Raw genomic sequence first — 107,351 nt, 5'->3', positions numbered from 1 at the left:
TGTTTCTCCAGAACCTTCTCTTCTTTACTGTCTTTAACCTCTTTCTCCTGCCTCCTTCATTTCCCCTCCATCCAGGACCTTACTGTGCTTCAAAAGTCATCATGCCCAAAGCAACGTGACCCTATAACCCTACTGCTTTGCACAACATGGAGTGAAATTACACACACACACACACACACATACACATACACTTGGACACTCTCTCACCCAAACACACTTAATCACACTCACATACATATATAACCTACTCTCTCATGCACATACACATTCTTTACACAACAACACACACACGAACAGTAGCCAGCGATGTTGACTTCCACATCACTGCACCACTTAAAGCAACATTTGATGTCCAATATAAAAAAGATAAAATTGATATAAATCATGATTTCATTGATGGGCCAGGTCAATAGTCTTAAGACCTTAAGGTGTTAGAGGATGGGGATATTGAGTAATGGTGGAGAGTGCTATTCAGTTAAGGGAGAAGGGGAAACAGTAACAGCGTCCCCCGCGGTTCTGGTTGACATGGCGTGGCTCCTACCTTGTGGGCCAGGTGGCCCTGGCTCTCCTGGAGGGCCTGGGGGCCCCGGTGAACCATCATTACCAGGGGGTCCAGGGGGGCCTGGGCGAACATGTGAGGCCAGGATAGCAGCTGGGGTCTTCTGCAACAAGCCTTGGCCAGACAGCCTCTCTGCAGGCCAGTGAACAATATGACAGCACACGGTCAGCTGTTTGATAAAATCATGCAATACGTTTGACTGAATATAAAACACGGTAAGAGACAGTGCTGTGAGGAGCTAAGTTTGATTTTGAAGCAGAGCACTGCTGCTGTACATTTGAGAAAGGTACACAAAGGTACAATGGTAAAAAGGTAACATCCAGCTGCAGAAATGTGTAATGTGTCAAAATGTAATCCATGTAAATGACCCTTGATGCAACATTGTCAAATAACAATATACTGCAACTAGTGCTACAATATATTCAGCAGACATGCTCCCATGCATCATATCCACCTTGCTAAGTTCCAAAAATAAATCCTCTGTAATAAAAAAATCAACTAAAATATACAGTAGAAGGTAGCAGCAGATGTACCTTCAAAAACCCTTAATATCTCATTTCGGATGAACGTCTTGATTTCCTCCAGAGTATCCGCATCACTCTGCCAAAGAAAGAGAACAGATGCAAAATAAGCCAAGGCATATTTCTTAGATTAAGAAATTGTAATTATGAGACGGCAGTCATTTGTGGTTAATTCATAATTGTATATGGTGCATTAGCATGGTGGTGCCTTAAGAGATTAAAGGATGAGAAACAAATCACAGCAATAATCAACTAGCCGCACTGCCATCTCTCTCTCCTCGGAGGCTCTTATTTGGAATTGTAGGAAGCTCCAGGCATAGAAAACATTGGTGTCCAGCAGGGATGACTCCCAAAATCCTTTCTCTCTTTTACAATTCCTCATCGGCTGTTCATTCAAGAAGCCCAAGGCTACAATATACGTTTCAGCCGAGAAACGTAAAAGATAAATCTGAGAGAATTTATTATTATGCAATTTCATTCTTTCAGGGGTTTGAAATGATGAAATGCATTACAGAAATAAAGAGGCTTTGCAATCAACTCTGTTAAGAGCTTGAAACAGGTACCACGCATCACAGCAGGAAGAGAGGCAAGTAATAATTGAGATAATAAAATTAGGGCATAATTAGATGCTGGAATATGGAGCAAACACCCCTCATATTTACAAAGGGTGCCATGGGATTTCCGATATCTTCAAGGAATAATGCCCTCAATCTAGTCTTCTTGTAAAACTGTACCTCCTGCAGCACAGTGTCTCTATCACCACACTAGGGAGTTATTCTCTGCTCAATATAAGGTGCGTGGTGTCACCTACTAACCCAAAAACCCTGACACCCGGCACTGACCAAATTTTATGCGCTCTGTATTGACTTTCCAATGTAATTTGTTAACCACCATAATTCTAATGGTAAACAATATAAAGCATTAATGAGCTATTTTGCTAAACACACATGTATCATGACCTTTCTCTTGTATATTATACAAGTTTTTCTCTTCAAACATCTATTTAGTCCTCCCCCTAGGTTTAGTTGAGCAGGATAATGACCTCATTTGTTAATGGACAAGATTTAACCACATTAGCTGTGGTGTGGAGCTGCCATGTCACAGGTGATAATGAATATGACCATCTCATAATTGGGGCACACAGAACCTCATTTGTATTCAGCATCAAGTTGCTTCAGCAAAGCAAATTTTAGTCTCTTTAGATCAATAGTGTCTCTCAGATTCTTCAGTGTTTTTTTTTGTGATGTGCATGTCTGCAACACTACATCAGGCACATACACCTACATGGGTAAGCAGCCAATCAGATGTTGTTATTTTGTCTTGAGTGATTTTTTTCCCCGAGCCCACCACTGTTCCCTTAAAACGGGAACAAGTTCATGTGCGCTTTTAGCATTTAAAAAAGGGTTGTCTTATCTTAGTGAAGCCATTATGTAAAGCGCATGTAGGCACGCAAGTGTGACGTGTGGGGGTGTTTTTCCATCCAGAGCAGGGCTCATGGGGCTCCCACGTACGGCGCCCCCCGCGGGTTCAGTTTGTCAGCACTGACACCGAGTAGGAGGCAATGAGCACAAACAACACAGCAGGCTTTTGCTGTGCCTTATCCCTGCCACATATGCTTCCACGCGCCACTACGCCAGACGGCAGCGCATTTGAAAAAGACGAGCACTGGTGCATTGAGCAAACTTTTTCTCTTTCTGCCATATTACAGAGGCACTAAAAGGGATTTGCCGCGCCTGCTGGTGGAGACCAGGGAGGCGGCAGTAATAAAGACACAGGAATGACAGGTGTGTGGAGGTGGTGGAGATTAGAGAGGAGATGGTAATGGTGTGTAGAGGTGGTGGAGATCCAGGGGGGTATCAGTGATTCCCACATACCAGAAGCCCCGGTGGGCCAGGGTCCCCTCTGTGTCCTGTGGGGCCAACAGGACCCCTAGGCCCTCTATCTCCTGGCTTTCCTCTCTCTCCCTGAACTCCTCTCTCTCCTGGGATACCAGGGTCGCCCTGCCACAGAAAACCCACAGAGAAGCCAGCATTAACTAGGAGCATCCATGCAGAACAGGAGTTTGGGAACAGAATCTACAACCAGGTAATCTGTGTTGGGACACTGGTCAGAATATTACAGTATCTTGTGCTCTGTATATTCTGTCATAATGATATGACCATTTTACAGCAAACTCCGCTCACAGAAACGTGTTCATAGAAATCTGTAAACCTACAAGGTCTTCTAAGTGTCTTTGGATCAGCAATTACTTAAAATCTTGACTAGGGGTGTGATTCAGTGCTCCAGGTTTATGATTTTACTTTAATTACTTGCTTATCCTCTGGGTCCCAAGTGGAACGTGAGGCTTCAAGATTTCATTTTAATTTTCAATATAGGGAAGAACTACTTTTTCCCATTACTCAGACATTTTCCTTTTTTTCCAAGATGAGGATTAAATTCCACTCAAAGTTTAATAACATCTATTAAAAAAAACTGGCTAAGCCACATGGTATTTGTAGAACCAAACAATTATTCTGAATTGGATTAATGTAAATGTTACAGTATTAAATGCTGAGGACATTAAGGGCAATACAGCAGGCATTCAAGCATAACTCTCATTGTGTTCATTCAAGACTCCCCAGGGATTTGTGGCCCATTATACTGTGGCACAGTTCAGCCGCAGTTCATGATTACAGACATTTGGAGAAACTGCATGAAGAACACCAAATGAGACAGACAGCTACAGTCAAAATGACCATAATGTTTCTGCAGGGTTATGATAGCTTACAAACACTATTAAAATATAGGAACACTCCTCCAACATATAGATGCAACTGCTGTTGCTGCTGTTGTTGAATTGCAAAGAAAACACTATATTTTTCCAATTGCTTCAGCTTGCAACAGTGGTTGCAAGGACCTGACAACATATTTTGAAAATGACTGTGTGAGCAATTTCTTCCAAAAAACAAAGGGCTTACCCGCTCTCCTTTTGGACCCCTGTCTCCTGGTCTACCTGTAGCTCCCTGGGAAAAATGGAGAGAAAGATTAAATTACACATTTGAACAGAGGACAGCCTTTCTGAAACGCTCTGTCAGTTGCAAGGGATGGCCTCTTGGAGCACAGAGTAATTGGATATTTGGAATGAAATTGACCCCGAGGCTAAAGCGTACACCCACACTCCTACCACTCAAAGCCAGATGCTTTTGTTCAGGGCCTCACCGATGCCAACGCAGCCCCCCCCCCCCCCCCCCCCCCCCCCCCCCCAATTCCCCCCCCCCCCCCCCCCCCCCCACCACCAAAACACCCACTCCAAGCCTCCAGTAAAGGAGAGTGATTCCGTCACTGTACTCGTGGTTAAGATTCACCTCAGATTTTAATTACTGGACATTGTGGTGGGCAGAGTAGCTTGTTGCTATGCCTCACACTCCAGTGTCTTAAGGAGGTAAGAAACTTCCTAATGATTCTACAGAAATCTTCGTCTTGTTACACCTGCAACAGTTTTGTGTATTAACTCGTCTGTCTGGAGGGCACTCAACCAGGTAAACACCTTAATACCACTGCCTTCCCTTCTGCTAATGCATTAAGGGGAGGAAGCACCTGTTGCTCTATTTATTCAAGGCCTTAGCATGGCCCCCGTCCCTCCATCTCCTTTCACAGCTCCTGCCGTCCAGCTCTTCTCTCCATCTCTCTGCATCATGGTGCGCACGGCGGTACCTCTGGGATGCTCTCTCTGCACACTTCCTGCCGGATTACAGCCGCCATGCAGTATAGAGTTTGGCATTATGTGATTTAAACAGGGCTCCTCGTGGTGAAACAGCACTCCTCTTCTTTCTTTCATCTGCTGCGCTGTATTCCCCAGTGCCTGATGGGAGGCTTAGAGCTCTCATCATACCCACTGAATGGTGCTTTCCCCGGGCCTCCTTTTTACAGCTCTGAGCTGCTGTTCTCGGGAAAGAGGTGGCGAGCAACGCCAGCGATTCCACCTGCTAGATGGCACTGTTGTTCCACCGAACGGGATGGAACTTAAAAAGCGTGGCACGCTGGGAAAAAGCAGCAGAGCCCACCTAGGATCTGAGAACAGAGGAGTCGTGATGTTGGGGCTGAATAAGACGCTGATCGAAATGACGGAAATAAAGATGAAGCTTTCCCTAGTTTTCTACATTGCTGGTACAGGCAGACTGATACTGATACCGATGCCAACTACTGCCAACTACACAAGCCTGGGCAAGGACAGTGAGGTTGTTTAACCCCTTCCCTTAGACCAGGGCTGTAAAATGGTGTGCATTTATGGGAGGACCTCCATGTTCAACATTCAGTGATGGACATGCCCTCTGACAGGCCACCTTCTCTTTCCCTTGTAAGCCTGCCTCCTAAACATGCTTCCAAAATGAGAATGGGGGATGATGCATGAGCTCAGACTTCAGCGACCAGAGTTTTGCCCCTACCCTACAACAATAAATTCAGAGATTTTAATAAAACAGTGACCAAGGCAAGTAAAGAATATGCCGCATATTTTCCAAGATATTGCTTATCTTAAATGGCTCCCGAACTGCAGTAGGTGATGCTCATGAAGTCATTTCAGCAAGGTAATGAGAGGATGCAGAAAGTGAGTGACAATCCCCTGGGAAATTAGACAGCAGTGCATTCAGGGGCTACTGCAGGGAGGGGGGGGCAGTGCTTGGTTGGTCGCGGGTGACAAACACCAATGCCATGGAGAAGTGGAGAGACAGTGACGAGTCGGCGCTCGAAGTTGATAACGCACACAGGGAGTCTGCTGTTGGACTGCTGACACTCGGAAGCGATAGAAAATACTGCCCATTCATCCAGACCGCAGAGGGGAAGGCAAGAGCCATGAGAGACAGTGGTCTGGAGGATGTCACATCAGTTTTGTGCAATTAACTGAAAACATAGCCTATAATTAAAACCAAGTAAAAATTCTAAAACTTACAGTTTATAATAATCATAATCATGGAAATGGTGTTATTGTGATAACGAGCTTTTTAAACCTAATTAAGAAGTCAACACCACTGTACAGGTTACACAGGTATAAAAAGGTTGCCAACAGGGTAATACAATTTCACTGATGAAGGCAATCTACTGAAACATTCGAATCTTCAGCCTTTGATGACTGTAATTACTGAAATCCGATTTATGGGACTCTGTTTTTAATCTATAGGTTGACATGAGTGCAATTTACTTTAGTTAAAATTAAATTCCTACATTTATCAGAAGATATTAACATTCATTATTAATGTGATGCTTATTCTCACCTCATAACCTGGAATGCCATCCTTGCCTGCCTTTCCCTGTGAAGGCACAGAAAGAGAGAGTTACTCACATCAGTGCAGGCTGCTATACTGAGTGGGCAATTGCTGCTGGTTCTCCACAGCTCATGAGATCATTCTGTTGTCCTACTGGTATTTGTTAAGATGATGACATGTGTGGCTTTAACCGTTCAGGAAAAATGAAAAGCTTTGTCAGATGATGGAGATGACCCTTAACAGAATTGCTTGCTGCTGTGGGCTGCAGATTTTAACCTCTTGACACTAGAGTGACTTTTTAGCTGGTGGGTGAGTTTGAGTAGTTAGAGCAGTAAAGACAGCAATCTGCTTGGTTGCACAGTTCCTGGATCCCGTATGACAAATTCAGATTTAAGCTTACAGGAGCACCACGAGGTCCCTCTGGCCCCGGGAATCCCGTCTCTCCCACAGGCCCTCTCTCGCCCTATTGGGGGACAGTGATAGCACAGTGTCACCCTCCAGCAACAGGAGTTGGCCAGCAAGTAGATGAAAAGGATTCTGGGGCATGCACTCACCGGCTCTCCTGGAGTCCCAGGATGGCCAGGGGGGCCATGCTTCCCCTGTCAATCAACGGAAGTGGAGAATGGCATTGGGTGAGAGCGCTCATCTGTAAGGTCATTTGTCAGGGGGTGGATGGGTTCAAACATGCACTTGTATGTTGATGATACACACTGTATGCAAACTTTGCTTGTGTATGAAATACACAAAATATCACTTTTCATTGTCTGCCAATGATACGCCACTTTAGTAATACTCTGTTTCCTCTGCTCTCCAACATTTCTACTTTTCACAGCTCATTTAATCTGCCTCCCAAGTGAACCATGGGCACCTCAGGTTGTTTTAAAGCAGAGCGTCAGTATTTCTCAATTTTACACCCAATTAAAACTGCACTCCAGAATTAGTTTAATATTGGTTTTAAAATGGTCAAGAAAATGTCCCCAAATAATAACTACTAATAATGATAATATTGGTCCATTTGTAGAAATGGACAGTGTCTAAAATGAATACCCATGATAAGAGCATTGGTTAAACAAACAACGACAGCCACACCATGTCGCCATAGCCGTTACTCACTGGAGGCCCAGGGAGACCTGGAGGTCCTGGCATTCCTGAGTCACCCTGAAAAGCAGGACACAGTGGCCGAGAGTGAGGGGAGTACAACACACACTGTGGTGTCCCTCAGCGCTGCCATGTTCGGCTCACACTGCAGTGTCCCCCTCTGAGACCCCCCTGTGTTCAGACAGTGTGAATGGGAGCCTACTCCGGCTCTCTCAGCAGTCTGCCCCTCGCATAAACACATGTCACAGAGAGATCTTGCCCGCACACATGCAAGCACAACATCCGTGCGCATCCTGCTGGGAATGTCAATGCGAGGACTCGGTCCTACTGCGGCCAGCTGAGTCATTTGTGGAGCTTGGGGTCCTTCTCTGCAGGATTTAAGCAGTGAATGACAAAGGAGGTAGCTCCTGCGCCTGGTTCACACTTCACATTCTTTTATCAGGGTGTGAATGGGCAGAGACACACAGAGAATGTGCTCCGTGGCCTGCCTCACACTACATTTCACTTCATGCAGGGTAATCTTTTTTCAGCTTACCTTGGTGCCGGGCAATCCTTCCAGACCTGGCAGGCCCATCGGACCGGGTTCTCCCTGGCAGACAAAGCTTAGCATTAACTCCCCATCAGAGAGCGGGGACATACAAATAAAGGAGAGGCTACAGAGTTTCTGACTCGGGGGCCTGGAGGCCCTGCACATTATTGACAAGTAAAAGAGAAGTAATGGAGTCTCTAGCCCGAGGACCTGTTCAATCAAATTGTATTTAGCATAGCACAGGACTGACTTTGGTAAACTTTTTAAATTCAGCTTGTCCATAAGCAGCAGTGACTTTTATTAACATTGTCACATCGGCATGACACCGCATTGCATGTCACACAGCGATGTGAGAACGTGAGAGGTGAGCTGGGGAGATGACAGCCAGCGCCTGCGAGGCCCGAAGCTGTTCATTCTCAGAATGGAGGAAGGCAGATCACACGCTACTCCCAGGCAATGGGCTGGGACACAGACGTATGGCAGCGGTAATCGCGGCACATGTAGATTGTCAGGAGTGACAGAGTGTGGCCGCCGGGACAGCGGGAAAACCAAGAGATCGGCCCGCGAGACGGATTGGGCCAATTCAGCCGCGGCTGCGGGGCAGGCAAGACAATTTATTCAAATGTCAAATTAACATCCCCTGTGAAAAATTATTCTGCAACAAAACAATAAAAAGCAATGGCCCCCATGAGGACAAGGAAACCAAGCTGATATCGTTCCAGTTGCACTGACTCTATTGTTCCGCTAGTGGGGATTGGGGGGAAATTAGAGGTACAAGACCACAAAAGGTTTCGCATTCCCACGGTTAAGAGATTCCTGGCACAGGCTGTGATCGCTTTTCTGCTGGATGCTGAGGCGAAGTCTACTGTGTCTAAACTTTTTAAGCCTAAGCGTGCTGTCATGTGTTGAGACAGTTAACTGGGGAAGCACACTATGTTGGACAAGCAAAAGTGCTTCTGTGAGTGACACCATTAAAAGTCCACGCGCATTTGAAAGCATGCCAGCAGGCTCAGTGAAATTCACAGTAAATATTAGAAGTAGGGAACAAACTCACGGCTCTCCCTTCCTCTCCTTTGGGGCCCTGAAAGAGAGAGAGGGGTGGGTGAACATTTACTGAATATTTCCATTAATTCAGCAAGTTATACAGAGGAGGCACATTGTGGGACACAATGATTTTCATTTCAGAGCTACTACTCTTTCAGAAGATCGACTGTTTTGAAATGATCATTCCTGCCAGCTGCAGTCAGCTCACTATATTATACATTTCCATCTACACTCCCTCTCATCTACTCATATTATAATCCAATGGGAGACTAAAACCTAGAATCCATCAAATTACAGTTCAGATTTTCCTTCAGTTACAAATGTAAGTACACTTCTGCAATTCTTTCACATTACAGATACCTTCATTTTAATGATTGAAAACTTGAACTTAATAAGTCTCTAACAAAGTACTGTAATTTGCAGTTAGACTGAATCAGGCCCTAGATCTTCCCACTTAGCTTGATAGCATATTTGTTATTGAAATATTTCACAAATTGTACATTGACTTGGATAAGGAGTACCTGTAAAAAATACTTGTCCCTTCCTGTGAGGTTTCTCAGAGTTTCTGGGTGTATATATGTATTCGGGGGATGTGAGAGTTTTGGGGGGGGGGTTTGTAAACAGTTGATAACGGGGGATGTGTTTCTCAACCCCCTTCGGGTTGACGGGGAAAACGGCCGGCACACTGCGTCAGAGCCTGCAGTAGATTACTGGCGGCCTGATAGGCCGAGCATGGCGGCGGCAGTGATAAGGAGAATGGGCTTTGCCGGTGTGGCATTACCCTGCTCTGCATTTCAATTACATCCCGCTCCCTGGTGCTTTGTCTGAGAGCCCAGGAGCTCCAGTTGTTAGAAAAAAAAAACACTTTAAAATATGCTGAAAAAAAGCTGATATCTGTAGTGCACATGAGATACAAATGGTTTCCATGGCATTGCTGCCTTCACCTACCCTTACAGACATCGTCCAGCTGATAAGGAGAACATAAGAAAGCGCACCTTAAAACAAAAATAAAAAAACATTGCCTGTTGCCCTTTTGTTACATATCACACTGCTGGAGAGTTCACTACCTTCTGTCAGTGATATCTGGTTAGGAGACATGATCTGCTCCTGCTCCAGAAATGTCTTGTATTTTATTCTGTTTGTTCTTGGAGCAGATCATGACGTCTAAAGCTATGGCTTCTAATGAATTCTGAACAGCTTAGTCTCTATCCTTGAGCTGAGTGGTTACAGGCAGCCCAGACAGACCAATAAGGAAAGAGAGAACCCTTACTTACCGGAGCACCAGGTGGTCCCGGATATCCCATGGCGCCACCACCCTGTGGAGATAGCACTGCTATTTATTTGGCAAGACATGCTTGTACTGAGCCCCTTACGAGGCTAACATGTCATGATATATTACCATGCATATCACAAGAGCCACAAAACCAGTGGCATAGTGACAAAACAGCCACAGTAACAGCAATTAGCAATCAATCTGATCAACACTGGTAAAATGAACATATATCTGTAATAACATAGTCAATAATGTAATTCCTAAAAGCAATATGCTTAGATTGTAATAAAGTGAATAGAGGGCCTCACAGTGATCTATAAAAGCAACATAATGGCTCATGCATGCATTGTAGCTGACACTGAACACAAAAAAGTGAGACCATGCCAACAATGTGAGTCCTCACCTGCAGCTTGTAGAGACTGCTCATCCCATTGCCTTCTGGGTAGGGGGCACCCTGCAAATGAAGCCATGACAGTGAGCAGAATGCTTAACCGCCCCTCCACAAAAGCACCATGCGGCCCACACTCCCGTGGGAGTTCTCCCTTCAACGACTGTCAAAGGGGATTGGCCTGAATGCGGCTGGACGAACGGCTCTCTGATAAGGTTCAGAAGGCGACATGTGGGTGGTCAATAGCTCGGCTGGTGAATAAAGAAAAAAGAGAAATGTGACCATGCCACCTCAGAAGCCACTGGATAGAGGATGCCAGTGCTGAGTGTTGTTGAGCCACTCCAAGATCACACGGATTCTCTGAACGAGCAAGGACTCATCGATTTTGTGCATGTGTGAGCATTTTTGGAGAGTTGGGGTGCTTTTGCACTGCTGTGTCAATATGTCACTCAGGAGATGGTTTATAGATTTGTATTTAACACTGCTGACTTACAGTATAGGGGGTTTCAAGGAAGGAAAGGATTGACTCTTTACCAAAGAGACTCTTCAATTCAACTTTATTCATTCTCTTTCATCTGCTCTCTTTATCCACTTTTGATCTTCTGGGCTGGCCTAAATTCTGCGAGATGAAGTACAGCTTACAGCATTACAGTGCTAGTATGGAAAGAGATGTGGGGCCCTAGTTTTGCTCCTTCCAAGGGAGTCAGAGCTGAATAATTAAAGGAAATGACAACACATGCTGTGTCAACAGAAGGTGGTATAAAAATGACTTGTGAATATCACGTGACATCCATCACTTCCATACAAGACATTTGCCGCTGCTTATTGTAAACATTTCTATACTCTCAGCCAACGACGAAAACATCAAGCCAATTAAAACACACCTTGCCATGCGCATCACACCCTGTTAGCACCCTTCACCAGAAGAAAAATGTATAATCATACATCAGAAAAAAAAAAAAATCATAACATTAATCAATAGTTCGCATCTTACTAAGCTGCCTTTTCCCTGAGAGTCACAAAGGAAGTAATCCAGCTCATAAAAACGCCAGTACACTGGGGTGTCTTATAGGAGGATTATCAATAAAAAAAACACATACACTGGCGGTAAAAAGAATAACTCACCACATATATAAATTCATACCTATACTGAGCGATGCAATTTTAATCTGAACCGCACAATTGATTTTAAGCTTTCCCTAGGCATTCCATCATTTTGGAGGAATGCTGTAGGACAACAGGATAATGCTACATCACTGTGCTGGCAGTGTCAGCGTGTGCTTTGAGGGGGAAGAAATTAAAGTTGTGAGCTGGCTGTCACCGTCACTTGACTTAAATCCCATTGAGAACCTTTGAGCCCATATTGCAAACAAAGCACATGAGCAGAACCCGAGGAACCCGCTGGGAGCTCCTGTGGTGCTTTAAACCCATCTTATGATGCGTTACCACAGATACACAGAAATGCCTCCAGACCTTGTTCTATGGCATGCAAAGGATGTGTGTAACCGCCATAGAGGTAGAAGGGAATCTACAAGACAATAAACTGATCATTTGACGTGTAAGAACAGTTTCAGGCCAGAATAAAATACACAGAAAGGAAGCGACTAGGACAGAATCAAGAATAGATGTAATACTTCTCTGCTGACATTCTCTCAACAAAGCAAGAAGACAAAGCAAGTGGCAGAAGGTAGGGCTCCATCACTGCATCAAAGCATTTAGGATAATATGACAAGGGTATAGGCATTGTTTGAGGACTTGGAAACAGCTGAGGTCACAGACACTGGGTTATGTAAAGACTGCCCTTTCAGACAACAGGAGAGGACCAATGTGGATGCTGTCAGCAGCTGACAAATTTCAGTGCAAAAAGGCTTTTTAAATAAATCAACAAACACAATTTGTGCATCATAACTTTTTTTTACATGGAATCATGTCGTGTTTCATCTTTCTAATATGTGCGTAAAATAGGTCATGCTTTCCTTTGAGGGAATGTTAACTCTCGCCCCACTGATCCAGGTGCAGGGAACTCACCGGAGGGCCTGGGAGACCAGGTGGCCCAGGTGGACCTTCACTGCCCTGGAGGCAGGAAGAGAAAACATCAAAATTATCTTCTAAAACAACTGATTAAAGCAGAGGCTTCTCATAGATCTTTGGCATATATGTTCATCCATCTTTATCTGTAATGGGGTATGAACATTATTTATTTTCTCAATTTCAATTGAGTTATAGCTCACAAAGTTTCTGGTATAAACACAGATGGCAATTCTTACTCTTTCCCCTTTGGATCCTGGATGCCCCATGGGACCAGGCCTTCCCATCATGCCCTGAGAACAGAAAAGATAATGTGACATCTCTGTGGTACCTGGATTCATACTACAGAGAATACAGGGGTACCTCACCCGGAATCCAGCCTTTTTACTCACTCATGTCACATAATATACTTCCCACTAGCAAGAGTAGTGCCTTTCCGTCAATATAAGTGAAGGCTTTAAAGAATAATTTTTTTGATGGGTCAGTGTTTGGATGCATCTAACAGATCAGTCCTTATTTTCTGACTAGCCAGTTTGAACACTCGAGGGGCAGAGAGGCAGAGAGCAGGTGGGCCTTACTGGAGTTCCAGTGCGACCCATGGCACCAGGGAATCCGGGCACTCCTGGAGACCCCTGGGAGAGCAACCATAATCGGGAGATCACTCAACACACCAAAAGGGTTGCAGTAACAATAACAATAACACATCAGCTAGTTAAGGAAACAAACAGATCAACACACTGACCAAAAACACGCATGTCTAATCCAACAAATCAAACAAGAATACTTAGAGTCAACATGATATGTCTGGATCCATGATATGTCTGGAGAGCCAGATCTGAGCTCAAAAGCAATGAGAGTGACTAGGGTTTGTGTGCCTGTGTGGAAACGTACATGCAGACCTCCCACTCACCTCATCTCCTTTATCTCCAACAGGACCAGGGAATCCTCGCTCTCCTTTCACTCCCTACAAAAATTATATTTCACAATTTAATTACTGTCTTTTCAGAAAATTGTTGACCACAAATGGAAATTAGACAAGGTATTCTCTTGCCATGCTCAGGGGTGACATTTTGTTCTCTGTCCCAAAAGGTATTATTATTTCCACTGCATAACACCTATTTTGTATTTCAAGTGATTTTCTCTTTTGTTTTTCTTTTGTTCAACAGAAAACTCTGAATCCATGGCAACAGTCACTGTAAGCAGCAACACCTACATAGTGGAAGGGCTCATGCACTGTGGAACTAAAATAGTTGAAATGATTAAGGAACATTAACATACACAGTGTTGCTAATCAACAGCCATTATCTCCCAGCATGTATCCATAACCACATTACCTACACTGTAATTTACAAAGTTTCGGTCCATAAACATTAAGCAGGACTTGTTTGTGAATTAATAGAGTGTTACCCAGATCAGTCTATGGCAGTATTAAGAATGTCATATAAGAATGTGGTCTGACAACAGAAATGGTCTCCTACCTTTGGCCCCTCCTTTCCAGGGTTCCCCACAGGTCCTCGTACCCCTTGATCCCCCTGTGGCCCACACATACGCATAAAAAAACTCTTTAGACCTACAGTAACAACATTACTCATAATCAAATCTTGCAGGTGATGTGTTAAAGAGGTTACACTGTGTTTTGCTTAGAACACATTTAACATTCCTCCTTATTTCCTATTTCTATTCCTCCTAATTCCATTTCAGAGAAAATTTTGTGGTTTCATTTAATTTTACATCCTACAAATGAAAGTGTATTACTTATTGACTACCTGCTCATTCTTTGCTTGCTGGTTAGTTTTTAAGTACATCATACTTACTATTTGAATCTATAGGCCATTACTGGGTAAAGGTTTACAGTCTCTGATTGGCACATCTGCTACTCTATATAGATATAAAATCTTAACCATGCATCCTTTACACTAAAAATAATTCTCTTACTAATATCAAAAGCTCCCCCATACCCCTACCATACCATATAAGACTGAAACCAAAAAACCCAGCATTTAATGAATTTTTCTTCCAGGCCCTTATGGGTTTATTAACATAAAACAGAGACATACAGAGCCCAGAATCCTTTGTAGTTATGACTAGAAACTGAGATCAAGTATGAGTGGGTGCAAAGCCAGCATGTGGTGTAGCATTTATAGCGCAGAACCATAGGGTCATGGTTTTCCAATCCCAAGCGGGACATTGCTTTTGCACTCTTGAGCAATTAAACTGTACAAATACGTGTGACTCCTACCTTCTCACCCTTCATACCCTCCACTCCAGGAGCCCCAGGGGACCCCTTCTCGCCCTTCTGTCCTGGCAGCCCGGGCACTCTTGTCTGGCACACACTGCAGGCATTCTGCCAACACCAGGAGGGAGGGTGGGCATTAGACAGGCTCAGATGCTTGGCTGTTCTCTCAGCCTACCCACCCCCACCCCCCAGTGGGAAAGCAGTGGGGGGGATTGCGCATAATATCCTCCTACACTGTGCGGAGATTGGCTCTTGCTGTGACCTGTGGCACCTGATTGGCTGTGAAGCTGTGTGCTGAGGTACTCCTGATGTCTGTTCCTTAGTGCTGCAGAGATTCTGAGATGCCCTGGTCATTGTTGAGAGGTGTGCACGGTGAGACAGACAGTCAGAAAAAGAGACAGGCAGGTGTTTCTGCTCTAAAAAACCAGGGCCGATCTTCAGGCAGTGAGAGGCACACAGAACAGGGCACTGGGGTCTGGTTAACACATGAACTCTGGATCTGAGGGCCATTTGTTCAAAACAAAAGTAGGGCACTGCCATTGTAACCTTCAGAATGGCATTTTACTCAAATTGCTCCAGAAAAAAGTCCATTTGTAAGAACAGGTTACAGAGTTAACAATCAGCATGGTAACTCAGCCTGGGTAAGGAAGACTGCCAATAAAATAAATAATATTTTATGCAAATAGGTTGGTTATATAAGTTTTTTTTCTTTATGTGAAGACTCCAGGGGAGGAACAATAATAGTCAATGTTTGATTCCTTGGAGAGATATAAATCAATACATTAGCCACCTACACAAGTTAAAGTACAGTTTAGGTGTGCATTTGTTCAGGTTGGGTGTGTGAATAGTTATAGCAAATGCAATTTGTGTATTTTGAACTTGCCTAACAATCCCCTCCTTACATTCAAACATTTACAGCTAAGGAGAAAGTTCAGCTAACTGTTCCTTCATTTTGGATTCAGAGTTTGTGAAGTGACATTTAATAATAACAGGTTTGGGGTAATTAGGGAATGTGGTTTTGAGTGCCTTCCTGAACCATTCGTACTTTTTGTGGCATCATTTTGGCATTACGGTTTTGCAGGTAGCAATTTCTGAGGAAAAAGCGGAATCTTGATAAATTGGTAACAAACTGATGTTGATTAGAGTGCAGCACTCGAAGAAGGGGCCCTTTGTGCATTATGGACAATTAGCAAATTACAAACCAGCGTTGTAGCCAAGGAGATATAGTATTAAAGAATACGAGGGGGCATCATTACAGGCATCTGTAAGATTCTAGACATTCCTTCTCCGTGCTGCAAACCTTTTATTTCTTTAAATAAAATTTCAATTTGGAAGGCACCTCTGTCAGAAGCGGTGATAAAATAATCCAAGGTTATTCTGTTCCGCTCAACAAGTCTCATGAGGGAAAATAAATGACAACAATTAGGAAAAATATATATTTTTTTCTTCCATAGCAAATGATAATGTGAAGTCAAGAGTCCTTTGGGCTAGGAGTTAAAGAGATGCAATACTGGCACATAGTAAAAGGCCAGAGGGTCTATGAACAGCTAAGAAGAAGCCAAAACTTTTTTTTTTAATCTCTGTCGACTATTTTCCCTCAGAATGAAAGAGCCTTCAAAGAGACTGTCATGCTTCGACTCCTCCATTAAAGCGGATTCCCATTGAGACTTTCTGAACCCAACAGAGGATTTGACCCTGTCTGTCTTCTCTGTGCTGTTAGAAAGACTTTTCTCCTTCTTCATCCCCCCTTTATACAATCAACTCTCTAAAAAGGAGCTTGCTGACATCTTCGCCTGCTCCTTTAAAATCTGAATATGCTGAGATCTTGTTTTGCCATGAAGCAGAACAGTACAGATTAATGTTATCTCCACATGGTCACTGTTCTGCAGAAGAGAGGCTGCTGTTTTTTTTGGGGGTTCTTTGAACCCCAAATTCTCAGGTTAGATCTTCATCTAAAATAAAGGATAGAGATAAATAGGACTGCAGTTATTAAGGGGTTAGGGATGGTATTTGTCAGGCCTGAACAGTAATCAGAATCCAGGGAGATTGAAAGCACATGGTAGACACACAATAAAGAACGGCAGGGCAGGAAAGAGCACCAGACGGAACAACAATCCTCTGTGTTCAGGCAGGAGGACGGGTTCAGCACTGCAGCAAACGGAACGGATGCGTACAGGAGGGGGTAAAAATAACATTTGTTCAGAAATATGTCCTTCTTCTCAAATATACTTTCAAATACGCACAAAACGAAAGCAATTTCATTCACTGTGTCACAAAAGGTCTGAGAATCTCAGTATTTCAAGTACGTTTGGCTTGGGTTGCAGTTCTCACCACAATCCTGTGGGGGGCACTCTTGGGCTTCCGCTGAGAAAAAGAACCCCCACATTTGCTTTTGGTTGAGAAAAGCTGAATTAATACTGTTTTCCCATCTTCCATTAGAGCTGGCTTTTAATCTTACTTTCTTGAACCCACAAAACACAACAGGGGTAATAATGTTCTCTGCACGCAAAACAAAATGCTTCTCAGGAATCCCTTTCTTCACCTGTAGTCATATTTCTACAGTTGTGCTAATGATGCATGGATTGCAAAAAAGAGCACTGATTTCAGGACCAAATCCAGCCTGTCATTTACCATCATGCCTTACTGAACACCCTCTGCATAGTCCAGCATGAGTCCTGACAAAAGCCATCAGTTACATGCACAGTGTCACCCTGCGATTTGTGTACAACCTGTTTTCTTACATCATATGACCCTACATCTCACATGCTATGTGCTGAATTCTCCCTAGATTCTGGTGTTCAGCTTGTCACACTGGAGTCTCCTACATATTCCTATGGCAAAACCCTCCACAACAAATATTACTGTACCTTAAGTATGGCACCCATATCGCCAACAATTGGCAGTGCAGTCTGGGAAAAGAACAAAAAAACAATACTTTATGTAAGACCAATACACCAGGAGAAGGCGGTCATGACATTTAAAAGGAAAACTTGTGTATGCTCTGCCCCTATCAAAGAATGCAAGATGTGTTATGTAATAAATGAGGGGTAATTCCAGGTCTATGGGAGGGAGAGGGGCATGGTATCTCCTTGTTTCCACTCTGTTTCAGCTCTCAATTGTCAACTAAGGTCATTGCTTGGATAGACATGACCTCTCCAGATGCTTCAAGTCTAATTCAGATGCTAACTGAAAGATAATTACACAAACTATAGAATCTTTATGCTTTGAGAACTTATGGAAATGGCTGTCTCATGCTGTAGCATGACGTATCTGATAGCTTTGCTGATTCACATCAATCTTCTAACGAACCTTTTCTTAATTCCGTCAGACTAAATTTCTAAAAGGTAACACAAGAGTATGCTTGTGTAATATGGTGCTATACTGAGGAGAGACCTTACCGTAGCGGTGCTATTGACATGGGAGCCACTTGAAAAAAAAGGTTACTGCAATTCACAGATAACTGCTGTTGTTATGTTTTGAGGCTGACTTGGACTGGTTACGCCACAACCCATCGGTGACGTCCCTCTAACTCACCGGCTCACCGGGGGGTCCGGGGGGGCCTGGCTTGCCGTCTCTGCCGGGGGGGCCCTTTAAGAGAGAAATGCAGAGGGAGAGCTGATGAAATCCTGAGTCAGGGCACCGCTCAGCCATCCCCATTGGAGAGGGAGAGTGTATGCCGTAAGTGACGTCCGTCCTCATGCAGAACGGGGAGACAGCTTCCCCTCTGCATGCCATTTCTCCACAGCTGCTTATTCTTTCATTTCTCTCTGCTTGGAGGACGACGGAGCGTAGGAGGGCAGGAGGGAGGAAAGGAGAGGGGGAGGGAGGGAGGCAGAGAGTCTCTGAGCGTTGAGGAATAATCTCGCTCACCTCGTTGCCTGGCATGCCGGCAGGTCCTGGTGGCCCGGGGGGTCCTTGAGGGCCCTGGAAGACACCCCCAAAGCCCAGCCCAAAAGAACAAAGACATGTTCCCCACTTAGCAATTTAAGCTTTTTGAGAAGCATACACCACATTCAATGGAATTTAAAATGCAATAATAGTATCACAACATTTATACACACGCTAACATGTCTCACACGGACCATATAAATTGAACATTTTTGTGATAATATTGTGTAAGACATCAAATATTGTTGTTACTTTTACTTGAATTTTACCTGAATTCCAGGTATTCCCTCAGGTCCCCTTGGGCCCTGTGAACACATCAGAGTCACATGGGGACTAGTGCCCTCCCCTCTCAGCACAGTGGTTCTTATAGATATCCCCTGCAGCTGTACTGATTATTCCCTTTACCGCTGTTTACCTGAACTCTACTAAGTGTGTACAAGCAAAACCCAGAGTAACATGTAATATGTTTAATCAATCCTCCATTTTAAGACCAACAGTGGACTGGAAAGAATTTTTATACTTTTACATCCAAGCTGACCAATCTCCCCTTCCTACATTAGTATGACTCCAAAACATCCAGGACAATGGGCTGACTCTGACTGCACTATATGTCAGAAACTGCAGTGGCATAGCTCCACACTGACACAAAGACATCACGTATCTAGGACATTGCATTGACTCAGACATTATGCTGACTCACAAATGGCACTGACTGAGACGCCATACTGACAAAGACAGCACAATAAATGAGGCACTGCACTGAGCAAGACACCACACTGGAAAAGAAAAACCTGTCAGCAACAACTCAAGGACTGCAATAGCTGCAAGTGTGCCAGGCCAGGCTGTGAAGGAAGGAGAGACATGTTCTGTACTCACAGGGGATCCTGGGATACCCAGACCAGGGTCACCCTTCTCCCCCGGCTCTCCTGCCACTCCAGGGAGCCCCCTTTCACCCTAAAGATGGAAAGAAAGGGATAGAGCAGAGGCAGTAAGGCTGGGTCATTTTTATTTCTCTCTGTCTGTCTCAAACACACATACACACAGACACACACACACCCACACCCACCCACCCACACACACACACACACACACACACACACTCACACAGACACGCACACACACACAAACACACACCCACACCCACCCACCCACCCACACACACACACACACACACACACAAACACACACACACACACACACCCACACACACACACCCACACCCACACATACACACACACAAGCACACACCCACAGCCACCCACCCGCCCACACACACACACACACACACACACACACACATAGACACAGACACACACACAGACACACACACACACACTCACACCCACACACACACACACACACACACACACACACACACAAAATGAAACAGTTTGATGCGACACCTTTCTTATTATGCTCATGACTGTCCTTTTTTTGGCTGAGAAGAGGAACCCCATGGGAGTGGTCGCACTCGATATTCAATATTAAAAGCTGGTGCCAGAATGACAGGATTGGACCATCCGAGGGATGGCCTAACATACCTTTGGCCCCCGAGATCCTCTGGGCCCTGACATTCCCTCTCCCTGTTTGAAGACAAAAACATTTTTTCAGATATTACCCATTTACTCCAAATGTATGCCTGCATAAATATTCCTGTTTAAGACAATGGCTTTGTTAAGGAATTACACTTCACATCCTAGGCAGGGCTTGCATTTCTATGTTTGAGAAATGTACACAAACTACACTGCTTCAGCAAGTATCCAACAACATAAATTCACAGTATCGCATATGAAACAGAATGCAATATAATGGATAACTGTAATAATACACAGCATAGTCCCATTGAACTACAAACCCAGCGAACCACAAACACTCTAAATACTGCACTGCAAGTTGTGTTCAGTTTGAGCTGGAATTCAATTTGTGTTGCAGTATTTTTAATGTGTTTTTCCTGTCTGAACTCTGTGGCCAGTGCTGCGGGTGCTGCTGTGCTTGTGATAAAGAGTACTGTAAGCATTATTTACAGTACGCCTCTGATGGAAAATTGATCTCTGTGGTCAGCAGCATACATTAGCGCTACAAGTAGCCCCCACGCTGCAAAATGTAAATCAGCTTCTGACACCACAGCACTTTGGAGAGAAAAGTTCCCTGTAAGAAAAAGACGCTCACACAGGGGGACACGGAGTCTATTCTGAGGAAAACAGTTAAGCTCCTTCAATAAGAGCAATAGTTTCACACTGAATACAGACTGGTAAAGAGTCCATTTCCAATGGATACAGCTAAAGCTGATTTAAGAATGAATGCAGAACAACTCTTGAAAGTTTACTGCAGGCAACCGTCCAGGTTACAATGTTGTTTTGTTTGTTTTTGTTTGGATCTGCAGGTTTTCACAGGCAGGAAAAGGGTTAATCCGGTACCAACCAAATCTCAGACCAAATTAGACTGAAGCAGACTGGAAACCATTAACCTCCAAGCCTTGAATTTAGGTGTCTGCTATGAGAGCTAATGGCAATGCCAATGATTCTTATTCTACAACATACATCATGAATAAGAATTATTCTATTGGCTGGTGGAGAAGAGGCTTCTAGTTTCCCTGTAACGAGCACCCTTCAAGCAGGTCAGAGAGTAGCTGCAATGAGACATTATTTTTCCCCAGCTCTCACCCCCTTCTCTTTCTCTCTGGGAGAGCTCCAACTTGGGGGTGTGAAATAGAACAGAGGGCTCCCACTGCCTAACAAGCTCACAAACCCAGTCACATATCAGTCACATGATTAACGAACACAGGGTATCACCAGTTCTCACAAATGAGCTTTTGTCACTTGGTAGATGAGCTTTATATTGTAGTGCATGACTAACCTATAGACTTAAAATTAACCACAAATCTCTCATTTGCACGTGTCTGCACTTCCTTTTAAGTTTTTCCCCAAACAGACAAATTCACACTGGTCTCTGACATGTTAAGTCACACTATTCCTAGAAGAACTGAACTCCTCCAAAATTCAGTTCTAATAAACAAAGAAATTTACATCTCTCTGGTTCCCTGCTGAAAAGATTTCAAATCACTCAAAAATAATCAAATAATCATCTTTCTTTCCAATCTGTGGTCATCATACAGTACAAAATATATTAGCAATAAAGAATTTCATATTCATCAGCTGCCATAAAAACAGAAGACAAACACTACAGGATCCAGGTGGTGACAAAATTGCTACCTGTGGTCCCCTCCATGACAACCCCCCCCTGCAACATTTAACCTACCGGATTTGCAGGTGCTCCTTGTCCTGAGGCTCCAGGTTCACCTTTGGGACCGGGGGGCCCAGGAGGGCCCATCACACCACCCGAGTCACCCTGGGAACAGACAGTGAGCCATAAAACAGAGGCACACCTGCCTGGGGGCATTGTGTCAACAGATCAGACCTGTCATCTTCACACACACAAAGAAGGGAGCGGGGTCAGAGGGGCAACCGCCTCCCTCTCCGTCTGGAACATTTCACGCAACACCAGGGTGAGGGCTGGGTCTGCATGCACCTGCGGACTTTAACCTTCTGCTCCATCTCTCTCTGTCTCCCTCTCCTTTCTCTCCATCTATCTATCGCGCTCCATTCAAGCAACACGTAAGGATCTGGTCTTTGCTCCTAATGACAGCAGCGTTTAAAACACCAATTTAACAAGCTGCAGAGCAAAAGCCTTGTGACTGTCAACCGTGTTACTGTTTATTAATTACCTATGTACATGCGTCATCTAATCAGTTGACAAGGCCAAACCTGTTGTTAGTACACCATAGTGCTAGGAGGGAAAGAGAGAGAATGAGATATGGGGTAGGTTAGAGGCAGAATCGCAGTATGCATGCATGGCTAATTTTATCACAGCTAGGAGAGGAGCTTTTTGCAGGCTCTTGCTGTTCTGCCTGAGCAGAATTATATAAACCCCATTCACTGTAAAGCTCCTCCAAACACCTCTCTGATCGACTGGAATCGCACGTCTGCGAATCACTCATGACATAATTATATTTCTTTCATTTCAGACAGGAATTTAAAACTGGAAGAGATTGCTTTACATGATTCTGAATTTGATTCGGATTTCTTTTTATTTATTACTCATTGTCTGTTACCCCGTCTCTGCTGTGATTTCATCCTGTCTGCAATATACTGTAGTCTATGTCTACTGTGGACTACAGGTACTACAGGTATTCTTTACAGCTGATAAAAAATTGCTACCAATGAATTGTGATTGCTACACTCCATTGTGACAATTGTGAAATAAGTATTTAGCAAACAGTAGGTTGTAAAAAAGGTAAAGAAAAGTCTTAATGAAATAGTATTTCATAAAAAAAGTGTTTATGAAATAATTCAGAATTCATTATTTACAATTCATTTTCAAAAATGTATTTCGGGGTACATTCAAATTTGATCTTGTCTTAAATGAATATTTATTTTTACAATTTCATAAAGATCACTTCTTGGTCACAGTGACACAGCTACCAACAAACAAATAAAAATTGCAATACACATTTAATTAAGTCTGTAGTAATATGTTTATTAAATTATTTCTAGCAGTAAACATTGGGCGCTGAATGTAACAGGTGACTAGAGCACTCCAATACCAGAAGCAAATGACAGGGTGACTTAACACTGTAATGGCACACATGGGAGGACAGCTGAAGGTGGAGACGACAACATGCCTCACCCCTGCATGGAGTGACATCATCAGATCCAATTCTGATGCGCATTAAAAAACAACTTTTCATTTTCAGAATTCACCTTCTCTCCTTTGAGTCCATCTTTTCCAGGTGCTCCGGGGTCCCCAGGCGAACCCTGTAATTGGTGGAGGAGAGAGACAAATCTATCAGTGGGCCTTCGGCACCTTGTGAGCATTTATTTACTCCTCCTCTGTCCTTCTGAGAGACAGAAATGTTCCAACAACACTTCCAGTGCCTGGGATTGATGAGATCCATTTTTCTCCCTTTTGGAATAAAGACAGATGCTCATTACGGAAAGCAGGTGCTGGGAACAGATTGGGTCTGTGCCCACGCTCCTCGCACATAAAGCTCTCAGATCTCGCTGCATCCTCTAATTAATTCTCAAATTTGATTACTGATCGTCTATGTAACAATTCGGGCTTTCGTTTCATGTTTTGTTTTGTTTTGTTTTGGCAGGTGAAGACAAGTGATGGGAGAGGAAGAAGAGGAGGCAGGAAGTGATTTCTACCACGGCAAGACTCAAACAGTAAGCATTGGTTGCCCTTACTATGTCCCCTGGAAGTCCACGTGGCCCAACTGGGCCTGGCGGCCCCTCTTTGCCCTGCAAAACAAAATGACACAGGCAATTTATCTCATGGGAATGGTTTATGGTACATAAACCACTGAAGTAACCACTGAAGAGCTAATCACTCAAAGGCTGACCACATTTAAGTCAACCACACTCATTCTGAGAATATGTTAAGAGACCTGGGACCTTTCTAGCTAATATCAGGTATTATAGCTACTTTGGCATAATCATCTGGGTTGCTCCCACTCACTTTCGAGGCTCAAATGACATGACAAATGTGCAGTATGCACTGTGCTAAAAATGGACATGTGTGAATCACGTTTCCTTAGCAGGCCCATTGTTGTCACCCAGACACTTTTAATTGTCATGGCACTGAATACTGAGGAGTTTTCTTCAAACCACCTCTCTCCAGGCTAAAAATTCATTTCTTTTCTTTAAAGAAATAAAAAGCCTTTTCCTGCAGTGTAACCCGCAGCAGTTCTCATTTTGGTTTTTTGTTAAGATTCAAAGCTGCTTAATTTTACAGCTGGAAAATAAGACAAAAAAAGCAACTGAGGCTCCGTCTACAAGGGGAAATTGTAAAAAAACTTAAGCCCAGTTCACCCTCCACAAGGTCACAGAGCTGCAGCTGTGTATGCAAATGGACGAAGTAAGCGAGGGGCTCCATTTCGCCACTTTCAAGCACCCTGTGACTCATCAGTAGCCCTACAGGTTGCTTGGATGACGTCAGTGGAGCCCATGCTCCAATTGCCAACTACCTGACTGTATTACACTGGACAACTTGCAGTGTGAAAAACAGTCGCAGTTGTGTGTATCAGTGGATTGCATTTTCTATGCCCCAGCACTCCTGCATGAGTGCAGTGGTTGTTGCAGCGAGACAAGCATAACATATCCAATTGAAAATGCCTAACTAGGGCTGCAAAAAAAGGGAAAATGCATAAAAAACAACTTCCTGTTGCAGAAATGGAACTGTGTGGTAGAAAAGAAAGTAGGCTATATATTGGACCCTACCTTTTTGTTAGTGTGAGTGGAAATGCCGGCCCATAAGTACTAAACATAACGGCAGGTCCTTCATTAGATGCACAGGTTCTGCAGTCTTGTACTTGTACGTGGAGGATGTAGTGGCTTTTTTTTCTGCATCTGTGATACACTTTCTCATGTATTGATTTACAGCCGTACCTTATTGAACCCTTCTCTTCCCTCCCAATAATGACGTTTAGATAGTTCATAATTTCTCATGAAAGTATAGGATCAAAGGTGAACAACCATTATTACATGCTGTGATGATTTCGCCAGAGCTAACAAGCGGGTCCTAAAACCTCAATTCCCATCCTTCCTGCAGCAGGGTGCATGGATGATAGCATTGGGCAAAACTCTGGTTCAATATAGCACATGAGTGCTTCAGATTATTACAGGGGGGAGCTAAAGTACATACAGTACCTCTATGCCTTGTGGTCCCACAGGGCCTGGCAATCCTGGGTCTCCCTTCGCCCCCTCAGGAAAAGAGAAGTAATGGAGGGAAAAAAAAGAGAGAGCAAAATCGTTTAACTTCAGATTTGTTTTTCTATGCAATTACACCACAGCTGATATCATTGAGTGAGGCTCCAGGAAAATCGATTCCTGCAAAGAGCTGTGGGAGGTGGGGCTAAAATAAACCACTCAGTGTTTTTAAAAACACCTGACAACATAAAACCACCTTCATACGGCTCTTTCTTGCTTTTATTATTCCTTTTAACAGCAGCAATATTTCACGCCCACATGCAGGTGGTACCCTCACTTCTTTTGAACGGCTTTGGTTTGATCTGAGCCGGATGAGCTGTATGCATGGCATTTTCGAGAGCACCGCATCCAGTGTCATGGGGTTGCTTTTTTCAAGCTCTGAGGTGAATGTTTGACCTTTCTGACAGTGGCACGGTTACATTTCATTTGGTTACCTTTAGGCCTGGTGGTCCTTGAATGCCTCTGTCACCCTGACAGGGTAGAAAACACAAACAGACGGTCAGTCAGCTATGTTAGAAGCACAGAGGTGCACAATAACAGCATGACATCTCAAAGCTAATTGGGAGGTTTTCTTGAGTTGTTTTCAAGGTTGCATTTGCTTTCCTTCATGCTTTAAAAAATCCCATTTCTGTTTTTTTTTTTTAGGCAAAATCAGCCTGGTCAGGGCAATTGAGTAGCTCTTATAAGACTGATTGTATCTTGATTCTGTCTGGTATGTCCAACAACTTTCATTCTATTTTCTCATAGAGCCATCCAAGGTGCCTTTTAAGTGTCTTGCATAGAATAATGACAGCATTCAATCTTAGATAAAAGTTCCAGACTCTCTTTTCACTATAGGTGTTACTCACAATGTTACCTATGTCATCTACTCATGAATGTTACCTGTGTTACCATGCAAAGTAATGTTTATTAATTCATGCCATTCTCTATCAATCAGTGTTTCTCCAGTGAGTGCACATTATATTGTTCATGTACATGGAGACTGTATTTGTCCTATTAGTGCAGTCAGTGTCTCTACTGTTAATAGAGACTATTTTTCTTATGTGTAGGGACCATGTTTCTCCTGTGAATGTAAGCATTTTGTGTAGAGAATATGTTTCTTCTATGAGTAGAGACTGTGTCTCTCCTTGGCGAAGAGGCTGTGTTTTTCCTACGAGTCAAGACTGTGTCTCTTGTGGGTGTAGTGACTATGTGAATTACCTGATCACCTTTCTCTCCCTTCTGTCCTTTCTCTCCTGCTTCACCCTCAGTGTGCACAGAGAAAAAAGATGATTAGAGGGCAGCTGTTGAATCATCTGCTGTTTCCTCTCAAGTTAGCTCGATTATACTATTATCAACCAGACAGAAAAGTAAATGTCCTCTTCAAGTTTATCTTTGCTTGCCATTATGGATTGAGGGGAACTTTTCCATTTTATTTATTTATTTTATTGGTTCTATTGCTTTGTGGTTTCTTTCCTGTACACTCAGTACAGCACCCTGACTCTACACCACACCAGAGCTCCACACCCAAGCATGCACTTACAGGCCCAGAGAGGTGTCTCAATCCATGAGCTGTCATCACCTGGAAAAAAAAAACAAACAAACAAATGGACAGGATATATCTTTTCATCTGTATCATACACTGCCTTGCCACGGCCATAGAAATCCATACACACAGGAGTGATGAGAGGATGAGGACAGTCCGCTCAGAGGTCAGAGCGGAGCTACAGGCGACACAGGAACACTGTAGATCACCTACTCTGTGTGCATCTAAGCAGGAGTGAGGGCTAAAGGTGAACAGCATGTAGGAGACCTTTGTTGTAACAAGGCTGCAGCTCACAACAGTGCGTCCTAAAGATGCCATCTCCACACTGAATGGGACAAAACATGAATGGGTCCTTGGGGTTTGCTGCTTTTCCTGGAGACGCAGTTGTCATTGTTAATGCAATGGTCAGTGACGCTGTTGTTCAGGGTGCCAGTGGCTCTTTTACTCTGCGGGTGCTGGCAGAATAAGCAGCTTGTTCAGACCGAATGCAATTTTCACTTAAAGTCCAATCGAGGAACAGTTCACAAGGGACCTAAACTGAAATAACACCCCTCAGGCCTGGTCACGGTACACAGTGGGAGGCCGCTTGCAATCACCACCATCAAACTCCAGGACCAGAGCCATGCGCTGCTGTCTCCTAGGAGTGAACGAGCTCCTGCCTGGGAACTCACTACTCATATCTGTCATGTTGATATGACCATCCTGCTGCCTACACTCAGGCCACAATCAGGCAGCCCCACTCCCTTAAAGAGAAAAGAACACCTTCTCCGAAAATTTACACACTCTCACATTTCGCCACCTAAAAGAGGCTCATTTAACACAAAAAATGCTCTCAGCGATGTTCTCCCTGGAGAGAGGGGACGGTGATACCTTCTCTGCCTGTGGCTTTCCCCTGCACCTGGTATTCAGGCTGATCAGGGCCTGAAGTCATTTAAAGCAGGGATGAAGAGTGATGTAGGCCACACAGTGGGAGAGTCATACAGAGAGCTCCCCTGCAGGGAACAAGCTGCCAACAGCAGGGAAAGGGCGGGTCAAGTGGATTGCCCGGATTTTTGCTTTTCAGGGATCCGCAGATGAGCATGGAGAAGTTTTACATTTTATGAGGCCACCTCCACAATTCGCACATTCCACAGCATGTTGATTATTTGTCCTTGCCAGTGTCTGCGAGCAAAGATAGCCCTTGGCCATTCCTACTGGCAGTATCCATCTTCTCTGTGTTCCCTCACAAACAGGTCTGCTCTTCATAACCATAAAGGGGGAGATGGTTTAACTAAACTAAATTACAGAGAGCGAAAATGTACTACTATCAGAAATCCAACAGGTTCTTCTGAATGCTAGAAATTCATATACTGTCATTATATGTAATAATCTGGCAAAACTCGACATTATTACTGATAACAAGTAATATGAATTCCCATTTATGGTCACTGGTAATTTATATGTTATTTATAACATATAAATGTGCATCCAAATGCACTCACCACCTTAATATAATAATTAGTGTTTCAGTCAATATGTCCCAGGGCATTAATATTCAATTCAGAATTCAATTCACAGCTGGTCTGTTCATGTAAGAGTTTTATCCAGCTCAAATTGAGAGTATGAAATTATTCATTAGCAATGAAAATCTCTGTTGCTACCTGTGGGATGCATCAACAATGGACACAAATCAAAAAAACTAAGGTGCACAACAGAAATCAGTGGAGGTGCCAACAGCCTGATTGGTAAAAAAAAATATGCAGAAAGAGAGAATGGGCTCCCTGAGAGCCAGTAAATCATTTTTTCCAACCAAAACTTTGGCAAATGACAGAGCAAAACAGCATTTTCACATGAATGACCAGGTAGTTAAGCAGCAGCAATCTCTAAAAGCAACAGGGAGTTCTCCCAAGGTCCAGCCAAACAACATGTGTTGAGCATTTCTAACTGTTGTTCTGAATGCCTTTTGATCCATAAGAGGCAACCTAACCTTAAGGGTGCATTGTTATTTTTTGTCCTCTTTATCTATTTTGCAGGCCTTCCCCTTTTTTAAGTGGGCTGGCTACCAAAACATCAGTGTTGCCTTTTCAAATGGGCAGCAATTAACACCATTCTACAGAACTATCCTGAGAGAGAGAGAGAGAGAGAGAGAGAGAGAGAGCTCTGTTTAATTCCTGTTCATTTCTGAAAAGAGAGATTAGCTGTGGCATGCTGTTATGAGTTCTATATATATTTTTTTTGCTTTTGCAGGCTGAATTGTTTTTACAACCCACCCCCCTCTCTCAAGTGAACAATAACAAAGCAAGCATTACAAGATAAATGTGGACCACTTCCTAACCCTGACATCCTAAGAGAGTGAGTTTCAACACCAACACCCCCAGCTGGAATATTTCCCTGCTTTCTTCACAAGCTCTCCCAGGGAGACAGTTTGGTAAATGGCAGACAATGGTAGACAATGGCCACTGCCTGCTAACAAGACGGAAGCCCTGCCGCAACGATGCAGTGACGTTGCGAGAATGTTGTTAGCTTGCTGGGGTAATACATTCTCCTTCCTCTCTCTTCTTGTCAGGAGGCAACATGCTCCGCATCACCCGCCTTCATGAACCTGATTAAAATAATTCAGCTATGCTGAACAGCCAGGCTGACCCCTCTGACAGGCAGTGCAATGTGTAATCAAAGCAGGGGATTACAGGGGGGATCACTCATAGCATTGTCTCCAGCAAGAAGCAGGAAAGCAAGCCTTTAAAATTCACCAATTCTATGTACGGACTTTGGCGCTGCTAAATGGGAACAAATTACGCTGGCGTAATCATGTGGATGTTCCTGTTGTGTGAATAATGGAGATGATCTGTGAATGGCTCAAATAGAGCTTTGGATGGCCCCATGCCTGATTTCAACATAGACACGGCAATCAGAGGTTTCACATTAGAGGCAGGCACAAACAGGAAACATAAAATCCAAGTAACGTGGCTGTACTTACAGGGCCTGGGGGTCCTCTAGGTCCAACTTCACCCTAGACAATACACAAACAGACACACAGACACACACACACACAAAGTAATTATAAAAAAAGCCATTTTCTTATGTGACACAACACCAGCAAACACAGCACACCCCGTGCCAGACAAAGCTGAAAAGCCGAAAGGTCCGGCGGAGCGGCATCCCGAAGAGACACCTTGTCCGGATGCGCTCTGGACCGCGCCATCGTCCGGGCGCTGGAGTCGTGAAGGTCAAAGCGGCGTTTCAAATGGATTCAAGTGGAACACATCAGCCTTTTAAAGGGATTTTTAATGCCGCTGGCTGCATTGGCCGGGGCTTCTGGGGGGCTAAAGTCTCAACACGGAGACGGCAGCTGAAGCGTGCATTTCCCATCAGCCCTGTGGAGCTCGCAGCCTCACAACAGCTTTGGGGCTGAGCCTCGACCGAAATTGCCAGCACGCTTGCACTTTCGAAATCACTCCATTTTTTGGTTAAAAATATCCCACCTTAGGGTTGCTTTTTGAATCAAATCACATACTGTATTTTCAATGAGGGCTTGCAATTACTTTTAAATTCCTCTGACCTTTTCGATAAGAACATACTTGAAAATAAATTAGGCTTCCAACCACTTTGTGCTTTGTCCTTATAACATTAAGTGACAAATTCAAACATAGCAGCACTTCAGTTGTACAGTGTCACAACACAATGTTTTCAGTGGTTGTTGAATTCAATGAGGAATTTAAAAAATATATACATAGTAACACTGACCAAAAGTTTGTTACTCCAGTTTAAGGATTAATGCATTATAATTTGACTGAATAGAGTTTCTGAAAATGTTGAAGGTCACATTAAGAAGCCAAAAGCTGAGACAAACTTGTTTTTGTCTACTTCCATGCATGCGAAATGCAGTCAAGAGTACACAACCAACACCTAGTCTGAGCTGATGGAAAATATGTGGCGCATATCAAATGTGCACTAAGCAGGTGGACTAAATTAGCAATGCCAGGTACAGTATTTGTCTCATGTTTCCAACCAGAACCTAACTCTGGTATATAAATATTTGTCTTCCTTCTTTGCTTACAATGTCAAAATCACCTAAAGATCAGTATGGTTAGGTCATGAAGAACCCATGCAAGGCACACTTTAAGGCTTTAGCTTGCTTCCTATGCCAGAGACAGCAGAGGAAGCACCAGTCAGAACTTTCAGATGGATGGGTTCAAGACCTGCAGTGTAATACAGTAAATATCGTACAGCATGACACGAAGATACACGTGACTCCAAAATGGTGAGTATTATTTGGATTCATTCTTCATTGTTTGCTTTTCTTTCCTCTATTCAAAACTGCTATGTACTGGGGTACTCTGTTCCTTTAAATCTAATATCCATTTCACAGATTGGTAATATGCTGCACATAATAACAAGCAACACAAATAAGAAAATTAGAAATTGTTAACTGCAGCTTGCTGCCCAGGAAAATTGCATTCCCCCACCCCACCCCCCATTCTGTTATACATAGGTCTGTAAAGCAGGAGAACACAGACAGACTTTCCCACTCTGTCGCTCTCTCTCTCTCTCTCTCTCTCACTTTCTCTCCCTTCCTACCTCTCTATCACACACACATGTAGATTCTGTCCCTATCTCTCTCTGTATTTCCCTCTCACATGCACACTCACATTCAAACTCTTATCAGCTCTACTGGCCTGAGAGACAAACAGTATTGTATTGCCAAAAATTAAAATAATCAATCAATAATGGGAATGAAAAAAACAACAGCAATAACAATGACACTAATGGCAACAATAATAATTTATTTATTTTAGGATAATGCAATGCCCTAGTTCCCTACTCACTGTCCCTTAGGCTATGGCACACTGCCACACACTAGGCAGCCAATGGTGCTACGTGTCCCTCCCCCACTGAGGCTGGTGTTTTTTCGTTTCATTTCATTTCTTTCGAGTTGAAGCTGTCTCTCTCTTCCTCTCTCACACACACATACAAGCAAGCACACACACACACACACAAACACCCACTCTCTCTCTGTCTCCTCCTACATACAAACAAACAGATCATGTAGAATACCTTCTCTCCTTTTATTCCTCTTTCTCCTGCTTCCCCTGGCTGACCCTGGAACAGAGGGAAAAGGAGGCTTTCGTTAATGAAAAGCCTGACAAACATGTACAGCATGATGTGGGAAAGTGATGATGTACGTACAGCATCTCCTCTCTCCCCTTTTTCTCCAGTCCCCCCAGGGACGCCTGTGTCACCTTTCTCCCCCTGTGGAAACACAGATGACCGCACATGTGACTGACACAAGCCTCATCAAGCCAGGTTGCTCTGAACTCAGGGGCGGACCTTCAACCCTGGAACAAACACCCACAGAACCGAGCACATGTCAGTGCCCCCTCGCACCTCACGCGCTGCTGCTTCTTTTAGCTCCCTCTGGAGACAGAGAACCCACCCTGGAATCCCAAGATGCATCAGTTCATGAAATGATGCCCGAGGCCTTGCTATCTGCTGCTCTGCCAATAGAGGTCACCTCACCACCACAGCTGAATTTGTACACGCATTCTCCTCATTAATCTCTTTGAATAACACCCCCCCCCCCCCCCCCCCATACCAAATGGAGGAAGGACAACACAATCTGCAGCAAGCCGAAGGTGGGCATGTATATGTGCATGAATCACAAGGTGCAGTGACTGAAGACATGTTCTGTTTCCCGATGAGTGTGTAGGCTTGTGTGAGCAGCATTTAGTGGTGAAACAGGCAAGCATTCTCATGCCAGGGATGTCTCCCTAAATATAAATCAACAGGGATTAGCTTTACCTTCAAATGTGCCTCTGTTAATGCTATGCTTCAAGCAGATTTGCTAACGTTTAAAGCGCCCGGTAAGCAAAACGTCAGTAAAATTAGAAGCGCATGGAAAAATTAAGGGCTCATTAAGAGGGAGAACTCTACCATTGATGCAAAACAATTTGGAGTGCACAGCACAGTATGGTAGATCTGTGTAAATGTATAAATTCAGACCTGAGGAAATGTATTGATTCAAGTCTCGTGTCGCTCTTCTGTCCCCGTCCCGCTGTCCTTAGTTTTGAGTCTCCCGTCACGGGGTGTGCAGTGAATTCAAAACACCCTTTCACCTTGAGCCGAGCGGCAAGCGGTTACTCCCCGCGTGACATCGCACAAAAGGATGAGGCCAGTGCAGAGCCCCATGGGTGAGAATCATTACATCGAAACGCTCCCCCGTGTTCCCCCTGTCAGGCTTGTGGGAGTGACATCTTCAAGGGGAAAGGCTGTGTTCCGCAACCATCAAAGACTCTCTCTCTCTCTCTCTCTCTCTCTCTCTCTCTCCAGCACAACAAGGCATTCGTACCAAACTGAAATAACATGTATGATTGCATCATCCATCTATCACAGGACAGCGACGGCGCCTTCACATGAAGGTGCTCGTGACAGGTTACGGTGACCTTTGAGTTAGGAACACAAGCAGGAACTGTATTTTTCTATTTGTCTGCAACATTTTTCATGAATCTCAGTGATCACTAAATTTACATTGTGTAGGAAACAAGAAAGTCTATCACTCGCTTATGTTGTCTGCTTAGAGCCAAGAAGAAAGGTTAGAGGCTAAAGTCTGGTTAGACTGAATAGAGGCCACGGTCTTACAGCAGATTCTCAGCAGGTGAAAGACCTCCCTTGCAGGATGAACTGGATGGAAGCCAAGCAGAAAGCAGTGAGTAAGAGTACAGATGTATGCAGATGGAGTGCTTGGAAAGAAGAGGAAAGTAAGTTTGTGGTGACAGATCCAAAAATGAAGAACACTTCACATCTAAAGACCATATAATTGGCACTTTGGACATAATCCTTCCATCGTACAGTCCTTCCTTTATGGGTATAAAATGAAATTTAACATTTCCACTTTGATTTTTGCACATTAAGTGCATCGATGTGAGCATTAAATACTCTTTGGGAAGTGTTCCATTCGTCTTTCTGCAACACTTTATTTTCAGAATGAAAAACGTAGGCTATGCACTGTAGCGCTTCCATGAACCTGCTATTGAAAGCACAAGGACTGCAGTCATCCTCTGTTACTCCACTGAAAGTAGTTGACTGATCTGGGATCTGTTGCTTGGCGCCAGACCAGCAGGGATAGCAACAACATCAGGGTCTCTCAGCAGGCGAAGAGGGCCGCTTGTTTACTTTGAGCAATCTCCAGCTCTCCAACAGCAATTAAACATCTCTGCCTCCCTTCCTCTCTTCCTCTCTGTTAGCACCCTGTTAGAGCTGGAAATTGGGAGACAGGGTAGATGTTTGCAGAGGTAATTTATTATCGCTCAGTCTTCCCCTGTGCTGGGTGCTATAAAAACGATTTTTAACTCAAAGTGTTCATAGTCTACTGGCTGCCTGTATGGGCACCACAGTCGCTCTCACAGATGTTCACTAGACTTGAACCTAGTTTCACAGGACACAAACACTGACAGGCAACTGACAGTAATTATGTATAAGAATTTAGCCTCTGTGTTTTACCTTATCCCCCAGTTCTATTTTGAGTTCAAGGTAACTCATTCTCCGCTTCTAGCAGATTTGATTGTTTTGAACATTGTAATTAAGAACCCCTCTTCATAATGTACAGTCCCTCAAAATGTAAGGGATGGAAAGAACACGGTCTTCACGTTGATTAATTTACAGGGGGCATGAGCGTAGCTTCATCTTGACACCACACCTCTGGGTGGCCCCTCAGTGACACTGCGTGACAGAACCTCGTATGTCTTTATCAGCTGAGACCACCAGAAAAACGGCTCAGACCTTGACAACTAAGCTGGAGTCACACTTCATAAATCACAGAGGAATCACACAAAATGAGGGCCACTGTAATTCAAGAGAGCTGTAACTAAAACCAGGGGCTATGCAAAATTGCAATCCTGAAGGGCCCCAGTCTAGTAGTTTTAGCAGCTCTCTTTAAATTGATGACATATTTCAGAAGTTGGATAGGTTCTGTCAAGTCAGTAATGAGCTGAGTCAAAAGCTACAGTGGGCAAGGACCTATCTGGGTCAGCAGTGGATGCTCCTTTCTTTAAATTGAAAGGTGAAGGGTCAACCAAGGCAATCCTAGGATATCCTCAACACAGCACATACTCTACCAGTAGGGGTGATTCTCAGGTGCAAAGATATTAAAAGTAAATGGCAGATATGCAAATATTCAAAGACCTTGTCAAAACTGATAATGTGGACGCCTTATCAATTTGCATGCTCGAGGCTGAAACGATTCAGTCTGAGGGTATGACTGTGAAAATGTTTGGGGAATTCTCTCAGAACCAGCTTCCATCAGCGAAACAGCAGCCAACGCAAATGTGAATGTCGACTCATAATGTCATGGCTGAGGACTTCAAATGTTATGAATCCAGCTGTGGATTTGATTTATGAAAAGGTTATGGCTGGGCCTTTATCATTCACTACACATAACTGAAGCACTGCTGCGTGGCTTTCAATATCCAGATCTTGGTGCCAAAGTTATTTTATTCACCCTTTGGTAGATGTAAGAAATAAACCTAATATTCAACTCCTGACTTTTTATCTTGAATGTATTTCTTTGCATTCTTTTGAATCCTTTATTTAACTACAGTAAAACATTGACTATAGCTGAAAATTAAGAACATTTTCAACTCAGAATTATATTATTTCATCAGCAAAGACTGTGTAACCTTCCCTAATATCTCCACAGCTGTGCAAACAACTACTGTACATGACATTACATTACAAAAGCTTGTAATGTAATGTACTTCCAAAGTAATAAAGAGGCATCTGCAACAGAAAAGGACCAGGCTGCCCTTAAACTATGATGTCATTTGCTAAGGACCCATGATTCTTGTCACATCTTTATGGACATTGCTTTTCAAGGTTGGCCGATTCGTGGACCTTCTCTGTGCAGGACACAGGGCATGATGGGATACATCTGCCATGACCAATGACACAGGCTGCTGCTCCAATACATCAAAGGCTTGGCTGCGGTCTGGTCTTGTCGGTTGTACAATGGGCTGTAATCCGCAGTGGCCTGACTGTGCACGGTCATTGGAGCTGTGGGGTTCAATGAGGGACTGAGATGTGGGGCAGGGACGGAGCAGCAAACCTTTTTTTATCTTCAGGGGTGGGGGTGATCTACGACACCTCTGAGCACAGTGAAAATGATTGCAGACCTTTAGGAAAAGCGCTGTACATTATTGCCATCTGTCAGTTTCTGGAGTGATTCAGGGCCAGCTGGCAGCGTGGGGAATGTCCTTTCCTCCTTTCCCAGCATGTGATGAGATACCATGTGAAACGAGGGTATCCATTACTGTTCTTGACCTGCTGGCTCCAGTTCACTTCCATTTGCGCATCTGTTCAATGTATTTGTGGGAGTCATGTGGAAAGGTAACTGTGCATGGTCTTTTAATGATGTAAGTCAGGAGACATGAGAACCACTGTTAAAGTGGTCCTAAAAAGTCAGGCCTTGCTTCCTAGCAGTAGATGCTCTCATATATTCTATAACCATGACACAGCATTTGCGCTACACCCATCTAAATATGTAAAGGAGCAACAGCAGGGCAGCTCAAAAACAATCAAAGGCAACATGAAGGCTTAATAGTAAGATATGGATGGCCAATCATTAGAGCTTCACAGCTGTTCAAGTTAGTTCACCATCTTTGGTGGTGTTCAACTGATGAGTTTCTAGATGTCTCACAAAATGTCTGCATGTGATCCACAGTGACCGCATAAACTAGGTGTTTCTTACACAGAAGGCACATGGGTATATGCAAATAACAGGCACCTGGACTGGTGTCATACTCTACTTTTAGAAAAGGAAAATGATATATGGGATCACAGGCAATAATTCATGCATTTACGTGACAGGTAGCTTGTTTTAAAATAAACACCATAGAGGGTCATGCTCTTGCTTTTTTTTTTAAGGAAGCGCTTACCTTTACCCCTGTTGCATCTGAGAATCCTTGTGTATCCTGACATTGGGAGACAGAAAAAACATGAAAACACAATCACATAAATAATATAATACATAATGGGCTGGTTACATGAAACTGCCATATTGTCTGAATAAACAGTGTAGTGAAAATGGTTCTTATTGACGCAGTTCAGTTGGCACACTCAAGTTAAAACCAAACCAATGCCAACATAAGGGTGGCACAGGTCATAGATGTTGATAATGATCACTTGTGACTGTATCGACATTTACATTTTCCCCTTAAATTTATTATAAAATTCTACTATGTGGAGGGGTGAAAGAGTTGCAAGCGTGAGTGAATGCCAAGTGAAAAAATGAGCTTGTGCGGGTGAGAGGGCGAGCAAATGAGCATGTGACTGGGTGCGAGGGTGAATGTGAGGCAGTGAGTGGATGAATAGTAAGTGAAAAGGTGAGTGTATAAAGGATGAGAGGGTGACAGAGTGAGTGAATGAAGTGTGAGTAAAAGGTCAAGTGAAAAAGACAGTAAGGGGCAGAGGGCTTGGCATGTGGGCCTCTGAATTTCACCTGAAACAGCAGAACGGCCCAGAAGAGAAGACTGTGTCTTAATATGTATTTTAAGAATAGCAGTAATGGACAGTGCTAATGGACAGCGGTGATGGGCAGCGGTAACGAACAGTTGGTAACGGACACTGTAATGGGTAGTGCTAATGCACATGGTAATGGATGGTGATAATGGACAGTGCTAATGGACATCGGTAATGGACAGTGCCAACTGACAGTGGTGATGGGCAGTGGTAATGGGAGATGCTAATGGACAGTGGTAATAGACAGTGCTGTAAAGCGTTAATGGACATTGGTAATGTCACTTATCTCAACCTTTCCTTCCTTCCTGAGTTATGAGGGAGGTGGGCTGCTCATTGAGATGAGTGGGAGCTGCTGAATCACTGCCTGTTGACTGCAGTGTTGAAGTGGCTTCCCAGGGCAGTTTTTCATGATCTCTTTTGTCAGGCTAACCAATGTCAGCTGGGCCAGCTACAGATTTGGGCAGTGAAGGATTCAGAAGACTGGGCAGCTATTGCTTCTGTCAGCATTGACACTCAAGACTGAGGTGAAGAACACAGAGGGGACTATCGACAAAGAACTGGAGAGTAGAAGAAGTGATGTGGATTCTTCTTTTTTTTTTTTGAGAGAGCCTTGATTCCTGATTCAATTCCACTACTGCTATTTGTTTTGCCACAGCTGCCTAAGAGAACAGTTAATAAATGATTACAGAAGGAAGTGTTTTAAATTCTCATTTTGTCACATATATGTGCAAATATTATTTCCTGATTCAAGATTAATGTACATTAATCAAAATTTGAAAGCTTACATTGAGTTTCCTGTATATTACATTCTTACTAAGTGCAAATTTTGAGGAGTTCCAGAATCTCCTGTGTCCTCCCAATCATCAATCTTTCCTCCTTCCAGTCCGTAACAGTGATTATACAGACAGGGGACGCTGGAATTCCTCATCAGCATGTGTGCGGCGTTATGACAGTGTGACTGCCGACAACAGTCCTCTCTGTTTCACAGGAATAGCTGCAGCTGAAACTGGAGAGAGGACCATATTTCACACAGTCAAGCAGGCCTTACACCTTTCTCTGCGGCAGAAAGCATCAATACCCCTATGACAGCACGGTTAATGCACCCCTCTGGGTCTGCACTAAATTAGTACTGGATGTTTCTTGCCAATCAACCAGTGATCCGATTCAATTAAATTCCGAGATGAATCATTGTTCACTTAAAGGCATAGAATTACACAACATTAATTCCGAAACAGCTTGGCCTGATACTGAATGTTTGGATGATGCGAATAATCTTCTCCAAAGCTTTTGGTAATTTTTCCATCTGTACCCTATTCTGTTCGATTTGTCTCCAGAAGCTGGAAATTCCAAATGGATAATCCTAATATTTAATAAATAGTTCTTTTGGTATAATTCCAAATTCAAAGGTGAAGTTTTTAAAATTTACTCATTTACTCATATAAACTATTTTGTTTATCATCGTCCTCATTTTTAGTGGCTTAATGTTCATTTGAATTATTATTTTCTTAAGTTTCTGTTTACGTGGGAGGTGTTCAATATCTCCAAGCAAGAAAAGCTTATCTATTACATTTCAATTAAAAATGCAGTAATTATGTCTGTTTCTGATGTTTAATCCATTCACTTTGAATATTCAAAAAGAGGTACAGGGTTTGAAAATGTCGCTAAGTACACCAAAATACACAATATTTTGCAGATTGAGCAGACTAAAACTGCTCTATCCAGTATGTGTTCAGTATCCAGTATGTTTTCAAATGTAATGTATGGCACAGTATACAGGTTTAATTAATCAAACAGAACAGATATTGCACAGTGATTCTTTAAACAAGTATGCTGCAGTGTAGGTTCTTAAAATGACTGTGGTCATTAGAATTCAAGTTTAATTTGATTGTATTTGCAGTGTGGGAGTTTAAGATTACAGCATCTCTACTCTATAGTGTGGGAGATTATGGCAGCTGTACTCTGCAGTGTGGGAGATTACAGCAGATGTGGTCTGCAGTATGGGAGATTACAGCAGCTGTACTCTGTAGTGTGAGATATTACAGCAGTAGTGCTCTGCAGTGTGGGAGATTAAAGCAGCTGTATTCTGCAGTGTGGGAGATTACAGCAGCCATACTCTGCAGTGTGGGAGATTACAGCAACTATACTCTGTCGTAATGCAGGATAATAGCCCAAGCCCCCACCCCCCTGATAATATGTGCAGCCAGAAGCTCAAATTCAACACAATCAACAGAATGTAATTTCAGCATCACACTCACCGGTGGGCCTGGGGGCCCCGGCTCCCCAGGTTTTCCTCGACGCCCCTAGGGGTGGAGACAGAGATTTATTTATTTATTTATTTATTTATTTATTTTATGAAGAGCAGGAACAAATCTTAATTACTCAGCCCTGCGTGTTTTACTACTCTTTCTCCAAATGCATAATCTCCATATGGAAGACAATCACCACAAAGTGGTGGACACTAATGCATAGGACAACAGGCACCCCTTTCCAGAGACAAACAGTGTATTTACATACATGAATACAAATGAAGATGAATAAACAGGGGAAAGAAAAGGCAAAAGAGCACTGTGCAAAACATCAACCCGTTCCTGAAGCGATGCTGTGAACACGGGCTTTGATTATACAGAGTCTGATATGGCGTGCATGTGTCCCTTGAAACACAAAGAGAAACAAGGAAGGAGAAAATGAGCTCTGCTCAATAAGACTGTGTTTAACTAGAAGAGACAGCCAGAGGGCATAACCACAGTATCTGTCAAGCAAATCAAGTGTCAATCAAAAAAAGTAAAAATAATTGAGGTTCATAGTCAACAAAGACAGGATAAGTTAAAATACTACACCATGGGTTGAATATTGCCATTTCATTCCTTTCAATGACATACACTCAGTTTGCACAACATCTAAGAGTGATTAGTCTTCTAAAACCTTTCTCTGATGAACTTCAAACAATAGCAGGATTAAGACGAGATGTATAATTCTGTGGAAAAATATTATGCATAACTTTGCCATTCCAAATGGGACATGAATGAATCATTTTTAGAGGTTATACATGGTCATATTTGAATGCTGAAAATGCTGAATTATGATCTATGAACTATAATACATGAACATTTAAGACAAATGGTTAATGCGTGTTTCATTTTAAGCAGCAAAATGTCTCCAACCAGGTGGTTGTGTGGTAAGTGTGCTTCAACCAAAATCTTAGAAAGGTACTGTAAAGTTGAAATTGCAAATGAAAAAGAGCACTCAAAGCATAACACAGCACTCTATACCTGCTCAAAGAAACACTGTAATCGAAAAATGAACAAATATACATAGACATTTGAAACTTGAAAGATGGTAAGTTACCCCACAGACACTTAGCCCACAGAGACCAGTTTAGGTAGCTGCTGCTAGCCTCCCTCTCTTTATATATGAAAAAAATGAATAAAGGGAATGCTACTGCACAACACCCTGAGGAAACTCATTTTAAAAACAATAATAAATTAAAACTCAATACAAGACAGTCTCAAACAATCCTTTGAAGTTAACTCTGTGTTCCACTGTTGTAGCTTAATAGAACAGCATAAAACACTAGGATGGGAAAGAAAGGCAGTGTTCTTGTCTCATATTCCTCTAGAGTGAAGCACCTCTGGATCTGTTCTCTAATCTTGCTTGATACAGTACACAAAACAATGCCAGAGAACCTGTGAAGAAATGACACTGTAACTGACACTGCAATTGATTACCATCTGTGAAATGAAGTGAGAAAAAAGGGTATAACCGTCTGCTCCTGCCAGACAGCCTAAAATGGACTAGGGGGCAATATATGAAGGAGTGAATGGATGAATAAACAGCCAGATCATTCAGGTGTACCACAGCGGCTTGTATTACACTGCGCCACCCTGCCATCTCCACCGTCTTCAATGCTGTAATCGCAGTAGCAACCTCTGTTGCTATGCAACATCGGATGTCCTATAAATTTGACAACATCCATGCTTGTGATTATTATTTGAGAGCTGCACTGAGTCCCTCCTTCAGGGCACTGCGGTAGAATTTGTTGGGGGTGGGGGGTGCTGCTGGAGAAGGTGATTAGGTCACAAGACACACTAAGAAAGAGATAGGGAGAAGAGCTCCCTGGAAACTATATCTGATGAAAGACCATCTCTTTGCATTGGAATCACTGCAGACATATACAGCAGGGGGCAGAAAATACATTAGCTATATTTGCAATGGGGTAACAGTAGCTCTTACGTGGGTAAATATAAGACTTAAAGGAAGGAAGCTGTCTGCATTAGCTCAGCAGTGAATTTTAATCCTGTGGCTTCAGCCATGTGGAGTGCAGCATTGTGGTGGGAACAGAGAGATGTAATGTGTGCAGAGCCTAGTCCCTCCAGAGTACTGCCCTCCATGAGTCCAAAGCTACTGTGGGCACCTTCAGAAGTGTGCTGTGATCCCGATCAGAAATGCCACCAGTGTCACGCAGGGATCTGGAGTCAGATTCCTCACACCGGAGATGAGGAGGGGAGCATTACTGACATTAGAGCAGACAGGCCAGTTCCAAAGCTCCCATAATCACCCCAAAGCAGGGGAACAGACCCCGGGTAGTCCCGCGGTAATCCAGGAGAGATGTGTGCCATCAGGGTTCATCTAATCCTTTCAATGCGCACAGGCACGCACTGCACTTACGCCAAAACACACACACACACACATATATATGTATATACATACTACCACACACACAAGCGTGCATGCACACATGATCATATGAGCACACAGCACACATCATTTGTGCAGCAACTCTCTCTCTCTCTCTCTCTCTCTCTCTCTCTCTCTCTCTCTCACACACACACACACACACACACACATACAATTGTGCATGCACACACATATGCTCAGTCATAAATTATACAGGCTTTTGGTCATAGGGATCTGTAACTTGTGTCAACAAGCCTAATACAAGGCACACAGAAGTCTGACTACCATTAAGTGAGTCTTCTTTGTGTTATGATCAAGGTAATGCTTGTTACTAGCTTTCAGGGTGAATCAAAAGGCTATGTGCAAAAGGATCCTGCATGATGAAGGCACCCGTCTTTTCAAAGTTTCTGAATTTCATAGAAGCAGATAACAATTTCACCTACATATTAATGAAGCCCTAGTTTTTACCTCAGTCTGGTTTTATAAGATGCCAATGAGAGGGGTTTCAAGTGTTACTAATATGCACAATGATTAAATGAGCTCATGCCTAACATCAAATTGGAAACGTCCTCCAGAAATTTTGAAGTGGCTGGAGGAGTTCACTGTGTGTGTTTGCCTGGAGTGGCTCTGCACGGAAGCATGACATCATGAATCTGCTGTTTCCACCTGTAAGTCTGTTAATGGAGGAAGTCTCTCTGCTGCTACCAAAGTCTTTAATTAACTTGCTGAGGTAAGTGTTTGCCTCACGAAGTGCCTGCATCAACAGGCCACCTCCTTCTCAGCCGTGCCAATCCCACACATGAGAAGAAAATGCCATGCCAGGTGACGTCATGAGACGGCATCATCCTGATGGAAACACTTGTTCAATAGAAAACACTGGATGGTTATTATTTTGGATTTCAGTGGATGAAAACTGAAGTAAAGACATGAGCTTTCATGCTGCCTTTAAAAAAAAAAATCTAGCCGCATGGTGCCTCACTATGCTGTAGTATAGAAAATCTTAAATATCTACATCTCTGACCAGAGAAAGAGGGAAATGACTTTCCGCTGTCCGAATAGGACGGGAACAAAATTGCTCAGGAGGGCAGTGAGTCAGGGATGCTGTGACACACTGCATACTGCAGAGCAGATTGAAAGGGGTGGTTGCCATGACAGTGGTTAACACAATATTTATGTGCTTATGAACTTTTCCTGGGTTTGGCCTTTAAAATGCTGAAATTGAAATGAAAAAAAGAAAAGATACTAAAATGAGACATCAGGAAGAGGATGACTTTGGCCATTTAACCTTTTGATCATATTGGAAGAAGGTATTGTCTCCATCAGAGCTCTGATTATTGCCAGAAACCTAAAAATATGCCAACTGTCTACTGGCAGCAGACAAACTAGATTAATTCATTCCATAATTAAGATTAATTATGCAATGTCACCTTCCTCTCATCCATGCAGATGTTCTTACATTATTCCCTGAAAGCTTGCACCCACTTGCTGCAAAGTTTTAGCACTATCTTCAAATCAACAAAAATATTTTGTCCAAGCCAAAAGGCCTCCTGAAACTGAGAACATCTTCACTGCAACATGGCCATTTCGCTACAATATCAAAACCGCTAATGTATTCATACAGACATGCAGATGTAAATAGTAAATTTTACAAGATTATACTGTCACTGTACATGCACATTTTACTCTGGCTACAGAAATTGTAAGCCTTTTGGCTGAGTGGCTGGTAAATCTGAGCTACAATTAAGAGTACATCTCACAACAATATTTTCTAAACCTGTCAAATGTGATATGACGTAATGTGAACAAATGTCATACAGAAACTGCGTTCAACACTGGCTACATTGTTCACAATTAAGCACAGAGTACTAAGAAAAGTGGGTTAAGCCCACCTAGAATCAATCAATGACATGTGCAGAATTTGAGAATTTGAGAATAAGCAACTGCTGTGAGAGGTTCTGTAGAAGCTATGTGTGACTGCCACTGTGCATAGGCAAAGAGCAAGACCCATAGTAAACCATTTACACACATAAACAACCCGTGTCTGAGGGGTCCACTGCTTGGGAGAATGAATGAATGGTGTGAGAAGGCGGTGATGTGAAAAAGACATCTGGCTGGCTAGGACCTAGTGCAATGCAAACCTATTTAATTCACATCTATGCAACAAAAAGTATGCAACATTTAAGTCTAATCAGAAATGGAATGTGAGAGAATGGAAAAACAAGATCCATGACAGTTTTTACACAATTATGAATGTGCCAAATATGAAATGATTTCACAACAGTTCATTTATGAGTGAAAAAGCCATGGCCACTGGATGTGACCTTGGACTCAAGGCAATACATAGCACAGCACTCTAAGTACATGTACAGTTTAAGACTGTAAAGTATTCTCAATATGAATATTATGTGATGCTGTCAACAGTTGTGCTTAGAAGTAAAATAAAAACAGCTATTCTGACTTGAAAGCATAATTATATCTTGTGCTTATCAAAACTCCTTTTTGGGGATACCTACATAGTTTACATGCTACACCAATACCACTGCCTATCGACAGAATCAGTTTAGGCATAGAGCCGCAACCAGGAGTAATATGGCTGTGCCCTGCATCAGATGAGAACCTGCAACCTTCTGGTCTCAAGTTGAGATCATCAAAACTACTACTAAGGTACACCACAGACTCCACTGTTTAGAGAAAGTAAGTACAAACAAAAACTAACTTTAACATAGGTTTTATGTTACTATCTAAGGAAAGCATAAACACTCAATCAGATCTCAATCAACATTAACAAGATAGGGCAGATGAAGTCTTCTGATGCTCAAAATATGAGACAACAAATGACAGCCATATGTTCATGTTGGTAAATATATAATATTCGCTCAGAGAGCCACAAAACTCATGAATGTCCCTTTAAAATCCTGTGCCAAGTCTTTGTCAGCTTGGCCAGCTTTCCTATGTCTCTGAAATCTTTATCTTTATATCTTCAACACAATACATAATTAATATATATTTAAATTATTAGCAGTAGTATGGTACTAGCTAGTAAGGTACAACAACAACAGTGGATATAGTAACACTATCAGCAATAAAGTAGTGGTGTTAGAGTAGTAGTATTACCATTTGTTGCTGTTACCTTCATTAAATTTCAGATCCCTCTGAGGGTTGGGGGCATGGATTGGTAGGGTTACCAGCAGGAACTGTAGCTCCCCTGTTGGGTATGATATCCATACACCGCTCTCACTCTGAAACAGCCAGGCCTCGGCATTCTCAGGGAGGCCTCAGTAAAACAGGATTAGTTCCAGTTGTTTAGCGGGGTTAAGAGGAGCAGCCGGGGCGATGGGAGCACAGCGAAGCTGACAGCTGGCTGGCAGGGGCTCAGATACGGCTTAGCGTTTCTTACTGTTTTCAGCGGCTCACGATATGTGCATCAGCTCCCACAAATCTAAATATTTATGAAGGCGTAAGGAGATGGCTGAGGCTCCGGGCCACTCGAAAAACATCTCGGCTGGCCAAAAATGACCACGCAGACCTTGATGCACTTCATCATAGACGGTGCCACCAGATGCTGACACTGGATCGGTTTCAACATTTCGCACGACTGTAGGATTAAGGTTAGGTTAGCTGATCCTGAATCAGTGCATGGGGGACATGGGGACACCCTCCACAGCAGACCTATTTTACTATACTGCAATCTCACCCCCCCTTTCCTGTGTAGTTCTACCTTTCTGCCACTGGGTGGCGAGCTGGTACCATCTTTAGAAAATGCTGGTTGGAACAAAAAAAGCGCAGCTGGACTGAGCTGGTATGAATAAGACAGGAACTGTCTGCAGTGGGGGTTGGATACACAAAGTGCTCTTCCACTTCAATTAAACACGTGGGAGAAGAACAGGTGGAGGAGATGCCAGAGCCCTGTGGACCACAAAGACACCACCGCATAGTTCTTTCCTCGCTCCTGTTCAAGAGGTTGGGTGACACTGCAGGGTCACGCTGTTCTTGAAGCCTGTACACCGCTCAGTGCACTGTGCATCCGCACGGCTCCGCAAAGCCCTGCGACAAGCAAAAACCTTGAATGCTGTTAACTGGGCACAGAGCCTTGCCATTCACAGCTGGGGAAGCATGTCAGTGGCTTATTTTGTTCAGTGCTGACACTTTGAGAACCCACCAAGTTCAGAAGCTTATAAAAAAAAACATGGTACTGGTTGGTGTGCGGCTGACACTAAACAAATCAGCATTTTAATATGGGCCCTTAATTAATCGGTGCTATGCACTATCCTCCGATTCAAATTTCCTTTCATCTGCATGCGGGACATACAGAATTGAAAAGTTAGTGAACAAGTGCAGCAGGCTAGTTCCTCCCGTGTCCTCGCTGCCTCTCAAATGTTCTCATTTCTTAATGGATGGTGTAATTGTCCACGGCTTTTAGGAGTTTCATGGTCAAATCTGTTCTGGACTTCGGGGCAGATATCATTTACGGCCCATTCGCTGTAAATCGCAGACTTTGTACACTGCTGGGATTTTAAAGTGTCATCGGGGACGTAACAATTCCAGATGGGATTTTTACTCCAAATGGCAATTTAGAAATCAAAATCGACCTCGTTTTACAAACCAAAGATGAACAGAGATTTAAGATTTACTGATCTACTGAGGCTGTGCCTAATATTAATCAGGAAGCGTTATGGATTACAGTAAGATTATGAAGCCATCTGTATCAGGTTATCAAAGTGTCAGAATGCTGTCTTCAGCATGCAGCCCTCTAAAATTAACACACAGTATTTTAAATAAGTTTGTGATTGTGTACTGCTGTGTGGTATGTGGAAATTATCTCTGTTTACAGAGATCCACTCTTGCTGCTGTTGCTGCTACTGCAGCTGAATGCCTGTAGCCACCCCCATATTCCTCCTATTCATTTGCTTAACAAACACTCTCATGCAGGGTGACTTACATTGCTTACATACCATCCATTTTTACTGGTGAGGATTTATTGAAGCAGTTCAGGTTAAGTTCTTCAGCCATAAAACAACAATGCTACAGCTAGGGATCAAACATGCAACTTTCTGATGATGAGCACAGTTCCTAAACCATTACACCACATCACAGGTGCTTTGTCTGAGGGCTTTGGTTTGGGGACATGGGGAGCAGCAGCCGGGTAGGCTTGCTTGGCTCCTGAGATATTCTTGTGCTGCAGGGCTTACTCAAAGATGAAAAGGGCTCTTACTGTCATTAGCAGTGGATATTCTCCGTCTACTGGAGCTATATGATTCCTGACCCTCTACTCAAATAGTAAATAGAATATACCAGTCCTTTCACCTGAGGACACCTTCCCCAAAATCAGCGCACCCCTAATGCCAGGAGGTCTGAGGCATCCCTGGATTACTGGCCCCCACGTTTGGCGAACTGATACAACATCACACAGACATTGTGAGAATATTAGGAGTTAGTCAGGAAAGCGCCAGTCCCTCTAGAGTAACACTAAAACCACACGAACCTGTGTAATTATGTTCCACTTCTCTGCTGCACGTGCGATAGTGCCCTGAAGTGGGTTACTGGGGAGAATCCGCCATGTGTGGAGGTATAACTTACGACCAGCTGTGTCACAAAGAACATTACCCTCTTACTCGCCCATAGTTGTCCAGCCTACAAGCAATGTGTAATTAAAGACCCCTACTCTCACAAGGTCAAGACCTCTGTATAGAGCGCTGTAATTAATCAGACCTCAAATGTGCATTTATTCCGGATCAACACGGATCTGGCTGTGTTCCTCAGACAGACAGATCAATCAAAGATACACATTTTGGTACCCCCTCTCCTGCAACCTCCAACCCCCCCCCGACCACCACCTGTCTGCTTACCAGCCACACACACTGATCTGCTCGAAAGAAACCACTGATTTTTTTATTGGTTATGAAATAGCTCAACTCATGCCCTACTTCTGTGCTCTGCTTTATGGGGGTGTAACCAAAGCTTGATTTTGTGAGACACAGTAAGAGTATGGAATTGACATCAATGTTTGCTAAATGTAAGAAGCCGGTAAAAGTGTTGTTCGAGCAGTTTTCAGGCAGGTGCAAGTATTTCTAACCAAAGAAGACAGATGCCAACAATGTATACAACAAGGATCCTTCTTTTGCAAAATTACTACACTCGTATGTTCCACAGACATTCAGATTGGGTGTTTTGAAGCATTGTCATACTGCCTAAATTCTGACCTTGAGTTGTTATTAATTATACATTTTCCTGCACACTACTGTCTAAAACTGCTATGGAGTAAGGAAGCAATTATTTATTTATTTATCATAAAATGAAAAAAAAAGTTTTGTGATAATATGTAAGAATCCAAAGAACAAAATGTAACACTCTCTTGACTTCCTCACTTAAAAGTTAAGGACGCTTTCACAATGGCAATTGGATTGAACATCTCACCTCTACCTCTCAGCAAAGCTGAACTTGGAAATACTGCAGGAGTAGGCCATCTTGTACAATGGAGGGTCTTTGAGGAAACTGTGGGCTGTAAATCAGCAGGGTGTTAATCTGGCAGTAAAAGCTCAGCTGTGAGCTCTGCTGACCTGTAAATTCTTCTCTTTGTTGAGCCCGGGCCCCGGTCTTACTGCTCCTTCCATTCTCCTGCCCTCCCCAGACCTGCTTGCATACCCTGCTGAAAAGTCATATGTCCCTCTCTGTAGAAGTGGCTGGTAGTTGGGGGGGGGTGGGCGAGTTACACCACTGAGCTACCCTGGGGGGGTCAAAATGCATCCATTATTGGAGACACAAACACAACTGACTGCTTACCGGTCCTGTTTTACGGCTTTCTGCATTGGATGTGATGAAATGCCTGCGTGAATACCTTGGGGAGAGGCTAATGTCAAGGACTCTGAGACTTAGCTGTGTGGCAGGCATGCATGGCATAGTCATAAATATAACTTATGTGTGGGGAAAAATAAGGAAGGTAAAAGCCGCACTGTACCTACCCCTGTCCATATCAGTGGTCATATCAGCAAGTGAAGGAATCTCTTGCTGAAATGCTTAGTCCTTAAATGTAATGAATATCTTGGGTCCACTCACTTTGCCAGCTCCTGATAGGCTGGTCTTAAATACCCAGCTTTGTAGGACCAGAGGAGTCAGTGATCCACAAGCAGGCAGATAATTTTAACTCCAATCCTTTCCGAGGAAAAAAGGTCTCAGCCACTTCTTTGAGATAATTTCCCCTGAAAAGGCTCAGGACTTTGAAGACGCACAAAGGCGTTACAGTCCTGTATGCAGTGTCCAGCTCAAAGGTGACCTTGCGTCACCCCCCCCCCCACCCCCCCGGTCCGCCTCATGGAAACAATGTTGGGGAGGGTGTATTTGCACTCCGTGGGGCAGCGTGACTCCTATTCCCTGGGAGTGTCTGCAATGTGACACGTCCACCCTGCCACCTTGTCCGCAACTGTCAGTGTTTGCGATCCGTGGCAACCCTCTTGATACCCAGGGACATTTGTCGACAGGGCAACACATGGCCGTCTTGCTGGGCCTGGCTAACTGGGCACCTGTTGGGCAGGCCACATGCCATTCTGTTCAGGAAATGGACAACTGTAATCACCAGGGATGTCCCACAGCTACAACCATTCAGTACCACTTTCACTTCACTTCAGAATACAGGGATATTATGCTTGGATGTTTCAAACCACAGCCAGCTGGATAAAAGGCTTTTAATTTGTACTATGTTCACAGGTACACATGAGTGCAGCATTTATATTAATAAAGATATCAATATTACCGCAAAGACATTTAATAAAGATGTCCACCATTTGTGTTTGTGCCAAGAGAGGTGTTCAGTGTAATTTAACTGGTAGTTTGGGAGAATGAAACTCTTGGCTTAAATAGAAACCTTCCAGCATATTTGTCGATGACTGCATTATCATATGCCTGCTATGTTGGTCGGTGAACTTAGTTGGTGCTCTTTATTGACTGTTTGACCATATAGATCATTTTAATTTTCAGCTAAAGTGAGTGAGAAATGTTCTACGTAACCCTGGTCCTTAGTCAATGGTATTTGGTATTTAGTATGCAACATTTAGTATTTAGTTGCAGCTTTGGCTGTATAGGTTCTTATTTTTATTCAGATTTTTTGCAATGACCACATTTTCTGGAATCAATTTTCCAGGTCCCAAAAAGCATTGACCTCTGCAGAAATGGTCAGAGATGACTCACATCAGTGTATCTATAGATGGATGGAGGGCGAATGCAATTCCAGCAGCATCACAATGCTTCACGCTCATTATTTACTGGGCATCAACCGATGTTGCGGCTGTCGGGCACTCTAATGTTACAAGGGTCAGATTCTCTTACCGACGGGCATCTCTCTCAAACAGCCGGCTTAGCTTCCCAATCATGAGAAAATTACTCCCAACCCAACAACTGGCCAGCGTGTGTAAACATGTGCCCCGCTCCCATTTCACCCGCCACTTTTCCAGAGGTCTGCTCAGTATCAGATCATTAGCACTCTGCTCATTCCGCCTCGACTCGGTCACTGAAGACAGAAAAGTGCCTGCAGGTTCCAGTACCTTATCTCAATTCAGTGCTACTGATTTGCAGGGATCAAAGTGTATAAAAACAATTGCCAATTTTATTTCAGATTTTCAATTGTTTCTCTTAAAAGTTAACTGATTCTTGAGTGATCTGGCAAACACATCCTTACACTGCACAACTAATACTCCAGAATATTGTGAGTTTAAGTTTGCGTATGTGAAACTATGCCCAATAAAGCAGTGGATGCTGGTTATCTTATTCTGTCCTGTGAGGTGCCATCAAATGGTCCAGATATAGCAATTCTCAGATCCCACATGCATTGCAGTTTGTGCCGATATTTTGCAAAGTTTTTCAATAATTAATATCATGAAATGTCTCTTTTAATGTGTCTTTTCTATTAACTGGCATTGTAGCTGCATTAACTCGTTGAACTGCACAATTTTTTTTTAAATATGCTCCAAAGAAAGACATAACTCCACCATATTCTCTTACCCATAAGGTTCATGTGCCCTGCCATTTCTCACTTCCTGCCCCGCCTGTTCAGACTGCTGTCATTAGGGTATCCAACTAATCATCAAAGTGACAGTAACATCACAAAGCTTCCAACCAACAAACCTGCTACTAATGAGAAACGGGAAACAAATTTCGTATAGCAATTTGTGGCCTCTCAATCAACATTGCCAGCGACACATAAAAAAGCCTGGACAGAGCAATCAAACACCATTGAGCCCACTGCTCCACTCATTTTAGTGTTATCACAGGTTATCACAGTGCAGTCTCATATCACACATAATCAGCTGCCATTAACAGATACCAGGTGGAAGCTGGACACAAACTAATGACAAACACATAATATGCAGTGTACCTGTGTGTTCATAGATACTATACCCTCTAAAGCACTCTTCATTCAACATATGTTATGAGCAAATGTGTGTGCGTGTGTGTGTGCTAATTTACTAATATGATCTCTTGTAATAATCAATATATATAATATAATGTATTACCTCAAATGTATTATGGTAAATGTATTTTAATGCATCTTGCTCATGCCTTAAAATAGGTTTGCTATACTTCCGGTTTCTAAACCAAACAGTATTGTTGATAGTAGAAGTAGTAGCAATACCCGGACAGTGAAGACACTGTTACCAAGATATTGCTTAAAGATAATCATTCTTAAATCAGTTGCTGGAGGGGTAAATTGCAGGACAACAGAATGCCTTTGCTATCAGTGTCACCTGTTGATGGTACATGAATTACCCAGATTTCCCCCTTATCCAGTTAAGACCTAGCACACAGCATGTGTGATTGTTGTGATAAAGTCCACATTTCAGAGCCCTGCCTCTTACTTGGTCACATATGTCATGATGGCCCTCGATGGCCTATCCACCTCTCACGGATGCACTCTGCCACCTCTCTGCCTGTCATCCCCAGTTCCAAAGTCTCCGACTTCTCTTTCTGTGCACGTGTGGAGCACCATTCAATATGGGCACGTGGCCCACTCTCCCTCTTGCTGCACGGGAAATGCTTCAGAAGCAGTGGGGAGCGCAATTTGGAGCAGGGGGGATTCTGGGAGGAGGGCCCAAGTGCAGCCTGCCAATTCTCTGCATGTGTGGAGCACGACCAAACCAAACCCAAAGCTTCACACCCATTTAACTCAGCAATACGCTGTATGCTAGCTCTACTCCTGTGAATATACAGTACAGTGCATTATTTATAAGACAAGGGGACATCAATGTCCAGGTCAACATACCATACAATGCCTTTTATATACCACTGGTATGTTATCACAGCAATCCTAGCAGCAGTTCTAAAGCATCATGTCAGAAAATAAGAAAACAAAACAAAAAAACAGCATATTAAATATTTGTCTGGTCTTTGCAGTTTCAACTCAAAGAAAATAAGACTTAGGAAAAAGAAAAAAAAAAACACTTGACAGTCTAGGGTCTTCCCTTGCCGCTGTGTGTCCCACTGATTAAAGTGCATTTTAAATGCTCGGCCTAAATATACGCTTTGCTTCCAGGAAATGAATCAAAGGAAGCCGTGAATTATTTACCACTGTTAAAAACATGCAAATGATAATTTATAGATGGAGATGATACTGCACTGTTCCCACATCCTGCAGCTAAGAGATGGAGTGGGGTTTCCAATGTCAGCAGACGGAGTGGCTCTGGGATAAACTGGTGATATTTCAGGTCATTTTAAAACACACCCAATCTTCCTACTATCAAACGTTCCAGATGAAAAGCTAACAGAAGATGATGTCAGCGAGCAAGAAGCAAAGTTTAGATATTCTTTGGGTGCATAAAGAGTAGCTTTGAGAAAGGCTTCAAGAGATGACTGTCTAATATAGACAGTCCACATCTGAAGAGATTATATTTGCTTATCAGAAACCTCACTATATGGTTACTTCCTCAAGCAGAGATATCACACTATCATTTATATTCATAACATCACTCTTACTTCTTCCAGACAAAACTGTGTATGAGGCGGCAGTGTAGCATAGCAGTTAGGGAACATAGATTGTAGTTTAAGGTTTTCTTTTCACCCTTAAGCAAGGGACTTAATTGCTTCAGTAAATATTCTGTAAAATATTGCATAAATGAATAATATGTAAGACATAAGCAATGTGAGTTCCTCTGGATGAGAAAGTCTTCTAATCAAACAAATAACGTAATATATCTTGTTGATGCCTAAGAGGAGAATATATCTGGATAATTATCTGAATGTGCAGACATTATTCTCACATTTTACCTATAAACTATATACAACTTGTGTTTCATTTATATATGAAACATATACAACTTTTATGGGCTGTTTAGAAATTTAATTTAGAAATAAAATGCTTATAGAGTCTCCACAGTGTGGCACATTTTAGCTATAACATCATTGATATCATAACTAGAATGTAAAAACAACCTGGAAGATGAAGCTCCATTTGGGTGGGTCTTTGCATCCGAGGAAGTAACCTGCCTAGTGGTGAGCACATGTGAAAAACAAACAAACAAACACGGCACAGTACCATAGCTGTTCATTCAGAGTGTGCTGGAAAACCTTGCTGGAGAAAAACTCACATCAGCTTGTTGAGGTGATACTTAATATGGATTTATGCACAGAAATGTACAGAAAATCGATTTAAATCAGTTTTATGAATTTAACGCTGTAACATACAGAACTTCAATTTAAATGTTCTTCTTAACCTTCACTTACCACTTCTTAGAAAATACCCACACATTTACACAGCGTGCTTGCTGTAATTTCTTTTTCTGCTTAGTTCAATCTCCTCCAGTAGACTCACTGATGCAGTATGAAGATGTCACAAGAGCAGTTTTACACACTCACACTGTACCCACACTAACGGTCAGAAGAGCTTTCTGCCCCCCTATGTTCTGTGTCCCCTGCAGGACAAATACAATGACAGCACGGAGCTTAGCACATGATTACGGGCCCAGATAAATATTTCACTATCCAGCCAGTGGCCAGGGGAAAAGTCCCTTTGGCTGGCACTCCTTGTCTCTCCTTTATGGTGCGTCACTGCGTCCCTCAGATCTACGCTTTGCTCGCCACTCTCTTTCAGTATCATTAATAATGGAGGCAGGCTTTGCAATGGGCATTACTATTTATGCCATCTCATGGTGCCACGTGGAAGCAAGGCATTATTATTTAACTCAGCAACACTCCCCCCTGCTGTCAGTGCATGGCTGACTGTGACGCTTTGTGCAATAGCAGTGGGAAACTGAGGCTTCATCCACCTCAAAGGGTGGGGCTTCCATGTGCTGTCACTCACAACATGAACCAATAAAAATACAGTGCTGTCCACTGCAAAACATTCAGAATATCCTCAGTCATTGATTGGGTTATTTTAGGGTTCACGAAGGCTTCTCGTCCTATAGCTATCGTACAGGCCCTGAGCCGGGGGGAAAGTCGGGGGTAAAGTCATTGACACAGAGGTTTTATGTGGCGAAGGACACAAGGAGGCGGTGCTAGGTTTGGAAGAGGCTCGACAGCAAAGTGTTATTTATCATCACTTAATGACCCAGCTTCCTTCCCACTACTGGAGAGGAGGGCTTGACCTCTGCACACTCTTTTTTGAGCTGACAGTAATTCAGCAGGGAGCCTGAGAGCGGGGGCTTGTTCCTTGTGATCATTTAAACCAAAGTCGATACGGATTACGGCCAGGCCCCTGGAGATGGGCGTTGCGAACGTCTCTTACACAACAAAGACGGCGGCTAATCTTGAGTAAGGGGCTCTAATTGAGTAATGTGAGTTGCACTGGTACCATCCCACCAGCAGTAAACATGCCTGTGCTAATGATACACCCTCTCTTTCCTGAAATAGGCCCCTAACACTGGAGGAGCACAGGCTGGTCAACAAGCACCAGGCCCACATGTGACACCAAACCTAAATATAACCGAAACATTAGTACTTTCGCAGTCATTAGGGAAGAAATCCAGCCATCAAAGAAGAGTTATAAAAAGAATGGAGGCTGTGCATTCTCCAGCATAACAACATAGTGCTCTCCACTCATCTGAATGACTACCTAAATGAACATGTTTTTTTTTCCTCTCTGTAGTCACTAACTGTATCCCATCACCCAAGCTGCACAGTTCTGGACTTGAGGTTTTTAGTTTGTTCATTAAATCAGTGCTACCAAACTCCCAAGTGGGGCTGGTTAATTTAATGAACACTGAGCCAACCAGAAAAACCACTCAAATGTAACAATTGCCATCCAAGCAGTCTTCAAGTCCCTACTAATTAAAGACATATTATTTAGAATTGCCTTGACCTGTGCATTAGATTTCTTTTGGAATAAGTTAAGGTCCTCAGATGCTGGCAATCTCATTATCTCAAGAACAAAACTTCACTATTTTAGATTAGAGTTTTAGGGCACAGGGCTTTTAGAAGTGCTGTCTATCCATTCTGGAATAGTCTCTCTGAATTACTGCAGTTCAAAATTGTCACTATTTCACTCTTCTGAATCTAGGCTCAACATTCATGTATTTAACCTGATTTCAGTTGATCCACAACTTATCCCTTCTTGGCTCTACTGTATATTATCTTTTTTTATTTAATGTCTCTTTCTCTATTAATGGTATTTTATGCATTTGGCCATTTCTCTTTTTACTGTTGTTGTTTTATCTCTGACCCCTTAAACATATCCTTTCTGCATTTTGTCCTGGTTCTATCCATTGTATTTTTGATGTTTACTTCTGTATTATTTTTAGCATTATTGCAGATTTGTGTGTTTGACCTGTGCAGCAGTTTTGGTTTGACAAAGATGCTAGGCAAATAATATCTATTATTACTACCTTTAGTAGTATTTTTTATTTTTATTTAATTTTTATTTAAACCCTGTTCCATTTGTAAACACTGGAGGTACTTTCTGGAATGCTCTACTTTGTTTCTTGTGAAGCTACATCTGGCCACAATCAGACCTGAGAGCTCTATGTGAAGATAAATAGAATGCAGGAATTACAATAAAATAGACTTTTATTTTTAAAACTGAAATATATATTGTTGGCTGCTGTTGTGTTCTTTTATGTGTCCTGACTGAGCACAAAGTTCAAGCAAACGTAGAAACGAGGCAATGTAGACACAATAATTTCCAGATGTTATGACAAGCACTGTTAGTATCCTTCCGGGACCACTGGGGATCATGAAAATGCATTCCAAAGAGCATCGCTGTCCATAGCTGGACACAGCTATACAGAGCCCTAGCACTCAGCAGCTTATTCCACAGCTACAAATCCATCAATATGTTAGCATGAACACGCGAACCTTATATAGTCACAAAGTGTCATCCACAATGCGCCCTCTCACATAAAGAAGCCATGATTTACAGCCCACAGTTATAATTGATTTTTTTTCTCCTTCCGCCACAGCTGTTTGTGGTTCAGGTAGTTATGAGTGGAGAGGGAAGAGGTAGGCGCTTTGGCCTGAGCACCACAGCAGGGGGGGCAAATAAGATGACCTGCAGCGACAGGTGGAGCCTCCTTTGAGACGAATGCTTCTGAAACCAAATGATTCAGGGGGCTTGTGACAGAGACCCACCACTCCACGCATAACAAAAACAACCCCCAACACTCCTGCTGGCCAGCAGCAGCCAGAGTGAGTCATCTTTTCATGCTTTCTTGCCGTGTTTCCTGCCATTCTCCAACATCTTCCTACTCAGCGGGAGCTAATGGGTTTCCTCGGCCATGTCATGCCACCTCACCTGATTTCACAGGGGCGCACATCCAGCAGGAATGTCGACTCACATTGACGTTGGGACAGTATTTTGACCCCTCCTTCCCCCTTTTTCATGGAGGCTAAATCATGTCTGAAGGAACCTCTTGCTGGGGTCGCCACGTGTGCCGTCAGTCACGCTCCACAAACGTGACCCCCAGACAGACGGCCATCTCTTCCTACTCATTCTATTAGCATTCCCCTTCTCTCCCAGTATCCCCCCATCCCCCCTCCCCTGGGGCTCGTACCCTCGCCCCAGCTGCTTAGCCTCCTGTCTCAGGCCCCACGCAGGCCGGCCTGGCGGGCAGGGGAGGTCGCCACACACAAAGCAGGCAGCTCCAAAGTTTACTCACCCTCTTGCCCTCTTTGCCTGGTGCCCCTGGTGGCCCAGCTGGTCCCTAGGGAGTGAAAAATAATCAGCACATGGGGAAACCTCAGTCTGTGGGCAGCCATTTTGGGCTGGTTTACAGCTTTTTGCTTGTAAGGCCAGTGGAAACAGATGTTAAAGCTTCATGTTCCCAAAAGACCATTGCCTTGTGGCCTTATTACAGTACAGCGGGTTAAAAAAAGCCCCAAAATTATTAATGTAAAATGAACCATCTTCCTTACCTGCTCTCCCATGACACCTGGTAAACCCTGCAGAAATTATTAGAAGATATTCAGCTACTGCCATTCAAGTGAGAATGAATATGGAGTATGTCAGCATGTATTGTTTAAATTCTATTTCTTATTAATAGTGTTATTTAGTTTTATGACCTTCAGATCTGCCAGTAAGAATACAAGCTGTATTGCTGTAAGTTGAAATGTGTACATTTGAATTTTCTAGTCTTTTTCAACTTACATTGATATGATTATCCCAAATTAATTACTACCCACAGCAACAAAACTTTTTTTTTTCATTAATATAATTAAAACTTCATTAGGTAGAAATGACTTACGGGTTCTCCTTTTAGGCCTTTGCTTTCAATCTGAAAACAACAGTGCATACATTATAAAAAAACATATATATAAAATATTTTTACATCAAGCATACATAGCATTTTTTTTAATTGCACAATGAATTTGTTTATGCATTTCCTTCAGAATTGTCCAGTAAAGACAACTGACTGCCATTATTTACTGTCATTTATTCAGCAGTATATACATGTGTATGCGCAAGTTCTGTACAGCAATGCACACATGTGCTGAATATACATTCATATATCCATACTACCAATCTGTCTCATCTGAGCACAACATAGTGAAGACATGCATAATGCTGTCAATGCTTTGCAGAAAGCTGGCTCTCAGGCAAACCGGGCTACTGGAGGTGACCTCTCGAGGTGAGCAAGCAGTGTAAGGCGCACGTTACAAATAAACACTATCGTATTTCAGACACCCGCCAATCAACCAGTGTCTTCTTTCAAAGTGGCATCGTCACAAATGGTGATGATTTTTCAAGGAAGTCTACATAAATTTAGCAATTCGTGACATGTCTCGACACCAAAGTCATGTGTCCAGTGCTTAAATTTAAGAAAAGACAACATTTAACACAGAAGCTGACAAACTATTTGTGTTTGTTGCACTGTTTATTAACAAATGACTGGTGCAGTATTCATGACTGGTGATAATTTCATATAAGGTGGGGTGGAGCCTACACAAAGCAAATGATTGACTACCCAAAATACAAATATCTTCGAGGGTGTGCCATGCTTGCTTAAACAGGCTCAAGCTTCTACACTGCACATATCAGCATTGCTGAAATGTTGCAGCAATGTTGCAAGAATACTAACAGGGTAACGGGATCAGTGTGTTCCCCATAAGTTTGACATGATTGTTGGCATCCTGCGTATTTGTATAAATGTATAATTAGACTGAGTGACACAGAGCTCTTGGGAGTTTAGTGAGAATTTGGGTGACATGGATGGGGTGGACCGACAGCAGTTTGACATGTGAGCTTCCGTCTGTGCTGAAGACAGTTCCCGCAATGATTAAGCCTGGCAGCCAGGTCCCTCTCATGATGTGAAGATAATTAGATTACCTCCCGTGGAAAACTTTTAATCTGCTCTGCCTGTCATCTCCTGCCATACCATAAGCATGTGAGAGTGTGTATGTGCACGTGTTTGTGTGCACGACTGAGTCACCATGTGTATGGCATGTGTAACTGAGTTGTGTGCGTGCATGTGTGTGTATGTGTGTGTGTGTCTGTGTGTGTGTGTGTGTGTGTGTGTGTGCGTAGTGTGTGTATGTGCATATATGAGAAGAGCTGTGTGGGTCCTGTGCCTACCAGCTCTCTGCCTCACACCATCGCTGGAAGTCCAGTCTGTTGTCTACCCCTGCCCCCAGGGTCTGTCTACTCTCCCCAGTCCTGAATACCCAGGACTGGTGGGAGGTGGGGTGGTGTTTGTCTGAGGTGATGCACTTACTCTGAGCAGCATGCAGTGGGGGCTGGAGTGCCTCATGTGGCCCTGTGGCCACCCCCTCCTGAGTAAACCAGGTGTTCACTAAAGCCCCTGTAGCCTATTTGCTGGAGGGATTGCATTTTAACATGTGCCACAGAGCATCATCTCCTGACTCCAGATACACCTGATTGTGCTGGTTGCATACACAAAACCTTACGTACACACATCCATTCCTCACATGATCCACACCTGCATATTTTCAGTGGTGCTGGTAAAAGAAACAATCATGGCACTGAACTAATTGCAGAATGATATAACCATGTCAGTCATAATAAAAATGGCGTACTCACAGATAGACCTGGTGGACCAGGAAGGCCTGCATCCCCCTAAAAGAAAAAGAGGCATACAGTGCATTAGATTTGATTCCATTACTAAATGTGTGTGTGCACGTGCACATGTGCGTGTGTGTGTTTGTTTCTTGAAACACTAAGTCAGACACACAAAATAAAAGTACGCAGATTTCTAAAAGCATCTTGACATCAAGTCCTTAAGCATCAGGGTTCTGCCTTCAGAAATCTAAAGGTCACAAAAAATGCCATCACTTTGTATTACAGGGATCTTCTGATATGTGTCCTGCTCACTTTTTCAGCTTGCCCCTTGGAAAATGTCAATATGTGTGTCACAAACAAGGTGTCTCCCCTGCTTTCTGCAGCTGTCCACTACAGGCAGGTGGGGTTTGCGTGACATTATGCGTCATTTCAAGAGCCAAAAATAAATACAATGCTTCAACAAACATAAACGTGCTACTATATTAGCAAAATATTAAAGCAACAGAGCATTCACAGGAAGATTTTGCAGGTCAACTAAAAGATCACGTGACTTTCCCCTAGTATGCTATAGGGGAACTGCTAGGGAGCACATTACATCATGCTTGTTATATGAGCCTAGCTGACTTGTATGCCACTGTGCCATTAATACTGAATACGTAGAGACACCTTCAGACACCAAAGCAAGATCATTAATGAGACTTAGCCTTTCTGGAATTACATTTTTGTATGTTGTGATGCATAACAGTATAGCAATTCTACGCCAAACACGGTCATCTGTTTATTAGATATTATCGGGGGAGCTCAAAGAAACACAAAATTTTGTTTTCAGTCGTGGTATTGCAGTTAAAGGGATGAAAAAAAAATTGCTTTGAAATTTGACATCATGTCATATCTGATGGGGTCATTGTAATGTCATAAAACATCCCCCCTTTCAATCAATCTTTCAGTCGAGATGGACATTTTTTGCTTTGTTTTCTTTTTGGATGAGAATCCATCAATAGTGTCATAAAAATCACTTGAGTGTTCTGACCCTTTTATAAAGCTTTGTGATTGCAAGACATCATAGACACGTATCTCTGCATTTGCGCCTTAAAAGCCTTCATTTGACAGAACTCGTGAGACTGACAAAATAGTTTCCCTATTGACCCCAGGTGAACACTTTAGCATGCAGAGAATGGTAGGCTGACAGCACTGACATTTCTCCCTGTTCAAAGACTCCAGCAAATGTAAAACTGAGCTGACTAGTCCTACCCTAGCCATCAATTTTCCCTCACATCAGATATAACCTTTCATAGCTGCTGTGTTGAATTTAAACTAATTAATTTGCAAAACTTTTTTCATTTTGGCTTTTTGTACTTGTCCAACCAACTTTTTGTGATCACCTATTGTACACACATTAGGCTTGTCTTGCTGTGATAACCTCTGGAGTCACTTCAGAGTGCAAGGTGAGAAGAGTGAAATCCTATGATGTACACAAACAGCAAATTAACTGCTTTTCACACTGCAAGTCCCACAATTCACTACAGTCAAGTGAGTGCCAACCAGAGGACAAGTGCTCCTCCACTGACGTCATCAGAGCAACTTGCAGAACAAGCATCTTCACTGTTTAGTCACTAGGGAGCCCTAATTAACCAGACTTTAAATTCGTCCAAAACTGTAGTGAGATGGGGGCTTGTTCTAAGAGAGATGCTTGTCAGGAGCAGTAACTGAGAGAAACAGGAGGAGCACATCTTTTAAATCTCATTCCAGTCCCTGCATCTGGTTCCAAACCAACACATGTGCAGTGCAATTAAAATATGCTCATTTGTGGACATTCCAGAATTAATTTACTTAGCAAACAAAAAGCCAAAGTCATCTACCGCCTCTATCAGTTTCGGCACAAATAAACACTTGCACTCTTCACTCCCTCCCCTGTCTGAGAAGATAAGATAAAGTACAGTGGCTGGTTATTCTCCCAATTCTTTGGAAAAAAACACAGCGCTCATTATAACTTCAAGGCTGAGACACACTGCACCTACAATTACATGTAATCAAAGAAGCCCCTCAAAAAGACAACAAAAAAATTCAATAAAGAAAACAAAAATGAAAAAGAGGACACACTAACAATATGGCACCTAATTAGAAGAATGTACTTAATCAGCTACAAGAAAAATAATCCCATTGTGCTAAAGAAAACCCACCTCAAAAGAGAGATTTTCCATGTATTTCAACAGCAGCAAAAATTAATCTAATTAAAATGCATATCTAGTGAACAGGCTATAAAAGGGAACTGTATGGAAATAGTCTTTTATATTCAAATGTCTGGAAACTGGAGCAATTCTGTACTTTTTCTACCTATCTTTAACTCACACCTGTTATCGTACATAGACACAACAGAGATTCATTGAATAGTTTAACACAAGATCTAAACTTTGTGGACCAAAACGGCTAAAACTTCTGACATCCAGTGCACCGCCCCATTAAAAGGGGAATAAATTATTAAGATGGCCCTCTGTTACAGCATGCGGCCCATTTCACCACTCCAACACAAGTGCTCTGTTTACAATAAATAATCATGCTCCGTGGTGTTATAAAATAAAACGCTATGTTAATATTATTTCTTTATTTTGTTATCTCTCCAGAGCTGTCTCTATTAATTTCCACCAAGGTGCATTGGCCTGGTATCTCCTAATAATAAATTGCTTTTCTGAATAAACTGTATAGCAATAGAATTGATTTTGCCTTGTAATTCTTACTTTTTGTGAGTCTCACACTCGTAAATAAAGGTTTGACATAAAGAAAGCAAGCTATTGTAGAACCCTTCCCCGCCAACCTCCATGACCATGGCATGCCTCCGGACATCTTCAAAGCTAAAATACATGTCACATGAATGACCTGTGGTGTGACATGGGACTATTTTGGGTGTGTCCCCTGGCATTACAACTAATGTCCAGTCTGATAAACATATAAATCATGTGCAAATAGCTGACCTGGGTGTGGATTCTCATTAAAAATAAAAAGTGTTGCCGAAGCGCTGGCCTGCAACCACTTCTGGCCAGCAGTCAAAGACGATGCAAATTTGCAGAAGCCTTCTTTAAGAAGTGCAGAACTTGCAGAAGTTTCTGCATTTTAACCAGACACCTTGAGCGTTTCTACTTACTTGATCACCTTTGGGGCCAGCCGGGCCTTGAGGCCCTGGGTCACCTTTCAAACCCTGCGGGCACAGAAAAGCAGTAAAACATTACGAGCTTGTCATCTTACGGCATTCATTAGCTGATGGCTTTAGCTAGAAGGCCTTTGTTGCTACAGCTGCATATCGTGTGGTGCATAGGTACATGACATGTGGTGTATGGTGCATGAATTATAGTTAGTTGGTTGCAGGTTCAAATCTCATATTGAGTCTCCCTGGGTAACGGTGTCTAATAAACAAATAGATGCTAGCATAGGTAATGTAATGACACCATCTGCTGCAGGATATCATTTCAATTCTGATGTGTTGATAGGGGTCTTTTTTCTTCGTTTAATTTATCTTGAGGAATTTATTTTGGAAGCGTATGCCATTAGCAGTTTTTTTTTTCCTTTCTCGCTGTGGCCAGATTTAGGCATTTCACCACCCTTCACAGCTTCCTTCAGGGCTGTTCTCATTGGAGAGGACTGTGTTAAAAGTCTGGTTTCTTAGTGATGAAACGTGAAGAGAGACACAGCTGAGGAAAATACTGCAAATAAATGCATACACTTGCCGATCACTGATGAATGAGCTCTGAATACATCGACAGGCTAAATTTATGGTGGTCCTTGTTAGGTGTCAAGCTGTCAGACGACAGTCACAAATTGGCAAACTGCTAGAATGACATATTCACTTTGGCTGGTTGGGGGTCTTAAAGTGCTGGACAGGGCCTAGATACATGGCTCAAAATATACCCATTTGTTTTCATTAAGCGTTGAAGTGAAAAGGTCATTAATACTGAGAAATCTAAGTTGAAGACGATTACCTCCTCTTTAACACATCACACTGTTTTGAACTAGAGGAATGAATGATTTCCTTTCAGGAAAAGACAACTCCTTCAAGGAGATAAACAGAAGCTGGGTAGCTGTTCTTGGCTAAGAGAAACTGTAGTTGCCCCATGTCCATACCATGATCTTGATTTCACTAGACCGTACAGAAAGAAATAATTTTGCTGTCAAATGGATGTGTGGGCACTGCATCAATGCCATCAGTTAAAGCACAGTATCTGCATTTCCATTTTACTTAATTATAGTAATTAGCTCAATTAATTAACTCAAAATATCTATGTATTTATATCCACTTTTTATTAAAATACCCTCTATTCCCAAATTCTAAGCCTCATTGCAGTCCAGCTGTCACCACCACAACACAGAGGATATGAATTTGATATTTTAACAGCCTAAACAGCAGTGACCTGAGTCACTTACAGCCTAAAGGAATAAAGTAGTATTGTGGTATTGTAGATGAAAACCATAGAGCAAATGTGTGAAGGTATATTGGAAATGATAAACTGAAGAGATCAATGGAAAGGCTGATGCAAGAATTACAACCATCTCTGCTTTGTGTCCATTACTTCATGTAAATCCCATACAATACCAACGTGTAACAAAAATTAAGTGGGTTGGTATTTCATAGATTTTGGAAAATATTGCTTACGAAGGCATATCAAACACATTTCTGAGATGAATATAAACATTTAGAAGAATATCGACAACTACTATGAAAGAGGAGTGATAACTGGGTCAATATAAATACAAGAATGAGATCCCTTTCATGGTCTACTGCTTGTATTGTTCATTTTCATGGCTGCACTCTACTGTTGTCTGTAGCAGGTCGATATTTATGATGTAGTTAATACCCAAAGGTAGTCTCAGTGGCTGTACGGTAATGTTTGCGGAGATGGAGACCTTTGATCATGTTTCGTGTACATAGGCTAGCCCATCAGCTCTATGCAATTCAATTATATGGAGAAGATACAGCACACATGTCTGCAAGAATCTTTTTTCCTCTCTCTGTCTGGCCTGTGGCTTTCTATGTTTCTTTAAAACATGCCCACTGTGTCCAGCATTAGTGAATTTAAATGGTGCATTGACAAAAGTAAACTTGGCCTTGATTACCACAGGGCCTTTGTGTGTGTGCGCGCGTGTGTGTGAAACAGAGAACCGAATTTACACAATTAAAAGTATTATCAAATTTCTTCACTCTCTGCATTTAGCATTCACTATAAATACCTAACATACACTGTTCTGACACAGCTAGCTAGATAAAAAATTTTTCATCACCGGCCACAGTTAACTATGTTCTGAATTTAAAGTTTCAGCGCTTGGACTGTAAAGGCTTCATTTAGTTATTGGCAAGTACTGTCAGGATTGCTTTTGCTTGATGGGGGTGTGTGAACCAATAAATCACTTTGTGCGGCCAGCAGATTGTTGGTAGTGGGTGTGCTCCACGATTCGGCATCTCTTTAAAGAGATTTAAAAGGTGTTTGTTTGGGTTTGCTAATATGTTGCTGTCATCTAGATACATAAGTTTCATTATTTTGGTATTTTTTAAATGTCAATTAAGGGTAATGTTACCACATAACCCTACAATCCTGGAGATCATGTCCCTCGACAACAGAATGGTGGAGCAACACCGCTGGAAAATGGAACTATTTCAAAAACTATAGCTTTAACATTAGCACACAAAAAAATATGTATTACTATAAGAAGTAACTTTGCTAGCTAAATTAGCTGCACCACTAGCTACCTTCTTATTAGCGAGGCAGCGGTCAAATATCATTAATAATGTAGCAAACTAAATTCTTTGGTGTAATAACAACATTTTATTTAATCAACAAAGCTTATGGTGAATTCTGGTACCCTTCTTTTATGAGATTTTAGTGTTTGATGACCATTTGAAGTTAGTATGAGGATACATTTTATAAAAATGATAATACACAAGAGGTTATGCATGATTACAATTTTTGGCACTCGGTGATGCCAGTGGTACTTATGGTGACTGCGTCACCGTTGTGTGAATAAATGCAATAACGCACACCCTGTCGGGTGTTATTGCTTTAATAACCCAATGCCTGACCGATAAACTCAACATACTGTACTGTAAAATAGTGTTTGTGGGCCCACTACTACAGCATAGCTCTTTGGTCTATAGATTAATGCCATGCCTTGAAATCTGGCCAGTGACAGCAAAAAATGTCCTCAAAAAATATAAAGTAACATACATTGTGGAGGTTGTTGGGGGGCTAATTCTTAATGATATATGCTGTTGATCTTCTTGGAAAGGTCCCTTCTCTCCTCCTGGCTGTGTCTAATCACCCCTTTTGGGAGCAAGATGGCTTTTTTCTGCTGTCGGCCTCATGGCCCTGAAGCAGCCGGTGTGCGTCTGTCTCCTGTTCGGTGATTAGAGCTGTGGGCCTGGCGCGCTTAGAGATACAGGGAGACATCAGGACGTGAGGTCCATCGTTAGCCTCCACTCACACCCTGGTGCACTGTGCTGGTAAGGGGTGGGGGGTGGAGTAACATTTTCCTGCAGAGTGGACTTAGGACACTGGTGCCTGCCTGCTAATTCTGAACTTTACATCTAGAGTCTAGCAGAGAATGACCCCCAGTGCAATCTGGCACTGTCATTCCTGAGGGTTAGATTAAAGCAGGTTTCTTTGAAACTTCTTTCTAACTCGAGCGGCTCATTTCCTGCCTTCATGACAATGTTCAGCGGACAACAGGAAAAAAGGTGAGAGCTTGTTCTTTAGCTTATTGGGTAATACGAACAGGCAAGATTGTAAATAACACATGCAAGAAGTGAGTTGGGTTGCAATGTACTGTATAATCGCAGATGCTGTCCAAGTCTGTCTCTGTTATTGGAGCTTTTCTGTGGTGGGAACTGTTGATATACTGAATGGCAGGCCTTCAAAGCTCTTTGGAACAAGATCCCGTCGAGTAACAGAGATGTCTTGAGGGGCGTCCTGTGGATGCCATGAAGGTTACGGCAGGAAATGCTTCCAGCCTGTTTCCATTCGGTCAGCGATTCCCTGCTACAGATGTTCAGAGGGGCAGGGGCTGAAATCCAAGTTCCAGGAAAACTATGCTGGAGTGACACCCATTTACTGCCCAGCACGCTGAGGATCATCACTTAGGGTTAGAGCGCACTAAAATGGAGAGGCTATTTTTACAAGTTTTCCTAATGATTTGATTTTTTTCCCACAGAGAGAAAATATCCCAGTGCTTAAAGTAGTCAAACAACGGATCTGGTAAGTGGAGCCTATAACGGTCTCTCCATGGTAGTCAAAATACTCCTTGAATGACACTTTAAAGCTCTGCCAGCACTGCATAGCATGCAATATCCCATGGAACATGGACTGTGTTCAGTATAAGTTATTATAGCTGTTTCTAGCTACAGTGATTTACGACAGTATGCATGTACATAGCAACCTGAGTCATGTAAAAAGCACCGCTGTCCTTGCTCATCCCTGTGTTAGTGATGAAACTGAAGCCACAAGGAGAAGGTGACAACAAAGTTTTAATGAAAAAAATGTAAATGACTTCAGAATGCATACAACCTGCATGCTGTGCAAAGGCTTTGCAATGTTTTATTCTGTGTTAAGAGGTGAGTTCTAAAAATGACACAAAATGTCATACTTACTTCTTTTCCAGGTATTCCCTCACGACCGGGATCACCTGCTGCTCCTTTCTCACCCTGTGACAGGAAATAGAGGATGTTAAAACAACATATTAGTAACATACATTAAGAGAACAAGTTAGAGATACCTTAACAGTGAACGGACACAGGCAACGGTTTAATTTGAAAATAAAACCCAAGTTAGTTATAATCAACAATGATGATTACTTCACAAGACTTTGTGTGGGCTTGGAATGTTCAGCCGAACACTGTCAAATAATCATTGCAATGATATACACGTGTAAATAAGTTAAGTCGGGTAAGTTAAACTATCAATCTTTTTTTCCAGAAAATGGCAGGGGTTTTTCAGCAGACCACTTCAGCCCAAAAACCCCTCAAAATATCTTTGGAGATTTCCACACCACTGTACAGATGTGTGCATTCATTTTATTCACCTGAACACATCTTTGATTGATTGTGAGTTAGGCCCTGTGATTGTCTGGTCCAGTAATGGTAGTGGTGGGACATGGGGAGCCATACTCCCATTTCATTTGTCATTTTGAATCTTCCACCTCCTTACTCTTCATTAGAGAGAGGCAGTTGGAGCTACCCTTCATTTTCGCTGGCAATGAAGTGTAACATCACGACATCCCCCTGGAAACATCTCTAAGTGCATTTCATTTTTTTGACATAACACGCTTTAAGTACAAACAAACCAGATTTACTAATCCGTGCACTCTAGAAATGGAAATAAAAATCCATACTAACAAAGTATGACGCACTGATTGTTTGCTATGCCATGCACATAGGATGCATATTAATGGTGGAGGTCTGCTATGAAAGTTTTTATATGAAAGTTTAATCCTATTGCAATTCACTCCAGCATAGAATAAAATAAACAATCAATTCAAATTGAACTTATACATCCTGAACTTAAAATGTTTTAACCTAGGGAAAAGACATAAAATAGGTGGATATAATGAACCCAAAATTTTTACCTTGTTCCTTTGTTTTATTCAGTTATGTCCCAAGAAAATGAAAATTATATCTACATGCCAGTCATCCTCTCAAGTTTTAATACACATGTATTTTATAAATAGAATAAATATGTTTTATGCAGTAGAAGCACAGACAAAATGAGACCACCTCTGCTAGTTAACATATAAAAATATTCATGCATAAGGTAAAGATATTAAAGGTGCATCTTCCATACCCACAGAGTCATAGTACACATGTCTAGTTTCTCACACAGGGGAACTGTTGCAGTTGTATTTGCTGATCACTAGGCATTGAGATCACGAGAGATTGAATGTCAGTTTGAGTATTGGCAGTCAGCTATGATGACCTCAGCGTGTGAGCACAGACGCTGCAAGCGGATAGGCTACCACACCTCACCGCAGCTGACCTCTGCCAATCTCACACCTAGGATGGCTTGGTAGGGACTCAAGCTTTGTGTAGTCTCATTCACAACAAGACTCCGTAGTCAAAGCAATTAAGGTTCTGTATTTGAGCTACAAATCAATATTACTGCCTGAACTACAACAGCTTGAAAGTACATTTCACCTTAACAGCACACATTTACTGAGTGTGGAAATTACCATTAATATATAACAAATGTTAATGCTCAAGAAGATATCTGATATTTGAAAACGCAATAGCTATGCAAACTGAAATGTGCTGGCAGCTGGCATTTCTACATGTTGCCCAGTTTGACATTAAAGGACGTGGCAGTCCATGTGCAATGTTCTCCTGCACTTTGTTAACTCCTGGTTTAAAAGGTTGCAGATGATCACAGCGTGATTCTTCACAGGGAGTAGCAGTGAGTCTTAATGGCTACACATGATTAGCCATCTTACAGTCAGGGTGGTTAGCCTGTGCAGGCAGTACCTCACAGTGGGCCAAGTCTGCTGCCATTGTTCCTCTCGCTGCCATAAAAAACTGGTCTGACACCAATAGCATTGTAGAACCCTTTCAAAACAGATGAAACACTTGAAAACCTCTTTCCTATCCGTGCTAATGTAGTATTTTTACCTCCTTAAAGAGTAGACAGTAAATCTCTGTAAGTTATATGGTGCTATAATTCAAACTTTGAAGGAAGATATCATTTAGACACAAGGCATTTATGACAGGAAGTCCAGCGCTAGAACGCCGTTTTTAGAATAAACTCAGCTGCAGGTTCAGATCTGGGGCAGATGGGAAACAGCTGTGACGTGCTTTATTAAGCCAGTTTTGGAAGGTAACAGTGTTTTCGGAGGTGCAGTTATTCCCCCTGCCTGAGATTGCCTCTCTGCCTACGTGTGCTCGCGAGGTGAGGCGCTGAGGATCCCCCGCTGAGGTCGTAAAAGTGACAATCAACAAGGTAATCAGCAGAGTCATCACCCATCCTCCACCAAGGTATAACCCCACAAAAAAAACAAAACAAAAAAAAAACTAGTCATGGAAAACTGCTCTTAAAGAAGATTGTAAAACTAGTCATGGAAAACTGCTCTTAAAGAAGATTGTGCCTGTGGTTTTAAATTGATCATCTAATCCATACCCCCATGTCCCTTCCCCAAATCCCTTGACAGATGAGCTCAGAGACATGGCAGACGCTGTTATTACAGCTCAACTACTTTCATGGATTTGGAGAAATCAAGTGTAAGTTTCTCAACAGCAGACAGCTGCTTGGTCAGCACTGGCAGCAATGACTTTTTTGCCATTTACTTTCATTGTTACTTGGACGAAAGGATGTAAGTAACTGAAAAATCAATCAATCAATAGCAAAAGACAATATACTGTATATCCTTGTGTTTTACAGTAATGTAATCAAGATGTCAGTGTCCACAAAATATCATGCAGGAGACTTAATTATCTGTGTGTTGAAAAATGTGTCCAATTCCATTTCATTTACATGTGACTTACTAATTAATCAGGAAAGCTGAGAGCTTTCACAAGATCCCTTTTCAACAGCTTTTACCTGTATATAGTGTATAAGCCTACCTTATCATTCTTCTGGAAATGTAAAAAAAATACATATATGTATCACATTTACATGATTATTGAAAACTGTTTTAATCTGCAGTAGCATCTTGAATTATTGTCACTGAAACCTCCAACTACAGTCTTCAATCTCAAATTTCGGTGCAGGGCTCACTGTTTTCACAACCCTGCTTCCTTCACAGCAATTTCTGTTAATAGACTTAAAGGCAGAGAGAAAAATGCATATCCCCAAGCATTTGACAGTTTTACATGCATTCTCATCAGAATGGAACCATTCACACAAATGTTCCATAATGTTAATGGCAATAAGGCAGCAGAGTGTTTCTGCTAATATTACCTCAATTATGAAGTACCACAGAGCCTGAGGGCGTGATTTGATTGTAATTTGTTCTATTTCATTCTTCGTAACAAGTGACTGAACAAAGTCACAAACAGCCATGGAACAAAACTGCGATGATATGAGCAGAATTAGTGATGTGATAAAACTGTCCTTTGGCGCTGTGCCTAGCATAATTTAGATTACCAGAAGAAAATGGGATCCACGCTATCTGCATGAACTTTAGATGGATAAGACCCTGAAAGTGCATCATTATTATTCTAAAATGCACATTAAACTCCTTGTGCAAGAATCTGCAGGAAGGTCATCATTCTTTTCAGCAAAGGATGTAGTATGTGAAGGTGAAATTATAAAACATGTCACAAACATTAGCTGAGTGCATGTCAAAAGCCTCATCCCCAGCTTCATCTACTCACAAACAACTCATCTTTTTTTAATCGGTGAAGAAGACCAGCCCAGTTTTCTAGACATAATGACAAGAGAGAAAGCGGTCTTCATTCAACACTCCAGAGAGACACTCTGCCATTGAAATGATACATGAGCTCAATGTTCCCAGTCAATATCCTAATTAATAAAGATTTTCAGCAGTGTCCAAAGACTGTGGAGACTGTGCCAGTTTCCTGTAATGAACTGCAGTCACTGGCATGAACAGTGCATAGATGATTATTAAAAATGCCCTTTAATTAAACCAATTTAAACTTCCCATCTGGTTTAGACTACTGATCATGGAAGCACACCATTTAAAGCAAACAGTGACACAGAGGTAAATGGGTATTCATTTGCATGCAATATAGGGTAGGGAGAGGTAGGCTGACCAGTGGGTCATTAGTTCATATCCCAGGAGATACTGCATCAACACTTTTGCATCAACCAATGTGTAGATGGGATCTTTGGTTTTGCTGATTAATGGATTAATATGTGAGGCAAAAGCAACAGATGTAGCCCTGCAAAAAGATATCCACAGTGTCAAGTAAACTTGCTCTTTAAGCCCATGGTGTAAAAAGAATTGCATGCATTGCTGCAGACTGCAGAGGGGAGCCCTGAGACTAAAGAATGTCTGTAGCCAGCCATTGGATATGCATGTGAAACACATTGCTTTCACTCATGCTCCACTAAGTTTGGCTTAGCTTGACCTATGGTAACACCTGCTGTTTCACCTCCTGGGTCAATTCCGCATGCGAATCGGCCCAGCGTGGCCCAGGGACAGATATCAAACATGAACATAAGGTTATACGTGCTTAGATGAATAACCTAAATCCATTGATTGGTGAGCAACGTGAAAGTACCGCGATGGGCTCCTGAGGGGAATGCTCACCTTCTCTCCATCAATCCCTTCCGGCCCTTGTTCGCCTGGCTCCCCCTGAGAGGACAAACAAAATGAAATTCGAATGAACTCAGGGAGCCTCACCTTCCCCAATGCAGAAATTTCATCACCTGGTGACCCATGCTGGCATCACCTCACACAAGGAGAGTAGAACCATCCTTCACCACAGCAAAGAAATAGGCCAAGGAAAATGTACCCTGTTCATATATATACATATACATATATACATATATATCCAAACCGCAGTCTTTTTTTGAAGTGATTTTTTAATTGTCTAAACCACCTGGGAACCATAGAATGAAAAATGACATGAGCAAAGTTAAAAGGCACCAAACTGCAATTTCCAACATGACATTATTATACCATTTGTTCTTCCCTTAATGGGAATCAATGGGACCTGATTTTGTCTTCGGTCATTGAGAATTCATCACTGATGGCCTGACTTTTACATTTACATTTATTCATTTAGCAGACGCTTTTATCCAAAGCGACTTACATAGGTTACAGTACTTTACAATGCTATCCATTTATACAGCTGGATATTTACTGAGGCAATTGTAGGTTAAGTACCTTGCCCAAGGGTACAGCAGCAGTGCCCCAGCGGGGATTGAACCGGCAACCTTTCGATTTCATTCCTATACTAAAGAGTCTGCTTTTGAAACAGTACTAAAGCACTGCCTCATGTCAATGTCAATAGCACAAATGTGCTCATCTAATTGGACCTTCATGGCACTGATGATCACTTATTTAGTGGAAATGTCTGCTTGGTTTTTTTCAATAAGCCCTCACTTTTTGCACTATCACACCTTCAGTATTGCTTGTATAATTCAGTTGTGTTGCCACAATTTGATAATACCTAGGCCATGGAGCAGAAAGAAATAATCCAAAAACAAAGATTGTTTAGAGGAGAACATGAATCCCACATCAAGCAAACATGAATTTCCTAGATTATCTTTAATCCTATGGATCTACAAAAATCAACATTTTGGTCAAAGTGACCTTTTTCAAGACTTTTTTGTATGATCAAAGTGTCTCAAGAAAAATAATGCATGAAAAAGGGAACATAACAAAGTATAACTTTTAAGTTATAACTTTATAACTTGTGAAGTTTTACATCCATTACTAACATCATTATTATTTTTATTTTTTATTAGATGATGAGCTGTTTCTTATGAATAATGTCATGTTTAATAAATATGATTGCATATGTTTTTCTGTTGCATTTCTTTTCTATTGTGGTCAATTTTTTTTAAAAAAGGGGGTATTGAGGGCATTACATACAATTTGTTGAACAATGCTACATGATATTTGAAATCTTGACACTCCCATTGCACCATGACACATTGTTCTTTCAGGTCAATTGTTTTCCTCTATAAATAGAGCCTTACAGCATGCAAGACCGAATCTTGAAAAAGGTCACCTTGACAGATGCAATGATTGCTGTTGTTAAATAATGAAAGATGACACAGAAATGTCGTATGTGTTTCATTTAGCAGTCATTTGCCTATAGAACAGCTTGTGTAATTTAAAAAAAAAAACAAAAATTCTCTACAAAATTTCATGAAGGTGCCTACTTCATTTCTCATTACAAAGTACAAATCCCACATGGATTGATATCCCCTCATCTGAGATTGAAATATGCAGATGCTATAAACTGCATATCACATATCATACGTACACTAGAAATACACATCAAACAATGTAATACAGAGGCCAGTGTTATGTTCCTGTTTTTGCTATTTTTAATATTTTTCATTAATAGAACATATTGATATTAATTAATATGAATTAAAGTTTAATATTTCCTTTTATAATATGTTTCTGAGTATATGTCTGCTGGCCAGGTCTCCCTTAAAAAAGAGACATTAATCACATTAATCCTGGAAAATAAAGCAAAATTAGCAAAACTAAACAAAATCAAAAATGACAATAACCATTTTTTGAAAAGCTGAATACATGGTGAATGATCAGAGCCTGGATTTCCCGGTGTTGGGTGGTCCTGTCCCTGTATGTTATCCAACACTAAATTCCTCATCCAAACAGTGATAGAGAGCTCATCATTTCTGTGAGTTACTTTCCACATATACACATAATATGGAAGTATGGAAGAAACCATAGAAACACTCTGGTGTGAAAGCCCCTTCCTCTCCCCCTGCCCACTAATGCACTAACATGTCCATCTGGTAGGGACAGTAGGGTAAGGCTTGATGAATCTCCAAAAGGGGCAGGGCTATAATATGCTTCAGTAACCCACCAGTTTGACCCAAGTTTGACCCAATAGATCGAAAACTTTAGTGTTTTGTTATACAGAGCAACATGCATGACCATTCAGTGACCGATGGTTTTCATGAAGCCTGACCATCTAATTAGTGCCCTCTAAGACACGATGCATCCTTCAGCCAAGCATTAGCTGAGGTGTCAAGAGCCTGCTCAGAAATCTCTCCAACTTTGAGATTTGTTGTTGTATAGCTCTGCAGAGACTTTCAAATGTTGCTCCAGCAATGTACGCTCTAAGATTTCATGACCCCAGCAGACTGATAAAGGCCATGCATCCTGTTCTATTTCAGGGTGGGGGCACAGGGTGTTTTATTAGTCTTTAAAATATTATTAAGGGGTGTGGTGAGATACCACAGATTGCGTGTGGCATTAGGAACGTGGGATAAAGGGCAATTGTTCTCCTGATGATAATAATCTATCAGCTACAAAAGGTGAGATATTAAACTATGCACCTGGTTTACATTCCCGAGTCAAATTATGAAAGGAATGATAAAAGCAGAGCTGCTGTGGTCATGGGTTTACTCAGCATTGCAGCTGTATCACATGATTCTGGTACTCTTCCCTGTCTGTGGCAATTAAATATTAATTTCTCAAATTAAAGTTAGCTTTTTAACACGTTACAGTGTGTTCCAGTTGCTCTTGATGTAGACGTATGTGCTGATGGAAGGCTATCATGAGTTTTGGCTGATACATCAATGTAGAATTTACACTGAGTCTTGGAGTTATGGAAGAAATGTGTTTTGGTAGGAATGGTCCCACTGTCTCTTTGCTGCTATTGAAAGAATTGGGGGGAATAAAATAAAAATACAGTCCAGGGGTTTTCATATGTATTTCAGGTCGTTGTTCAGACAGGAAATTCACTGAAGGCTCCTGTGTTTTCTCAGGGCATCTCCTGGGTTTCAAAGTCCACTTGCATTAGTTTTTATCTTGTTTGTTTCCTGAGAGGGCATGATTGTTTTGTTTCATTCCTTGACTGCTATTCTTATAAACAGACTTGCAGGCATCCCCACGGAGGCTAAAGAAAATGCCTCATGTTTGAATCAGGGCATGCTCTGGATTGTCTCTTGCACAGAGAAACCAGAAAGTTTCTGAGTTAATCATGTGGATTCAAGCACAACTTTGACCACTTTGATTTCTTTTCATTGGGTTAATGCTGGGATGGACAAGTGCTAATTTCACGTTAACACAAGCAATGATATTGTGCTTTCTGTGCTCAGTGTCTCTCTTTATACTGCAGCCCAGTCATTCTTTCTCTAAATAATCAATTATACCTTATTTCTGTATATGTTTTGTTGCAGTTTTGTCAGTTTTTCTTCTTGTCAACGGATTGAAAAGTCTTGGTGTATGGATGAACTTTTCGAATGAATCACCATTGGGGATGAAGTTTACTCGACTGTTCTTTATTATTCCATTCTATTCTGTTCAGTTATGTCACGTTCACTTAAAATAATAAATTACACAAACATTTATAGCAAATGTCAGTATTAATGGAGGTAAAATATCTGATAACTCACCTTTTTCCCTGGGGCTCCATCCAGACCAGGAAGGCCTGCAATCCCTCGGTCACCCTGAGGAAGAATTTAGATTAATTAATTCAAAAAACAAATATGACATTGACCTTTACAGATATACAGTATATGCCCAACTGAAAACAAAACAATTTTGCCTGAACACAGAGTGACGCTGTTTCATAAATAAAGACTACCAGACACAAAGTACAGTATATAGGTTGACCTTAGACATGGTTGACCTAAATGGTAATCTTAGGAATCTCAAAATGGATTCAGCACTGCATTAATGTATTGCTTTTGCCAAACATTGAACCTCATCAAAGAGCGTTAGGGGGTGTGGGGGTTGCACCATTTTAGTGCAACCCCCAGTGTGTTGCAAGCTTATCATCCTCCTCAGAAATATGTCCTGGATTAACACATCCCCCACACATTGCAGTGCATATATTTATTGATGTTGTGTGTAAACGATTTCTTGTAAATGATTTCTCATCAGTGACTTGGGGGGGGATGAATAATGTATACGATTGCAAAGAAAAAATATTTTCTTACCAAGAGAGAGATTATTTTTATGAAGTACCTTGTTCGTAACAGGGTACATTCAATCATCTAACTTAATAATAACAAAATACCTAACAAAACCCAAGTTTTACAGCTAGTGTCAGCAAAGGGAATACTGCCTCGTTCAGTGTTAAAAGAAGCATTTGTGGTTAACCAATCATTTGAGTTTTATATCCGTATTTACATATGTTTCTGTCTATGGAGCATCCGCAGATCACCTCCCCCCACACACATTTGAGCAGTTAGCAGCTTCATTCAGGTGAGCCAGTTGGCAATTTAAAGGACTCAGCCGTGGGTTTAAGATTTGGAGGTACCACTGACCCTTCTGGACACCCCTGTCATGGAATTTTAAAAAATCAAAAAATTAATTAAACCTGCATGTTATACCTTCAGCCCAGGGCTCCCCGGCTCACCATCTTCCCCAGAATCCCCCTGCGACGGAAACAAGGCGTTAGAAGACGTTCCCTTATTGACACATTAGTGGGTGGATTTGGGAGGCCCGGACCATGCACCCCTAGATTGCCATCACAGCTGTCCCAGGCCCCTCTGGTCCACTGCAGCCCGGCAGCTGCAGCAGCGGATAGGATTACGCGATAATTGGGAGGCTGTGTGTCGCAGACACAGTAACCTCGTTTGACATGCTCAGCCACATCAGGCATTTACAAGGAGGCAGAGCGACACTGCGCTCAAGGGCATGCACGAAAGGACTGGCCCTCGAGTCACCCACCCCAAAGCTCTTCAATATTTTCGCAATAATAAGTTTTTGGTTCTTTCATCGATGTCCTTTGGGCAATGTTCGGTGTTGCTAGCGATTGAAAACACACCAGCACAGAAAAACAAACAATTTAAGCAGAGCAAGGCCAGCAGCGGTTCTGATACTAATTAGGGTTTGTGTCATTTTATCTACGCAAAAAAAAAAAATAAACAAACAAAACAAATTTATGTGGACAGAGTTTTATCACATCTGTGACTCCAGTTAATTACATGGACAAACTAATGCACTTCAGTTTTTGCAAGGGAATTAAGATATTCATCCAAGGTTACGGGGCTCATTAAATTGTATTTAATTTAGATTTTACTCTTCATTTTTATGAGCAAAAAATAAGGTTGAAAATATACTTTAGGACATATGAAAGATTTTGGCTATATTATGCACCAGTTAATTTTTTATCCATGCACTGATTCCAAAGTCCAAATATAGAGCAGGGTTATGTATCCATTTTTTATGAGCTCTAAGCTCTGTACCACACTGCTGAAGGATGTGGATCTTAATCTTAAACAGAAAAGTAAGATATTTTTAATCTCTCTCTCACGCATACAAATTCTATACTTTTGCCTTAATTACAGTTGCCCACAATCCAAGTGAGAAGATTAATAATTTGGAGGATATTGTGCGTTGCCCCTCAGAGGCAATACAGATAGAGTCATTCCAAAGACTAAGACCAGCTATGTGGTTGTGAAATTTGCCCTCAAATATTATTAATTTGTCCTAATGACACACTTTATTTTCTCAGCTCTTTAATCGATGCCCACTGAAGCATTACCTTCTCTTCTACATTTATCCTTATTACATGTTGGAAAATATTTCCACCCATTACACCACGCACATAAATGATTATCATTATAGGATACAGAAATATTGTAGATAATTAAAATGAACACAAAGTTCAACCCAAATGGCCTCATTTTTCATGTTATATGACAGTATTTGACATACATGAAGGGTCTTGCTATATACATATGACAATATGTATTGTACATACACACATTTCATAATCTATATTCTATATACTTTATCTTCCTGTGTCTACACACTAAGTAGCATTTGCATTCAGCAGCTGATAGAGAGTGTATCTTTATCAACTCCATCCACAAAATGTAACTCAACTCCATTCTGCTGGACTGATTCTTCAGACTCATGTTCAGTTAGGCTTTTTATGTAAAATACAAAGTAAAGTGTTTAATAATGCTTTAAGTTTATCGCTGAATATCCTTGTGGAGAATTACTACTAATGTTCCACATGTGTGCATTTAATATGCATTTATTCTAGTCCTGATCCTACATAACCCTTGTTTTATTCCTGTAAAACCATGTCAGAGAGATGGAGAAGGGAGAATTACAGCCTAGACAGTGAGCATGAAATATGTTTGATATATAGTGGGCTTGCAGTCAGTGTTGTTATAATTCCATAAGAAGCAATGCTAATAAAGACATCAAGTTAGTCACTAAATCTTGGGAGCCGTGAAATTCCTATTCAATTCATGGTTAATGTGTTTTATTGCCAGAGAAAAATGTCTCTATCCATTCAGGCTATGATTAGGAAAATACATTCAGATCACATACCCTAGTTTCGGAGCTGAGCGGTGACAAATTGGTACTGAGTAAGTGGTTGTCCCCAGTAAACTTAGTGAACACTTGAGCTAATGAGAGTATTTTAACCGACATTTATTGAATCCTTGTGTGATGGTGATCACACTGGCAGCCTGGCAGGATGGAAAAGATTGGTAGAACATAGACTGTTGACGCTGTCTTGTCAGCACAATTTACAAAACCATATGCAAATAGCAGTCTGTCATAGTATTTAAGAAACCAGGCTGTTACAAAACTACTGCAAATCCTGGGTAAAGCACAACTTCAGTCAACCTTCAGCAAGGTACCAAAGCATGAATTGCTCTGATAAATATTAGGCCTGATCAGTGGATAACATACACACAACGTAACACACATTGTAAGCAGCCCTGGATACTGGTGACTGCTCAGAAAATAAATGATCCATTGGGTGTGACAGCCATACAAATTTTGTGGGAGAGGGTCACAGCATCTTCCTAATTATGTCAAAAGGGAAGCCAGATGGGGCTTGATTAATGCGACGCGTCTCACCATCACAGTCACACGCTGGTAAGAATGCATTTGACTGTTTTCTTTGCAGGGGGTGGCGGGTATACATTACACGAACCATGATGGCCTTTTGACCTAAAATCCTTGTGTAAATTCGGACCTCACTCCCTGACATGCACTGAACCTGAGCCCCGGCACATCCCACGGGACTCGTTGGGCTTCACTGCCAGCGTGTTGCACATTCCTACACGGCTAGCTAAGGCAGGCCAACTCAGTAACCATGCAGGCCTCTCTGCCTCTGGTGCTCGCTCACCAGGTGCTGTGGTCTACAATCAATTCTTCTGATCCACAACCAAAAAAAACCTGGCATTTTTTGGTTAAGAATGGTTAGAAGCTGGGGGTGAAATACGGGCGTTCTCCGGGGGTCCGAGACCCCTCGATTGAAATTTGAGCCCTGAAAGCCTCAACAGCAAAATTTTGGGGGGTCTCTGGAAAAATCTTTAAAGAACTATTTGTCACTTGCAATTGTCACTAAAAATGTCTTTTAACCCTTAAAGCCCGACAGACAGAGCCTGCATCCAAATTCACATCACTTCTTCTTGGCTGAATTGTTCACAAAGTATTCATTGCTACCAATGCCAGTTGGTTGTCTATGTGACGAAGTGTTGGCGAGAAAAATAATTCTGAATTTACATCAAATTTAATCATAGTTACAATCTCCACACCCATTACTCTTGTTTGAATTACTCATGAACTCATCATTGCATAAATATGAAACACATATCACAAGAAGGAGCGGAATCAGAGCTTTGTAATGACGCTAGTCACATGTTTGTACATACAGCAGTAATCACATTATGAAGACAGATCAAACTTCTGCAAAGTAATATCTTTACTAATTTCTTCACACATTTTCACACTCTTGCTTCTCGGTTGAATAAGTCACGAAGATCCTATTGATTCACAATGTACTGCATATCATAATAAGCAGCAGATCTTACCCTTTCTGGCGTTGAGTAATCTGGTTTTGAAATCACAGCAAATTTCTGCATTGTCTCCAACATAGGGCTGACATTACATCCCACTTTGTATGAAAAATAAACACAAAATAACGTATTTGCTTTTCATTGCAATGATCCAAAAGTTGTGGTCAAAAGACGTGCGCAGGTTTTCATAAAATAAAGCAAATTCTTCATCCAATGATTCAGTGACAAGACTTCAGTGAATAAAACAATAACATTTATTACTGTTAGGCACTAAGCACATATTTTTTCAAATTGCTAACTCATAGAGTATCCCGCCATCATGGTTTTGATATTGCCGGATTCCAGACAATCTCCCCTACACAATTATGAAAAGATATCTCTACTGACAGAATTTTATGGTGAGATACATGTAAAAACATAACAATTTCATAAGACACAATATTTTTTTTTTCTTGATATAAAGGCTAATATAAAAAATCTGCAAGTATTACCATATCAAATGATGGAAGATCTGGATAGCCTAATAAGATAAGAGCTTCAAGTATCATCTATGAAACACAATCTACACACACAATCCACACACTACATGCAATTATTTACTTACTTATTTATTTACTCTCCATGAACCCCCCCCCCCCCCCCCCCCCCACCCACCCACCGAAAAAACCTCCCGTATTTTGAAACCTAAATCTTGGCAGGTTTGCCACCGGGTATTTCGCACACTGGTTAGAAGCAGAGCCTATTGGGAGACTAGATCAACCATATTTCTAATCGGATAACTGAAATACTTTCAACCACGGCTTCAGAATTCATTCTGTGCTGAAGACCCTTAAGTAGTTTTGTTTGATTAAATTAAATGAAAAAAAAAACATATTGAAACCAATCCATTTTCTGTAAATCCAATCTTTTCTACACAAGGAAAAAGAGAGTAGCATTGCTTTCATCTGCTCCACGGCTGTGGTACCATATCAGATCTAATTTGTGCTGTACTGCAAATCAATACTTCATTGGTTTTGGTCACATACTAGGCTACGGAAACAATGGTGTCCAATCCAATTACTGCCTGGAACATTTCATTAATGAAGTTCGAGAAGGAAGTGCCAGTTACTCTTCTGTCTGCTTCTATATGCTTACATCCTTTTCGCAGTATTCACTCTTGCAGTGTTAATTTGACGGGATTGGGCATAAGTTGATTAACACAGTGATGAATGCCACGTGTCACCTCTCATGTTTGACTTGGTAGAAATCCCTTGACTTACTGCAAGCGCACGCCTCTCTTTAAATGGATGAACACAGAAGAAGCTGATTCTGTTATGAAAGGCAAATGGAGCACTCGGCTGTTGGTAGTGGTGAGTCTGATCGTCTGTTTCAGATACAGTTTAGTAAGGGCCTACAGAAGTTGGTCTTCTGATTTACAGTATACGATATGAAAAGGAACCTTGTGTAAACTATAAATCTGTAACAAAAACCAAAATGGCTTTAAAAAGTGTGGAGGTATTGTGGGGAGTGAGCTGATAGATGTCCAATACTTGGATACTCGGTGTACATTCTTTAATGTCTAGAATAGACTCCAGAACTCCTGCACCAGTGCAAGGGGAAACCATAAGTTAAAAGGCTGAAGAAAAACAAATAAAATATATCATTCTGGCTGAACTGTAGGTCTATTGATCTATAATTGATTGCTGTACAGACATGGGAAGGTGGTTTAGAGATCAGAGCTCTTGTAAGGTCAGGAGAAGCTACTGCTCAAATTATCCAAACATAGACAACTACAGACAGTTGAGTCCACTGAGTGATGTAGACATGATGCTCTGATTCAAGGTCACTGAAACTGATTTGTGACAAGAAATAACATCTAAATGGTGAGGGACACCATATCAAGCCATATATATTTTTTGTTGTTGTTTGTGCCATTCCCAGTTGGTTATAGCCTTTTAAGTACAAACAGCATGCTTGGTCATGTACTGTATATCTAGCCCCTGCTGTGTTGCAATGTTTATGAGCCTTGTATAATGGTCAATAAATTAACTGTGTTTTTTCATTTTGTCAAAAAAAACTCCCCATTTACCTGAGAAAGTAAAGCACAAGCTAAGCCAAACAAACAACTGAATTCCCATTCGTTTAAAGTTGGCCCTACAGAGTCTCATGATTAAATGTGGGTATCTTTGTTGTACCCAGTAGGAATTCCTGAGTGACCACAGAAAACAAAACAAGGTCCCCTTCTGACTAATGTCTTCATACCCCGACCACACAGCTCTAATTAGGCTGTTGACCTCAAAGGCCATCTGTTCTTAATAGGCATATCAGCACCTGTTCGTTGTAATGAATTCTTCTCATTCCCCACCCAGTGGCTCCCTGCTCTCTTTTTGAGAGGAAAAACAACAGCTCTCCATTGTCCTCCACCCCGGAAACAGCAGCATCACAGCTCCCTTCTCTTATGTGTGTTTCCTCACTGCCATTATTCCAACATGGTGAACAAACTTCAGACGCATTGCAACGGTTTTGATTTTAATGATTACAGCATTCAATTTAAGAAGTGCTACTTGTTATTTGTAATTTACAATAAGTTTTTTTTCTTTAATTTCATAAATCATGTAAATAAAAGGACACTCCTGGGGAAGTGCCAACAAAGTTAATATTTCCTTGAGAATATTTATCAATGTGTATAATATATTTGCAGTGTCTGGCGATAAAAGCATAGGCGTTCAAGAAAATGACCAATGACCCCAAAATCCCAAATGCTGGCGAACATTTCAGTGGCTTATCTCAAGACACTTGTGCATTCAGAAGTTATACACAATCAGACAATGTCTGGTACATACAATGTGACAGGATATCTTTATGACAAAAAAGTTACAACTGAGATGTGCAGGTTAGGTATTGTCCCTACCTTGTCTCCTTTATCCCCTTTCTGTCCTGGGAGTCCAGCCAAACCTGGAAACCCTTGCTCCCCCTATAAGGCAAAACATTCATAAATAAAACATTACAGAGATGCTCCCTCCCCTGTTAACCCATAAAAATGCAGCAGAAATGCAATCAGATGTCCCTACATGCACTTTTGCTCAGTGTGTTCAAGGGAAGCTTAGTTACGGACCTCTGGTGATGAAGCACAGGGCTTCACATTTGTGCCAAATTGCAGCTAAGAAGCTTTTATTTCTCCCTCTGATTATCATCCAGGAAAACTCGTCAGTGTAAATGCGCTTTAATTGGTGCTTTGTTTGGCACGCACCATCAGCTCAGGGGAGTGGAGGCCAGGCATTGGAACAGGACGCTCTTGCTGCCATTAGGACATAACGTGCCTACTCTCGTTAGACTGTAATTACTGTGGGCCCTACGTACCTTCTCTCCCAAACACTGGCATCTGTCAACGGGCCGTAAGACCTGCTGGGACAGTGTCTTAGGGACGGGGGTGGTGACCAGCAAGGGGGGAGTGGCTTCAATGCCCTCCACAGGCTCACACTGCAAAAAGTGGTTGACCAGGTAAGGACAATCTATGCTGGACAACAATGCATCCAAAATAGCATGTCCCGTTCAAAAGACCAACGTTAGATAGAAAAGGTAAGCCCCATAAAACAAAACTAAGGTAGAATATTACCCTTGTCGGCCCATTGCAACCATCTGGTTCCATTGCAGTGAATACGATAATACTGTCACAAAACAATGGGAAATCTTACTGTGGAACCTGGCATCTCACAGCAGTTTTCCATCTCGGCCATCAATGGATCACAATAGATCAGAATTTGCTGCAGTTCTATCTGTAAAAGAGGATGTTGAGATATACATATAATCTTTAATCTACATTCCAAAGGGTTAGGGTGTTAAAAGGTAGAATATGCAAAATCCACAATTTGATATAATTTTACATAGATGAATATGTGAAGCCAATCCATGTTTGCTAACAAAGCAAAGTATATGCTTAAGCTTGAATACCAGTTTACAGCCGAGATTACAGCCTTGATCATTAGGACTCTTTGCACTTCATCCTTCCTGAAATCGGAGCAATTCCAATGTCATTGTAAAGGGCCTAAAGCACACTACGAGACTGATAGCATACAAATCTGTATGCAGAAGTCTCAGTAAAACTGGGATTGACACTTCACCAGAATATCACCCAAATTCTTCCACCATTATAATGCAGGTCGTTCATCAGCACAGAAGCAGTTCTGGCATATAGGTCAGATGTCTTTCACTCACTCAAGAGTCCAGACTTTCTCAATTTCAGCCTGTCCATCACCTTAATGGTGGCCTTAACACAGACCATCCTTTTACATCTCACACAAAGTCTAGAAATGGATGAAAAGCTTTCAGAAAAGTCTGTGAAATTTGAGTGCAGAACCCGTATCACATCCTCATACCGCCTACATGCTGACAGAATCAGAGGACAGCTGTTTATTGGCTACAAGTGTTTTTTAGAAAAACGTATTGAGTGTAAGACACTAATTGCAAAAGTAGTGATGGGAGAATGAGGTTTCATGAACCAAAAATGGGTGGAGCCATCATGTCTTATCAGTAGCTCACCGATTTGAGCCAATACAGTGTTTTTGTGAACAGCAAAGTCTTTTGATCGGTTGTTACAAATTAGATATTGTTAGCTCCATACCAATAGCTCCATGCTTTCAACCAGTATGGGGTTCTTGAAACCTCATTCACCCTGTGCAAGATAGATAGTACTTCAGTTCGCATTTTCACTGCACATTCCTGCACTCACGTCAACAGGCCGCCCATCGTCAACACGTGTGGTGATGAGCGTGCGGCCGCCGGCGTCGATGGCGTCCTTCTCATCTGTCAGCCTTCTTTCAATCAGCTTGCAGTCCATATAGACAGACACAATACTGGTTTGCACAGCCACGCTGAGCTTGTGCCACTGCCGGTCAAAGAGGCCCTGCAGGTCACGGCTCCTGAAGGTATAGTGGAGGCTGTTCTTTAGGAGACCTCGAGCTGAGAACTCCACCACCTTCTTTCCACCGTCAACAACAAGGGACACCTGGAGGCGAAGTAAGAGCATTTAAAAATTCTGACATTATATACAAATAGCCTGTGGACATCACATCTAAATATACACAATGATCCGCTTTGAAAGCTCACAGGTTATTTCCTGTACACTAGAGACAATTTTATATTGACTCCATGACGCCAGGCCCAGCACCCTCTGCCGTGAAACACAATAACCTCAGCACAAGTATACCTGAGGACTTACCTGGGTACTTCCAGTTTGATCAAAAATCTGCCAGAGATACCAGCGGTCCTTCTTGGTGGTTTTTCGAAGGCGGAATATGGCGACCAGGGAGTATTCACTAGGCAGCCCATTGGGAAAGACCAGTCTGAAAGTGGGGGTGGCAAAGCAGACTGTGAGACTTCTCTGAGCCAAACAGTGGCGGGAAACTACACGGGAGACCCTTCAGTATGATTGCTGGTGTACATTAAGTAAATGTAGATGTGATTGATGCTGGTGTGGGGCCACTTCATCTAACCATAGCATGCAGAGCCCAATATATGAACTTGATTTCATATATTCAAATAGAGGCTTCTCTCAGGTGAGTGCCTGAGCTATACCTTCAATATGTATCTGCAAAACAGAAGCCTTTATCCATTCTGACATACTGTGCACAGCTTACACATTATGCATGTATAAAGCTGGACATTTACTGAAGCAATTCAGGATAAGCACCTTGCTCATGCCTACAGCAGTTTTTTGTAACCATGTAAAATAAAGGCTTCTTAATTTTTCTAAAAAGTGTGTACTGAACCTCTTGTGCATTTGGTCATTTTTCTAGTTGCAGCACCCTTGTTTTCTGAAAATCACCTGTTTAAATTGTTTTTCTTACAGATATATCATTTTAGAAAGGCAAAGGAGCACTTCTTTACTTTATCGTTTGTACAACAGTAGTGCCAGAAAGCCATAGGTGTTGTTCTCCGTTTGGATGGAAGGGTAGATGATTCAGACCCTGTTACAAGTACATCAAGGGATTCAACACAAACAGAAGCAAAATCTGAAAAATCCGCTAATCATATACCCAGTGATGTACCCTGCTGCACTCCATCCATTTCCCTAATAGGGAATTATTTCATTCCAACACAGACTCTGAGAACGATTCATTTTTCAGTTGAGAAAGTCAGGCTAAATTTGAGCTAGCTCTGAAAATGTATTTAACCCCCTTATTTGTTTAAAAATGTAGAAAAGAAAACTAAAACACACTTTTATTACCAGGTAATAATGAAATACTTTTTCCAAAACGCATGCATCTTCAGGTGAATGAAAACACTGCACAGCATCTTCCTATAATTCAGGCAAGTCTGCTTTATGAAGAGGCATTAGTCTTTTATATTTTTGAGTCTATGCTATAGGTGAGACAATTATTTGGATTGTGAAATACAATTCAACTACAGCTCAAACATAATGGATGCTCATGCAAATATGCTTTGATTTTATGTCAGCTATGATTCATTCAGCCTGTATAATTTTGTTTAGAGTCTGCCTGCAATATAAAAGCAAAAAGCAAATTATTATTGATCCATACCATTAATTCATTGGATTAGTCTTCCTTAATATTTCCAATAAAGAAGCTAATTTAGAGTATTTGTTATTTGCTTTGCAGATGCCCAGATCAAGGGAGTGATTTGCATAGCTTACATTTTTACATATTATCCACGTATTGTTTTCTACTAGATATTTAGTGAAGCATTTCAAATTAAATACCCTGCTCAATGAAACAATGACAGTTCCCTGCCTGGAAATCAAACCAGAAACCTTCTGATTACAAACTTAACTACCATGCATATAACCCAGGGCTTATACTGATTACAGAATAAGGAAAAAATATACAAATAAATATTATTTGGAAACCGCAAGTCAGAAACCCTCAAGCTTTTGTATGTTTTAGTTCTCTTGGAATATTAAAATGCAGCAATATATTGATATTCCTTCACATGAAGAATCACATGTAAGTGCAAAGTATTTAATATAGTTTAATATCCTCCATATTCATGACAATGTAAATGCTGCCTTTGCTTCCCAGATGTGCTGACCCATTAACTTTTGAAGTTATATACCGTGAGCATCTTCAAAGGCTAAGTAAAACCAATTTGGAACACTTACATTCATAGCGATGAGGGTGTTCAATATGTTCAAAAGCCACTGACCCTACCTCGTCCATCGTATTCGAAAGAGCAGTTCAGGCCACTCTGTATGTATATACTTAATTAGCGCTCACATTAAAGGATCACATTAATCAGAATAAAGTTAATTTGCAGCTAGCTAAAAACGAGAAGGGGGGAAAATCATAGCTGGGCACAATCAGCGAGGCCACAATGAAGAGCCACTGTCCTGCGGTGGCTGCAGAGAGAATTTTACCACAGACAGCCTGGAAATGAGTTTCTGCTCTAATAGATCATCTGCTGCTCTCCCTGAGCTATATCCTCCAGCACACTGTAGCTGCAGAGGCAAAGCATTATTAAAATGATATATGCACCCAGGTTAAAGCCATTGGAAGATCAGATCCTTTTGTTGGAGGATAGAGGAGAGGGAAGGAAGTGAAGCCAGGGGCTAGGAAACAGACAGCACAGTCATATAAGAAACCAGCCTACCATGGTCAGACCCTTCTCAGGACTATGTTTTACATACTTAATTCCTTTAAAAAAGCATTAACAGTGCTCATTACGATTTAAGGCCAGTGCAAATTCCAGTAGGGTATAAAGAAATTAAAGATGACATAACCAGATTTAATTGGAATACAAATGAAAAGGTATGAAGACATTTTGTGGCCAGAGATAACACTTCATAAATGATGCACAATTGAGGAAATTAAGCCAACTGACATCCTTCCCTACCCCTGTGTTAATTATTTTGTAACATAACAAATGGAGTAAAATGTAGTAGTCTGTCAAGTTGCTTGTTCAGGACAGGGGGTGATTCCACAAAGTGTGTTTGTTCTGACCTTTCAGGGTGGGAGGTTTAAGAGTTCATGACCTGTAGTTTGGCAGCCGTCTGTTCATTGAAAATAAAGAAGACACATGAGTCACTTAGGGGTTGTCAGACCTAGCTACATCTTTGTAAAGTTTTCCTTTGAACTTCCTGTATTTTGTAAATAGACTTAAGTCTTCCTCAAGATCTGACTCCTGGCCTTACCCTCTAATCTTATTAAAACCACACGCTCAGAGAAAGCATAAAGAAGAGAATTGAATGGAAAATTGTGACTTGAACAGTTTTTAATTGGCCCCTAACCATCCTGTTTGCCATCTTGAGAGCCAGCGTATCATGCTGACCACAAACCCATAGCGAATTCTGTAATTAGGGCTGTAATACTGTCAATTGCTGGGCTCCTGTAAGCCCTCTGAAACGCAATGGAGGATATCAGAACACGTGTGGAGAAAACTTAAGGAAGAAAGCAAAAGTAGGTTGGGAGTCAAGCAGCAAAGAGGATGTACTGAAGTCATCATATTTTTGTGTTCCTAATCCTCTTGGTAAAGAGTATACAAGCAGTCGGAAAATGCGAACGCGAGCACTTTCACAGCAGCTCACCATCCTGGCTCCCGGTAATGAATGTTAAGTGTCATCAGTGCACTCAGTGGGGGCATCTCGAAAACCCTCTGCATGCTGGGGACGTGTGATGTAACACACCCATAGCTGCAGCCGTACATGTCAGAACTGACCAAACTCGCGGGCGGGCTAAACGGAAAAGAATACAACACTCGCCACGGATATTGCACAGCCGCTCATAAAAATAGTGCCGATCACAAAAGCGTAAACGTGTCGACAGACAACAAAATTTAATTTAGGGCTGGAAAATACACCGAGGGGGTTAATTTTGGAACCCAGGAACTAAACTAATCCTTCATCTCTTAAAAAGCATGTACTGAGACAGTGGAGACTTCCATCTCCCTGTAACTGTATCAATCGGGCCCCAGGGCGAGCTGAACACAATCCAGACCCAGGAAAGACGAGCCCGACAGCATTTCCTGAGGGTAAAGTGAGAGATGCTTGGAGTTTGAAGTGGGGAGGGGGGGGCTCCTCCCCCTACACCTCAGCTGACGAGCACCATCAACTGTCAGCACGCTCAGATAATTGGAGATAAGAACTCTGCGGATCTCCCGCCCTCCAATCGCCTGGCGAACGAGGCGCTGAAACCAACAGCGTCTCGCAAGGGGTAGTGGCCACAGGACGGGGGGAAGAGGATACACAGTTGGGACTTTGCTTGGGCTCAGTGGAGAAACAGATCGCAAATCACCTGCCGTGCTGATTCCCTCGTTGGCCTCTGAGAGAGGACGGTGTGTTTACAGTTGTGTAAAACTCTAAAAATATACTCCTTCCCAGTGAGGGACGACAGGGTGTTCTTTTTCATAGACTGTGTCAACCCACAGAATGGCGCTTACAACTCCAACCCTAAAGAGCAATGCCTGCTTGTCACCCATAGGCTTACTTTTAAATACTCTTTAAAAGACAAATGATCTGTATCTACTCCTGATTTTATGTCACTGCCTACCACATTACTGCATAATGATTTGCCTAAAATGGAACAGCAACAAATTGATTTTTGATTAATTAAAAGGATTCCTTAAATACGCTCTAGTAATGATAAATTCATTTGAGATAAAGCAAAATGTACATGTCTTTCTCTGAAAAAATGTCATGTTAATGTCAATGCCATTCAAAACTACCTTTGCTTCTGTTTCAAACAAGCTAAGATAGAATTTCAATCGCAGTTTGTATTATGCATAAAATTACTAATTTACTGTCTTCAAATAAGGTTTTAGAAGGCAACTGATGACTCCTTCTATTGCACATATAAAAAAGGTTCCACATCATCTGTGACACACACCACAACTGCTTAGGGGAAAAAAGTGTGCCCAACACGTTTCCTGCTTTTCATTTCTTGTTTTTTAAATAACGCCTCCCAGCAGTCCCCACCATCCATGCATCGGTATGTCCATCTGTACACTCGCTCCTGGCAAACCATTCAGTACGTCTCATGTCTCACTTCACAGTTGCCCTCATTAGCGAACCCAAATGGAATAATCTCATAGAGCCACTGATATCTGGGCCACCTTATGTCAACCTGCCAGCAGTCCAACTTAAAGGTCTGTCTTTTTCTTCCGGATATAAGCTGAGCTGTGGGCAAACCAACACCCTGAGAAAATATTGGTTTGCGGCACTGAAACCTAATACATCCTTGGCTCCCTTTCAAACCTTGGACAGATCATGTCGGGGGGGTCATTTCATGCAGGGGTTTGAAATTAGCCATTTAATCGCTAACTGCACCCAGTGAATTCCCTCCCAAGGCACTTGAGCAGAATAATTTATTCTATCACCTCACATAAATTTATGTCTAGCTTTAGTCTGCCGCCCAACAACAAAGGAACATTTAGAGCATATTTCCACTGAGTCAAAAACTTTCATACAGCACTCCAGGTCCATATCATGCAAGTATGAAACAGTGCACATCAGACTTCATTGACCACTTTCAGCCAACCCTTACATAATTAGTGTGATCGTTCATAAATACATTGACTTGAGGTGAATAATTCCATAAACATTTTCCAAAATACATAGCCTTTATATGGGTCTAGCCTTAGCGTATTTCTAAAACATGGTATCCAGCCCCAGTAGTGTGTACATTGGACTGGTCCCCCACATGAAGCACTCTGATCAGAGAAGTAATAGGATTTTGCAGCAAAGTTCTGCTTCCACTCACTCAGTCTGTTTGATAAGGGGAGTACTCCCCAATCGGAATGACGGACGGTCCTCCGTCAGAGTCCCCTTCCGAAGCAGGAACTTCTCTGTCAGATCAAACCCTGCCAACAGGAAGTGGGTATATGAACATCAATTTATGACACAGCAGTTACAAGGACCAACCCCCCAGTCCCCTACCCCACCCCATCCTGACAAAGAAGTTAATTATCTATGCCTACTCACTACTATGACAGTTGTCGTAGGAAGTGATTTTATATGTTTAGTGTAAGACAAAAAAGGAGGATGGTAAAGGTAATAATTATTTCCAAGCAGAGACCCATAAGAAGGTCACCTTGCAGTGTTTCAGTTTTACATTTTGTCCACACTTTTGCAACCAACCACATTATACATATTCAACCCACAGATAAAGCATACTGCTCGAGGGCATTGCATAAAATGCCTGTCTAAGGTTTGAACCAATGAACCCCTAAACACTGGCCTAGAGTATTAAATGCTTCTGCTCCCCAGGAAATATCTGTATATAAGGGCTTGATTCAATCCTTTCATAAAGGACTTTAGCCTCAGCTTCCAATAACAAATGTAAGGAAATTGTACGTTTCTCTTCTTTGTTTTACCTGACACTTTCCATTTCTTTAAGCATAAAATGAGGTAAAAGCCTCATGTAAGTTATAACAATAAAGCTACATTAAATCTGCCATTGCAGATTACAATTAAATTGCTTTGTGGGAAAAGTGAATTACACCCATGATGTAAAGTAATCTTTATCCCATTTTGAATTTCTTACCTGTGACTTCATGAAGAGACTTCAGACTCTGGACAAACCGATTCTCCTCTATTCTTAAAGTAGGGCATGAATTATCTACAAATAATTTTCATAGAGGTTATATATTAGGACAAGGTTAAACGACACCTGAGGATGTTCACTGAAAAAACATCATTTAACATTTAACATGTACATCGAACTGTTGCTTGAAATTAATCTGAATTTTTCTATCAAAGTCAAGATTTTATGACAATGACGATAGAATGATATTATTTTTAAAAAAGTGTGCTTATCCAGAAAAATGTAAGAGATTAAATGCATTTAATTGATGCTATACAGGTAGACAAGACGAAACCTCCATAACTGAATACAAATAAGTTCCATACCTTCACAGCTGAGACATATTTCAAAAAACTATATGAACAAATAAACATAACCTGAATTTCCTATGAATTTAAGATCACTCAAAAGTCTTCTGTTCTCGCACAACAAAATTCACAATCTTTCCAAAACAAAGAGTGAGAGGAAGAACACAGGAGGAGGTTAATGAGCTGCCTGCCAGCCCTGAGGTGGAGTGGTCTGACACTGGCAGCTTGGTTCTTCTGCCACTTTTTCATTTGCTTTTATTTATCTCTGAAACATTTGCTTTTCTGTAGCAGGGGCTGTGAATTAGACTTGCATGAGCAAACGGCCAGAATCAGAAAATGCCATTGCGTTGCATTATTTCAGAATCATTTCCAAACCTAGTCTCAATCTAGACATGCAACAGCACCATTGTGTTAGCAGTGTGTTGATGTATACAGTTTCATGTTTTCAAAATACCTAAAGTGACTGCTGTAAATTGGGCAATTTGATTTTAAATGGCAATATGCCTGGAAAAGAATATAGTGACATACACTGCTACAGCTCCAAGTTTACAATAAGGCGCTCTCTCACTGTCTGTGGTATACTGTTCAAACTAAATGCAATTGAAAATCCGCAGCAAACAAACAAAAAACAAGTGCCCTAACAGATCGAGCGGTCTTCAGTATGCTGCATCCTTTTGTCTTTTGATCTGTATGTTGTATACTTTGACAATCCAAAATGTTTGGTTTGTGTCCTGAAGGACATTCCCTCAGCTTCCCACTAGCTGACGTATGATTTCAAAGAATGCTGGCAAAACAACTCATCTCAAGAGAATGTCATATCAGTCATCATAATTAATGAATTGCCATTTGGGGACTGCAAACAGTGGCAAAACACAGTTAATTAGAAGTGCTGAAAATACAAGACAACACTACTCAGTAGGATGAACCCCTTTGGTGGCACTTCTAAACCAAAGCTGGCAAGTTGAGCGAGATCAAATAACTCCGGTGTTGTACCGTTGTTCTAGTTTCCATATCCAAAGATGCTAATCATTTTTTGAGGTTTTACATGGGATTGTAACACAAAACACTCCCTCCTTAAAATGCTCTTGTTGAGGGGGTGGGGGCAAGTGGGTACTTTTTAATGGACCAAAGGAAAAATGATAACCAATAAGCCAAACAAGATCAGTTGTAGCAGTTACACAAAGTTATGTTTCAGCTTGAAGATTGTGCTTTATCCTTTCAGTACATATATGCTTGTTTTTAAAATAAACCAAAACTGCACTGTAACACACCAAGTCTCTAAAACATATGTTTACTGTAATTCATCTTTTAATTGAGAACAACACCATGAGCCACTCATGTAAAAGCGTGGTCCAAAAATACAGTTCCAACTTTCTTTCCATACCCTATAAACTAGTGGGGGAAACTTGAGCGTCCTTCTCAATCATCTTGTCAGGCCACTGACAGCGTACATACCTGTTCTTTCACTGACCGCCATTCCAAAAGTTAAAGGAATGGCGTTTACAGTCCAGAGAAAAATAGTCCATCTCTGAAAATGACACATGTCTTCTCTGGTGCATGTGAAATTGCGTCTTGAAAACCTAGAAGTAAATGAAAGGGAGCCATTCAGACTTGGTTTTATATACATGTTTGGCAGCTTCATCTAAAACTGTGTTCAGGGGAATTTCTTTTCTGTCGAAAATATTTCACTGCACAAGCTTTTCTGTAGGCCTATTCAATTGCAGCTCAAATTCAAAGATGAGTAACTCTCAAAACAATGTCACCCAAAGACAAGTGAAACACGTGAGCAAATGCACAGCACCCACACTGTCACTCCGATTGCACTGAGGCTATGAATGACAGCTGTGTGTTATGTCAAACACGTATTGAAAAGTTTTAAAATAAGAAGTCCAGTGTTATATTTCACCGGTTAGACTGAATCATCTTCGGTCTCCAGCATTCTGCGAACAACCCCAATAGTCAGAAACGCAGAGAACATCAGTTCCAGTAACTTTATGACGCCAGTTCCCTTAAAGAAATAGTATAGTTGATAAACAAATGAGGGCATGTTACTCAAGACGGAAGACATTCACCGCCACAGATGACTTTTTTTTTTTTAAATATCCCCTTGCGTGTTTATTCATTCATGTCTTCCTTTCACTCCCCTCCGTTGACCGAGGGTTGTTGACCCGCTTTCTGAACTTGAACTTGTAATATGAATCTGCTGTGATCCAAGCTGTCTCGGATCCACGTTGTAACCGCGATCCCATTAATAAATAGCGATTAAAAGATCACGTGGACGTCGCCCACTAAAATGGTACTCGAATGGATGGCAGCCAAGCATTCCGAAACCGTGTCTATCACTCGATCCGCGCCACGGATAAGTTTACTTCGCTGTTAATTTGCCGTCAAAAGAGGAAGAGGGTAAGAAGTAGTGTCGTTTTGAAAATATGTGTTATTGTTGTTTTGGGACAACAACATTAAATGTGTCAAAGAATACATAAAGTAAGTCCATAGTATTTTATGTATTTTGACATGCTATATTCTTCATTCAGGCCATCTAATGACTCTTAATGAAGTAGCCTAGTCTGCTATATTAATCATGCACTTCCGAGGATACTTTATTCTTAATATCCTGACTGCCGGATCGGGATCTTCAAGGTTTTTTTCTAGACTGCGTGTGCACCAGCTTTGCTCTCGGGTAGCCTGATTCGGATTTCGTTGTTCGGAACAGGAAGGTGGGCTGCAGTAGAAAAGTGTCACAGTGCACTAACATGTTTTCCTTCCTACCGGAATGTTCATAAATCAGCGCGAGTGGCAGCGTCTTTCCCCTAGAACATCGCATTCTCGACAAAGCACAAGACTTACAAAAAGTGCATTTTCAATTTACTCTTTAAAACCAAGTAATAAAAATATAGCGTTTTATCACCGCTTCATTCAGCCAAATGCTTACTGTTTCTGAAGAGCACTGCAGATGATGATGTTCATAGGTCGATTAATGAGGCTACGCTGAATTCAAAAGCCAGAGGACTCAATCAAACCCGAGATACTCACATATACTGTGAAAGTTTCCTCCAAAGCACAAAAGCCAAATCCTTTAGGGGTTATGGACACATGTTCAAGTCAGCTGCGATTCCAAAGTAGACTGGAAATAAAACGTGAGAATGGGATCTCTAACTGGATCCCTGTCCTTATTAGTCTCACTGACTGACCCTCCCACTCACTCATTACTAAAATACACTAGCCAGGACCGCCACTGACAGAGGCACTGAGGATAGTAAAGGTGGACCCGCTTCACAATGTGCGCAATAAATGTGTCCAGACGATAAAAAGCCGTTCGGCATTTAAAGTTAAAATTCAGGGTATCGCATAGTTACCCTCAGGAACAAGGAGGTTTGGTCCTCTGATCAGGTATAAAGCGCATGTGCTTAGAAGGAATTCGCTTATACTAGTGGAATTTTAATGCTATTATGCGGAAATTGAAGATAATATTTTATTGAAATTGTCGTACTTCAAACATACAGGATGCAAGTGCTAGTATACTAAAAATAAATCGTCAACTGATATTTTAAATAATTACAATTAAGTGAATGTCATACCGTTTCCAGAGTATGTCATACCTGTGGTTTTGAAATAATGACCGCCGGGCCTTCTTGGTGCGTAAACGCATTTCTGTTTTTATGTAAAACAAATTAGCACCGTAATTTTGAGGGTTACACGTACATAGTTCCATAGGAGTTAGACTATTTTAGTCCCAGCTGACACAAATACCACAACCAAATGTTTCGCAATCTCTGTGGGGACGTGGTGCCTGAGGTCCCTATAAGGTTTTAAGCATTGAAATTATTGTGAAGTGTATTTTATTCTTCTCTTTTACTTTAAAGTCAGCTTGTATTTTCACCGCAAATGGATGCGCTGGGTGGTTAAATGGCTATTAACCGCATATCATTTAAATGGAAAACTACCAGAGTAAATTGGAGGTCCATTTCAGAATTGCAGCTTATGTGTTTAGCTTCAACCCAATGGCTTATTAACTCAGTACCTTTAATGGTCCATTGACAGCAGCTGAAGTCATCCTGTCTTCACTGAACGTGGATGTTTAACTTAAATTAAAGAATTACATTATTTCACCAAACTGTTTCCTTGGACATTCCAAGTATAATAGTTTTCATGCATAATAGTAAGTTAATTTTTGTTTCTCAATGATTAAAGGGCTACAGGATGTCAATGGTGGGCTGCATGTAGACCTTGCGAAACTAGTTTACAGTATCTACATTTGTTTGTGTGTCTATTGTATGAATTCATATATCTTTGCTTGTAAGATATTCTGGATACAGGCTTCTGCCAAATAACTAAACATAAATTAAACTACAGTGCAGAAAATTATAGTCTGCTGATGACTGGAAAAGGGAGCCCCTGGAGCTGAAAGTTTCCCAAATCCACAGTTCCTAGTGCCGTCCCATTACGATTCTGAATATCACTGCTGGCCTCTCCCATATGCTGTTGCAGTGCAGATTTCCCCTTTGAAACCTATCAGCATTGTTCAGGACTTTAGAATTTAAAGCAGCTGCAGTCTGGAGTCATTAAACCACAACCTATTTGAAAGTGCACAAGAGACTTTACTAAATTGAAAAGTGATCTTGTGCCTTGTGAAATGTAGCTTCATTATCATGTATCTGTGTGCCAATTCATACAAAGCCCGAGACTGACAAATGAGCATGTGAGCAGTGAAGGAAGAGATAGCTGGATTGTTAGTTCTGTGTTCAGCATGGCAGAGGACAACACCTCTGTCAAATAAGATTAGAAATACGTGCCTTGCCAGATTACACTTAAAAGCCTACACCATTATCATTATCATTGTACTAATATTGTCACTTTTTATTGCATAATATTGTTCTGTGTTTCTGTCTTCATATAAAGAGTAGCTATTAGCTAACTCCAGTATAGCACATTAAAATGTGTCAATACTTACATTAAACATTGCACATGATTAGTAACAAATTAACCTGTAACCTAATAAATCAGTAGTACTGGCAAGAGAATGTTCCTTGGTATGGAAATTATGATACAGTGTGATTTTTGAAATTACATGATGGAAAGGGCAGAGAAAGAGCCTTTTCAGAACTGAGGTACCCTTCTGCAGAGGAGTTCAAACTCTGCTAAATGATAGTGTGTTCACTTTCCTATTTATGGAAGTTGAATTTAAGATTGAATACTACAAAAAACCTATCACTTATTTCCACATGCTGTGTGATTTAGTAATAGTTTATCTTTTGTGACCTTACTAAAGCAAACTTTGTGGAATGTGAACACTAGTAATCTGTCTGGTGTGTGCTCTTCTCAATATAATAGTAAAGTAGATTATTACAAAACAGCAATTGCAATGGACGTTGTTTATTTCCTTTTGGTATCAAGGTTTGCACACATTGTTAAGTCATAACGTGGCCTTGATGCTAACTGGCACAATTTAGCAACAGGTGCAGGTGAAAACACAGCATGGTGAATCAGCTGAATATGAATCAACATCCTCTCAAAGCTTTGATGTAGAACATGTCTCTAACAATACAGCTGAAGAAGACCGCAGTGCAGCTGTGTAATCCCCAAATGGCTTAGAGTCATCATTGTTTGCATGTCATTTCTTTTGTGTTGCCTTTCTAATATTTCCAGGTGGTCCAAAGGGATGGATTTTTAAGGCAAGCAGTTAGTTTAGTAGTAGTTTAGTGATTTGTTCCAGCCACCTGTCATTTGTACTTTTGTACATGAATGTTTTAGATCAATGCTAATTACTTCAGTTTTATACAAAAATGACAACTGTAGATCACGTAAGTCTAATGTTTGTGATCTATGAAAAGTAACGTGATATTTCCATAGCTGGTTGTAGTTGACTGTATTTATGATGTCACCCCATGTGACCCAAATTGTTCACTAATGACAGCATAATTTGTATATGATGCATTTCAACACATCCAGTTTTTGCAGAGCACTCAGTGCACTGTATTCCTACATTTCCTATTGTTATACATTAGATATTTATATGACTGAGCTGAACATGTGAGAGAGCTGAATTTACTTTATTGTACAGTGTGTGACTAAGCATATGGTTCATGGGCAAATGCATTCAGCAAAAAACGTGCTTTGTTTTTTTTTTCAGCAAAGTGCACTTACAAGCAAGAGAAATGCTGATGTCATTTGTGATGTGTCCTGCTCCGCATGAGAAAACACAATGACATAAAACCATCATAAAGGAGGGAAACTAAAGAGCCCTATTCATTTTCCTGGGACAGCAAAGTGCCCATATGGAGGGTTATTGAATAAAGGCTAAATGCAAGGTACAAAGAGGAAAAAAAAAGAATAGGGGGATTGTTTTTAGCTTGAGGCTTGCATTGTCCGTTTCCAGTGTCAACTTGAAATAAATAAAAACAACTGTGGTCTTAATTAATGTAACACAATAAGGTGAAATATAATATTGATGTGTCTATTAATAGGTCTATGCAACCCAGGTTTGCCTGGTCTCACTTATGACTCACATTGCATTGAAGCCTGCCTGAAACAGTGGACACTGCTTACCTCCCTTGTGGCTATCAGATCCTCAGTTTACTCTGCTGATATAGTGTACACTAGGCTGTGTATTGTACATGGAGAGTAATTCGGTAGGTTTGGATTCAGAATAAATCACCTCTTTACTTCTATGAGCTATCACTCTGTTGATCACCATGTTGATCAGCATGTAAATTTAAATTTATCTTTTGGATGTGCATGCTGTATATTATATGTTTGTATTACATGATCAAAGTGAGGGAAGGCTGTGCAGTTGTGTATTGATAGGTTATGGGAGGTGATGAGCTGAGTTGAAGCCTTGAGAGCTCATTGGTAAGAAGATATTCGAAATCCTGTGTGTGTGTGTGCGTGTGTGCGTGCCTGCGTGCGTGTGTGTGTGTGTGTGTGTGTGTGTGTGTTTGTGTGTGTGAGTGTGTGTGTGCTCATTGGCAAAAATATATTTCAGTTTCAAAATGAGGAACACAGAGTAGTTTTTAATTCTTTGGAACAGCTGTAATGAGGACACTCAACGAGAAGCCATTGACCAGCACTGTTTATATGTATATATTTTTCATTCACACTCTTAGGTTCGACATGAAACATTTTGAATTCCTTTTATGTGTGCCTGTTTATCCTGTCTTATTTATAATAAATTGACATCTCCATTCATTTTTAAGAAGGACCTTTTATGTGAGAAGCAGCTGGCGAGCTTCATCATAACTAGAGAATACAAAGAACAAACAGTCCACTGATTTTGATGATGGGTAGAATCAGTATGGGAATTCCCCTTTAATTTTGTTAAACACCTGTTAAACCACAATTGACTACCAAAGTAGTGGAGCACTTGGGTCTCGTAGGAAGGCAACAGACAAACGTGCCTTCATTGGTTTATAAATACATTATGACATAGAATATACTGTATGTATATTTTACATTGACTTTATATTTAATTCATGTTCATGAATTCATGAGGTAGCTACACCTTTTAAAAATGAAACAAGAAGTTCACTGCATTAAAATCTGGCCTAACATTTGGAAAATCTGGGTTTATTAACTATTTGCTATTGTAAGCCTTTTCAAGTCAATGCTGTCTGCAAACTGAAGTATTCCCTGCCTCCCTCTGTCCGAAGCGGAGACATTTCTGATTTCTAATCAAGGTATTTTTTGGGCAGATGTCTTTCTCATTCAGGTAGCTAGAAGTTAGTGGCAGTGAGCTTCTAAGACAATTGGATCTGTTATACCTCAGTTCATGAATATTAAAATGCTGCCAACAAGTCATCAGAGAACCAGGGTTCTACCTTTTCCACCATTGTCTTCCATAAATGCAGCTGTGATGTCATCAACCTACAAACTTGAGATATGTAGCTTGATAGGTAGCCAGTGAGTATGCAGTGATATATATGCAGTGAGTTCAAAAGAAAGAATTTATATAGTGGTTAACTAAAAGAAGACATGAAAATCACAATATCATATTAGCAGGGTGTATAATACAAGAACAAGAGTGAAAATTAACTTGTTGTGTTCAGAATGAATTGGTAGGAAAAAAACATCTCATATTCATATTCCCCATTCAAAATTCATTCTTTTGACTTTTTCAGTTTGCTAGAACAGAGAAATTGCTTTTTGCAAATTTCATTTCATAAACTTGGCATTGAAGACCCAATGCACTTAAAAACATAATTTCCCATGTTTTTCATGACCATAAACAGACACAAAAAACCATATGAGAGTCACAATGGATGTCAAAGTTAAAGTCTGTTAATAATTGTGCCACAAATGCACAACATCAAACTCTTCTTTTGAAAAAGCTAAGAGTAAGTTTGTTGTACATGAGTGGTGCAGTGTAAAAATAAAATTATGTCTGTGAGGAGCAGAACACCGTCATACTGTCTGAATTTGTCTATGAGAAAAGGGTACCCTAACCTGTATTTATGCCCTAAGTGGTCTTTCTTCATTGATAATAGCCTGTTATTACCGGTCTGATAATAACTCAGAAAAAAATGGCTATTTCTGCTGCTTGTGCCAATTATCAGCTGTGGTGGAAAAGGAAGTGCAGCATATGTTTACATAGTATGCTGAAGCACTGTCCACTTCATCATTGTCTGCTTCCTCAGAAATAAAGATGGCAAGATCCTTCCAGGTAGGTTTGCGCTGCCAATTTTACAGATGACTACTTGTCCATTGTCCATGACTACTTGAGCGGTTTTGGCACTCCTTTGCAAGCCACATCTTCATTTTCTGAATTTGAAGTATATGAATTTTAGATAGGGGCCATAGGTTTGTGTGTTGGTATAGTAGAATGAGTCCTTTCTCTCCTGACTGCACTGTGTCACCTAAAGATGATTCCAATGTATTTTCAAAAATTTAAATGCACTGCAGTCTGTAACAAAATCCTAACATAGAGAAGAGAAAATCTACCACCACCAAATCCCACCAACAGAAGAAAAGTACAATGCTCAACATAAAATTTCCTAGTGTTCAAATGCCCCCCCCCCACTCTGCCAAAAGACCCAGGTCCCTATCAACAAATGAGCCCACTAACATTCAGCTCTATCAAACGACAACCACTGCACTGTAATGCCAAAACTCGGGGTCAGACCCCTCTGCCTGGTGATGGTGATGTTGAATGAGATAAAGGACTCTGCTTTACTCTCAACAGTAAGTCAGGAAAGATTATGTAGTGGGCTGGCTCAGGCCTTCCCAGCATTAGTATGCTCTTTTTTCTCTAGTCTAATGCCAGCCTTTTTCAATTTAGTCATATCTTGTTATCTAGAAAAAAGCAATGAAGGAAAACAATGTCTCTGTAACAAAACAAAACATTAGCATGATGCATTACCCTTCTATTTTCAAAGCCACAGGTACACTCATAAAAATGGGCAGGCATCCCACTTAATTAATTTACTGGGGTGTGGGCAGTGGGCCTGCTGTTCAGCTATGCCTCGACATCATACTTCAGGGCAACAAATGTAAGACGGGAAGTCTCAAATTATTGGAGTGCCAGTGTTTCAAACCTGTCAAAACAGAAGTAATCCAACAAATTAATTGATAAAACCATAATACTTGGTGAACATGGGAATGGTGTGTTTGGTTGATAGTGAACATAATTGTGTGTGAAATAGCTATATATCAATGTTACATTTAGACAAAGGCATCCACAAAATTTCCACAAACAGAATTTTATTCTTTGATTCGTAAAATTGCCCTGCAAGGTAAACCTGCAGGGATAAAGGCACAAATGGCAGTGGCTGAGGCCTTATTAAACATTTTATTTCTGTTTTACAGAGTGGTCTAATACAAATGAAGATCCTCAAACCTTTTCACCTCAAAGCCAACCTAAATATATATGGTGCATTATTTAAATAAATATGACTCATGACTCATGATTCAGACAGGTTTGCTGTGTTGTCATGGAGTTACTGTATGTGTCCATTTCTGTATAATTATACTGTGTTGGTTTAGTTAATGCCATCAACAATGTCTTTTCAGAAGGCATATTTTAAGTTAACTGCTGTGACATGGTACTGGGCTCTGGTGCAGTGCTGGGTGCTAACATGATATTTGAGAGTTAAAAAAACTGGAGCATACTAAGAGTTTTGTTGGAAAATAAACAGAAAATATAATCTACTTTTGAATATGTATACAAACTGTGTGTGTAAGGTTTGATACCAGAAAAGGTCAGTAGAGATTTGAAAAGTAATCCCAAGATAAGTGCTCGACAGCACGTATTGCAACAATCAATGCAGCAGGCTTAGGCTTGTTTGGTGGGATAACTTGGTATAACAATGTTACCACATGTTAAATAGTCAAACTCCTTCTGCTCTCAAATACCACTGCATCCAATCTTAGATGGATGTCCATGGATGACAACATGGTAAACAATAGTGACACATTTCTTGGATATGACAACTACTATTCTAGATTAATACACAGATACAGAGGTAAGTGCCATAACTGCAGAAAGAAATTAAACAAAGGCTAGGGGAAAAGCAATATTAGTTCATCTGGTTCATCTTATGTTGTATAAGGTTAATTGTTGTAGCCTGGGAGAGTTTTTTGTCAGGGCGGGCGTTACTCCTGGCATGTGTAAAACAGCACCATCTAGTCGATGGATAAATTATTACAATAACCCTGTGACCCGTGAAGTGAGTTATTCCAGAAACGGTACCAAATGTAAGACGTTTTGGTAGAAGTTCAGACAAGAAAATAAATCATTGATGATTCAGATTAATTAATTAATTAATTAATTCAGATTATCATGTAGAGTCTGAAAGACAGAAAGTATGAATTACATTAGGTAAGGTTGTTTGTTGTTAAACTTCATTGCTCAAAGTTTTGAACAAAGCACACTGTGGTTAAGTTCAATTTGGGCCTGGCATTTGAAGACAACAGGCATGTTTGTGAAAGTGTAAGGAATGAAGAAATATTTCAAATGCATAAACACAGAAAAAAATGCATTCACAACAAATGTAAGTGGGCACTCATTGAAGGGTACTGCTCCACTGATGTCACCTGTCATCTGACTGATGAATTGCAGGGTGCCTGTGAGCAAGCAAAATGGCTGACCCACCCACCCCTATCTCCAGCACAATAAAGCCAATTTATTCCATCGCTGTGGAATATGTGAGGGCAAATGACACACATCCAGTGCCATAGGGATCTTTTTGTGCTCAAAGAAAAGCCTTGCCAACTGACCTTCTCAGGATCCCCATGTTGCACATATTTTAAAATATTTTAATTCTATAATCTTTCACTTCACTTTATATTTTCTTTTGGCTTCCCTTGTCTTATTTGTTTAAACTAATTGTACAGTTTCTTTTTTATTTTTTTATTTATTTATTTATCACATTTTAAGCTTGCTTTCCTGACACCTTTCTCCTTGACCTCAATTCTAACACATTGGTTATTTTGGTTCTAGTTTTCCATCACATTCACATTTATTGTTGTTTTAGCACTGTTTTTCTCCTGATATAATTATTGTGCACACATACTGATATGCTTAATGTGATTTTTGATTTTGACTGTACAGAATCAGAAAAGACTACTATTATTTGCTTTTTTATTATTATTATGTTGTTGTTCACATAAGATGCAATCAAGTAAAATGGAATCACAGGACTGCATATGAATGATCCTTAATTAAACTGACACACACAAAACAGTCAAAAACAGCCTCAGGACAATTATCAGTTTTTAACCTCCCATGTTTCAAGCTCAGAATGCCTCTGCTGGGACTCTGTTTCCTTGCTGCATGCCACTTGGTAATTTAACCTGCAGTAAGTGTTTGGCCTGTTAATGCTTTTAGTCAGTCCCTTGTAACGGAAGTAATTCTCCAGTGTCTGTTAACTTTCCCTCCCAAACACTTGGTGTGTTTAATTGCTACAGCAACCACTTGAACGATCCAGATTATGGCTTCCAAGTGGGTAACTGAGGATGGGGATAAATATAACCATGAACCAGAGCCAATAAAATGAAACTCATTACAGTTCTGTTGGTTCTCAGGCTGCCTTGACCCAAATACGTCGCAAAACCCCTCTCTCACTCATGTCTGGAACCTTTGTTATGATTTATGGTCTGATTGGTTGGTTGTTTAGAATGCGACAAAAGCACAGTGATAAACCTCTGGTGGTGTCTGTGCTTTAGTAAACGACATTGACCCCTTGGTTGTCTTTAATTATTGCGATTAAAGTAATTACTTTGTTTTCCCTATGGTGAAAACTTAACTGTGTCCATGTATGCAAGAGGCCACAGAAAGTTCTGCTAAAACAGCATGTGTCCACGCACATTCGGCAGACACCATCAGTCATCTGATTTAGCCGTTAACATCGAGATCCTTTGAATCGGCTCCAGCGAGAGTGAACTTGCAACCCCAGCCCGGTAGGGACTGACTCGCGTTTCGTTCAGTTCCACTCATGCCCGACTTCAGCCCATCACGCTCCACTGGGGCAAAGCAGTTCAGCTGTAACCATGTTTCTTTATAAGGGGAATTCGGGTCAGCTGTATTCTATTCCCCGAGCCAACAACCTCATCAAATATAAAGTGTGCTCAGGGAAGTGGCATTGGCGTGATTCAATTATTCAAGAACGCTACCAGATGCCCTCTAAGCATAGGTCTTTTTTGTCTCCCATTGACTGTTAATTAAAAAGTTTTGTTCAATGTAAAAACAGAAAAAAGAGGTGTAAATGTAATTGAGTTTAGTCTGACTCAGGTGCCAAGTGCTGTGGGTAGTCTCACAACAACCCTCTGGAAAATAAATAAGTAAATAAATAAAAATGCTGTCATTACTAGATTATTTATCTTACAATAAAAATGATTGTCTAATGTGTGTTCATTGCATTTTTTTCTCATTTCATCTTTTCAACTTTCAAAGATATTCCTTTTTATAAAATAATCTTGTGTCAGAGAAAAAAATAGAGGTCAGATTACAAAAAATCTTATTATGATGAAACACTCAACAATATTCCGTAAACATTTTCCTCCATTTTGGCCAATAACTGTGATATGGAACAAACACAAATGACTAAACTGCAGTGATTTCAGGTGGATACGGTGGCTCTGAAGTGCAAAAAACACAAAAACATAAAGAAAATGCAAAAACAAAAACTTTCGGCCCTGAGGTGCAGATACAACATACAAAAACAAAAACGTGAAGCCCTGAAGTGCAAAAATGCACCTCAATCTGCACCTCAAGGCAGGAAAGTTTTTGTTTTTGCATTTTCTTTTTGTTTTTGTGTTTTGCACTTCAGAGCCACCGTAGGGGGTGGATGTTTTTTCCAGTTCTTCTTGTTTCAAAGGAAGTATTTTGACATTTAATGATTTCTAATTTCTTTGGACTGTTGTTTCTCCATTCACTATAGTATAGAGTATAAATGGCTACACACTGCTTATGTAGGAAAAAAAAAAAAACATTCAAACTACTGAACATAAAACTAATCTGAAATACGTTCTGCCTTACCACTGATAGGCTGGCTGGTTGTACCATTAGATAAGTGGAACATATTTATCATTTTACTACAGTTGTGCTAATTTAAAAGAATGAGGTGACTGTTCATTCTGGATATAGCTTCCTGCAGCTTAGATGATACTGCCCAGCAAAATGTCATTTTCCTCCAGTATTTTATCTTATCGAGGACGCTATCCACTTATACTTTTCATATCTGTAATTAGCCTCGTTAAATCTGATTGCATCAGTTTTTCACTGTTATGATAGTGTTGGCACATATGAGGAGCAGGAAATAGAAAAAATGACTCATAATGTTTGGGTCTAGTCAAAAGACTTCTGGTGCATATTAACATCAGTTTAGTCTTATCATAGGATAGGGATTTGCTGCAAGGTGTACAGCCCATTTTCATATCAGAGAAGAGCACACAGAGGCTAAAACATTTCTCTTCATAAAACTCATTTTGCCCTTTTTCTACTGCCATTAACATGACAGGTTCATTTTTGGATATTGGATTTTTCAAAAGTATTTTACATTATTTTTTATACAAAGGGAGGCTGACATAAACATATGTGCAAATGTGCTTTTCCTTCCAAGAACCAAATCAAACAGTTCTGTAGGATAGATTTGGGACCATGATTTAGTCATCGTAGATATCTTTGTGTGCCCACCAGAAGATGAAGGAAAGGAGATACAGTGTATTGGAGCCACTGGAGGGTTTAGAAATTTGACTTGTTTGTCACAGGAAAATGGCCTGCATTTCAACTAAATGTGAACAAATGAGTCTGTGTGTAGCAAAATAATGAAAATATTCGAAATGGGCAGTTAAGGGAAGATGCAGTCAAGGCATTTGACTCATAGAGAGTCATCCATCCAGGTTATGATTCAGACCAACTCACTTATTCACAAGCCAGGATTTTACCCACAACAATAGTTTAACAAATCAGCATCAGATGTACAAATGTCAACTAAACTTGCATTAAATCTTGATGTATGCAAGAAACTCACTGGTAGCCAACGGGTGAAGAAAATAAAATAAGTATTGTCAGACACAATTCATTACATTACATTTTGGGCATTTAGCAGACACTTTTCTCCAGAGTGACTTGCATCAGTTACAGTTTTTCTGCATCTTCTTAATGTAATAACTTTTCCCGCATGTTGGAGTTTTAACTAAGACAAGGAATGATATAAGCCCTATGTTATTGATATGTTGTCTACTTTTAACAATTAAAAATACTTAAATTTTCAAGATCATGCTCACAATGTGTATGTTGAACACGTGTTTATTGAGGCTGTTGAGTCACATGAAATTAAATGATGCAAGTACTGTACATTTTACATGACTTATTAAAATGTACTTATTTAACATTACAAGGACTTCCAGCTGATAAAGTTCTGGTGTGCTTTCCTCAAGTTCAACTGTTCAGATGTGAAGTAGAACAATAACTTTTTTCTTCAATGCCAATTAACTCTGGCAGTAGACTCATTATGCATTTTATGTTTGTAATGAACCGAACATTAGTTTTAAAACAATTTTGCTCTCACTGATTTCCTTTATAGTATTTTACTAACAAATATGCCAAACATATTAATAATTCATACCCATTGTAATTCCATTTGTCATTACTGTGTATCATGTGGCAGCTGTCATTTTATCCACCTCAGGGATAGAGAGTTTAATATTAAGACAGACTTCTATATTACTGATAGATTGATTGTTGAAGCCAACATGAATTCACCTCCCAGACAGTCTATATTTTGGGGTGACAGCATTGTCAGTAGAGCTCTTAATGTGACACTGTGTGTCTGTTTTTGTGTGTGAATGTATAAAGTAATGTATCTGTGTGTGTGTGTGTGTGTGTGTGTGTGTGTGTTTGTGTGTGTCAGTTGCATTGTTAATCGTGACAGGGATTGGATCTGTTCCTTGGCCACAAAAAATAATTTGTCTCCTTGTGTCATTTAGCAGCATGGTA

The 107,351-nt window shown here is 41.3% G+C and overlaps 2 protein-coding genes and 1 long non-coding RNA gene across 3 annotated transcripts; all 3 read right to left on the bottom strand.

The window, feature by feature from the left end:
• Positions 1-467: 467 nt before the first annotated feature.
• Positions 468-24,229, bottom strand: LOC118790337 (collagen alpha-1(XIX) chain-like). Its single transcript, XM_036547246.1, has 27 exons — positions 24,206-24,229; positions 24,051-24,104; positions 23,565-23,618; positions 22,063-22,152; positions 20,346-20,387; positions 19,681-19,758; positions 19,074-19,109; positions 18,787-18,840; positions 18,451-18,504; positions 17,784-17,825; positions 14,920-15,024; positions 14,159-14,212; positions 13,591-13,644; positions 13,259-13,312; positions 12,920-12,973; positions 12,681-12,725; positions 10,668-10,718; positions 10,266-10,307; positions 7,954-8,007; positions 7,410-7,478; positions 6,875-6,919; positions 6,721-6,783; positions 6,330-6,365; positions 4,038-4,082; positions 2,955-3,080; positions 1,093-1,159; positions 468-691 (listed from the first exon to the last, which is right to left on the bottom strand). Exons 1-27 carry the CDS (start codon positions 24,227-24,229, stop codon positions 468-470), a joined length of 1,716 nt encoding a protein of 571 aa, XP_036403139.1.
• Positions 24,230-26,782: 2,553 nt separating this feature from the next.
• Positions 26,783-30,106, bottom strand: LOC118789796. Its single transcript, XR_005005480.1, has 3 exons — positions 30,053-30,106; positions 27,094-27,132; positions 26,783-26,816 (listed from the first exon to the last, which is right to left on the bottom strand). It is a non-coding gene; the product is annotated as an uncharacterized LOC118789796 (long non-coding RNA).
• Positions 30,107-31,202: 1,096 nt separating this feature from the next.
• Positions 31,203-92,264, bottom strand: LOC118790336 (collagen alpha-1(XIX) chain). Its single transcript, XM_036547245.1, has 22 exons — positions 92,233-92,264; positions 91,575-91,627; positions 90,792-90,891; positions 85,301-85,424; positions 84,812-85,087; positions 83,778-83,858; positions 83,443-83,562; positions 82,994-83,056; positions 76,666-76,710; positions 75,724-75,777; positions 71,924-71,968; positions 67,317-67,370; positions 62,829-62,882; positions 59,711-59,746; positions 57,918-57,947; positions 57,589-57,615; positions 57,333-57,377; positions 39,840-39,884; positions 37,002-37,037; positions 32,263-32,325; positions 32,131-32,175; positions 31,203-31,214 (listed from the first exon to the last, which is right to left on the bottom strand). Exons 1-22 carry the CDS (start codon positions 92,262-92,264, stop codon positions 31,203-31,205), a joined length of 1,440 nt encoding a protein of 479 aa, XP_036403138.1.
• Positions 92,265-107,351: the final 15,087 nt, after the last annotated feature.

Source organism: Megalops cyprinoides, chromosome 15 (genome assembly GCF_013368585.1).
Source record: "Megalops cyprinoides isolate fMegCyp1 chromosome 15, fMegCyp1.pri, whole genome shotgun sequence".
NCBI classification, from domain to species: Eukaryota; Metazoa; Chordata; class Actinopteri; order Elopiformes; family Megalopidae; genus Megalops; species Megalops cyprinoides.
This window is presented reverse-complemented; position numbering and strand designations above follow the sequence as displayed.

Bases quoted from the DNA above. Each gene is read 5' to 3' on its own strand.
- LOC118790337 (XM_036547246.1), bottom strand. From the start codon at position 24,229: ATGAGTGTGGTTGACTTAAATGTG. The intron at 13,645-14,158 runs GTAGGAGACCAT...TAATTTTTGTAG, and splicing joins CTGGAAAGGAGGGGCCAAAG to GGAGTGAAAGGAGAGCGAGG. The intron at 1,160-2,954 runs GTATGTGGGAAT...TTTCTTTGGCAG, and splicing joins CTGGCCCACCGGGGCTTCTG to AGTGATGCGGATACTCTGGA.
- LOC118790336 (XM_036547245.1), bottom strand. From the start codon at position 92,264: ATGGCATTTTCTGATTCTGGCCGTTTGCTCAT. The intron at 62,883-67,316 runs GTAAGTATGACA...CTGTGCCCGCAG, and splicing joins AGGGAATACCTGGAAAAGAA to GGTTTGAAAGGTGACCCAGG. The intron at 37,038-39,839 runs GTGAGTGTGATG...TCCCAATGTCAG, and splicing joins CGGGGCCCCCAGGCCCACCG to GATACACAAGGATTCTCAGA.